At 39.3% G+C, this 119,285-nt stretch overlaps 13 protein-coding genes and 1 non-coding gene across 20 annotated transcripts; 5 read left to right on the plus strand and 9 right to left on the minus strand.

Annotated features, from left to right (window-relative positions):
* The first annotated feature begins 11,724 nt into the window (after nucleotides 1–11,724).
* LOC124849605 (cell wall protein DAN4-like) lies at nucleotides 11,725–21,984 on the plus strand. The gene is made up of 9 exons (XM_047328847.1): nucleotides 11,725–11,753; nucleotides 11,981–12,046; nucleotides 12,346–12,408; nucleotides 12,636–12,701; nucleotides 13,291–13,356; nucleotides 13,786–13,848; nucleotides 14,724–14,789; nucleotides 20,767–20,847; nucleotides 21,635–21,984. The coding sequence occupies exons 3-9, from the start codon at nucleotides 12,372–12,374 to the stop codon at nucleotides 21,982–21,984; spliced, it is 729 nt and encodes a 242-aa protein (XP_047184803.1). The 5' UTR covers nucleotides 11,725–11,753; nucleotides 11,981–12,046; nucleotides 12,346–12,371.
* A 212-nt stretch (nucleotides 21,985–22,196) lies between these two features.
* Nucleotides 22,197–27,268, plus strand: LOC118290442 (adhesion G-protein coupled receptor F1-like). Its single transcript, XM_035618131.2, has 12 exons — nucleotides 22,197–22,311; nucleotides 22,397–22,455; nucleotides 22,543–22,973; nucleotides 23,507–23,716; nucleotides 23,823–23,975; nucleotides 24,053–24,231; nucleotides 24,681–24,845; nucleotides 24,965–26,353; nucleotides 26,455–26,496; nucleotides 26,734–26,793; nucleotides 26,934–27,000; nucleotides 27,077–27,268. The coding sequence occupies exons 3-12, from the start codon at nucleotides 22,808–22,810 to the stop codon at nucleotides 27,145–27,147; spliced, it is 2,502 nt and encodes an 833-aa protein (XP_035474024.1). The 5' UTR covers nucleotides 22,197–22,311; nucleotides 22,397–22,455; nucleotides 22,543–22,807; the 3' UTR covers nucleotides 27,148–27,268.
* Nucleotides 27,269–31,484: 4,216 nt separating this feature from the next.
* On the minus strand, nucleotides 31,485–32,426 carry LOC118290330 (trace amine-associated receptor 1-like). Its single transcript, XM_047328848.1, has 2 exons — nucleotides 32,156–32,426; nucleotides 31,485–32,083 (listed from the first exon to the last, which is right to left on the minus strand). Exons 1-2 carry the CDS (start codon nucleotides 32,424–32,426, stop codon nucleotides 31,485–31,487), a joined length of 870 nt encoding a protein of 289 aa, XP_047184804.1.
* Nucleotides 32,427–34,465: 2,039 nt separating this feature from the next.
* LOC118290318 (trace amine-associated receptor 1-like) lies at nucleotides 34,466–36,282 on the minus strand. Its single transcript, XM_047328849.1, has 3 exons — nucleotides 36,260–36,282; nucleotides 35,131–35,324; nucleotides 34,466–35,058 (listed from the first exon to the last, which is right to left on the minus strand). The coding sequence occupies exons 1-3, from the start codon at nucleotides 36,280–36,282 to the stop codon at nucleotides 34,466–34,468; spliced, it is 810 nt and encodes a 269-aa protein (XP_047184805.1).
* A 1,450-nt stretch (nucleotides 36,283–37,732) lies between these two features.
* Nucleotides 37,733–38,719, minus strand: LOC118290331 (trace amine-associated receptor 1-like). The gene is made up of 2 exons (XM_047328850.1): nucleotides 38,392–38,719; nucleotides 37,733–38,319 (listed from the first exon to the last, which is right to left on the minus strand). The coding sequence occupies exons 1-2, from the start codon at nucleotides 38,717–38,719 to the stop codon at nucleotides 37,733–37,735; spliced, it is 915 nt and encodes a 304-aa protein (XP_047184806.1).
* Nucleotides 38,720–41,550: 2,831 nt separating this feature from the next.
* Nucleotides 41,551–42,534, minus strand: LOC118290319 (trace amine-associated receptor 4-like). Its single transcript, XM_035617912.1, has one exon. The coding sequence runs from the start codon at nucleotides 42,532–42,534 to the stop codon at nucleotides 41,551–41,553; it is 984 nt and encodes a 327-aa protein (XP_035473805.1).
* Nucleotides 42,535–53,445: 10,911 nt separating this feature from the next.
* On the plus strand, nucleotides 53,446–63,365 carry LOC118290528 (adhesion G-protein coupled receptor F2). Its single transcript, XM_047328874.1, has 14 exons — nucleotides 53,446–53,539; nucleotides 53,617–53,708; nucleotides 53,841–53,902; nucleotides 55,420–55,541; nucleotides 55,647–55,859; nucleotides 57,261–57,458; nucleotides 57,607–57,735; nucleotides 57,838–58,019; nucleotides 58,821–58,997; nucleotides 59,110–60,504; nucleotides 60,602–60,643; nucleotides 61,581–61,631; nucleotides 61,734–61,797; nucleotides 62,103–63,365. Exons 1-14 carry the CDS (start codon nucleotides 53,452–53,454, stop codon nucleotides 62,153–62,155), a joined length of 2,868 nt encoding a protein of 955 aa, XP_047184830.1. The 5' UTR covers nucleotides 53,446–53,451; the 3' UTR covers nucleotides 62,156–63,365.
* A 1,130-nt stretch (nucleotides 63,366–64,495) lies between these two features.
* Nucleotides 64,496–79,250, plus strand: adgrf3b (adhesion G protein-coupled receptor F3b). Of its 2 annotated transcripts, XM_035618144.2 has the most exons (19): nucleotides 64,496–64,647; nucleotides 66,325–66,402; nucleotides 67,264–67,327; nucleotides 67,498–67,510; nucleotides 68,029–68,178; nucleotides 68,952–69,104; nucleotides 69,343–69,404; nucleotides 69,524–69,588; nucleotides 69,752–69,876; nucleotides 70,530–70,760; nucleotides 70,979–71,221; nucleotides 71,361–71,501; nucleotides 71,642–71,841; nucleotides 73,073–73,258; nucleotides 74,645–75,946; nucleotides 77,158–77,199; nucleotides 77,442–77,471; nucleotides 77,557–77,627; nucleotides 78,529–79,250. In XM_035618144.2, the coding sequence occupies exons 3-18, from the start codon at nucleotides 67,271–67,273 to the stop codon at nucleotides 77,617–77,619; spliced, it is 3,063 nt and encodes a 1,020-aa protein (XP_035474037.1). In that variant the 5' UTR covers nucleotides 64,496–64,647; nucleotides 66,325–66,402; nucleotides 67,264–67,270; the 3' UTR covers nucleotides 77,620–77,627; nucleotides 78,529–79,250. The 2 variants fall into 2 exon arrangements, with proteins under 2 accessions (XP_035474037.1, XP_035474039.1); XM_035618146.2 differs by lacking the exon at nucleotides 66,325–66,402.
* A 134-nt stretch (nucleotides 79,251–79,384) lies between these two features.
* Nucleotides 79,385–86,274, minus strand: mep1a.2 (meprin A, alpha (PABA peptide hydrolase), tandem duplicate 2). Its single transcript, XM_035618149.2, has 14 exons — nucleotides 86,120–86,274; nucleotides 85,981–86,005; nucleotides 85,825–85,878; nucleotides 85,686–85,723; nucleotides 85,525–85,600; nucleotides 85,325–85,442; nucleotides 84,973–85,148; nucleotides 84,006–84,227; nucleotides 83,054–83,200; nucleotides 82,691–82,906; nucleotides 82,121–82,567; nucleotides 81,016–81,183; nucleotides 80,567–80,771; nucleotides 79,385–79,898 (listed from the first exon to the last, which is right to left on the minus strand). Exons 1-14 carry the CDS (start codon nucleotides 86,186–86,188, stop codon nucleotides 79,748–79,750), a joined length of 2,112 nt encoding a protein of 703 aa, XP_035474042.1. The 5' UTR covers nucleotides 86,189–86,274; the 3' UTR covers nucleotides 79,385–79,747.
* Nucleotides 86,275–87,670: 1,396 nt separating this feature from the next.
* mep1a.1 (meprin A, alpha (PABA peptide hydrolase), tandem duplicate 1) lies at nucleotides 87,671–93,259 on the minus strand. Its single transcript, XM_035616677.2, has 14 exons — nucleotides 92,747–93,259; nucleotides 92,635–92,659; nucleotides 92,479–92,523; nucleotides 92,304–92,344; nucleotides 91,973–92,048; nucleotides 91,633–91,750; nucleotides 90,511–90,686; nucleotides 90,097–90,318; nucleotides 89,847–89,993; nucleotides 89,511–89,726; nucleotides 88,786–89,250; nucleotides 88,120–88,293; nucleotides 87,911–87,995; nucleotides 87,671–87,801 (listed from the first exon to the last, which is right to left on the minus strand). Exons 1-13 carry the CDS (start codon nucleotides 92,906–92,908, stop codon nucleotides 87,946–87,948), a joined length of 1,917 nt encoding a protein of 638 aa, XP_035472570.1. The 5' UTR covers nucleotides 92,909–93,259; the 3' UTR covers nucleotides 87,671–87,801; nucleotides 87,911–87,945.
* A 2,048-nt stretch (nucleotides 93,260–95,307) lies between these two features.
* trnas-gcu lies at nucleotides 95,308–95,389 on the plus strand. Its single transcript has one exon. It is a non-coding gene; the product is annotated as a tRNA-Ser (tRNA).
* A 380-nt stretch (nucleotides 95,390–95,769) lies between these two features.
* Nucleotides 95,770–97,618, minus strand: LOC118289730 (protein FAM177A1). 3 transcript variants are annotated; one of them, XM_035616683.2, is made up of 5 exons: nucleotides 97,362–97,618; nucleotides 96,956–97,114; nucleotides 96,320–96,374; nucleotides 96,114–96,208; nucleotides 95,770–96,038 (listed from the first exon to the last, which is right to left on the minus strand). In XM_035616683.2, the coding sequence occupies exons 1-5, from the start codon at nucleotides 97,383–97,385 to the stop codon at nucleotides 95,793–95,795; spliced, it is 579 nt and encodes a 192-aa protein (XP_035472576.2). In that variant the 5' UTR covers nucleotides 97,386–97,618; the 3' UTR covers nucleotides 95,770–95,792. The 3 variants fall into 3 exon arrangements, with proteins under 3 accessions (XP_035472576.2, XP_035472577.2, XP_047184852.1); XM_035616684.2 differs by having other exon boundaries at nucleotides 95,770–95,987; nucleotides 97,362–97,617; XM_047328896.1 differs by having other exon boundaries at nucleotides 95,885–96,027; nucleotides 97,362–97,616.
* An 823-nt stretch (nucleotides 97,619–98,441) lies between these two features.
* brox (BRO1 domain and CAAX motif containing) lies at nucleotides 98,442–106,967 on the minus strand. 4 transcript variants are annotated; one of them, XR_007030124.1, is made up of 14 exons: nucleotides 106,773–106,915; nucleotides 106,250–106,369; nucleotides 105,860–105,966; nucleotides 104,487–104,583; nucleotides 103,709–103,804; nucleotides 103,519–103,591; nucleotides 103,093–103,198; nucleotides 102,339–102,428; nucleotides 102,109–102,194; nucleotides 101,856–101,937; nucleotides 100,825–100,975; nucleotides 100,154–100,313; nucleotides 99,679–100,033; nucleotides 98,442–99,635 (listed from the first exon to the last, which is right to left on the minus strand). XR_007030124.1 is itself a non-coding variant. In XM_035616679.2 (13 exons), exons 2-13 carry the CDS (start codon nucleotides 106,348–106,350, stop codon nucleotides 99,950–99,952), a joined length of 1,233 nt encoding a protein of 410 aa, XP_035472572.1. In that variant the 5' UTR covers nucleotides 106,351–106,369; nucleotides 106,837–106,967; the 3' UTR covers nucleotides 98,442–99,949. The 4 variants fall into 4 exon arrangements, 3 of the variants coding, with proteins under 3 accessions (XP_035472572.1, XP_035472573.1, XP_035472574.1); XM_035616679.2 differs by having other exon boundaries at nucleotides 98,442–100,033; nucleotides 106,837–106,967; XM_035616680.2 differs by having other exon boundaries at nucleotides 98,442–100,033.
* Nucleotides 106,968–107,481: 514 nt separating this feature from the next.
* LOC118289728 (alpha-1,6-mannosyl-glycoprotein 2-beta-N-acetylglucosaminyltransferase) lies at nucleotides 107,482–111,080 on the minus strand. Its single transcript, XM_035616678.2, has 2 exons — nucleotides 110,990–111,080; nucleotides 107,482–110,872 (listed from the first exon to the last, which is right to left on the minus strand). The coding sequence occupies exon 2, from the start codon at nucleotides 110,568–110,570 to the stop codon at nucleotides 109,335–109,337; it is 1,236 nt and encodes a 411-aa protein (XP_035472571.1). The 5' UTR covers nucleotides 110,571–110,872; nucleotides 110,990–111,080; the 3' UTR covers nucleotides 107,482–109,334.
* Between the last annotated feature and the right edge of the window lie 8,205 nt (nucleotides 111,081–119,285).

Consider the following 119,285-nt stretch of genomic DNA (forward strand, 5'->3'; position numbering starts at 1 on the left):
AAGTCAAGTCACATCAAACTTTATTTTCAAAGAGCATTTCATGCCAAGGCAATACAAGATGCTTTACAGGAAATAGAGTGAAATGACTGTCACAGTCAGTCAAAACATTGAAATAAAATGCGGTTATTGCAGAATAAATGAAGGGAGGGTTTGTTGCAAGGTTGCGGCTGTATTGGGCAGCTTTTGGATACATGTACCTAGTATACCAGCATAAAATGAGTGTATCTTAAATAAAATAAAACGATTATAATTTTTTAAAGAGAAAAGGATTTAAGACCATTTTCAAGAAAATGTTTCCTGCAATGTAAACCTAATCTCAAGGCAAAGTCACTCCTCACATAACTTTTCTTGCGTAAGGGAGTGCTTTTTACTTTATTTTCGCTTGTTTGAATGCCATAGTAACCTTGGATTGTAAAGAATACATAGATTTGATGGCAGAACTGATATTATAGTTTTATATATCACCAACCAAAGCAGGGCAATGTTTAGCAGATCTTTTTATAACTGCTATGACTTAGCTAGAAGAGGAGTAGCTTTGAATTGCTAGTCGCTCTGAATGGGTGCCATATCTGCAGTGAGCTGACTAAGAAAGACAACCAACTTTGCAGATAAAAACAGACTAATGTTATTCTATGACTCGGCACATTAGCGTGTAATCCCAATCATTATGACTTGTTTGTATGTGCCAACAAGTATACAAGATAATTGTCATAGAAAGCTTGCCATTTGTATTACAGAAACTTGAATGAGGTATTAAGAACAAATGTGAAGCAAACTTTTCCCCTTATGTTACTTGCATAGGTATGACAATGGGGGAATTGACTGATGCCAGTGCTAACTTTTTATGTGGTAAATAGCTGGAATCAAATTTGGTCTTCAGATCTAACCCTGGGTGCCCACAGACAGCAACAGTAAGTTAATCCTTAATTTCCTGCCTCTCTTTGATGCCAGGAGAATACCAATCCTTTGTTATTTGCATCTTTGCTCTGACTGGAAAAAAATTGCTTCCTGTTTGCTCTGAACACACCAGACATAGATTTTTACTATTTATTTGCTTCCATTTTCAAGTACCATTACTCTTGTTATCAGGGATTTGAACATTATAATAATTATTCACCTATTTTTTGGTATAGGCACATATACACACTTGTAAGGTTCTGGGGTTTGCACACCAGCAGGTGTTTGCTGCTAAGCAATTCCAACACTGTGTAGACATGGTTCAGTCCTGTCCTGTTGGAAGGTGGTGCACAAGGCTCTGTATCTGGGTGTTCAGATTCTGTTACCCAACTTTGCATTCATGTAGTTTGAAACAGCATATAGCATTTTATTTTTTAAGCTGTTTAACAAGTGTAAAACAAATATGAAAATATTTTTCAAGTCTGCATTTAAAAAAATAAAATTTGCCCATATGTTCATAGATTGTTATATTTACTAGTGTTTAATTTTAAAGAGATACCGACTTAATGTGTCCAACTCACATATTAGCATTGGCAGAACTTGTTTTCAGTATATTTTGGCCTCATTAATTTTAAATACTTTAATATTTACTTCAACATAAATCATTGGAATAAAATCAATGTCTTTAAGAAGCAAAGACTAGAAGTAAAAAAAATATGCAAGATTTGTAATTTACGAAGTTTTAAACCTTCACCATCAGTTTGTATCCTTTTCACCCAGGCACTGTTCAGAAACGTTGGACTTTATATTTTAATAACCCCACCCAATTACCATAATTAATACAAATGTCTCTTGACCAATCACAAGAGGTATAGAACATAATTTTTGTATTTGGATAAACAAACAATATGTCCCTTATTCAGTTTTAAAAAGTTTCAAAGACACTTTTAAAATGTTAAGTTTTATTTTTACTAGAAAGTTGTATATACTGTAGATGCAACAATGAATGTGCTCTATGGACATGAAGCAAAAAACACAAGGCTGTGTCTAATATTTATAATTTGTTATTAATCTCAACACTTTGAAGGGTTATGGCTACTGGTTAGTTTCACATTCATTCTAGTTAAAAAAAGAAAGATTTCATCATATTTTAGAGCATTCAGTGTATTAACTGATGTATAACACGACAGAGAAAGTAAGGCCAAACTTCTGATGAAGAATAAACCTGCATTCCGTGTTTGAATTATCCAAAGTATGATGTGGACTTTTGACATACAGCAAATTGGTGTTCAATTTTCCTGTATGTTGTTATTTATAATGTCCCAAAACTGGTGAAAAATGCTGTTGATATTCAAATTAATACAAACAAATTTGGCACTGCTCTGAATTCATTATGACGTCATAACATCAAATTCCTCTCAGCGTTCTTGAATCTCTGCCATACGGTGTGTTACTTTTCGTCTTAAAGCTTACTGAAAGTAACGAAAAACCAGAGATACCGTCATGGTGTGAGAACTGTTGTGTAAAATCTTTGCTAAGCTGTTAACCTTAATAAAGGTCCTTGTTTTGTAAAAAATTACACAATACACTTTGAACCAGCGACTTACTTCGGGAACTTGTAATGTGTTCAGGAACTTCTAATGTGTGTTTGAGCTGAAAAAAAAAAATGGCGGATAGAGTCAGTGTCTGCGAACAAAAGAGTGAAGTCTGTCAAATTTCCACCTGAGAAGCAAAGGTGGGTGAAATAAGTCGCTTGAGTAACTGTATTAGTAAATGATGGAGTTTCAGGCTACTGGTTTCAGTAGTGCTAGTTTTGATTTGTTTTTTAAAAACAAAAGTTTAATGCACATCCAAATACTCATAATTATGTCTCCAGTTAGATGATGACAGCCTTCAATTAAAGGTGTGAATGTGCAGTTTGGTTATTGGTCCCTGAGCTACCTTAGACACACACACACACACACGCTCTCTCTCTCTCTCCCTTCCTGCCTGCATATTCTCACCTCTTCAACATGGGGCCTTATTATTTTCCCACAATAATCAAACAAAACAAATTAATGTTTAGTTAATGATCTGAACTATGACATATTACACCCACAGAGTCCAATTTGATGATCAACCTGGAACAAACAAGAGAGCTGAGTTGCTCTCAGTGTAAAACTGACTGATGGACTGCTTCCATTTGCATCATGGTGTTATGTGTTATGTGCACATAAGCCACTGGGCTTTCATGTTCATTATATTTCATGATAAACAAAAGAATGAGGCCTCATTATCTCTTGCTGACCACTTGCGGGTCATGTGGCAAAAAAAGTTCACCCTGGCTCAACTTTAGACCAACTTGAAGTCTAATACTTCCACAAAGATGGGCAAAATATAGTATACTGTACATTTGTATAGTTTACATTTTGTCTATTTTTGTGCCGATAGCTGATCAGCAGTAACAAGTCACAAGCAGGCCTGTCAAGCTTTGGATTTCTCTACATGCCGAAAATCTCTTTTTCTTGTTTGTTTTTAGGATAGTGTTTTTGTTTTTGTCTTTTGCCTTTTACAAAGACATAAACATCTGAATAAATATGCAAGGAATGCAGGTCCATCTTACCAACTCACTTGCCTCAACCCATCCTGACATTACCAATTGGTTTGTGAAATGTCCTTTTGAAGTCTCGAGTTTAGTATTTTGACCAGCATGAAGAAAAAAAACAGAAAAATAACCCCTTGGTTTTTGGAAACCAGAAGGAAAACATATTTGGGGGGAGCAGGGGGTCGGGCCTGACTGAAAGCTCGTCCACTGTGCGTCCACCTACACCTGCAACCATGCACCAATTGGAAATTACCAGCTGTCAATCACACTGCACACCCCAATGCATATTGTGCTTTTTCGTCTATTTTTCTCTAGAATTAACCATAATTTACGAAATAAATATCATGCTGTGTTGAAGAAGACTTGACACTAGAGACTGAAACATGAACTCCTCAGGAAAATGTTTACTGACCTTTTAAATCAAGTGAGAAGTAGAGTCACTTCCTCCTAGACTTCTACAGAAACAGACCTCTTTTTGCAACCAGGGAGTCGCCCTTTGCTGGTCTTTCAAGGGAATACGGGTTTTGGTGTCTACATTTATTTTCGTATACAGTCTGTGGCAGTTAGTACTAATTCTGAAGGCCATTCATGCTGCATCATTAGAAGTGAAGACATGACTAGAAAACATGCAAATAAATGCATTCAAATAGGGTTTCGTTGGAATGAAACTGCGCTTGGATGTTTAAGGGTGAAGAGAGAGCAAATGAGAACAAATGACTAATGCTGACAGTTTCTGGTGAAAAACCCTTTCCTTTTGGCATATTGTGAAATGAGGTAACACCATGATAGTTGTAACCGTAAGGTGCAACATGGTTATAAACATAAAAATATACTGTTGACGTAAAACTGTATGATAGATGTAGGCTTAATGCCATCATTTTCATTCAGTTCTCAGTAAGACGGACCTGTCAATCTACCTCTTGTGCCGTACGGTGGCCCTCAGAGCTCACAGCACTGCAACACTCCTCCACCTGTTTGAATATGTCCTGGCTTGTGGTTGTTCCGTGCATCGGTTTCAAATCCAATAGGTCCTCAGTAACAGACAACTGTGCATCCACGCCACGGATGAAAATCGCCAGCTGAGCTGTGTCCATTGTGTCCGCCTCCCTGCTTTAGCTATTTCCTCTGCTATGATGAAACTTGCCTTTACAGGTCCCTCAGTTAAAGATTTGGCTTGATGAAACATATTCTGCTGCAGTTGCATGCCTCTTTTCAGTTCAGTGACTTTCTGGAGTCTCTGTTCCCTGTCCATGGCTCCATAGTGCTCCCGGTGTGTTGTTTCAAAATGACGACGCAAATTATATTCTTTGAAAACGGCTATCGTCTCATTTCAAATGAGACACACAGGCTTCGCTCCCACCTCTCATGAAATTGTCTGCCTTCAGCATCAACTTTCCTTTTTTGTGCCATTCTGTTTTTTTCTACCTTGCTACCTTGCAGGTGCAGTGGACGGCGGCAGACCATCCAGTGTTGGCTGCACACAGAGCCTAACCGTAAACTACGCAAGTGTCGTATCTCTTTGAGAGGATGCGCCACTTGCGTAGCTTACGGCATAGGCACATTTAGGCATGTGCAAAAAAACTATATATATATATATATATATATATATATATATATATATATATATATATATATATATATCTAAGCGGGCCAAATTCTATTGAGGACCTAAAATGATATGCGGGCTGGATTAAAAATGTAAAAGGGGCCGGACTTGGCCCGCGGGCCTTGAGTTTGACACATTTGCCCTAGGGAGAGGTACCCATTCCTGAAAAACCTCCCATTGCTGACTGATGCTCTATGCCCACAGGTGCTAAGGTTAAGAAAGCTCCTCTTTCAAGCTGTTGCATGAATAAGAGTGTCTTTGTCATTAACTAAAACGGCAATAGGTGTGGTGGACCTTTTTATTTTGTAGAATTGAATAATACAATGAAACTGAAATACATTCATTATTAATTCACAACTTTGATCTGGCAGCTTTCCAAAGGCTTGTCATGCCATGCTTAACATAATAGCTGTGCCCAAGAGAGGAGAACAGGACAGACAAGAAGAAGAAATGACATTATATAACAAATGCTATTGTCTTTGGTATTCTTAGTCATAGAAAGGGTAAGGGTCTAGCCTCCTTCACATCTCTTTAAAATTACAAGGAGGGTTATGTGCTTGATATGTACTTGCGTGCTACCGGGGGAAAATCCCAGTCCCATTTTGGTAATAGTCAGAGTAGAAGATGATCAGAGACAAAAAAAATGATTGGCACTGACATGCAGATGTACTGCTCTTTGGTTTCTCCTTTCACACAGCTGACAACAGCATCTGAAGAAAAATGCCTTGAGAAATGATTTATACCATGAAACTGTACACCTCCACTCCACATGAGGTGGTTATTGTCTGTTGTGCCTGTGGTAAAACAGTAGAGGGGGATGCTTCATATCACAGAGAAAGCTTTGCTCAGATAGACGTTACGTACTAAACCGATTTAACATTTAACATAATCAGATGGTTGCAGAACAGATCATAAGCAGTAACAACTGGAAAATGCTGTTTAAATATTCTGTGAAGTCACGTGAAAACTCGAGGTTGGACTGTTTAACCTCTGTCTTCCCATTTCTAAACCGCTGGCGATAAGCCTCAGGAACCATCTCATATACCTTAAGAACCGCAGCTTTCACTGATTCATAATTCAAGGTATCTGTCACAGACAAAGCTGAATATGCCTCCTGCGCCTTCCCAGTCAATACACACTGCAACATGATTGTGCGATCGGCATCAGGCCAGCCCCTGGTGTCAGCCACTCTTTCAAACAGAGAAAAAAATGTTTCAGGATCCCTCTTGTTGAACCTCGGAACCAGACGCAAATTTCCCACCACATCAAAATGTGAAGAGGATCGGCCACCTGAAGAAAAATACAGTTATTGATCAACATTGATAAGGTTTATCCCAGTATCAAATACATCTGAAAATGTACCTTCAGTGATTTAACCATGGCTCTCTCAAATGCATTGAAAGTAGTGTGGATCATTAACGTCTTCCTCGGAAACGATCGGCTAAATTTTCAAAAGTGCACAGTAAAGATGATATCCTAGCAAAATGTCACAGATAAAAGACTATAGTAGTAGAAAGAGCCTATCACCAAAAACCTTAATGTGTGTTTTGAATATATATAAAATATAATTATAATACAAATAAGTAAACGAAATACTAATAATGCAATGAAGTGTGATGTGGTATACACAGTATGAATGAATATATTATATGAAGGCAAGGTCATTTGATAAGCATAATTGAGTCCACTACGGCAGATGGATGCAACGGCTGTTTAGGGCCGAAGCCAGTGGCAGCCACTGTGTGAATGTGTGAATGTGTGTAAGTGTGCGTGTGTGTGTGTGTGTGTGTGTGTGTGCGAGCGAGCGCTTGATGATGACCTAAGGGTTCGGTTGTTACTCCACAGTCCCCCATTTTCAATTATTCTTTTCAATTTTATTTGTTTAGCGCCAAATCAGAACAGACATTATCTCAAGGCACTTTACATAGTAAGGTCAATATCACAGAGAAACCCAACAGTTCCCAGAATGAGCTGCACTTGGCGACCGTGGAGAAGAAAAACTCCCTTTTAACAGGAAGACATTTCTTGCAGAACCGGGCCCAGTTGTGGCTGTGACTGGTTGGGATGAAAGTAGAGAAATGGGGAGAGAGGAGAGGTGGGTAGAATAATAATAATGCATGATGGGAGTTCCCCCAGAAGTCTAGGTCTATAGCAGCGTAACTGAAAGATGGTTAATAATGAGACGTCGGGACTGTCGTGTAAAACGAGCCCCTAGCTGTCGTAATGTATTTTATTTCTGTCATCACCTCTTCTGGCCAAAGGCACAGTTTGATATAGAACTTGACTAAAATCCCTCTTGATATTATGGTTTTGGTTTCCCTATATTCTTTTTGTTTGTTATTATTAATGAAGACCAAATGACAATCCAATTGATGACGCACACATCTCAACCGTCTCAGATCTTTTTTGAGCACAGACCCTTCTTTTATACTGCTTGACGGCATTCTTTGTTTCCAGCATTAAAGCCACAACAGGTATAACTTCATTCCTTTGTGTTACCCCATTGTTTTCTACAAATGTATATATATATATGGTCAGCATGTGCTGACCACTGACATGGAGAGATGCCATCAATGCAAATGATCTTTGAACACAAAGCCAGGGCGTCATCATGTGCCCTGCAACACATCCCCACCCCAACACACACTCACACTGGTCTTTCTGACCGATGTGCCCACTTGCTTTGACTGTAATACTGATACTACCTACATGACATGGAGTTGGATTTCTGTTTGCAAACTGCATCAAAGACGGGTTAATCATCGGTATAAAGCCAAGGTAAGAGCTTTTCATTACTGTATTTGTTATACTATCAAGCACTTCATTGTACTACAGTTAAGTGTAACCCTAGCATGAAAGCAACCCTAACCCTTGTGGTCACTTGTCCTGCCGCAAGAAACGGTTCAACCAGTATTCTGTGTAAAGGAAATCTTCCACGGGAGAGCTAATAGATGTGCTGCACGGAGATATCGCTACTTCCATGAATGACTGACTGGCTGCAAAGACTGAATACGTGATTTACTTTAACTGGGGAAATGATTCTTAACAAAGATGTAAGTTGAGGGGGTCCTGGAAACAGAAAAGTAGATTAACTGTATTTGTTTTTCAAACACTTAGTTGTCGATTAATGACAAACACATTTCAGATTCAAAAACACTGGACGGACACAACTTCAGATCTCGGAACTTTGAAGAATGGAAAGTATGCAAAACTTATCATGTTCCGCTTTTACCCACACCATGTCAGTCATCATTGTTTAACTCAAACAAACAACAGTTGAACAGGTACACACCTCTGACAGTGTCAATAATTATGGACATGTAAGCTTCAGAAAGTATAATTATTATTTGTCACATTCACACAATTTTTAATATACGTGGCATGTCTGACCCTTGAAGCTTAGTTTGTACACGCATTTGTGTTTCTGTTGGCTTAGTTAATGTATGTAAGCAGGAAAGTGTATATTCATTCCTCATTCCATTCACATGAACGTGAAAGTTGCTGTTCAGGGTTCGATAAACACCATATTAAAATGGCTTAAATGAAAATGTGGTGGTGATGGACTGTACCGCATCAACAGGCCCTTCACCATAATTGGTATGTGCCACCACTGATGTGGGCGAGAGTGAACAGTGCACTGTTATGGGAAGCAGCGAAAACCACAGCTCTTTGTTTGTTTTCATTGTTCCTATGGAAAGAGATGCAAACAAGTTCGACTTGCTATTGTATGAGCTTCCCATACTTTGGATAAGAGCGTCAGAAAGTCCAAAGTATAAACATGTTATAATAACGAGATGTAATACTGTCAGACTCAGTCAAATATAGACTGGAAGATGTTGAGACAGTTAACAACAAGCCAATTAGAACTACTGTATATGAGGACAATATTGTTTTAAATGTAATACTGTGTGAACAGGTAGGGCTGGGATTGCAATTGTTTATGTCATTCGATTGTTGAAGATATATTTGATTTTGAGAGAACAGTCACTCCCTCTACCTCTAGACCAATGTGCTACCAAAAGATTTACAGGCCAGTTATGAAACTGTTCCTTGAATTGATCAAAAAATTCCCATATGAGCTGATTAAAAACTCAAGGAGATGTTCAAACTTTAAAGTGATCAGTTAACGAATTTGAGAGCAGACTTTTAGTTACTGGAATAGTGCTAATTTGAAATGCTTTTGAAATTTAAAAATGCATTCATATTTACGCTCACTGACTAAAAGCCATACTAACACTGGAAAAGTTTCTCTCTTTGCTCTCAAAACACCTTCAGTTCTTCATTGCCTGGATTCCGATTTTTAAGATTCTGCTCCATGTTGACATGAATGCATGTTGACATGAATGCATCTCTGCAGATTTGTCACCTGCACATTCATGCTGCCACACCCCAAGAATCTGTTCCGCTTGCATTCAGATCCATGGGCTCAAATTAAGGTAAAAAAGGTTTTGCCCCTCGAAAGCGATGTTCACAAAATAGTCTGTTGTTGTAAACCAACATCCGTAAACCCCAGCACGGAAATTCCAAGTTTATGCATTTGCAGAAAAAACATTGCATTTCATCTTTCTTTTCTACAAATGTACATTTTATTTACAGGTTTGAATGGTTGATTTACAACTACAGTATAAACATTGAACCCTAATTTGAGCCCAGACATAGCTGGAGACTGGAAAGGTCATTGAAGACCAGTGTCATGTTGATGAAGCCAGCTCGAGACGCCTTTTGCTTTGTGACATGAAGCATTATCCTGCTGGCAGTAACCATTTGCTTCTAATGGCTGCATGTAATGCATCTTGTACATGGTCAGCAATAATACTCAGGCTGTGGGATTCAAACCATGACGGATTTGTATGAGGTGCCCAAAGTGTTTCAAGAAAACATTTCCCACAACATTACACCAGCAGTCTGAACTGTTGACACACCGCAGGATTCGTCCACAAATTCATGCTTTTGACTCCAAATTCTGAGCCTACCATATGCAGCCTCAACAGAAATACAGATTCATCAGACCAGGTTATGTTTTCCCGTATTTAACTGTCCAGTGTTAGATATTTAGACAGACAGGTGTACTTTATTGATCCCAAACATGGAAATTCTGGAAATAAAGTGGCTAACAGCAACAGGCTGCCACCTTGCACGCCACAATTTTGTGTGAGTCTGTTGAGTCTGTGTCCACTGCAGCCACAGACTTGCCCGACAGGAGTGGAACCTGATGTTTTCTTCTGCTGTTGTAGACCATTCCACATCCACCAGCTCGTTTGACAACAACAAACATGCCAGTGTGAGAAGTCACTCAGATTGATGTGAACATTAACTTAAAGCTCCTGACCTGTATCTTGTATTTTATGCATTGCACTACTGCCACATGATTGGCTGATTGAGTAATTGCATTTAGCAGGTGTACAGGTGTTTCTCGCAAAGTGTTCAGTGAGTGTAGGTGTTTGTGTATATGTGAGTGTATGCATTGTCACTGTCATCTGACATGTTGTTCCTGCCAGGGTAACAATGTTTTCCAAGGTCTGTCTGTTCCTGCTTGGAGCTGTAGCTGGGTACTTCTATCAGGTGAAGATGCTTCTCACTCTGTCGTATATACTTTTGAACAGGACTAATACCAAGTGAATGTTAGCCTTTGTAGTCTTTTATGATATATTTTATGTACACAACTGAGTCTCTCGTCTATTTTAAAAGTTGAAATTTAAATTATATTTGCCCGTTGTTTTCATTGCAGATTGTTGCAGTAGGTGAGTCATTTGTCTACATTGTCACATATATTTCCATAAATTGAACCAGAATTAATTTTGGAGCATATTTGATTCTTTCCAATGGTCGCAGTTAGTGGATTCACTCTGGGAGCAAAGAAAAATGAATTTGAACTGCAAGCGACTTGAGAACCTTTAACAGAGAGTCCATAATGGAGGAAGCACTCATTAGTTATAACTGTACCTGTGCCTGTGGCAAGTTGCACTTTTATTCATCCTCCTCTGTCAGAGTAACAGTTCTTCCAGAAAAAGTGCATTGGTTTGCACACAGTTGTCAGACAGGAGTCGATCATACATATAACTTCTGTCTTTTGAATCAACTCTGAACTTATTGTACCATTGATGACGGAGCTTAGCTAAGAAGCTCTCAGAGCCTGTTAGTGCTCCAGCTTCTCATATCTGCGGAAAAGGCATGTTTATGACATCAAATAAATGAATGTGCTTTTGTTGTTGGGCATTAGTACTTATTTTTTATTTACTACAGAGTAAATCCACCGCTTAGGAATTGATATTCTACCCATGACAATAGTGATTCAATACTTATGAGAACAACACAACTGAACACAGCAGCACCAAAAGTAGTTACAAATGTCTGTCTTGTTATAAAATGGAGGTTAGTATTCAATGTAATATTATATGACATACCTGTGCAGTGGACTGTAGTGAAACTTCAAAGTAAGATGGGCTTCAAGAATTTAGATATCTGTTGTAATGTGGTTGTAAAACGGTCTACCCAAGCACTACAACTGCTATAGTTGTACCACTACTTTGGCATACTCCTGCAACACAACTTACTGAAACTACTGAAAATGTCGGAATTTATGTGGTCAAATGTCTTTTGCAGATTCAACACCTACTGCCACAACATATATGAACACTACCACAGCTGCAACAGCAACCGTAACAAGTCAGTCACCTTACATCACTTTTTTTTTCTCCAAAATCTGTCAATATTTGACTGTAATTTATCCTCATATATCAGATGTTGCACTAATAACTGCAATAACTAGTATATTTTTTCATACTAGGATGGAGTAACACAGTTTAAAACCATACATTGATTTACAGTGATTGATCTTAAGTGGACACCTTATCCTTTTCAGTGTAATATGCCTAATTGTACTTTTATTCCAGATTCAACACCTGCTACAACGGAGTGGAACACCACAGCAATTGGAACAACACCAACAGTTGTAACAAGTAAGTATTCAGAAACCAATTGTAACAAAAAAAAGCTTAATCCAGTATTAGTATGGTGTTCCTTATGAAGTGAAGCTTGGTAAATGTATTGATTGTAATGATATTGCTAGTGATTCAATATTTATAGCAACAAAACAGCTGAACACAACACCAAAAGTCTGTCTTGTTGTAACAGTGTAGTTAGTATTTAATGTACTTCAACAGCTATAGTTGTACCACTACTTTGGGATACTCCTGCAACACAACTTACTGAAACTACTGAAAATGTCGGAATTTATGTGGTCAAATGTCTTTTGCAGATTCAACACCTACTGCCACAACATATATGAACACTACCACAGCTGCAACAGCAACTGTAACAAGTCAGTCACCTTACATCACTCTTTTTTTCTCCAAAATCTGTCAATATTTGACTGTAATTTATCCTCATATATCAGATGTTGCACTAATAACTGCAATAACTAGTATATTTTTTGATACTAGCATGGAGTAACACAGTTTGAAACCATACATTGATTTACAGTGATTGATCTTAAGTGGACACCTTATCCTTTTCAGTGTAATATGCCTAATTGTACTTTTATTCCAGATTCAACACCTGCTACAACGGAGTGGAACACCACAGCAATTGGAACAACACCAACAGTTGTAACAAGTAAGTATTCAGAAACCAATTGTAACAATAAAAAGCTTAATCCAGTATTAGTATGGTGTTCCTTATGAAGTGAAGCTTGGTAAATGTATTGATTGTAGTGATATTGCTAGTGATTCAATATTTATGACAACAAAACAGCTGAACACAACACCAAAAGTCTGTCTTGTTGTAACAGTGTAGTTAGTATTTAATGTACTTCAACAGCTATAGTTGTACCACTACTTTGGGATACTCCTGCAACACAACTTACTGAAACTACTGAAAATGTCGGAATTTATGTGGTCAAATATCTTTTGCAGATTCAACACCTACTGCCACAACATATATGAACACTACCACAGCTGCAACAGCAACTGTAACAAGTCAGTCACCTTACATCACTCTTTTTTTCTCCAAAATCTGTCAATATTTTACTGTAATTTATCCTCATATATATGATGTTGCACTAATAACTGCAATAACTAGTATATTTTTTGATACTAGGATGGAGTAACACAGTTTGAAACCATACATTGATTTACAGTGATTGATCTTAAGTGGACACCTTATCCTTTTCAGTGTAATATGCCTAATTGTACTTTTATTCCAGATTCAACACCTGCTAAAACGGAGTGGAACACCACAGCAATTGGAACAACACCAACAGTTGTAACAAGTAAGTATTCAGAAACCAATTGTAACAAAAAAAAGCTTAATCCAGTATTAGTATGGTGTTCCTTATGAAGTGAAGCTTGATAAATGTATTGATTGTAATGATATTGCTAGTGATTCAATATTTATGACAACAACACAACTGAACACAACAACACCAAAAGTTGTTACAAATGCCTGTCTTGTTATTACATGGTAGTTACTATTTAAAGTAATATTATGTGACATACCTGTGCAGTGGACTGTAGTGAAACTTCATAGTAAGTAAGATGGGCTTCAAGAATTTAGATATCTGTTGTAATGTGGTTGTAAAACGGTCTATCTAAGCTCTACAACAGCTATAGTTGTACCACTACTTTGGCAAACTCCGGCAACACAAATTAATGAAACTACTGAAAATGTCAGAATTTATTTTTGTTAAATGTTTTTGCAGATTCAACACCTATTGCCACAACAGATATGAACACTACCGCAGCTGCAACAGCAACTGTAACAAGTCAGTCACCTTACATCACTATTTTTCCAAAATCTGTCAATAATTGATTGTAATTTATCCTCATATATCAGATGTTACATGAATTACTGCAATAACTATTATATTTTTTTATACTAGGATTGAGTAACCCAGTTTGAAACCATACGTTGATTTACAGTGATTAATCTCAAGTGGACACCTTATCCTTTTCAGTGTAATATGCCTAATTGTACTTTTATTCCAGATTTAACACCTGCTACAATGGAGTGGAACACCACAGCAATTGGAACAACACCAACAGTTGTAACAAGTAAGTATTCAGAAACCAATTGTAACAAAAAAAATTTAATCCAGTATTAGTATTTTGTTTCTTATGAAGTGAAGCTTGGTAAATGTATTGATTGTAATGATATTGCTAGTGATTCAATATTTATAGCAACAAACAGCTGAACACAACACCAAAAGTCTGTCTTGTTGTAACAGGGTAGTTAGTATTTAATGTACTTCAACAGCTATAGTTGTACCACTACTTTGGGATACTCCTGCAACACAACTTACTGAAACTACTGAAAATGTCGGAATTTATGTGGTCAAATGTCTTTTGCAGATTCAACACCTACTGCCACAACATATATGAACACTACCACAGCTGCAACAGCAACTGTAACAAGTCAGTCACCTTACATCACTTTTTTTTCTCCAAAATCTGTCAATATTTGACTGTAATTTATCCTCATATATCAGATGTTGCACTAATAACTGCAATAACTAGTATATTTTTTCATACTAGGATTGAGTAACCTAGTTTGAAACCATACGTTGATTTACAGTGATTAATCTCGAGTGGACACCTTATCCTTTTCAGTGTAATATGCCTAATTGTACTTTTATTCCAGATTTAACACCTGCTACAACGGAGTGGAACACCACAGCAATTGGAACAACACCAACAGTTGTAACAAGTAAGTATTCAGAAACCAATTGTAACAAAAAAAATTTAATCCAGTATTAGTATTTTGTTTCTCATGAAGTGAAGCTTGGTGAATGAATTGATTGTAATGATATTGCTAGTGATTCAATATTTATAGCCACAAAACAGCTGAACACAACACCAAAAGTCTGTCTTGTTGTAACAGGGTAGTTAGTATTTAATGTACTTCAACAGCTATAGTTGTACCACTACTTTGGGATACTCCTGCAACACAACTTACTGAAACTACTGAAAATGTCGGAATTTATGTGGTCAAATGTCTTTTGCAGATTCAACACCTACTGCCACAACATATATGAACACTACCACAGCTGCAACAGCAACTGTAACAAGTCAGTCACCTTACATCACTTTTTTTTCTCCAAAATCTGTCAATATTTGACTGTAATTTATCCTCATATATCAGATGTTGCACTAATAACTGCAATAACTAGTATATTTTTTCATACTAGGATTGAGTAACCCAGTTTGAAACCATACGTTGATTTACAGTGATTAATCTCAAGTGGACACCTTATCCTTTTCAGTGTAATATGCCTAATTGTACTTTTATTCCAGATTTAACACCTGCTACAATGGAGTGGAACACCACAGCAATTGGAACAACACCAACAGTTGTAACAAGTAAGTATTCAGAAACCAATTGTAACAAAAAAAATTTAATCCAGTATTAGTATTTTGTTTCTTATGAAGTGAAGCTTGGTAAATGTATTGATTGTAATGATATTGCTAGTGATTCAATATTTATAGCAACAAACAGCTGAACACAACACCAAAAGTCTGTCTTGTTGTAACAGTGTAGTTAGTATTTAATGTACTTCAACAGCTATAGTTGTACCACTACTTTGGAATACTCCTGCAACACAACTTACTGAAACTACTGAAATTGTCGGAATTTATGTGGTCAAATGTCTTTTGCAGATTCAACACCTACTGCCACAACATATATGAACACTACCACAGCTGCAACAGCAACTGTAACAAGTCAGTCACCTCACATCACTTTTCTTTTTCCAAAATCCGTCAATATTTGACTGTAATTTATCCTCATATAACAGATTTTACACTAATAACTGCAATAACTAGTATATTTTTTCATACTAGGATTGAGTAACCCAGTTTGAAACCATACGTTGATTTACAGTGATTAATCTCAAGTGGACACCTTATCCTTTTCAGTGTAATATGCCTAATTGTACTTTTATTCCAGATTCAATACCTGCTACAACTGAGTGGACTCCCATGGCAATTGGAATAACACCAACAGTGGTATCAAGTAAATATTCAGGGATCAATCATTACAAAAAAAGGTTTATCCAGTATTAGTATGGTGTTCCTTATGAAGTGAAGCTTGGTGAATGTATGGATTGCAATGAAATTGTTGTTGATTCAGTATTTATGGCAACAACAGATCTGAACACAACACGAAAAGTCTGTCTAGTTATAACATGGTAGTCGGTGTTATATATTATGATATTAATGATATTTTATATCATTTGACATACCTGTGCAGTAGACTGTAGTGAGATGGGCTTCAAGAATTCAGATTTCTATTGTAATGTTGTTGTAAAATGGTCTATCTAAGCACTACAAAAGTTAGTTGTACCACTACTTGGGTTAGTGTTTGACTTGAGGTTGTTTGACGTACACCTGCAGTAAAATTTACTAAAAATGTCAGCATTTACATTTTTGTAAAAAAAAAAACGTTCAGCACACTTATTGCCACCACACATATGAAAACTACAACAACTGTAACAGCACCTGTCAAGCACAAGTCAGTTACATTCCTTCACTCTTCTTTACAAAATTCCGTATTTATTACTCCTGCAGTACAACATACTGAAAATACTGAAATTGTCAGCATTTACATGACTCAATAGACATTTCCGTGCAAAATGCCTAATGGTAGTTTTATTCCAGATACAACACCTGCTCTTACGGACAGGAACACCACAGCAATTGCAACAACATCAACAGTAGAAACAAGTAAGTATTCATAAAAACAATTAAAAGTTATTAGTTTGGTGTTCCTAATAAGAATATTGTCAGCAGAACTTATGTCCCTTTGGTATAACATGGAGGGTTGGAGTTTGACTTAAAGGGGCAGTAAGCTATTTCAATCTTATACACTTTTGTAAAATTCAGCAAATTTTTCTCATAATATTTCTCAACATTTCTTTCTTAACATGACACTTATCTTGACCCTTTTTCACTATATTTTTTTTTTCCAGATTCTAATCCTACTATGGATTTGAACACAACAACAATTCCAATAACACCACCAGTTGTAACAAGTAAGTATTCAATAGAAAAAAGTGTTAAATCAAAAGTTTAGGCCATCTGGGCATGAACATCTATATCTTATTCACTGTCAACAGAAAGTCAGAATATAAAGTTCTTTTCAGACATTGAAACTATACTAAGAAATGTAACAATAAGCAATTTTCTTTTTTTCAGATTCAACATCTGCTGCTACTCCAGCAATGAACACTACAACAGCTGTAACACCAATACTTGGGACAAGTAAGTGTTTGAAAATTACTTTTTTAAATGTTGTTTTACTTTTAGACTTTAACAGTGTGTGCGTGTGTACTGCTACACTGTAACACCCACACGTCTTCGCATGTAAGATTTCCCTTTTCAGGTTAATACATAATCATAATATGGTCTTTTCAGACTTGATGACAGTTATTACAACCGGTGTGAACACCACAGCAAATTCCGCAGCACAAACAACAATTGTAACAAGATCTTAAAAATAACAGCTGTTACATGAAGTAACATTTAAGTTAAAACAGTATATGAAGAGGGCTTTATTGTTAATGTGCATTTTTTTACATACTCCTCAAATAAATATGTTGTAAAATTATATTTTAAATTCTTATGTAAAATGATCTTTGCAGATTCAAGTCAGTGCTATTCTTTTGTACAATAGCACATGGTAATATTATTGTTTGCGCAGACTCAACACCTTTTGCTAGTACACATTAAAAAAATTACAATACTCACAACCACAGTATACCACCAACTGTAACTAGTATGCACTTACGAACACTGCAACACTCAAACCTTTAAGTGTATTAACAAATTCATATTTTCATTTTTAATTAGTCATATTAACTTGAAGGGTTTTTACTTCATCATAACACAACACCAACAAGAAGTAAATGCCTTAAAACAATTATTAAAATATAAAAAATAATTATTAAAATGTCAGTAAGTCATTTGGGAATGATTTATTTCATTTTCTTTTGTCAGAAGTAAAATACTGTATTTCTATCAACACTCCTTCCAGATTCAATACGTACTACTGTGACAAATGTTAACACTACAACACATAAAATAACACGAACACCTGTAGTTACCAGTACATTTTTAGACAGTATTGCGCAGCATTAATGTAATATTTGTTTTAAAATGTCAATTCAATATTTGTTTGACAAACAAAAACTGAGTTGTTCTTTCCTTTTTAAGAATAAAATGTTAACTACATTGTGTTTAAATAAATATAAAATAAAGATATTAACACATAGTTATGGAAAGGACTTTACAGATTAACCACCTGTTACTACACATTGTCTTTTTGTTTCACAGATTCAACATCTGGTACATTCATATGTCCTAAATTTATCCTCCTGTATCAGATTTTAACTATTAGCGTGACAAACTAAATTATAAATGATTATTTTCAGATTCAACAAAAAATGCTGAGTTTATTCTAAAAAAGTTTTTAAATGTATATTTAATCATTTACTATGTTTACTAAGACTATATTTATACCTTTTTTTTTAAACTTCCAAAGACATTTTGGAATCAACAGCACAATGAAATTAAAATCAACTCTGAACTCTTAAATCAACATTGAGCTTGTATCTTCAACAAAAATGAGGGTGTCCTGATAACTTAATCTTAATCTATGATTAAAGGGATAAAGCAAAAACAGTGCTGTAAACTTAAATTAGGGGGGATTCGCCTTCATTTTAATTCGTTGGTTTTTCATTTGTTTCTGTGTTTAGTGGCTGAATTTAATTATTATTACTCACAAAGAAGTTATTGGAATTAATTGAAAATTCGCCTTTCACAAAAAGATCTTGTCCCCATGAAATGTTCCTCTAAAATACCTGTCAATATGAAACACAATTTATTAGATTCTAACTTGCATTAATCACTTAATATTAATGACAATCACATAGTAAAAATAGTTTCTAACAATTCCATCTCTAATTGCAGTTCCAATCAGTCCCTCATTCTGAACTTCTTAAATGTGAAAGAGAAAGGAGAAAAAAATGATTCATCTGGCAGAGGAACAAATCACCCTGACACAACTACAGAAAACGAAAGCCAGAATTCAGAACCGCCTAATAAAACTTCAAACTTTATTATTTTTATTATTTTAATCTTCTTTGTTCGTTGTGGGTCAACAAAAACAACTAAATAACAGTTTAAACGACATTTAAATAGAAAGGGGAGTATTGTTGTCTTTGCTGTTTCATCGTATGCTGAAGTCATAACAGTAGATGTAAACTCTCTGGGCAGATAGAAAATTCTACACTTAACCATCAGATACTTTAGCTGAGCCCACTGATTCCAACCGTGTGCTTTACGACCAAAATGTATCGAACCAGCAACCATTCAAATGTTTGTATCAAACAGCGTCATACACCAATCATTGTTGTCACAGAAAGTTGTGTTTTGATCCATAAATCCACTTCTGTTAGCTAGCACAAAGACTATTTTTGAAATGGCTTTGACCTAAACAAGATCATCACAGTTTGGGATGGCTAACTTAACTAGTTCATGAAATGTTCTCTAAAATTCTAAAATCTAAAATTAACATGAATCATTCCAGTTAGGTTTAAAGTCTGAGTTATGCAACATGCTGGACTTGTACAGTTCAATCCTTTTGATATTGCCAAAAATAACATATTGATATTAAATTATCCATGCATTTGGTTAACACTTGTTTGAAACTTTTCAGCAATTAATTTTCGAAGGATTTTACTTTTTTGCAAGCATTTACCACAACCGTTGTTAAAAGCAAATGCCTAAAAATAATTGTAACAGTATAGAATTGAAACAGTTGAAGAAAAAACTGCAGTAACTCATCTCGACTATGAAACACTACAAAACCTAAATAAAATGTCAGTCAGTGTTTGAATCAAGATTATATGGTAGATTTATGTGTAAAGTGTAGTTAAATAGTAATAGCATGTTTTTACAAACTCAATAACTGCAGCCACAAGTATCTGAACACTGCTGCTTTGGGCCCCTGTGGCCAGCAGGGGGCCCCCAAGAGCAATGAAATGAAATGAAATGTCCCACAAGAAAGTTCGATTTTTATGTAATTGATTTTATTACATACAAGATATATTATTTCAATAGCAATCATACAAAAATGCAACCTTATGTTACGGGCTGGGAGCTTATACTGGTTTAATCAATTCCCACAGCCTCTGCCAGAGGTCATGTTGATGCTCGCGTAATGTAAATGATCTGAGAGATACAACCACAGTAGTTGATTGTCTTTCTGCACTCTTTTTCAAAACAAAAGCAATTAAAATGGCTTACTCGTTTACGATAATTGTATTGTCTGTTTGTTCAGCACACCAAGTGCAGCAGACACTCAGTACTGTATCACTTTGAATATTAAAGTGCAAAAATTAATACGAGACCCCTATTGTGAGTTGGCTACTTTTAAGATTTAAAACCATATAAGCATAAAGACTGACATTGGTATAATGTGAGCAACACAGCTAAAACTAATAAAGTTGATTAATGGGTGTGTTAGATTTACAGAAGGTGTGCGAACGATCAAGCATTGAAAATAGTATTGGTGGTGGGGGGGGGGATTCTGATTAGGGCTTTATATAGGCTAGGGCTGGCTCTGCTCACACCCTCAACTACAATTAAAGAATACAACTAAAGAATATTTATATTTTTCTTTCAAGTTTCAACACCTGTTGCTACAACAGATAGGAACACTACCACAACTTTAACAACAATAAGAAGTTCATCAACAGTTGTCTCAAGTAAGTGCTTAATTGATCTAGGCATTCATAATTGTGTTCTTTATTTCCTTAAATGATCTTTCTAATGCATTAACTTTATCATTGCTACACGACATCTGAGCACTATCACCTATCAAGTATCCTTACAATGCCCTTGCTTATTAATTATATTCAGTATATATGCATTAAAACCTTTTTAAAATAAATAATCATATACAATCAGGTTTTCAATTCCATTCCATTGGTTTAACACATCTGAACACTACAAAATCCACAAACTCACCCAAAATTAGTCACCATGAATTTTTTTAAAAAAGGCTTGAAAATTTCTCAAATTTTTTTCTTCTTCACTTGCAGGAGTTGGTGCAATAAGGCTTTCTTTAAAAAAAAAAAGTTTTATTTGCTATATTTACGCTGTTGTAGATAATAATTATATTTATATATAAAGTATATATGAAAAAAATAAATAACAAACATTATCTTGGCTTAATTTTAGTGCTTTAGTGCACACATTTGAACGCAATGCCTACAATCTCACCATCATTATGGGTAAATTTTGGAATAAATGGAGGTTAATGGTTACCTAGCTGTTTAATGGTTGAAATTGGCAGATTTTATTTTTCAGTTTATTATTTAATTATAAAGATAATTTTCGGATCTAATGAAGTGAACAAAACAATACCAACAAAAGTTGTAACATATTTAAATATGTGTGAAGTTATAATACCCACTCCTGTGTAAGTTTTAACTGCTCTAAAAGATTTTGTTTTAAATGACTGTAAATATTAATGAACTGTTGTATTTTCAGCTACTAATATGACCGGCCAAAATACCACAATTGGCTCAACAATATTAGAAGTTGCATCCACAGGCCTTATATCAACTACTAGTAACACTGCTACTACCCATGTCCCCAACACGCCGGTAACCACATTTAATACCACTACCCCAACCACGACCACTACCACGGCTGCTACCACTACCCCCACCACGACTACTACTACAACTACTACCATTACCCCATCCAAGATTACTAGCACGGCTGCTACTGCTTCCTCCACCACTACCTTCACCACGACCAATACTACAATTACTACCAGTCCCACGGCTACTACCATTATCCACACACTTTGCTTCCCAAAGCTGCTCAAAGCTTAATTGTTCAAAAAACATTTGAGTAGTTTTGACAATAATGGCTGTCTGGTTTACACTTAACCACTGACTGGCAATGCAAATAATTAGTAAAATGAGCGTTATGTTTCTTTCTAGGAAGTCCAAGATATTAGAAAGAAGGCCACCATAAACATTATCTGCCTTAACATTACAACAAAATAAAATGCTTATTCATAACTTTGCTTTGATATTTTTCATCTTTCAGTTTTCAGTGTGGAAATGCTAATGAGATTAAACAAGGAATACACAACAGAATTGAATAATCCATCGAGTGCTGTGTTCAAGAATTTTAAATCACAGATTGATTCAGTGGTAAGTGCAATGTTTACACTACTGAATTTTGACTTGCATTTTCAGTTGTATTTATATGTTATCACTTATTATATTTCTCCCACAGTTACACGAGCAGTATAAAGGAATCCCAGGATATATCAGTGGTTTTGTGACAAGATTCAGGTACAGTATGGTAATTCTGGAAATAACATGAATTTGAACAGGAATCATAACCCATTCCACATCACAACTTTGGCTTTTCTCACTCAGTGAAGGAAGCGTAATTACAGACTTTGTTGTAAATACAACACACCTTGACTTTAATAAACTGGCGGAAGAAAACGAAAAACTCCCAAAAACAATGAAACCTGTTGCTCCTGTCATTGGCTCAGTTTCTGCATTTTACAAGAGTAAGTACAATAGTAGTCAACAACCATTTTGTTTAACTTTAAGGAATTCCTGACTGTTCAATTCTGCTTTATCCAAAGGTCCAACTTCAATCACAATTCCAGACCTCACTTACACTGGTAACACCATGTTCCTGAGGTGTGAGCCTCCAGACAATTTTAATCTGGGACCAATTTCTAGTTCCAGTTGGAAATTTAAAGGACGGGAAATTAAAGATGGTGAAAGGATTGAAATAACTACATCTAACAATCAGTCTATGCTTAAAGTTATCAACGTCATTCCTGCAGATAGAGGTAAGTCAGAGCTGGTTGAATTTATAACTGATAAGAAATCAATAAGAGATTACTATACAACTTGTCTAATACATTATTTATCCAGTATACACCATAAAAACTGGGTTCTATATGTTATGATACAGATACTGTGAAATAAAAAATCACATATTGTACATTAGATGTGATATATACAGTATATTATCATCTATACAACATATACTCACTACTAAAGCATTGTAAAATTAAAGTGGCAATAGGTAAGTATTCAGGTTGGAGAAGTGAGCCCAGTCGTACGTGACATGTTCTCACTCGCACCCTGACCAACAAGCACACAGAGGACTTGGGAAGAGGGTCACACTGAATGGAGTTTTTATATGGTCCACCGTTAGCCATAGCTATGTTACTGTTCAAAGTTGCTTTTTCCCTCTTGAGATAAAATAAATTTAAGATGTAATAAAGATGTCATATGAAAATACAGTATTTAATCAGTCATAGAGAAATATTAATACATTTGAACCATTTCCCCCTCAATGTATATTTCTTGATTACAGGACTTTACAGTTGTACTCTGAGAAACAAAACAATTAATATCAACCAAGAAGGATTTGTAACGGAAACTCAAATCATACAAGCACCTGTTGTGCGACTACAGGGTGAAGTTAATGTAAGATGCCAAAATGGACAGATACAACCTCTTAAGTGTTGCGTGCAGCGCCCCTACACAGTCAAGTGGTTTCAAGGCATAGTCCCGTTAAACTCGGGTAAGTAGGAACTGACACTGAAAACTCCTTATCCTAGTCATTCTTGCGAAGTTTGACAAAGCTTTTAACTGTTTATCTAATTAACAACACTGTTACATTTTCACAGTTCCTGTTACAGATGGAAAAGCCAACTGCATCAAGCATGATTATAAACTAGAAAACTGCAGCGGATCGCAAGAAGATAAGATAACTTTTATATGTAGGGTAGATAACCCATCAAGTTATGAAATGAAAATGACGATGACCATTTTCAGAGACAGTAAGAGCAAATTTGAAAGTGTAATTTTTTCTGCTGTTTTAAGCATCTGTGTCACTAACTGATTATTTTCTGTTAAGAATCAAAATGCGATGATGCTCAGTATGGGACTGGGCGAGTTGGTGACAGATCAAGCATAGGGTGTGATGAAGGTCAAGAGGGGAGCAAGACTGCGGTATGTCAGGAAACAGGAGAGTGGAAACTTGAGGTGGACACCTGCATTGTAACACAAATCAAGGAATTACTCATTGATTCACAGGTAGGTGAGCTACTGATCAACCAAACTTCCTGTATGCTGATGAACACGGATGTCATGATTAGCTCTGGATATTTGTCTATACATCAGTCTTTCACCACTCATTTCCTGTCACCTCTCTAATGTCTACTGTTTAATAAAGACATAAATTGCCCCAAAAATGAAAGAGGCTTGTGATTTTAGTTACGAACAACACTCTCAACATACAAATGGCACACAAGCAACAAGCAACTTGAACAGCCAAAACTTGTCCCTCCATATTTTGAAAATGTAATTTGGAAAAAATCCTCTATTTCCTCTCCAGAATAGCAAAGTCTGCCCTGCATTTGTGTAGGCCACAAGAGTCACAGTGTGGTTTAAAGCAGAATCAAACGTCCCAACAAGTGTCATGCATATCTGGATAGTGACGAAATGTGTTGTCAACAAAGTTGTTGGTGTTTTCTTTCTTTCAGGATTTGGATGTCGAGGAAGTGACACAATTTGTATTGAATCTAAGTACAGTTGTCCACCAAGAAAAAACTGAAATTGCAAATTCATCTGCAACCATATCAGCCATTGTTGACATTCTAAACACTATTGCAAATGTTTCGACTGCCGTCAATAAAACAGTAATGCAGGTAAGTTAAACCCTCCACTTTTATCATTTTCGTAAAGGATATGTAGAATTTCAGCAAAATTACTTATTGACTTTTTGATGACAATGTACCATCACAGTGAAATTTCCTCTTATCTGCAGAATGTACTAGAGACTATTGATGTCCTCATTAGTGAAGATGCAAGAGACTCCTGGGTAATTCTGAATGCAAATGATTCCCGCAATACCAGCTCAGCATTATTGGGTTCAATGGAGACTCTTTCCAGTGACTTGGATGGAGAGTTTGCCATTGCAACTCAACGGATCCTGCTCAACAGAACCACATTTAACAACAACTTCATGGCAGACCTGAACTCCAGCGTCGTCATAGACATTCCCAACACCAGCATGAGCAACATTTTTATAACTACCATCCTCCTATCCACCCTAAATAATGTTATGCCACCACGGAACTCCACCTTTGATGTTACACTCTTCAACGCTAGCAGCAACGAAACTGCCATCAATGCAGTTGTGGTGCTTATCAAAATAAATGCCACAGTTCAAAAAGTCCTCCTGAGATACAACAAGCTGAACAGCTCCTTGACACTGAATCCACAGTGCATCTTCTGGAACTTCACACTCTTTGATAATTTTGGTGCTTGGGATGATGAGGGATGTACTTTTGTTTCTGACATAAACAACACAGTAACCTGCAGCTGTAACCATCTCTCCTCCTTCTCAATTCTGATGGCAACGGACATCCCTCCATCACTAAGTGAAGCACTGGATATAATCACTTACTTTGGGGTAGGGACATCTCTGGCAAGCTTAGTTATATGTCTTCTTATTGAAGGATATGTTTGGAAAGCTATTACCAGAAATAGCACTGCTTTCATTCGTCATGTTTCCTTAGTTAATACCGCCCTGTCCCTGTTGATTGCTGATATCTGTTTCATCATCGGTGCCTTTATAGCTAAGAATCCCCTTGAGAATCCAGGGGAGGACTATGAACTTCCACTTGGACTATGTAGCACAGCAACATTTTTTATGCACTTTTTCTACCTTGCCCTTTTCTTCTGGATGCTCGTGTCAGGCCTTCTGCTCTTTTACCGGACAGTCATGGTCTTCTCTTACATGTCCAAGTCAGCCATGTTGGCCATTGGTTTCTGTTTAGGCTATGGCTGTCCTCTGATTATAGCTGTTATCACTGTTGCTGTCACAGCACCAGGGAATGGATACATCAGGAAAGACAATGCTTGTTGGCTGAACTGGATTGAGACAAAAGCCCTTCTGGCCTTGGTGATACCGGCATTGACCATAGTTTTAATCAATATCTTTATTGTAATTGTGGTCTTGTTCAAAATGCTGAGAAGAGGTGTAGGTGAATCTGCCCAAACAGATGAAAAACATACACTGGTGGTCATTGCAAGATGTGTGATCATTTTGACTCCTTTATTTGGACTGACCTGGTCTTTGGGAGTGGGGACCATGGTATCATCAACAAGTAAAGGACTCCATATTGCCTTTGCATTCTTCAACTCATTACAGGTATTTGCAGCCATTGAAATACGAGGCAGTATTTTTGTGTAATAAAACATGTTTTATTTTCCCAATCTGATTAACAAATACGCATGCTTGATTTCCCTTAGGGTTTCTTAATTTTAGTGTTTGGGACACTGCTCGATTCAAAGGTATGTTGCTTGGAATATGTGAAAACTCAATGTCACTAAATCCTACACACTGAACCTGTAACCATTTCCCACATATATGGGAGTGGTATCCATCTTTTCATTTTAATTCTAGAAGCAAGGTGTATTTCCCAAATTGTGAAAACTCTTCAGTACTAGTCTTGCTGATTACTTTCCAAATTGCGCAGTAGTTAAATACCCTCCATTTTGACATTGACATGTATTTGGTTTTGCTTGTAGACTCGTTCTATCTTCTTCAGTAGATTACCTTCAACAAGCACTGGCTCTAATACGAAAAGAGTAAGTGATCTCCTTTTTTTAAATATCCCATACACATTTTCTACTACTTACTATATACATTTGTCAGATTTTCTTTGTATGTTAATGCATCCTGCATGTTTATCCTGCAATGACTTCTCACATGTTTTTTTCTACTATAGAGTACAAGTGCTGGTATTTCTTCTTTAAGTGGAACCAATTTGATAAGTAGAATACTTGGAAGAATAAGTAAGTTGTTTTACTTTGAGAAGCTTTCCTGCTTACTTTAATGAGTTTTCTTATCAACAATTTGTTTATCTTTCAGATATCTACCATGTCTCACAAGCTGGAAGCTCAAGCAGTAGTGGTGCATCACAGTCATTTGTTAATATATGAATCAATGCAACAATCTGTATAATTAAATGTGTTTCATGAATGATTTATAAGATCCGTCATGTATGAGAATTTTGGATGCATAATCACAGACATGGTCTTGTTGAAGTTCACTGAGAGGATAACATAAATATTGAACCAACATATATGATAAGCTTTGAAAAAAGGAATAAAATGGTGCTGTATTAAAGTGAAACATGTTTGAAGGAAGATGATGTCACTGTTCTCATGTGGATAATGAAAAGATCTATAAAAGTGACATGAATGTAAAGTTTAGTGTTGTAATATTGTGAATTAAACTATGAAACTGTTATTAAAACTGTTGATGCTTGCTGTGAGTTGTAACTGCTGAAGTTTAGAGTTGACTCCTGCTGCATTTGATGTTTAATACCTTATGTGCATAAAAGTCAGAGAAGTTACAAAGGAATTTATAGGATGGAAGCATCTGCTTAATTATGATTTACAAATAATTATTTAATACCTCTCAATCAAAGGTCCAATGTGGACAATATCAGAAATCAGAGAAGACAATTAGACCGGTGGCACATGAGGAAAGGCAAGTGACCTGAAATGAGAGGAGAGTTAGTTTTCAAAATAAAACAGGAAGTCGAGAGACAAAAACCCAGGACGAGACAGCGGTGTGACAGTTATAATGTCAACTACATTAATTTTCATTTAACATTTGAAATGACAGAGTAAAGAGTAAAAATGAAGAACCTTTGTATGTTGGGTTTTAGAGACTTGAAAAATCTGTCTGGTCGTACATACTTTTTAAATGTCAAGTCATGATTAATAAAGACATGACAAAGAAGAGATTGTGTTCAAAATACAAAAGTGATTGTACCCCATCATATGAATTGACTGTACATTCTTTGTTGTATAATCCAACTCACTCTAACCACAACAAAAACTATGGTTACTGAAATGTGATAATTATATCAGATCACTTTTTCGATCCACATTCTTCCTTACTGATGCATTTTTTTGATGTATGATTGCACATTTTTCACGAAAAAACAAACTTTTAAATTGCCTCTTCTGGAACAATTTTAAAGATGAAGAGGTCCAAAGGGGTGATTTCAAGACAATTTCCTGCAATTTGTTTCAGGGGTGATTAAGGTGCAATGTGATGAATCAGGTAAAAGTATAACCACTAATCAGCAGACCAGTACATTATCATCTCTTTAATAAGGTTACCTCCTTAGGTAAACATAGCCATTGACCAGGAGCAGAAGTCATTAGGTGGTACTCAACATTCACTGCATGTTTCGACCCTGAACCACTATGCTCTCCAGTTGGTTTGCTGGCAGTGGTGGCCAAATCACTGCCCATCTGCCTCTGGCCTCCAGCTTCCCTCCCCTCATTTACTCCATAACTTACAAGAGTAAAGTGCTGCTTCCTTCCTCATCCTGCGAGCAGCTTGTGTTTTGCTCCTTTCGTCCAGGCCCAGAGGTGACAACAATCGCCATGCCTACTACCCCTTGTCTTTGAAACATCCCTCCATCCAGGGCACTATGTTCAGCTGACACATTACAACTTGCAGTCAGAGAGATGTGTGGCCTGGCTCCTTCCCTGGTTTTCCTTTCCATGATGGTTTTCCTTGTAAAACTGCCTGCTTTCCTCTTCTTGCTTTTCTGTCAGTGTGTCAGTGAGGGACAGAAGCACCTTGTCATGGTGCCACCTATAGCATCCTTGAGCTAACGCTGTTTTACACACTGACAGGATGTGTTGCAATGTTCTCATTTGGCCACAGAGCTTGCAGTTGGAGTCCTCTCAACCCAGAAAGTATGCAGATGTGCTGGAGAAACCACTTTTCCATAATTCTGGCTCAATAGTCACAATTCTCAGGTAGCCCAGGGTAAGAATTTCTCTGTTTTATTCGTATTTAGGGTTTTGCTTTAACCTCTGTTGGGGATGTGCTTCGGCATGGGGTGTTGTCAAGGTTTTGTCTTTCTCTATTTGTATATAGTTTTTTTTTTTGGGGGGGGGGGGGTTGTACTTCACTTCTTCTTTTTGCTTCTCATGCCTGCTCTGTCAAGGTCAGCATAGGAATTTTTAACTTTGGTAGTGTACTTTAGTGATATAATTCAACATGTTCACTTGGTGTTGTTGTTTGCTATTGTTAGCTATTCATAGGTTATTTTGATGTTAGTATCCTGTAACTATCCCTCTTTTAACCTGGTCTCTTTGTTCTCCACCAAATGGCCTTATCAAAGAAGCACACCATGTGGTCAAGCCAACACCTCTGATGCCGCCATTTTGTAGTTTCTTTGTTTACCGTAATCTTGTTTATAGTACTTCTGAGACCTTTGATCTAGCCTGTGTACTCTCTCTCTCACACACACACACACACACACACACACAGAGAGAGAGAAATATATAGAGCGACCATTATATATTTAAATATCTACATCTGTTAGATTAGATATTGTTGTTTCGACTTCTTATCTTTTAAATAAATGTCATAAAAAATGCTGTCTGGTCTATTCAATATTGAATAAGAGTGAGTATTGCCAACTTCGAACCGGTAGAACTCCAAATCTTTCAACCTCTGCTTACAACCAATGTGGTGATTCTGTTTGTAATTTTAAATTTAATTATTAATCAGGATTCCAAATTGATAGTTAGTATATTGTAAATGAAACTGAATCAGTAAATTGGCTATCATTTCCCTTCCTTTGAAGGGTGGTGCCCCGAGGTAACTTTAACATTAATTTGTTATCTGATATTCATATTTTAATATTAATCTTTTATAAATTTTGATAGCCACAACTTACCATCAACTGTAATGGTAACAAATGGGGCCCTATGCATTAGGCCGGGAACACATTCTCAACGTCAAAGCACAACACAGGCCAAGATATCATGACTTCCATTCCCTCTTATGAGTTAAGCCTCGAAAAAGATGGACCCTACAGGACCCCTAAAATGAACCAGACCCTCCGCTAAAAGGCTCCAACATCAGCATATTGTGGTTATGGTAACTAAAATATTTTTTTTATTTGTTTGGTACAATTCTTTGCATCAAATAAAAGCACAGCATTAACTGAAACCTTCATGTGAGGCTCCATCTTGTAGAAGGTGACTGACTCAAATCTAAAGGAACACTTATTTAGTTATTTCTAATTCACACACACACTATTGTTCTAAAGTCTGCATTATTCCAGTTTTTTATTCTTGAAGAAATTATGCTCCATCAAGTATTTACAAATAACGTGACTGTTTGAATTCTAACTTCCTCAGAATATTACATAAGAACAACAAACAATCAAACATGTTGATTAAGGTCTTGAGTATAATGTGTTTTCTTTCTCATTGATATTTTCAGTGAATACAGCATGTGGTTTGTTGAGACCCCAGCAGAGGCCAGAGGTGTAAAAAAAAAAACTAGAGGATCTCTCCCTTGACAATGTATAACCTGCTGCTGAAGTCTTATTGCAAATATCCCTGCTTTATTAAAATTATAACACTCCTCTATTTCCTAATTCCACCACCAAATAAATAATAATAATCATTACTATGATAATAGTAAAGAGAGAAGTTAATGATCAGTGCTCTTGTTTAGAATTACTGTAAGAAAGGAAAAAAATTATGATTGATAAATTCCTGACACGTCAGTTTGTGTGTTATAGCAGGACTCAAATTAAGCTCAAAGACATATGAACTAGTAATGTTTACAAAGACAAACATTTGACCATGTACGTCTGTATTCAACATACAGATGCAGTGTCTGAAAAATTCCATTTACAATGAAAATTACATATACATCGGATGTATGGGGACATTGAAACATCAAATTGTTGAAAACAGGAGCAATATCAAGTTCTAACAGAATATGATAAAAATTTTAATAATATTAATATATTATGTCAATAGGTTCCCTAAACTTTGTTGCACTACAGATACTTTACTTTAGTACAAAGACAATTTGTACATACATATGAGACAAACATGATGTTGATGTGTTATGGCAGCACATTTGAATTAAGCTCAAAGACTAATTAATTGACCTTATTTACAAAGACAACATGTAGGCCTGTATTCAACATACAGATGCAGTGTCTGCAGAATGGTAATAACTCAATATATACAGTAAAGGGCAGACACATGAAATGTATGGAGACAGTGACCCATCAAATAGTTGATAACAGAGTAGCAACAAGTTCACAAATTATGTCAATAACTTCTCTACACCTGGTTGCACATATTGATACTTTATTCATGGTACATTGACAATTTGCACATAAATATATGAGATAAACAGGAGGGATGTTAGTGATATTGTTTTAATCTTTAGTTCCAGATCTCATTAGCGACGTTCCAGCACTTTAAATAATGAGTCAGAAGAGCTTAGTGTCAGAAAAATCACCTTGAAATATTTTCCCAGTAATGATCATTCTAAAAGCTGATCGAAACCAGCTGTAGAAGAAAGCATAGACACATGGATTGAGCATTGAATTAGACCATCCAAGCCACTTAAATGTTTGAATTACATGAGAAGGTATTGTGTTATTGCTCAATGGTTGAAAGATGATACACAAAAAGAAAGGAGTCCAACACAGCAGAAAAACCCCCATCACAATAGCCAGAGTTTTAGTAGCCTTTCTCTCCATCTTACTGACAGTTGCCCCAGACTTTGTCATGTTCAGGATGCTGCGTGCCTGTCTCTGTGCAACCATCAAAATCTTCAAGTAGATGCCAACCATTATGATGGATGGGATGAAAAATGTAAATACAGCTCCCATAATTGATGCACTCTTTACATTCTTTTGAAATATATTACACCTACTGTAATGTTGTCCTTGGGATGGTTCTCGAAATGTGATAACAATTCCAAATAGAGCAGAAACAGTCCAGGTCACCAGGATCATGATCCCAACAACACGGACATTTATTTTTATTCTGTACCTCAGAGGCTGACACACTGCATAATATCTGTCAACAGAAATACAGCACAAGTTCAAAATAGAACAACTGCACAGCAACATATCAACGCTGAATTTTACCCTGCAGAGCAAACCTTGAAGATACCAGTATGAGCTCACAATGAGTATTATGCTAAAAGGCAAAACTAAAACCCCTACTAACAGGTCAGCCACAGCCAGAGAGAGGATCAGGTAGTTTGTAGGAGTGTGGAGCTGTTTGAAGTAAACGATGGAGATTATTACGAGAAGGTTTCCACACATTATGAGAACTGATAAAGAGCTGCCGAAAAAACATATTAAATATGAAATAGTCACTGCAGTTTTGTCAGGTACATTTGCTGTTTCATTACTCAACATAATCAGAAATTTCAATGCATTAATTAGCCTTCACACTGACAGGCAATAATGTGCCTTTCATTAACACATATAAGCAGAAAGGCAATGTTTTCTGTACTGCTCTGTAGAGTATGTTTCACACTATACCAATCAATCCTGGTTTGTGCATCTGTGCTGATAGGCATTCTCAGAGTCTCTGCCGATGAGCAGAATGTCAGGTTCAGATTTAATATGAGCCCATTTGCATATTCAATTCAAGGAAGGTGTGTGTTGGTCAATATGACAAGTCATTATGAAAGAGATATCTTAAATGGCACTGTTGAATGGCACTCAGGAGAGCGCATATGTCCACCAATCAAACTGCACAAAAATACACACGCTCGTAAATATCAGTCACCTACTGTAGATGCACCAGATTTTTTTCATCAAGATCAATGCATTATTCTCTATATATATCTATAACCTAACTTTTGTCAAGGAGTGAAAAGGCTGTGTGTGTGTGTGTGTGTGTGTGTGTGTGTGTGTGTGTGTGTGTGTGTGTGTGTGTGTGTGTGTGTTTGTGTGTGTGTGTGTGTGTGTGAGAGAGAGAGAGAGAGGGAAAAAGAAAGTGAATTTCAAAGATATAGGACCCATTATTACAGATAGCTTTGTGACGGGTCTGGGCAAGGCCTTAATGTTTTACTTTCTTTTTGCAGTCAATGAAGTAAAAACCAGAATGGCATCATTAAGAACCCAGTATGGGAAACTTTACTAGTGCCAGTGGAGAGACATCAAAACCCCTTGACATCCCCTTGACATCAGTACAAAAATGGATTCTTAGACACCTAGACTTCTTAAAGCCCAACGTGACACAGGCCAATGCATCATATTTGGGTGTAAGTGATATCAAAACTGAGTTGTATTGAAAGGGCCAAGGAGGCGTAAATATAATCTAAAAATGATTCCCTATCTTCACCTGCAATTTTTTACAACAGCTGGACTTTGAGGACTCTGAGGACATAGAAGGCACAGAGGAGGGGCAAATGGGTGGGGAGGATTCAATGCTGGAGACATCAACAATTGACAGTGATCAAATATCCCAGGTGTTCTCTCGCTCTTCAGCTTCAGCCCAGCCCTCTACCACTGTAGAAGAGGAAACCTCTTCCAATTGAATCAGCATCGCGTTGTGGTGAGACTGTCCAAAGACCCCGCATCAGCAAATACACAGGCCAAGTCATTTGAGGTTGCAAAATGAGCTCTCTTAAAGCAGGTTCATAGGAGGAATAGTCAAAAATCAACCTATTCCAAATCTACCTCGTTCTAGCCTGTGGTTGTTAAGTTTTGCACCAGTGTTTTTTGTTTTTGTTTGTCGTTGTTAAGTTGAGGTAACTTATTAATGACAAAAAACGAATTTTCATGGACATCTTGTTTATTGTTTACAAAATAAACACATTTCAGTACAGCAATAGTGTCCCATTTTTTGTAATAAATAAGATAACGTATGGTTTATTCTTTGCAATATGGAGTTAAATGCACACAATTTCAAGGCCTAACCCTAACGCGTATTATTTTTCTTCAAAATTCTATCACCAAATAAAACTGAAACTAAATGATGAATGTAATGGTTTAAAATAACTGTAAATATCAGAATTATTCAGTACATTCCTAACATGTCAGGTTCAAGCCTTGTTTGTGTGTTGTGGCAGCACCTTAAGATCAAAAACTATCAAACTAATATTATTGAAATAGACAAATATTTGACCTTGTAAGCCTGTATTCAACATACAGATGCAATGTCTGTACAATGGTGACAACTCAATATACACCGTAAATGACATACACATGAGATGATTTGAGACAGACTAACCCATCAAATTGTGGAAAACAGAGGAGCAACATCAAGTTAACATGTTATGTCAATCGGTTCTCTACACTTTGTTGCACATAAAGGATACTTTATTTATAGTACAGAGACAATTCGCACATAAATGTATGAGATAAACAGGAGGGATGTTAGGTATACTGTTTTAATTGTTACTGGCAGATCTCATTAGCGACATGTCCGCATTTTAAATAATGACTCAGAAGAGCTTAGAATTAGAAAGATCACCTTGAAATATTTTCCCTGTAATGATCATTCTAAAAGCTGATCGAAACCAGCTGTAGAAGAAAGCATAGACACATGGATTGAGCATTGAATTAGACCATCCAAGCCACTTGAATGTTTGAATCACATGAGAAGGTATTGTATAATCGATCAATGGGTGGATGGTGACACACAGAAAGAAAGGAGTCCAAGACATCAGAAAAACCCCCATCACAAGAGCCAGAGTTTTAGTAGCCTTCTTTTCCATCTTACTGACAGTTGCCCCAGACTTTGACGTGTTCAGGATGCTGCGTTCCTGTTTTTGTGCCACCATCAAAATCTTTAGGTAGATGGTAACTATTACAATGGCTGGGATGTAAAATGCAAAAAAAGCTCCCACAATTGTTGAACTTTTAGTTTGAAATACATCACACCTCCTGGAATTTTGTCCTTGCTTTGGTGCCCAAAATGTGACGACGATTCCAATTATAGCAGAAACAGTCCAGGTCACCAGGATCATGAGCCCAACAACACGGACATTTATTTTAATTCTGTACCTCAGAGGCTGACACACTGCATAAAATCTGTCAACAGAAATACAGCACAAGTTCAAAATAGAACAACTGCACAGCAACATATCAAAGCTGAATTTTACGCTGCAGAGCAAATCTTGAAGATACCAGCATGTGCTCACAATGAGTATTATGCTAAAAGGCAAAACTAAAACCCCTACTAACAGGTCAGCCACAGCCAGAGAGAGGATCAGGTAGTTTGTAGGAGTGTGGAGCTGTTTGAAGTAAACGATGGAGATTATTACGAGAAGGTTTCCACACATTATGAGAACTGATAAAGAGCTGCCGAAAAAACATATTAAATATGAAATAGTCACTGCAGTTTTGTCAGGTACATTTGCTGATTCATTACTCAACATAATCAGAAATTTCAATGCATTAATTAGCCTTCACACTGACAGGCAATAATGTGCCTTTCATTAACACATATAAGCAGAAAGGCAATGTTTTCTGTACTGCTCTGTAGAGTATGTTTCACACTATACCAATCAATCCTGGTTTGAGCATCTGTAGTGTTTGGCATTCTCAGGGTCTCTGCCGATGAGCAGAATGTTAGGATCAGATTTATTATGAGCTCATTAGAATATTTAATTCAAGGAAGGTGTGTCTAATGTTGGTCATTATGATGAGTGATCTCATCACTACTATATAGCACCTAAGTGTGTATGTACATGTTTAATATCCAAAACCATTTAGTGCATACAACGCCCCCTTGAATTCAATCAAACGGCCCCATATTGCAGTCCTTCGGCCCAAAATTTGATAGGTTCTTTCTTCACCCATGTCCTATCCTTTCACTATGTTTTGTGGAAATCCATGAACATGAATACAAACATAGACCAAATATATATACCAATATATATAGAGGTGGGTAGAAGGAGGGGGAGAAGAGAGAAGAGAGAGAGAACAGCTGTAGAACCGTTGATCAGCGCAACCCCCCCCCCCCCACACACACACACACACTAATCACCACTTGCGATGCAAGATGTGCAATATATAATGATAAAATATTAATGATGTACTCATTATCCATAATAAATAGTTCAAGAAAATTTTGAGAACTGTTCAGAATAATTTCATCCTTTTTCGTATAATTTTGCAGCTGGAACTCAAAGGCAGACCGACAGTCTTGGATGGTGCATAATAACGTGTATGTGCATAATAACGTGCATATATATGTAATCTGCCCAGAACCGCAGCAAGCTAAATTTTCATACCTGAAAATACCACTCTTTTGCATCCAGACATAAACTTACTGAAAATAAGTGTCTAGTTCATCATTTAAACTTGGTCTTCACAGTTTATTCATGGTCAGATGCAATGATATTATGCAACTTGACACCTCTTCCATTAGAGGTGAGAAGTCTTTGGTCCCTTAGCTTATCCAATGGTACACATGAGCTCTACTAGATCCTTAGGCAAGTAAACTTTCCCATTCAGCATGAGGTAATTATGAAAGTGAATGTCTATATCTGAAATGTTTCCAACAGTTACAAGATGAGACAAAACAAAAACATCCCAGTATCAGCAATGGTGATAAAAAACAACTGTGGAAGAGTCAAAGTCATTGTCAGGCATTTTCCAACACCACACACTGTCAACAGGGATTAAAAAGCAGACTAAATTTGAAAGCACAAGATACACATAATATGTCATAAAGAAAACTAAAATGTTTTGCAGGTGTGCTGATAGGTGGCTCTGGAAAGTTGAGTTAACAGACATTGCCATTCCTAAAAATGTAGTTAACCTGTTGACAATTTTCAATAACATTGTTGTTACATTCATTTAATCTTTAATCTGTGTAAATGGTTAATCTTGTTGTGGTCAGTTTTGGTTTCCCAGGTGAAGGTCTACTATACCACCATATCATACCACCAGAGAATAAAAAGATAAGATAAACTATTACAGTACCAAAAACCAGGTTATAGCAAAATCCTCAAATATCATCTCTGGAAATGTTACTGATTTTGTGTTTTTTTTGGATCTATTTGTTGAATACGCTATTGCACTTGTACCATCTAGATTTTTGGAGGGAATTGAGAAAACCTTGGAAGCGAAAAACTTTACTCAACAATACAGGCAATTCCTTCCACATTACAACTGTTTCTTTAAGTCATAGTTAAATGTATCTGAAAGACTAGTTCAGTGCCCATCCATAATGTGCCTGTTTTTTGGTGCTCGGAGCTTGGCCTGCATCAATCCAGTTTGCACCTTTCTGGAGAGCATTGCAAAGAAAACGCCCTCATAATGTAGTTACGCCCTTTTCTTCATATCAGGTAACATGTAGAAAAACAATGAATGGTGCTTTCTGAAGAACTGGTCATAGAAGACTTGAGTTCAAAATGCACTTCCCTGGGTCCTCATCAACAGACACACCAAGTTTGAAATTGATGGGATGAGCATCAAGTTGAGTTAAGAAAAAACATGCCAAGGGTGTAAAATACCACAGCAAAGTTTTTTTACATGATTATTTTCCTTGGCACAAATCTAAAAGGTTTGTGTTCGTTTGTTTTTCAATGCCTAACTGATTTTGGGACCTTGCTGCAATTTATACAATACTTTAATTATTGATTACTGTTCTTATTCTAATCCACTGCATTTCTCACAATGGGAAAGTATTGATCTGTTTTCCCAAATTTGTTGGCATGTCAATTAAGATAGGTAATATCTTTCTTTTCTTTTTTTTTAAATCAAAACAATCTGGAATTGGCTAAATCACCTTGGAATATTTTTCCAGAAATAATTATCCTGAGAGCGGATCTGAACCAACTGTAAAAGAACGCATAAATTAACGGATTCAGCATTGAATTTGACAATGTCAGCCAGTTAAGTGTCTCAATCACAGGGATGGGTGGCGGATAATAAGCCAAAGGCTGAAATACAATGCATAAAAAGTAAGGAGTCAAACATAGAAGAAAAACTCCCATAACAGTAGCCAGGGTTTTTGTGGCCTTCCTCTCCATCCTACTGACCGTTGCTCCAGACTTTGTGCTCTGGATGCTGTTCACCTGTTTCTGAGCAACAAGAAAAATCTTAAAGTAGATACAAAGCACTATGATTGCTGGGAGGTAGAATGAGAAAACAGGCCCCATAGTATTTGCAATTAAAACATCAGCTGAGCACATTTCTTCACATGTTCCTTGGCTGAATCCTGCAATTATTATACCAATACCGATTAGAACAGAGATACCCCAGCTCACCATGATCATAATTACAGTAGCATGCGCATTTATTTTGCTTCGATATGTCAGGGGCTGACAAACTGCATAATATCTGTCTATGGAAATACAACATAAGTTCAGAATAGAGGACGTGCACAGTGATACATCAAAGCTGTCTCGAATTTTACAAAATAAATCTTCATGGAACAGACATGAGGTCACAGTGAATACCATGCTGAAAGGAAAAACCAAAACCCCTACAAGCAGGTCAGCCACAGCCAAAGAGAGAATCAGGTAGTTTGTAGGAGTGTGGAGCTGTTTGAAGTAAATGATGGAGGTGATTACCAGAAGATTTCCACATATTGTGGCAACAGATAATGAGCCAAGGAAAATATAAACCAAAACACATGTCAGGGAAGGGTTGCTTGAAAATATGTAAGTTGTATTATCTGATTCATAGCAGGGATGTATGTCATTAACAACATAATTGCTGTTGACATTCAGCTCTGCTTCCATGCTTCTCAATTTCTGTAATGATAATCTATTATGTTAGGAACATTTAAAATATATTTTGTTCAGCAGCATTAGCAGTCTTCTTAAAAAAAAAGGCTTTTCAGTTAATTTGAGATTTCCATTGAGTTTTTGTTCCCCTTACCTCAAGTATCACCTCAGTATAGCGCAGGCAAGGACAGTGTTGTGTGTCCTTAGTCAGAGTGCCACTGTACAGAACCTCTGGACTTGGTACAGGATTTATAAACCCCCATCTCATTAAATTAACATACGATTTGGTCATACAGTTTCTCAGGCAAACACAAAACGATGATACACCAGTTTTTTCTTCCGCCTACACATTTTGATAGGAATAGACCTCTAAGAATAATACAATAATTGTCCAAAGACAACATAGACTGAACATAATTTCCATAAAGTCAAGTCACATCAAACTTTATTTTCAAAGAGCATTTCATGCCAAGGCAATAAAAGATGCTTTACAGGAAATAGAGTGAAATGACTGTCACAGTCAGTCAAAACATTGAAATAAAATGCAGTTATTGCAGAATAAATGAAGGGAGGGTTTGTTGCAAGGTTGCGGCTGTATTGGGCAGCTTTTGGATACATGTACCTAGTATACCAGCATAAAATGAGTGTATCTTAAATAAAATAAAACGATTATAATTTTTTAAAGAGAAAAGGATTTAAGACCATTTTCAAGAAAATGGTTCCTGCAACGTAAACCTAATCTCAAGGCAAAGTCACTCCTCACATAACTTTTCTTGCGTAAGGGAGTGCTTTTTACTTTATTTTCGCTTGTTTGAATGCCATAGTAACCTTGGATTGTAAAGAATACATAGATTTGATGGCAGAACTGATATTATAGTTTTATATATCACCAACCAAAGCAGGGCAATGTTTAGCAGATCTTTTTATAACTGCTATGACTTAGCTAGAAGAGGAGTAGCTTTGAATTGCTAGTCGCTCTGAATGGGTGCCATATCTGCAGTGAGCTGACTAAGAAAGACAACCAACTTTGCAGATAAAAACAGACTAATGTTATTCTATGACTCGGCATATTAGTGTGTAATCCCAATCATTATGACTTGTTTGTGTGCGCCAACAAGTATTCATCGATAATTGTCATAGAAAGCTTGCCATTTGTATTACAGAAACTTGAATGAGGTGTTAAGAACAAATGTGAAGCAAACTTTTCGCCTTATGTTACTTGCATAGGTATGATAATGGGGGAACTGACTGATGCCAGTGCTAACTTTTTATGTGGCAAATAGCTTGAATCAAATTTGGTCTTCAGATCTAACCCTGGGTGCCCACAGACAGCAACAGTAAGTTAATCCTTAATTTCCTGCCTCTCTTTGATGCCAGGAGAATACCAATCCTATGTTATTTGCATCTTTGCTCTGACTGGAAAAAAAATTGCTTCCTGTTTGCTCTGAACACACCAGACATAGATTTTTACTATTTATTTGCTTCCATTTTCAAGTACCATTACTCTATCAGGGATTTGAACATTATAATAATTATTCACCTATTTTTTGGTATAGGCACATATACACACTTGTAAGGTTCTGGGGTTTGCACACCAGCAGGTGTTTGCTGCTAAGCAATTCCAACACTGTGTAGACATGGTTCAGTCCTGTCCTGTTGGAAGGTGGTGCACAAGGCTCTGTATCTGGGTGTTCAGATTCTGTTACCCAACTTTGCATTCATGTAGTTTGAAACAGCATATAGCATTTTATTTTTTAAGCTGTTTAACAAGTGTAAAACAAATATGAAAATATTTTTCAAGTCTGCATTTAAAAAAATAAAATTTGCCCATATGTTCATAGATTGTTATATTTACTAGTGTTTAATTTTAAAGAGATACCGACTTAATGTGTCCAACTCACATATTAGCATTGGCAGAACTTGTTTTCAGTATATTTTGGCCTCATTAATTACTTTGAGGAAACATTTTAAATACTTTAATATTTACTTCAACATAAATCATTGGAATAAAATCAATGTCTTTAAAAAGCAAAGACAAGAAGTAAAAAAAATATGCAAGATTTGTAATTTACGAAGTTTTAAACCTTCACCATCAGTTTGTATCCTTTTCACCCAGGCACTGTTCAGAAACGTTGGACTTTATATTTTAATAACCCCACCCAATTACCATAATTAATACAAATGTCTCTTGACCAATCACAAGAGGTATAGAACATAATTTTTGTATTTGGATAAACAAACAATATGTCCCTTATTCAGTTTTAAAAAGTTTCAAAGACACTTTTAAAATGTTAAGTTTTATTTTTACTAGAAAGTTGTATATACTGTAGATGCAACAATGAATGTGCTCTATGGACATGAAGCAAAAAACACAAGGCTGTGTCTAATATTTATAATTTGTTATTAATCTCAACACTTTGAAGGGTTATGGCTACATTCCAAAAAATTTAGACAAAGACTTTAAAATCAAGGGCAATCTTGTGACATTGTTTTTTTGTTGCAGGTGATTATACATATATGAACCCACAACTGTGGACAATATATTCAATTTCTGTAAATATGTTCTTCTATTTATTACACAATGTAGCTTTAAAAATTGATTTCAAATTGATTAAAAAAGATTCAAGACACATATTTCTATATATATATGGAGTCTTTATTGTGTGTAGTATTGTGTGTTTATACAACATATACATTCATTCTAATAATTTATTTACATATATTTTGCATATCTGTTTGTTTGTGTGTGCGTGTATGTGTCTACATACGAATGTGCCACTTGTTATCATTAGACTGTTATCCTATAGACTTTCCGATTGGATATTTCAGCACACTGAACAGTTCAATCAGAGCAGTTTTGAGTTCGTAAAATCACCATGAACTATTTTCCCAGAAATGATCATTCTGAAAGCCGATCGGAACCAGCTGTAAAAGAAAGCATAAATAAATGGATTGAGCATTGAATTAGACAGTGCAAGCCAGTTAAGTAGCTCAATCAAAGGAAGTGGCACATTAACATGACTGAAGGACAGAACAGTAGTACAGAGGAAGAAGGGAAGCCAACACAGCAAAAACACTCCCATAACAGTAGCCAGAGTTTTTGTGGCCTTCCTCTCCATCTTACTAACAGTTGCTCCACACGTTGTGCTCTGGATGCTGTTTGCCTGTCTTTGTGCAACACTGAATATCTTCAGATAGATACAGAGCAATACCACCACTGGGAGGTAAAAAGAGAAAATAAGTCCCATAGCGTTTGCTAGTACAACATCAATAAAACAGTTTTGGGCACATTCTTCTTGGTTTATTCCTACAATTACGAAGCTGAGTCCAATTAGGACAGACAGGCCCCAACTCACCAGGATCATGATCGCAACCACATTATCATTGATCTTAGTTGTATATCTCAGTGGCTGACACACTGCGTAATATCTGTCGATAGAAATACAACACAGGTTCAGAATAGAAGATGTGCACAGTGACACGTCGAAGGTACCCCGAACTTTGCAAAATAAGTCATCGTAGAAGAGACACGCGGTTATAGAGAAGTCAATGGTGAGAGGAAATACTAGCACGCCAACGAGCAGGTCAGCCACAGCCAGAGAGAGGATGAGGAAGTTTGTTGGAGTGTGGAGCTGTTTGAAGTAAACAATGGAGATTATAACTAGAAGGTTTCCACAGACAGTAACGGCAGATATTGTACCAAGGAAAACAGTAAACAATACACATTCTGCAGAAGGATTGCTTGTCAGCACATGAGATGCATCTATTTTATAGCAGGGATGTATCTCAGTAAGAACATCAGACCTGTTAACGCCGATCTCCATTTCCATGCCTTCCTGCATGTGTTCAGGAACTTCTAATGTGTGTTTGAGCTGAAAAAAAAAATGGCGGATAGAGTCAGTGTCTGCGAACAAAAGAGTGAAGTCTGTCAAATTTCCACCTGAGAAGCAAAGGTGGGTGAAATAAGTCGCTTGAGTAACTCTCTTTATCACCATAATGTTGTTTTTTTTCTGCTACTGATTTGTTTTTAAAAAACAAAAGTTTAATGCACATCCAAATACTCATAATTATGTCTCCAGTTAGATGATGACAGCCTTCAATTAAAGGTGTGAATGTGCAGTTTGGTTATTGGTCCCTCAGCTACCTTAGACACACACACACACACGCTCTCTCTCTCTCTCCCTCTCTCTTCCTGCCTGCATATTTTCACCTCTTCAACATGGGGCCTTATTATTTTCCCACAATAATCAAACAAAACAAATTAATGTTTAGTTAATGATCTGAACTATGACAAATTACACCCACAGAGTCCAATTTGATGATCAACCCGGAACAAACAAGAAAGCTGAGTAAAGCTCTCAGTGTAAAACTGACTGATGGACTGCTTCCATTTGCATCATGGTGTTATGTGTTATGTGCACATAAGCCACTGGGCTTTCATGTTCATTATATTTCATGATAAACAAAAGAATGAGGCCTCATTATCTCTTGCTGACCACTTGCGGGTCATGCAAAAAAGTTCACCCTGGCTCAACTTTAGACCAACTTGAAGTCTAATACTTCCACAAAGATGGGCAAAATATAGTATACTGTACATTTGTATAGTTTACATTTTGTCTATTTTTGTGCCGATAGCTGATCAGCAGTAACAAGTCACAAGCAGGCCTGTCAAGCTTTGGATTTCTCTACATGCCGAAAATCTCTTTTTCTTGTTTGTTTTTAGGATAGTGTTTTTGTTTTTGTCTTTTGCCTTTTACAAAGACATAAACATCTGAATAAATATGCAAGGAATGCAGGTCCATCTTACCAACTCACTTGCCTCAACCCATCCTGACATTACCAATTGGTTTGTGAAATGTCCTTTTGAAGTCTCGAGTTTAGTATTTTGACCAGCATGAAGAAAAAAAACAGAAAAATAACCCCTTGGTTTTTTGAAACCAGAAGGAAAACATATTTGGGGGGAGCAGGGGGTCGGGCCTGACTGAAAGCTCGTCCACTGTGCGTCCACCTACACCTGCAATCATGCACCAATTGGAAATTACCAGCTGTCAATCACACTGCACACCCCAATGCATATTGTGCTTTTTCGTCTATTTTACTCTAGAATTAACCATAATTTACGAAATGAGTATCATGCTGTGTTGAAGAAGACTTGACACTAGAGACTGAAACATGAACTCCTCAGGAAAATGTTTACTGACCTTTTAAATCAAGTGAGAAGTAGAGTCGGTTTTGGTGTCTACATTTATTTTCGTATACAGTCTGTGGCAGTTAGTACTAATTCTGAAGGCCATTCATGCTGCATCATTAGAAGTGAAAACATGACTAGAAAACATGCAAATAAATGCATTCAAATAGGGTTTCGTTGGAATGAAACTGCGCTTGGATGTTTAAGGGTGAAGAGAGAGCAAATGAGAACAAATGACTAATGCTGACAGTTTCTGGTGAAAAACCCTTTCCTTTTGGCATATTGTGAAATGAGGTAACACCATGATAGTTGTAACCGTAAGGTGCAACATGGTTATAAACATAAAAATATACTGTTGACGTAAAAGTGTATGATAGATGTAGGCTTAATGCCATCATTTTCATTCAGTTCTCAGTAAGATGGACCTGTCAATCCACCTCTTGTGCAGGCCACAGGAGGCAAACATGGGTCCTGGTTTGTACCCCCCTCCAAAGAGGTTATGTCAACACCTGTGTCTCTTTATTTGTTCATTTGTCAAAAGGATTCAGCAAAGTACGAAACCAATAGGCACCAAACTATTGGTGGAGAGGGATTGGTGCATGTCCGTGATCAGCAGTTTGCATCCCTGCAGTTTCACATAGAGGTTGTTGAGGTGTTCCGTTATGTCACACATAAAAAGCCAAGTCACATAACCACTTTTCATCCGCCAGCTCGGGGACAGCTTCTCCCTTCATGGTCATGAAACTAGCAATGATAGCCTGGCGTATAATGCAGTGGTAAGCAGTCAGCTCTCCTCCCGTGTCCTTCATCTTCTCTCCCACCTTTGCAACCAGTCCACTCCTTTCCCCGCACTTAGCAGGCGCACCATCGGTCGTCAGCCCCACAAGTTTATTCCGTGGCAACCCTGTTTCACTCAGGCACTCAAATGTCCTGGCTTGTGGTTGTTCTGTGCATCGGTTTCAAGTCCAATAGGTCCTCAGTAACAACTGTGCATCCACGCCACGGATGAAAATCCCCAGCCGAGCTGTATCTGTTGTGTCCCTACTTTCATCCCGCCTCCCTGCTTTGGCTATTTCCTCTGCTATGATGAAACTTGCCTTTACAGCTCCCTCAATTAAAGATTTGGCTTGATGAAACATATTCTGCTGCAGTTGCATGCCTCTTTTCAGTTCAGTGACTTTCTGGAGTCTCTGTTCCCTGTCCATGGCTCCATAGTGCTGCCGGTGTGTTGTTTCAAAATGACGACGCAAATTATATTCTTTGAAAACGGCTATCGTCTCATTTCAAATGAGACACACAGGCTTCGCTCCCACCTCTCATGAAATTGTCTGCCTTCAGCATCAACTTTCCTTTTTTGTGCCATTCTGTTTTTTTCTACCTTGCTACCTTGCAGGTGCAGTGGACGGCGGCAGACCATCCAGTGTTCGCTGCACGCAGAGCCTAACCGTAAACTATGCAAGTGTCGTATCTCTTTGAGAGGATGCGCCACTTGCGTAGCTTACGGCATAGGCACATTTAGGCATGTGCAAAAAAACTATATATATATATATATATATATATATATATATATATATATATATATATATATATATATATATATATATATATCTAAGCGGGCCAAATTCTATTGAGGACCTAAAATGATATGCGGGCTGGATTAAAAATGTAAAAGGGGCCGGACTTGGCCCGCGGGCCTTGAGTTTGACACATTTGCCCTAGGGAGAGGTACCCATTCCTGAAAAACCTCCCATTGCTGACTGATGCTCTATGCCCACAGGTGCTAAGGTTAAGAAAGCTCCTCTTTCAAGCTGTTGCATGAATAAGAGTGTCTTTGTCATTAACTAAAACGGCAATAGGTGTGGTGGACCTTTTTATTTGTGGAATTCAATAATACAATGAAACTGAAATACCTTCATTATGAATTCACAACTTTGATCTGGCAGCTTTCCAAAGGCTTGTCATGCCATGCTCAACATAATAGCTGTGCCCAAGAGAGGAGAACAGGACAGACAAGAAGAAGAAATGACATTATATAACAAATGCTATTGTCTTCGGTATTCTTAGTCATAGAAAGGGTAAGGGTCTAGCCTCCTTCACATCTCTTTAAAATGACAAGGATGGTTATGTGCTTGATATGTACTTGCGTGGTACCGGGGGAAAATCCCAGTCCCATTTTGGTAATAGTCAGAGTAGAAGATGATCAGAGACAAAAAAAATGATTGGCACTGACATGCACATGTACTGCTCTTTGGTTTCTCCTTTCAATCAGCCGACAACAGCGTCTGAAGAAAAATGCCTTGAGAAATGATATATACCATGAAACTGTACACCTCCACTCCACACGACACCTAAATACACTTTCAGGAAGTAAATATATGTACACAATATAGATCATCACACGCATGGCAATCTACTGCTTAATCAACAAGCGCATGTTACTAAACTTGCCCGACAGGTGTGTGACTCAGACAGTATTCCAGGAAGCTCGAGCCCTCTCTAGTATGTTTATTACAGGCCTATGTATCTGACGTACTTTAAAAGGATAATGCTCTGCTGACAGGAGCCCTTTCTTGAAGCCAGAAGACGCCGAGAGGTAAATAAATACATTTAGCATTTTAAAACCTCCCTCATCTCGTATATAGGTGGTTATTGTCTGTTGTGCCTGTGGTAAAACAGTAGAGGGGGATGCTACATATCACAGATATAGCTTTGCTCAGATAGACGTTACGTACTAAACTGATTTCAGATTTAACATAATCAGATGGTTGCAGAACAGATGATAAGCAGTAACAACTGGAACATGATGTTTAAATATTCTCCATACAAAAACTATAGATTTTATGAGAGGAGTTTTAGCTCGTTTTTAAAAAAAAGCTGTAACAAACAACATTGTATTCAGTAATTGACTCTTATCTTGTCATGCTGTCTTAGCAATAGATGTTTTACGAGCTTTAAGTTAAAGTTATTGATCATTGAACATTGAACATTGATCAGGTTTTATCCAAACATCTTCCTCGGAAATGATCGGCTAAATTTTCAAAAGTGCACAGTAAAGATGATATCCTAGCAAAATGTCACAGATAAAAGACTATAGTAGTAGAAAGAGCCTATCACCAAAAACCTTAATGTGTGTGTTGAATATATATAAAATATAATTATAATACAAATAATTTATGCAAATAAAACGAAATACTAATAATGCAATGAAGTGTGATGTGGTATACACAGTATGCATGATGGGTTGATATATTATATGAAGGCAAGGTCATTTGATAAGCATAATTGAGTCCACTACGGCAGATGGATGCAACGGCTGTTTAGGGCCGAGGCCAGTGGCAGCCACTGTGTGAATGTGTTTAAGTGCGTGTGTGTGTGCGAGCGCTTGATGATGACCTAAGGGCTCGGTTGTTACTCCACATTCCCCCATTTTCATTTATTCTTTTCAATTTTATTTGTTTAGCGCCAAATCAGAACAGACATTATCTCAAGGCACTTTACATAGTAAGGTCAATATCACAGAGAAACCCAACAGTTCCCAGAATGAGCTGCACTTGGCGACCGTGGAGAAGAAAAACTCCCTTTTAACAGGAAGACATTTCTTGCAGAACCGGGCCCAGTTGTGGCTGCGACTGGTTGGGATGAAAGTAGAGAAATGGGGAGAGAGGAGAGGTGGGTAGAATAATAATAATGCATGATGGGAGTTCCCCCAGAAGTCTAGGCCTATAGCAGCGTAACTGAAAGATGGTTAATAAAGAGACGTCGGGACTGTCTTGTAAAACGAGCCCCTAGCTGTCGTAATGTATTTTATTTCTGTCATCACCTCTTCTGGCCAAAGGCACAGTTTGATATAGAACTTGTCTAAAATGCCTCCTGATATTATGCTTTCGGTTTCCCTATATTCTTTTTGTTTGTTATTATTAATGAAGACCAAATGACAATCCAATTGATGACGCATACATTGAGGAATCTTAAAGGGAACATTATAATTAGTTCTTAGTTCCAGCAATAGGCGGAACTTGGGGGAAACTGGTGTGGTATATTTATAAAAAATCAGCTGTTGTCGCCATTGTCATGAACGCGCTGTTGTTGTGATTGACAGCGTGTCTTACGTTGCTGTTCCACAGCACTGATTTGCTGTTTATTCAAAATTTACATGAAAAGATGAACGATTCTCGAAATATGACTGACAGACAGTTTAAAAATGTAATTAATTTCTTTATAGAAAACAAAACATGATAGTGGACTTAAAGGAATAATAATCATAATACAAACAGAAATATGCAAATAAAGATGTTTTCTAACGGAACGGAAAAGAAAAATCCATGGCGCCGCCACTGCCTCCAGCAGCAGCTAAGTCAAGCGAAACGTTACCTTTACACTCACCTGCACCCAGCAACATAACACATAAAGGGAAAATGATGAAAGCGTGTAAACTGCTGATTACATCTCAAGCTACCCTTTAAGTTGCTACATTTCTTGGTGTCATTTGAAACATTTACAATTTGCAATTTTCTTCATGTAAGCTGAAGTTCATTGAATAAGGACGGCGATGAGCCTGAGAAAGTGAGCCACTAACTGGGAAGTGCTGAATGCACGGATGACAAAAATCAAGTACGGCAGAACCAGAATTGGCCGCATCATTACTGTACATCGGTAGATACGGAACCTGTGGAGCAATGAGCGGATTTGACTACCGAGTCTGTAATATCTCTTTGTTGTGTGAGCAAGAATGAAAGTAAAAGTAAAAGTGTTAAAAGCAACTTACGACATATTAATCATATTTTCACATTTTAATTTGCACACACACACACACACACACACACACACACAAACACACACAGAAGGAAGAACAAGAACGAAAGGTTGACCCACATGCTTGAAATAAGTCACCATGCATCTGGGAATATTTCAATAGATCTTGATCTCAGCCTGCCCGTGTTGCAGTGCCGCTCTCCCTAACCACAGTCAGACACCGCACGCAAATGTACTAGATGTACGAGTGAGAATTTGAGGGGCCACTACACAACATCACTGTGACATCATTGTACAATCAGACAAGACTGGGTTTCTGGGGTTTCAGCTGCTCCATCCCAGTGAGAGGCTTTGTCTCCTCTCACTTGGCAATCTCTCTGTCAAACCACATCACTTCAGTTTGAGGAGTGGCACATTCGATCTGTCATTCATATCGGTTCCTGAAAAATAAGGTATCTCAGGTGTCGTGGAACACACTTGTAATTTCAAAGCATCAGATACATGTAAAGTCAAAACTGAGGTTAATATAACTATGTGATTCATTTGTACATTTCCTCTGACTGACTTCAATAATGAGAAATCGCTGTGTTTTGTCTTTAGTCGGGATGGCATTACCGAAGGCAGTAAGGTTCACGATTGTTCTGCTGGCTATATACTGCAGTCTGGAGCATCAGGGATACAAAGAATCTCTGAATGTATTCTTTCAGGTAAGAATATCAATTATCAATTACTAATAATAATGAAGTTAAAACACCATTGGTTGCTGCTCTGCACCATGAGGTATTGCAACAAGTGGGATTTGGCTACATCAGTTCAAGTGCAAATTGATTCAGTAGAATTACCATCCAAACTACCCAAACATACTCCAGTCCACGTTTAGTAGTAGGAAAATAAAATATTCCCAAGATTAAAATCCCACTTGAGTTAAAGTAAATGAACTCTTTTCATGTAGCGGATTTTTTTTCTCATCAACCACCAAGTCACATCCACCCATTTAAACACACATTCATTAATCGCTTCAATACACAGCGCCTTTTCTATCGCACATCATTCATAGACTGACGTCAATTTAGAGTTAGTGGAGCCACGGATCGAATCATCGACCCTCTGGATAATAGTGGGCAACCCGCTCTGTCCCCTGAGCCGCAGCCGTCTGTAACCACATATAATCATCAAATTGTGCTAAAGTATTAAAAATTAATAGTCCCTGTTGTTCAAAGTAGCCTAATAGAAGATCCAATCATTAATCTATTTATCAATCTTAAACTAAAACTATTAAGCTTAAACTAATCTCTTAGTCCGAATCCAGGTTCAGACCATCCAGGGCCTTTCTGTGTGGAGTGTGCGTGTTCTCTGCCTGGGTTTTCATTGGGTACTCCAGCTTCCTGTCACAGTCCAATTTGAATTGAATGTTATAACTAAATCAAGGTGTAGCTGCTTTTAGTCCACTTTAACCTGAGGGTTTGGCCCTAATCCAAAGAGTCATGAAAATAAATCTGAGGCCTTGTGAGGTGATTGATGATGTCATCTTTTTTATACACTGGATAATTGGATTGATCTCTTTGGGTCTTGGACAGTTGTCTAAATGAAACCACCAGGCAAAATGTCTCTGTGGTGGAACTCGGACACATGAAACGTGTAACGACAACACATTTCGGAGTCACTGGTTTGACGAAGAAATACAAATATTTATATTCATAAGCTAATCACATTTATTTTTAATGTAGAATCTTCATCTGAATAAGTAACTTGTGACTTTCGCTGTCAGATAGATGTAGTGGAGTAAAGAGTGTATATCCATTGTTGTTCTATGTGAAAAAATTGTTCAGTTGATGGAATTCCCCCCCCCCCCCCCCCCCCCCCCAGGAATTGATGGGTATAAAACCATCAGACAGTCATGCCAGAGAAAAAAGAGTGGGTGAGTCACATTGTAATGGTGTCAGTGAGCAACCAACTGACACGTCTGTCTGCTTATTAGGGCAATCAGTATTGACTATTGATGCGGAATGTGTGTGTATGTCTTCTCAGCTTCCTTAAATTCCTCCGAATTCCTATTCCAAGTTGTTATATACGTCTCTGACCTGGACCGTCTCAGATCACTTTTGAGCACAGACCCTTCTTTTATAATGCTCGACGGCCTTGTTCATGTTTCCAGCATTGTAGCCACAACAGGTATAACTTCCTTTCTTTTTGTTACCCCATTGTTTTCTACAAATGTATATATATATATATACAAAACCTCATAGGGAACCTATCATTAAACCTCTATGTTGTGTGCTGCTGTTTCTTGACACAGTGTGTTCATCAAATGAGTTACGGTACCAGTGCAGATGTGAAGGGAGCCTTTCTTGGTCACACAACAACTGCATTACCTATGGGGCCTGTGATGACATCATTGGTAACACATGTGGATGTATTAATGGCCTTCCAGCTGACGGCCAGTACTGCCAGCTCAACTCCACTCCACCGGGTATGCCTGATTGGTCTGCACCAAAGAAATTCAGCATGTTGATCCTGTGTCCATCAGTCAACCATGAGTGGTGGAAAGTACAGCTCCACTTCATTCATCCGACAGATACACTGTAATTACTGGTGGCTGCTGCACCCAACAGCAGGCTATATAACATGAGTCATAGTGTCAACATGGTCAACTACAATATTACGATTTCTTTTACATGTTTATGAATCAATACATAATAATACAAAATATAATAATGTAACAGAGAGAGTGGATACTTATTTTGCATTCATGTGCTCCTGGAATGGTCCGATTTCCAGAGTTCGGAGTGGGTAGCTTTGACAGTAAAGTTCATACTTCCTCATGTTGTTTGGCATGAACTCAATGAATGTCAGTCATACAGCTACAGTACATACCTGAAGACAGTCGGTTGCGTGCAGACACCAGGTATCTACCAGTAGTCCTTGATAACGTTACCACTTTTTGAGGAAAAAGATTACGACTGTTCCGGTTCATATCCTAAAAGCCACCTCCTTGTATGAGGAAAACATCTTTTCTGCTTTGCATAAATAAGAAAGGTTCATACCATTCACAATACAATAGCCAATGTGCACTCAACTCAAGCAGAAGACAAGTAAGTGTCACAACTGGTACAAGAAGGCAATGTAGTTTAGTAATCTACAAAGGGAACAAAAGCTTAAAGATTGGTTAAGATGAGGCCTGTACTACGAACCGAGTTCACTGGCTTATCAACGTAACTTCAGGGGTAACTTTGCTATCTTGACTGTAACATCACGATGCATGCCGTGCAGTTCAGTGGTCGGTACTTACTCTAATTAAACTGCTGGTCACATTTATTTTATTGTCAAGATCACAGAAGCTTATGCTTTATGCAATCGCAGGTAGTTTGTAGTATAAAAAAATACTTGGTCTAGCCCGAGAACAGGATCTTGTATCATATGTTGGTTTGGACAGAGATTCGGTATGTTTAGCTCGAAGCTCATACAGTTTTGTTATGCATAAAGTATAATAGATTCTTTATTTGTAGTATTAAAATTGTACTAAAATGTCACTAATATGTAAGATATTTACCTTTAATTTTATGTAAGATAGTATATCTATACTAAAATTGCTGCTCCATTTTTTTTCTTTTTATACAGTGACAGAAACAACATTACCTCAACCCACAAACGGTATGACACATGAAATGTGAAGAGTGTGTGAGCTTCTGAAATATGGCACTGCATGGCACTTAAAGATCAGAAAAGAATTGCCTAGCCTTTTTGCTATAACTTGTGTGATGGGTTTCCTCCTGTTGTCCACCACAGAAACAGTGAACACTGATTTGCTCATTGACGTGCTCATCCAAGTGTCCAGCATACCACCGAATGTCATTGGCCCTCTGAGAAGCTTAAGCTTCCCTTACACTATCAATCAATATTTAAAAGTAATCGACTTAAATGTCACGACAGGTGAGGAGTTCTGCATTGGTGGTTTCCTTATGTTACTTATGTGGTCCATTTAAAGCTGTTTCATCAAATAGTGTATGATTTGTTTACTGTGACTTGATGTTGTTTTATGTATTTAAAAGTGTGCTATCCAAACTCAAGTGGAGGTCTGCAGTGTCAGTGTGAGGACCAGTTTGCTTGGTCATATGACAAGTGTAACGAATATGGTGTGTGCAGTAACGCCACCACACACACCTGTGGATGCATAAATGGACTTCCTTCTGACGGGGACATGTGTAAACCAAAGACAAGTAAGCATTGCTGTTTTGTAGCTGTTCAAATAAAAGTGATGCCATCAGGAAAAAGGTAGCAAATAAATATGGACTGTATGTGTATGGGTGCCCTGCATGTGTTGACCTATACATGGTTAGGTTAGTGTTTTATTATCTGTTAAACATCAATTTTGTTAAATTGATCAGGTATAAACTGTAATTTAAGGTATGATGGGGAGTTTTTTTTGGGGGGGGGGCAGAAAACTTTGGTGACTATATCGAATCTCTCATGTTTGCTCTGCAGGTGTCTCTCCATGTCCAACCCCAACTCCTGGTATGAGAAACGTTTTCCTTTGCTGTACATGTTCAGGAGATTTTGTAGTAGATGAAGACACATGAAATTAAAATATTTAATGATCTAAAAGAGCACTTTTTGATGCTAAGACCTGCTGACTTTTACAGAGATTTCAAAACCAATGACAACAACACCAATGACAACAACAACGCCGCCACCAACAACAACAACGACACTTACAACAACAACAATGCAGACCACAACAACAATGACAACCATAATACCAACAACGACAACCACAATGACAACCACAATGCCAACAACGACAACAACAATGACAACCACAATGCCAACAACGACAACGACGACAACCACAATGCCAACAACGACAACGACGACAACGGGAAAACCAACAGCAAATGGTATCACACAAAAAATGTAGAGAATTAAGTTTTGTATATGTCTTGGAATTGCTCCTTTGTCATATTGAGTGTTTCAGTTGTAGTGACGCGGTCGTTTGCCATGGATATAAAATATAATGATGCATACAACAACCCCAGCCACGAAGTTTATATAAACGTTGATAACGCTGTAAGTCTTCTGCTTCTTCTCCCCTGTCATTCAGTTTGATCACTGTATGAAAATAATTGAATGTACGTTGTATTGAACCCTGATTTTATTGAAGAATTAATAACAAGCAGACTATGTCACTATCTCAAACAGATTAAAACGCAATGTAAGGAGCACATCCGAACCCTTCAATCAGCAGAAATATCTGAATTCAGGTAAGTCAAATCTTAGCTTTAAAGCAACATAATCCAACTATTCTACCACATAAATGTAATAAGAGTATATAATGTGAGCTGTGCCTTTAAGACACACTGGGTCTTGCTTAGTTACGAGGGGAGCAGCGTCACTGGACGGCGCAATGTTTTAGCCTTGAGCTTGTTGAGCAGCTCTCTTGCCATGTCTGCTACCAAACCTATTTTCTTTTGTCTCTCAACTAAAACATAACATTAGGGTAACTTGTGGCCACTATTTTGTTTTTGTATGATAGTATAGTAGCCGTACAACCGGGCTTTAGTTAGTTCATTATCATTCTGCACCCCGACTCCCTGTTCTTGCACTAAGTAACTTTGGTGGGCTGGTACAATCTCCCACGAGCTGTCACCAACAGCCATAAACTTCTGCTAATGCCTAATTGTAGATCAGTAAAAACGACTAAGACGTGATCACAAAACAGTCTTCATCCCTAATATTAAGTGAGGGAAAAAAATAAAATAATAATAATATATATATATATAATCAAGAAATCTAAATGGTGCGTTTGTTCCAGCGAGAGTCCTTCGATTCTGGAAAGCTGAAGATCATTAGGGATATACACAGTTTGGCCTTGCTTCCGTTTAATGAGCGGGACTACAAGTGTTTTTTTTCTGTCGATGAAAACCACTCTGAGCCCAACAGACTGAATTACCACTTGTGGCTGAAGAGGCTGCTGTTGCTCTGCAATAATTAACTAAGTGATGCTAATCATCTTTTTCACATAAAAAAAATACATGAACATAAACATAAATTAATATAAATGAAATAGAGCTATTGCAGAATTCCTGATGAAGTCATTCTAATATTTTAACACAACAGTAGTAACTACATGACATGGATGTCAATGTCAGTCATTCTTTTGTGTGTGTTTGTGTGTAGAGAGAGAGAGAGGGACAAGGATTAGATGAATGAAGCTTGTACATTAGAGATGGAAATGAAAAACAAAAAGAATAATATGTGCTGGTCATTGTGGCCACAAATAAATCATTGTATGGGCGCTGAGAATTGTCAAAACACTTTGGGTTCATTATGAAACTGTAGCGGGTCAGAGGATGTCAGTTGAGTAGAGGGTCCTTCAGTGTGGATCAGGACACAGTTGTGTCCCAGTCCCACCTCCCAATGACACCCAGTCTGCTTTGAGAGCGTCCGCTCAAACTACTTCCTGTTTCTGACCTTTCAACATAAGAGTATTCTGCAATATATTGAACACAACCACAGTTTCTTTTCTAACGTCCATCGTGAAGGGGCCAAACAATTCCCGTTTCGCACCTGAATCCCGTTTTTTCCCATGTCACTTCTCCGTGTGTCTTTTTGTGACAAAAGTACATTGGAGACATTTTCTCCTGGCCAAGGATCGTGTAGTGTCAAGTTCTCCCTGCAGTGTTTAAAACCTTTTTGGAGTTGTTTTAATTTGCTCCTGAATTGATTGGATTGTGACACCAGTTTATGGTTTTGATTGGGATTCAATTCTGTATTACAGGAGTGGAAGCACCGTCGTTGATTACACCATCACAGCAACAACTTTTGGAGAAGGAGAACTTGAAGCAGTTAAAGTTGGGATATTTACAAATCTGTCAAGAATCTATTCCATGATTTTTGACAGTAAGTCAATTTCTGGTTGTGATTTTTGTATTGGCAGGAAAATCTAAACATCGTGTTTACATGACATAATAATAAATGTCTCACCTTTCTTTCCATTTTTTAAAGGCCCAACATCCTTACCTTTTAACCCCCCTTTTTTGGGACAAAAACTGTCTTTGACTTGTGGTCCTATACCAGCGATTCTGAACTTTACTGACAGCTGGACTGCAGAGTGGAGACGTAACGACGAGATAATACTTGAAGATAGTCTGCACAGTTTTGCAAAACAAGCGAAAACCGCAACTTTAACTGTGTTACAGTTTTTTACCACTGACAAAGGTAAGAAATAGATCCAGTGGAGCAGTAAATAGATGATTTGAATTTGAATGACATCTCAAATCTCACACATTTGCAATGCAAGTGCTGTCTAGGAGTTCACCTTGTGCTCTGACCTACTGTGTACAAATGCAGAACTCTGATAGACTCAAGGGCAATCGCCATCATCTATCATTTAGCCTTACTCACTCACCAACGGGGAAAAAACAGCATCAACAAAAAACACGATCTGTTCATGGTCAGAGTTGGGTCAGATCGTTTTGAAATGTAGTCAGTTACTGAAAGCAAATTACTCTTTAATTATTTATATCAAATTTACATTTTTTAATTAGTACTGTAATCCATTAGGGTACAAAGCAGGTAATCTAATCTGAATACTTTTGGAAAGTATTCTTTTTTTCTCTTGAAACATCTCAGAGCATTTTCAATGCCAATAAAACATATAGTACTGTATTGTACCTTTAAATTACAGCATTTTTATGTTAGCTGGTGAGTCAAGCCATTCTGGTTATTGTTAAATAATCTGGCAGAAGCTAGTGAGCACTGAGGTGAAAATGGTCAAAACTTAATTTGAGCAAAAGCAAGAAAAAGCTCAACATATCCCACATTTTTTCAGCCCAGCAACTTATTTCATTACTATTAAATCCTCCATCCTCATTTAATACGATTTAATGACCACAGAAACAACTAGTATGTCGCTTAGTGTGCATACCCCCACCAAGCCCCAACAGTCACAACAAAATGCAAGCACTTATAGATATCAGTCCCCTAAATATTTCTTTTCATCAAGATCCATGAATTCTTTCCTGGGGAAAATTGGGAAAATATACCCAAAACTGCCCTAACTCGCAATGTTAAAGAAATAAAATATTTCTGATCAGCACCTTTGAAACAATGTTATTGTTTCTTTCTCTGCCGTTCAGTAGTTGTTGCAAACAAACAAAGAACCCACCTGAAGGACAGGGGTAAAAACATAACCTCCTCAGCAGAGGTAATTATATATGATAGAACCGTGATGTTACTACTTTATGCAATGGTGGATGAAAAAATATGCAGTCTGATTGAATGGGAATAAGTTATATATATATATATATATATATATATATATATATATATATATGTATATATATATATATATATATATATATATACGGTGTCTGATTTAAAAAAAATCCATTCAAGTCTTTTTAAGTCTCCTAGCTCAAAGCTTGCATAATAGAATATTTTGAAATTGTAGAATAATTTTCCCACTATATGAGAATCGAAAAAATGCTGATTTAACTTGTTGTGTTGTTGCCTTGTCACTGGATGGTGCTGTTATCCAATATTCCGACATATTTTTATGTCATTTTGACAACACTACCTTGATTTGACCTTAACTGATGATCACCCTTTACATTTCAGGACGTTATGAATGTAAGCTGAAAGAAAAAAACGTTTTCAAACAGCAATCCAAAGGAGAGATCATTTACAAGGTGTTACCCATCATCCAATTAAAACCAATGACAGTAAAGATCAAGTGTGAGGCCGGAAAGCGTGTGTTAGTGGAGTGCTCCGTCAACAGCCCCTACATGGTGGAGTTTAAAGATTTACCTGTTGCAGGTAAGCCTGAAACAAACCCAAAAGAAAATAAGCTAGTGAATTAAAAATAATTGGGGCAATTCTTTGAAGTATTTGAGATAATGTATTCATGTACATATTATTGTCCTGAATGATGTTGATACTGGACTACTATTTTTTTTTTGTTTAGGCAAAGGTCTTGAAATCGACTATGAATATTCAATTGATGGGTGTCCATCCCCAGAACGGAAGTTTACTTGTCAAGAGGTAAACTTCCCTTCATTTAAAAAAGAAATAACACTAAAAACATCCACAGAGGGTAAGTGTTAATCTAGAAATTACAGAGGATTTGATAATAATACATACATTTTCCCTCCCTGTCGTTACAAGTACTGATGTCAAAGTCCACTTCTTTCTCTAGACTTCCTATGTGTCTCAGAAAGTGTCTTTGGCCAGGGAGTGCTTGGTGACAGGGCTCCAGGTCCTTGTGATCCAAACGAGGTTGGAGAAAAGATTGCAGAGTGTCAGGAAAATGGAACGTGGAAAGTTATAGAAGAAAACTGCGTCCTACGGCAGATTTATGAGCTGCTTGACCAGTCTACGGTGACGTATTTGTCAAACTGTCACCAAATGAACAGGGTGTAATGAATGTGATGATCTGCATGGGCAAACTTGGGCATGGGGTGCCTTATTTTTACCCATTCGCTTATTAAGAATGCTGATTCCACTTGCAGTGGTAGAAAAAGTAGCCTTTTGACTATTATAACATTAATACCACACCGTTAAAAAATATATATAAGCCCTGTGTTCAAAATTGAATCAGTAAATTGTGCTTATGTCACTTCTAGCCAGGGCTCATTTGAACTGCTTCACTGGTTTTATCTTTCATAATTAACAATTCATTTTGTGGGGAAAATAATGAAGAACAAGCTCATTTACAAAACAATCAGGACATAATTAGGGATTCTTTAAGTCAGTCAGAGTTGGAGGTGAAAGTTTATCTAATGATGTCATTTAATGAAAGAAGGTGAACTTCTTCTCCATAAGGATATCTTGATGTCTCTCCTACTGCTTTGTTAATCTGCTGTTTTTAAAGGGGATAAGAGGAACTCTAATAGTTGGTCTTTGTCGAAGCTCAGTTCATAGTGTATTCCTCAGATATGTATTTAGCTTCTCTTCTGTATTGCGTCGCGCTGAGCCAGCTACTGCCAATGGTAATGAAGTTAGAAACTGCGTTGATCATACCCACATGCCATTAGGTAAGGTATATGCACTTTAATTTAGCACTGCAATTTAGCACAGTTAAAGGATAAAAGGTTTTAAATTGCATTAGTTGATAAAAAAAAAATCTTACCCATACAGTTCTAACTTAAATTGATCCTTTTTCTCCTTTTTTTCTCACAGACCTTAAATAACAATTCCCTGGCAGCATTCTTGGACAAACTCAGCAATGTCACTATCGAATTCGATGAGGAAGTGGCTGTATCGCCTGCCAACGTCAATGCCCTCGTTGACACTCTCAACAATGTAGCAGACAAAATATCATCTTTGAATATCCTAGTCACTGAAATCTATATGGAGGTATGTGGATTAGTCTGCTCAAATATACCCTACAAATTTCTTAAACCATACATGTATACAAAGTGAATATAGCATTTCATGTTATCTAATATTTACTTTCCTTGCAATGTAGGATATCCTATTAACTGTAGGTGTCCTCACCACAGACGGGGCAAAGCAATCATGGGACTCTCTAAACACCAAATCCACCACAAAGAGCTCAGTATCATCCCCAACAAGAAGTAAAATCCCCAAAGCTAATAATCCCAGCTCGTCATTATTGCTGTCTCTTGAGACTATAACAAGTAACCTTGACAATAACTCTTTTGAGATTGCGACATCTTCTATTCTCTTGACCAAAACTACATTCAAGGACACATTCAATGATGACTTTAACTCGTCGGTGGAGATACACATACCAGAGGCTGATGGAGGGATTAAGTCAATTACTGTGCTTACGTTTTCCTCAATGGATAACGTACTCCCTGCAAGAGATGAAGACAATTCCACATCCAATGTCATCAACGGGAGAGTCGTGCTTGTAAAGTCCGGTGGCACCATCAGTAATATTTCTTTTGCATTTGATGTTATTAACAATGCTCTGAGGAACCCTCAGTGTGTTTTCTGGAACTTCAGCCTCTTTGATGGTCTCGGCGGATGGGACGGCGAGGGCTGCCAGTTGATACTCAGCGTCAACCAAACCGTCACCTGCACTTGCAACCATCTGACCTCGTTCTCCATCCTTATGTCACCCTACGTACCAAATTCCCCTGTGTTGGATTACATAACCTACATTGGAGTTGGCATATCTATGGCTTCCTTGGTTATATGCCTCATCATTGAGTCTATCATATGGAGAAAAATTAGAAAGAACAACACCTCCTACTTGCGTCATGTTTCCATCGTTAACATCGCTGTGTCCCTCCTGATTGCAAACATTTGGTTTATTATTGGGGCAGCCATCTCAGATGAGGATGTGAAAAACCCACCAGCATGCATCGCAGCCACCTTTTTCATCCATTTTTTCTACCTAGCCCTGTTTTTCTGGATGTTAGCCTCAGCTCTGCTTTTGCTTTACCGAACAATCAGTGTCTTTGGTGGGGATTTGTCTAAACATTCTATGTTGGCTATTGGATTCAGTCTAGGCTATGGGGCACCTCTCATCATTGCAATCATAACCATAGCTGTTACTGCACCCTCAGGCGCTTACATACGGGATAGCGGGGTCTGCTGGCTCAATTGGGAAACATCCATGGCTCTTCTAGCATTTGTGATCCCTGCACTGACAATAGTGGTGATAAACCTGGGTATCCTGCTTGTGGTGTTATACAAAATGTTGAGGAGAAGGTCAGTGGTAGATACTGCACAGGCTGCTGAGAAGAATGCTCTAGCGGTTATTGCGAGAGCTCTGGCTTTCCTCACACCTTTTTTCGGATTAACTTGGGGTCTGGGAGTTGGAACCATGACTGCAAAAGAAGGGCAAAGACTAGGAGTCCATATCGCATTTGCATTCTTCAATTCACTGCAGGTACAAAAACATTCGTTGTTGTATGGATTCTGCATAGTTGTTTGCTTTTTTGTCATTGAAGTCTTCTTATTCTATGCTTCTTTGTGTCTTTATGAAGGGTTTCTTCATATTGCTGTTTGGAACACTGTTGGACAAAAAGGTACGTATGAAGAATCACTTAATTAAAGGCAACTCTGAAATACAATTAGCATTTATAATCTATCTATCTATCTATCTAATGGCTGATGTTTTTATATGAATTTACTGCTGATCAGCAGACATTATCTAATGTGCAGTGACAATGAATACTGTTTTCTTGATTTACTATCTCTTTAATAAATTTAGGCTGCATTAAGACAGAAAATGCGGCATTTAGAAGAAAATAAATCCTCTGTGTTGGTATGTTGATATCCGTGCCATTGGAAAACAATCCATTAAGCTCAGTTGAATAATCATTCAGTAGAATAAGCCTCCATGAGTTTGAACACAAAACCCTGTACAACAGTTTATACTGAAATCAGGCTTTACAACTCTGGAACAACACAATGGTGACAAAGCATTATCCTCTGTTCTTATTTTTAGAGGTAAAGTTAGAATTGAGGCATTGATAGTGATATACAGGGATTGTGTGCTTAATTGCACGTAGTTGATTAGCTCACAGATTATAAGCTATTTGATTTTGTTGTGTACTCACAAATCAATATGACGTACAACAGTATTGCTACACAAATCCAACCCACAAAGGTTGTCTGTAATAATAATAAACAATGAAAATTTGTAAGAAAGCAGTAATACAGCTTTTATTAGAAGTTTACATAATAGCTCTTGACATTAACCAGGTAACGTTGTATGGTTCCCCTCAGAATTGGACTTATTTTGAAATGGTCCACTGGTTGGGTACATGAATAATAACCAGGGGCTTAAGTATCCTCACATGACTCCTTAAATAAAAAATAAATATGATCAGTAGTTGATTAATCTGGGCCAGTGGGTTGTTGGCTGGATTTGGCCATTGAAAGAATAAATAAATATATATTTGAAACCAATTTGTTTGTATTTTATAGCAATGTGCTAATTTTTGAGGATTAACTTTTCAGGTGCTGACAGAAATGGCATTAATCTCACAAACATCCAGAAGTGGGACAAGGGTAAGGACAATTTTCTAAATCATGTCATTTTTTGTTAGCAGCTCATCAGTGGCTTTTTAAATATTATGGTGAGTCATGTTTTTGCTTATATTGTTATTTTAGAGCACCAGCGACGGAACTTCCTCAAGTGGATGGGGCATCCTCCGGAACTGGAGAAGAGGAAGAGGTATAGCAACAGTTTAGAAAGAAAGATACATTATATAATGCTGGTTTAGCAGTTTTATTAGCAATGCTAACAGGTTATGGAAGTCAGTTGTTATCGTACTTTGGTCTTGACCAGGGGTTGGCAACTTTTACTGTATAAAGAGCATTATTTTAGCCGGAAAGAAAGGACAATGAAAAGCACCATATTCTGATTCAAATTAATCCTGCCACATTTTCATAATGACACACTGTGAGAATATGTCTGTTTTGCTGTCCATGATATTGTTTTAACACAGACCTGATTGTGTTTTGTTGCTGTTTTTGTAGATGGTTACAATGTGTCATCGAATGGAGACGGTTCGTACCACACCAACTCTTGATGTTCTTTGCAGACAGCTTCGGTGACAACAAGCCAAGCAGACAGCTCACAACCACACTATAATGAAAAACTATTTATTCTGCATTATATGCTTTTTGTTGGATGTATTATAAGAATCATAATATGCAAATCATTTTTGTAGATTATGATTGTTTTTGACAATGTTTTTGTCATTTAATATATTTTGTCTTGTTTACTCAGTCACAAATCATTACTTCATGGGTGAGAACATGTTTTAGAGTTTGTGTAAGGTTAGGTTGAGGTCTGGGGTAGAGTTTGGCAGGTAGTGGTCATAGTTAATGGTAAGTCTAGGAAATTAGTGTAAGTCAATGGAGACATGACTCTGCATTAGCGTGTGTGACTGAGTGAGTAATAGTATTCAGCATTCATTATTTTCAAACAATGAAATGTCCACAAAGTAGATGCAAAATGGTTTGTTTTGGTTTGCCAATCAAATCAGTTGCACAAGGCAAGATCGTCTTACACAGATCATTGAACTTGTTTACTGAAGAGCTGGCATCACAATGACAAATTGTCTTGGGCTGGACCCTCAGGCCAAAAGGGGAGGAGCAGGAATTACTCCTAGGTTATTGTGTGTGCGTGTGTGTGTGTAAACGGTAAATGGACTATATTTATTTAGCACTTTTCTGGTCTTATTGACCACTCAAAGCGCTTTACAGAACAAGTCCCATTCACCCATTCACACACATTCATATGGCGCTGCTATTAATACATATGGATTTTTCTGTCACATTCATACACTGCTGAAAGAGTAGTCAGAGGCAATTGAAGTGTCTTGCACAAGGACACATCGGTATGCGGACTAGGTGAAGCTGTGATTGAACAGCGACCTACTCACTTTATTAATTTGTATTTTAGAAAGCATTGAATTCTTAATACTGAAATGTTGAAATTAGTTTTTTTCTGGGTCAGTTACATAGTTTTTCTAGTTTGGGAGTTTAAAACAAAGTAGCACAGTGAAAGTTGCTAACAAGGTAATTGAGAGTCACTGCACATATATAAAGATAAGCCTTCCAGAGAAACACATGTTGCACATGTAGTGAAATTGTGTCAAATAGGCGTGCATTTTTACTTTAAAAAAAAGCAGTTGCAATATGGAGTAGAACAAATGTATCACCTCTATAAATTATGTTTTTCTTGAATGAAACGTTATTTGTAATTACAATTAAACCCTGTGTATGCACATCCAACCTTGTATGTGTTTACTTTACATAACCAGTCAGTCCCACACATTCTTTGGCATTATGCAAAAAATTGTAATGTTTGCTGCACCCACAGTCTGGGTCTCCATATGGTTCAATGTTCACTGAAAATATTGTTAAAGAGACGCCAAGGTTATTTGGGGACTTTTAGGGAGAAAAATAATAATAAATAATTCCTAATAGGGACTTTTGTTGCCACTTGCATTTCTGAAAAGTTGCCTTCTTTAAAGTGGACGTACTGTAAAAATGTTTCCATTTGATAGAATTATCCCGGTGGAAAAAAAGAACACACTTTTTCCCTACAGTCAAAACTGCCTCTAGTAGAGGCCAATGGATCATTTAATAATATTTGCTTCTATGCAAATACCCAACATGCCAATTTGCCAAAATAAAGAAAGGAAAGAAATTTGGGAGAACATTTTACTCCCTCATCAATCTACGCTCAGTATCCCATAATGGCACGAAAATGTATTCTAATTTATTCAAATGTATTAAAAAGAAAAGACTTTCTGATCTGTATATGTTGCAGGCTATTTATTGGTGACCCAACATCTTAAGAGGGATCATGCTCATGGCTATACATCAGAAAATCTTGAGTTAGTTAGTCATGATAAGCAAGGATCCTCAGCAGACGAAAAAACCCCAGATGAGACAACAATAAACAGAAGTGGGCTGCACGGTGGTGGAGTGGTAGTGGTTCGCATCCCGGTTTATAAAAATAAAAAAAAGGGCCTCTCTGCGTGGACCTTTCTCCCAGTGTATGCGTGGGTTTTCTCAGGGCTTACCTCCCTCAGTCCAAAGACGTCTAGATTGGGGTTAGGTTCATTGGCGATACATTGGCAACCTGTCCAGGGTGAGCGGCACCTCTTGACCAATGTCATCTTGGTTTGGCTCCATGGATGGATGGATGAACAAAAGCGGCTGCATCAGGGCAGGCATCTGTTGTCTGACCTTCTGAAGGAGAGCACTTGATTTGAATAGACAAATTTCTATGGAAGTCTGTGCATGTGCTGACCACTCCAGCTGACATGGAGAGATGCCATCAATGCAAATGATCTTTGAACACAAAGCCAGGACATCATCATGTGCCCTGCAACACATCCCCACCCCAACACACACTCACACACACACTCACACACTCACACTGGTCTTTCTGACTGATGTGCCCACTTGCTTTGACTGTAATACTGATACTACCTACATGACATGGAGTTGGATTTCTGTTTGCTAATTGCATCAAAGACGGGTTAATCATCGGTATAAAGCCAAGGTAAGAGCTTTTCATTACTGTATTTGTTATACTATCAAGCACTTCATTGTACTACAGTTAAGTGTAACCCTAGCATGAAAGCAAGATACTAGCGTCAGAAGCACGTGAAAAGCATGTTCGACATGATGTTTTAAGTTTTTTTAACAACCATCTCCATGCTTCCTACACACAACTGTAACTGCATCAGAAACCCTAACCCTCGTGGTCACTTGTCCTGCCACAAGGAACGGTTCAACCAGTAATCTGTGTAAAGGAAATCTTCCACGGGAGAGCTAATAGATATGCTGCATTGAGATATCGATACTTCCATGAATAACTGACTGGCTGCAAAGACTGAATACGTGATTTACTTTAACTGGGGAAATGATTCTTAACAAAGATGTAAGTTGAGGGGGTCCTGGAAACAGAAAAGTAGATTAACTGTATTTGTTTTTCAAACACTTAGTTGTCGATTAATAACAAAGACATTTCAGATTCAAAAGCACTGGACGGACACAACTTCAGATCTCGGAACTTTGAAGAATGGAAAGTATGCGAAACTTATTATGTTCCCTTTTACCCACATCATGTCAGTCATCATTTTGTAACTCAAACAAACAACAGTTGAACAGGTACACACCTCTGACAGTGTCAATGATTATGGACATGTAAGCTTCAGAAAGTATAATTATTATTTGTCACATTCATACAATTTTTAATATACGTGGCATGTCTGACCCTTGAAGGTTAGTTTGTACATGCATTTGTGTTTCTGTTGGCTTAGTTAATGTGTGTAAGCAGGAAAGTGTATATTCATTCCTCATCCCATTCACATGAACGTGAAAGTTGCTGTTCAGGGTTCGATAAACACCATATTAAAATGGCTTAAATGAAAATGTGGTGGTGATGGACTGTACCGCATCAACAGGCCCTTCACCATAATTGGTATGTGCCACCACTGATGTGGGCGAGAGTGAACAGTGCACTGTTATGGGAAGCAGCGAAAACCACAGCTCTTTGTTTGTTTTCATAGTTCCTATGCAAAGAGATGCAAACAAGTTCGACTTGCTATTGTATGAGCTTCCCATACTTTGGATAAGAGCGTCAGAAAGTCCAAAGTATAAACATGCTATAATAACGAGATGTAATACTGTCAGACTCAGTCAAATATAGACTGGAAGATGTTGAGACAGTTAACAACAAGCCAATTAGAACTACTGTATATGAGGACAATATTGTTTTAAATGTAATATTGTGTGAACAGGTAGGGCTGGGATTGCAATTGTTTATGTCATTCGATTGTTGAAAATATATTTGATTTTGAGAGAACAGTCACTCTCTTCTACCTCTAAACCCATGTGCTACCAAAAGATTTACAGGCCAGTTATGAAACTGTTCCTTGAATTGATCAAAAAATTCCCATATGAGCTGATTAAAAACTCAAGGAGATGTTCAAACTTCAACGTGATCAGTTAACGAATTTGAGAGCAGACTTTTAGTCACTGGAATATTGCTAATTTGAAATGCTTTTGAAATTTAAAAATTCATTCATATTTACGCTCACTGACTAAAAGCCATACTAACACTGGAAAAGTTTCTCTCTTTGCTCTCAAAACACCTTCAGTTCTTCATTGCCTGGATTCCGATTTTTAAGATTCTGCTCCATGTTGACATGAATGCATCACATCATCTCCGCAGATTTGTCACCTGCACATTCACGCTGCCACACCCCAAGAATCTGTTCCGTTGCATTCAGATCCACGGGCTCAAATTAAGGTAAAAAAATACATAGCTGGAGACTGAAAAAGTCATTGAAGACCAGTGTCATGTTGATGAAGCCAGCTCGAGACGCCTTTTGCTTTGTGACATGAAACATTATCCTGCTGGCAGTAACCATTTGCTTCTAATGGCTGCATGTAATGCATCTTGTACATGGTCAGCAATAATACTCAGGCTGTGGGATTCAAACCATGACTGATTTGTATGAGGTGCCCAAAGTGTTTCAAGAAAACATTTCCAACAACATTACACCAGCAGTCTGAACTGTTGACACACCGCAGGATTCGTCCAGGAATTCATGCTTTTGACTCCAAATTCTGAGCCTACCATATGCAGCCTCAACAGAAATACAGATTCATCAGACCAGGTTATGTTTTCCCGTATTTAACTGTCCAGTGTTAGATATTTAGACAGACAGGTGTACTTTATTGATCCCAAACGTGGAAATTCTGGAAATAAAGTGGCTAACAGCAACAGGCTGCCACCTTGCACGCCACCATTTTGTGTGAGTCTGTTGAGTCTGTCCACTGCAGCCACAGACTTCTGTTCTTGCCCGACAGGAGTGGAACCTGATGTTTTCTTCTGCTGTTGTAGACCATTCCACATCCACCAGCTCGTTTGACAACAACAAACATGCCAGTGTGAGAAGTCACTCAGATTGATGTGAACATTAACTTAAAGCTCCTGACCTGTATCTTGTATTTTATGCATTGCACTACTGCCACATGATTGGCTGATTGAGTAATTGCATTTAGCAGGTGTACAGGTGTTTCTCGCAAAGTGTTCAGTGAGTGTAGGTGTTTGTGTATATGTGAGTGTATGCATTGTCACTGTCATCTGACATGTTGTTCCTGCCAGGGTAACAATGTTTTCCAAGGTCTGTCTGTTCCTCCTTGGAGCTGTAGCTGGGTACTTCTATCAGGTGAAGATGCTTCTCACTCTGTCGTATATACTTTCGAACAGGACTAATACCAAGTGAATGGTAGCTTTTGTAGTCTTTTATGATATACTTTATGTACACAACTGAGTCTCTTGTCTATTTTAAAAGTTGAAATTTAAATTTTTAATATTTGCTCGTTGTTTTCATTGCAGATTGTTGCAGTAGGTGAGTCATTTGTCTACATAGTCACATACATTTCCATAAATTGAACCAGAATTAGTTTTGGAGCATATTTGTTTCTTTCCAATGGATCTGTCGCAGTTAGTGGATTCACAATGGGAGCAAAAAAAATGAATTTGAAATGCAAGCGACTTGAGAACCTTTAACGGAGAGTCCATATGGAGGAAGCACTCATTAGTTATTACTGTGCCTGTGGCGACTTGCACTTTTATTCTTCCTCCTCTTTCAGAGTAACAGTTCTTCCAGAAAAAGTGCATTGGTTTGCACACAGTTGTCAGACACGAGTCGTTCATACAAATAAATTCTGTCTTTTGAATCAACTCTGAACTTATTGTACCATTGATGACTGAGCTAAAATAAGAAGCTCTCAGAGCCTGTTAGTGCTCCAGCTTTTCATATCCGCGGAAAGGGCATGTTTATGCCATCAAGTATACATTATATCCCTTTTCACCCCAACTGTGTTGCTGAAAATTACAAAAAGATAACCCTATTTCGTGTTTTAGAAGAGATCTACGTCGCTGAGCTGATGGTGGAAAGTAATATTACACTGGAGGCCTCAACTATCCTGTCAGTTTTGAATACTGAGCTCCAAGTGGAAGACAGCAGTGGAGTTCTCCATACGGTGACGATCTTACAAGGCGAACTGGTAGCAGGTATTGTGAAGTAGCACTTTCTTCTCTCTGTGCTCATTTCAGTCTGTGACAGGGCAAATGGCAGGTGTTGGGGGGCAGGCAATACAGCTCAGGGTGCACTGCAAACTTTAAAGTAAAGCAAAGGTATTACGGTGAAAGTACTCATCTGTTTACTTCCCCCTTTTTGTGTATTCGATCTGCTTGGCAAGGATGCAAACTGGTGGCTGTCTAACGAAACATATTTGAATATACAAGACTCTGTTTGATTAATTTGCTTTCACTAAACCAATCCTGTGATGTCACGTATCTAGTCATCAACCGGCTATGTGTAAGCTCACTGTTGACCAACCAACTATGAGTTAATGCAACTGGAAAAAAGCAAGGTTTTTAGCAAATGGCCAATCCTAAGCAACAAAATCATTTTTCCAACAGAAAAAAAAGAAGTGGTTCAATGGGGTAAAAATTGCAAAAATGATTGCAGCACTGAAAACTAGAAAATAAATTAATAGATAAAAGTTCCAGTCTAAAGATTCTGTTGCCCGGTTTGGTATTTGTTTGCTGTCGTTTCTGGTTTGGTTGTGTTGCAATATTTGACCCAACCCTTAAAGGACAAAGCGGTATACATAAAAGATGGACGGTTGGGTGGATATTGACACTGATTACATTTTCTATCGGCATAATGAGAAGACGTGTATTGTTTAGTAATTACATTTCATGTTAAAGAGAAATGCTTTATGTTTCAAACCAAGATTTCAGAGGTTTTCAGAATCTGACTGTTGTGCTTCACTTTCTAGAATGCATTATCATTGGACCTGATTCCAACTGCGATTGCTCAGTTGGGTTTGTTTGGAGCAACGAAGTGTGCTACAGTTCTGACTGTTGCAGTGAAACTACTTGCAAAAAAAATGTGTCCCAAATCACACCACTCTGCATTGCCAAAGTCAAAGGTACCAGTCCTACTATGTGACCACATATTAGTATTTTTTGTACTAGAATTTTCCCTCAATCCTTACAGTATTTTGTAAATTAGGGTAGCATAAAGGAACAAGGGTCACTAGAATTATCAAAGTGTTTGTGCATTCTACTGAGTTGATATATTATATTCCGGTTCTGTGCGTTTTTTTTAATTATTGGAGAGAACAGAGTGAAACAACTGAAACTAATGATAAGGTTTGCAATCAACAGTTCAAATCAGTGGATCTGTAACACTTAAAAGAACAATCTGGGATGACGCCAAAACTAATCAGGTACATCTCACTCTTAGGATAAATTTATACTATACTATATACTATACTATAACAGAGGATGTTTGCCACTATTATCCATGAATCAGATATAAATGTTCAATGCTCTTTTTTTTTTAAAGCTGAAAGCTGCCTTTGGAAGGCTGAATGGCTATGTCAGAGACTCGCTGAACATGACTGGTTACAGGTATAGGTACACTTTGAAAAGAAAATATTTTTTTGATTGGCTCTTTGTGGCTAATTTACACAAAACAAGTCCTCTAAATAATAAAATATATTTTCCAAGTCATAAACACAATGGACGGTTTTCTTTTTCATTCACCAATATCTTTAATAATTATCTCCCAAAGGGAAAGCAAGCACATTGCTGACTTTGAGGCAGCTTTTGGCGTCAAACTGAGGACTTCGGCACTTCAAGACGTAATTAATGAACTGGAATCCAGTCTCACAGCTGAAGTTTTGGTCAACACTGTAGGTGAGTGAAAAAGTATTACGGTTTAGTGTCATTCATTAAAATAACAAAGACAAATTATTTATAAACTGTTGCTCTCTATAGACAGCTTTCTATATTTTATGTGTATATAATGTGAAAACCATGCATTAGAAATAGTACATATTTTTATTTTTCATTTTTTTAACTTAAAAAGAAGGTAGAAAGTACATTCCTGTGCACTCAAGACCCCAGGGTATTCATAGAAAGCATGTTACATGAGTAAAGTGAGAACATATTTACATGCACTTGTAGTAACCTGGTTACTGTAAAACTGCATAAACATGCAGCAGGTATGTGAACTTTACTTGAGACTGAAATTACGTGAGATTAATTCAACATCTTCATACTGTCGGAGCAATAGAATAGGTCAGAGTTTGTCATTCATTCTCTGGCAATCATGAACATACACAGCAGATTTCGTTTTTCACCAAGATAAATTCCATTGATCAAAATGGTCACCAAAATCCTTTCCCATCATCCACGGGGGCACTTGAATATGCTATGGTGGTCTGGCCGGAAAGTGTCAAGGTAGACAGATAGATGGCTGAAAGGTCTTACCCACTAATTTACCCACTTCTCCTTGCCTAGTCATAGCTACTTTATTGCTGCGTATCCATGTGGCCTTCTTCACACAGGAATGGTAACCATAGAATCCCCACGGGCTCCCGTGTGCTACCAGTCCATTGTAGTATTGAAATGCACATTTGAGGAGGCAACGGGCAGCGCTGACTGGAAATTGATCAAGAAAAATTCCCACTCTGACCTCAACAACGGCAGCTTTGTGAAACTGGACAGCAACTGTGCCACACAGAAATACGATTCTTGTGTTGAAGTTACACTCAAAAATGTGACAAGTATCTGGGCAGGCAAGTACAAAGGCTTCACAATGACATCTTTTTCTTAAGTTCAAGTTGACTTCTGTACTTATTTGGCCACGTTTGTAATTGCCAAGAGGAAGAAGTTACTGCGTTATCAAGTTCTCTGCTCAGTGGTAGCTAAGTCTTAAGAACACATTAAAGCTACAAACAGCCCACAGATTTGCACTGTAGCATGTTATTTACATTGGCATATATGTTTCCTGCAGGCACATATGAGTGTGGATTCACTAATGGGTCTGTCACGCACACAGCCACTACACAGTTGAGTGTTGCACTGCTGCCTGATGAGATCATCATGGAGAGCAATCCTATTACTGTCGACTGTTCTGGCGACAGTCAAAGCTCTGACATATATGTTAGAGTCACTGCCACCATCCCAAATACCACAGAGAGCCTCAATGTTTCATGGATGAACACGGATATAGAGCCAATTGTACCAACCATCAAACGTAAGATGAACCTCACCTGTAAACCAAAAATACTGATAATATCAACACAACATTTAAATTGACAATTTAATGGTAAAATGCATATAAAATCCTGAATCACAAACCTATCCCTGAAACGAATATCCATCTTTTGTTACAGCTTCTGAGGATTCCCTGGTCTACTCTGTGAAGGCTAAAGTCACATGCGACAAGAAAAGAAAAGCAAAAAATGTTTCTATTTCATTTACAAACACGATGGGACAAAAAAAACATGCTCAATTGGATATCCCAGTAATTATTGGTACCTGAAAAAACCCTTTTCATTGAATCTAACCTGACTTTGTCTATAGCGTAACATATCCTCACTTTGCAGGAATACATTTATTTGCAACTTGTTCTCTAGCATCATCTAATCGTTCCCAACATTATTATTTTTTTCAGATGGTGCAGAGTTCTGCGGGGAGGAAGAAAAAGAATATGTGCTTTGGCCAAAAACCCCAGCTGGCGTTACAGTGATTAATCGAACATGTGCAGAGGGCAGGGTTGGTAACAAATCTCGTACCTGTAATGGCACTACCTGGCAGCCGGTGTTCTCCTACTGCGTCACTGAAGAGTTGATGAAAGTTTTCAATTTAGCAACGGTGAGTGTGGTATCATCACTAATATGGCCCTGCGTGGCTCTTCTGTCTGACAATTTTGTCTAGATTAGTTATTGCTAACATGCTAATATTTGAACTTAGAAACATTTTGTATTGGTTGTTGCGATGTTTATACATTAATGGCTCTGAATAAAAAAAAAAGGAAAAGGGCAACCTTGGCTCTTGGCCACCAATCATAAGAATACACGCAAGAGGACCAATAAAATGACGCCTTTTTCATCAGCTCACATCTTTGCTCTGATACTGAAGTTGTTTATTACAGTCGTTAAGGTGTTGCTTAATATGAAGTTTTGAAACCTTCATGTACCCATGCTACTCTTTGTTAGCAAGATTAAATGTCATCATTTTATTTATTTTGATTTATCCTTTATTTAACCAGAATAGTCTCATTGAGATTAAAATCTCTTTTTCAAGAGACACCTGGCCAAGATGGACAGCAGTACAAAGGCAGCTTGTGTTTCTGTGACCACTTCAGATAAAACCACAATAAAAGCTAACATTTCAACATGTTTAAATCTTAGACCTGGTGTATAGCTAGCTAATTGCGAATGTCTTTAGTGTTTTGATGGTTATACCATGCCCTGACTGTCTTAGACAGTGATGACCAGAGTTTTCCAGGTGTAAATTTGCAAGCAGAAAAGTGACAAGAAGTTAGCAAATTCGCTAACTTTAACTGTACAAGTTGATTTGCACACACAAAACAACAAAAACATTTTTACCAGTCACGGTGTTGTTTTCTCCATGTGCTAATCTGTCTTTCAATATTATATATTATATAAGAATCTATAGCAAGTTAAGTTGCCCTTGACAAAGCCCTTCTGGATACAGCTCAATTTGTGTCTATGCCCCAATATCTTAAACCATAGATCCCTTTTGTATTACCACTGATTTTGTCTGGTATAATGAAACAGTTGAAATAGATTAAACTATCTACTTTTTTTTTTTAAAGCAATGCTTTTTGCAAAGTTTATAATTGCCAACATGATAATACATTTTAAAAAGTGATTTGACATCCTAAAGAGTACTAAAATGTATACCAATTTTGCCATCTGGAATTTTTTTAAATCTCAGCATCTCAAAACCACCCAGATAAATAATGGAACGTTATAATTCCGAGGTCACAGTTTTTGACCCCATCAGCATCTTGTGCTGGGATGTAATTTGACTCATTCTATAGAGTGTAAATGAGATACTGTTTTTTTTTTGCTTCTAGGACTTCGAGATGGGACTGGGAGCGACACAGAAGATGGCCATGGATATATTTAAAGGACTGAATAACAACTCTACATTGGATTCTGATCCCAGTGAAACTTTGGCCGACATTTTTATTTCTATTCGAATTCTAAATGTGATGGCCAGTGCATCCAAAAGTTTTGTCTTGCAGGAGGAGGTCTTTCAAGTAAGTCCCTGATGATTACTATTACTTTTGCATTAATGTATACAGTATTGAGCTCCAAATCATTCTCAACCCAAAGTCCTACTTGGGCTTCTTGTTGTTTCTGAAACCTTTTACCACAGCTAAGCAGACAGAGTTGCTTAGTTGTCTTGGTTGTTATCACACAACCTCAGTTTGAAAGTCTGTCATGTGATAACAAGTGGTCATACAGGCATTACAGATTCAAGTTAAATTTTTAATGGATAGAAGATGCTAAGCTGTTGTTCCCAGACACCTGTGTCCATGTGAAGGCAAAAAGGGGCATAAAGACAGTATTATCGCGAGGTATCTCTTCAATTCTTTCTCGGCACCATTGCACGTTTCCAAGAAAAGCGCTGAGCTTCGACTGTACAGGGTAATTTCATTCAGTCATTTTGTTGAGCTCAAGTTCGTGTCAAACTGTGTTTAGGGCTTAGGTCAGCATTCCTTTGAAGCCTCTTGAAACATCACCAAATATGTGTGGTCTCAATATTGCGACTCCTTTGCTTAGAAACATGAGATACCACTTTGGGAACCATTCACAGAGCAGAATATCTTAATTTAGTGACTTAGGTTATAGTGTCAGTAGGGTATACAGTATGTGTCAGGACCCTCCTAAAAGCAGAATTAACCCTTAGCCAGGACACTTGCAGGCGTTGTAGGTACAAGGGGTGGATAACAAAAATACCATCTGGGTCAACATGGACTGTATCAACTTAAAATAGTCCACAGTTAGATCATCTAGAGTTCATGGGGTAGTACATTCCACAAACTATTCAACACCTTTACATCATTGAAAAGATAAGACAACCCCCAAAGAGGAAAACTGGATATTAAATCTCAAGTGACATACAGTATATGGGAGACACTATCTGGGTAGGGCCCCTGGACAAGAGACTGATTGAACCCTGAAAAGAGTCAGTCTCAGCTGGTCCTCAACCTGTTCGACCAGGAAGGAAGCAAGGTCAAGTAATTCCTTCACCTCTTACTATCCTGGAGCAACAAGGGTTATGATACGGTCCAACCCCAGCCCATGTATACAAACATTTGTTATCACCTCCACATTTCCACACTATGGTAATGTCATAACAACTAAATCATATCAAGCACATGAAATGTGGATAATAGTTTTTGAAAAAAGTCAGACCTTGAGCTGAAATTTTACTTTCAAAAATGATGTTTTAAATGGCTCCCAATGACCATCATAGATACATGAAATACATTTGGATATTCACCACACTGTAGTTTAGATTTATATATAATTATGATGGATAGGTTTTGAGAGGCTTACATTTGTGAAACAAACAAGACAAATAAACAAACAAGTGCATTTGCACAATTTTTTCTTATATATTTTTTCTTCTTTTTTAGGATTTTCTTGAAGGAGCAAGCAATATGTTGAAAAGCCCCTGGGATCTGGTCAACTCATCTGTTGTTCAGGACATGTCATCCAATTACCTTGGGTCCGTGGAGGGTTTGGTGAAGAATATCCGAGTGAACAGCACCACTACAATCAGCAGTACCAACTTAGACCTCAAAGTCTGCCCCTCAGGAAGTGACTGTAATGTGTTTAACATCAGCGTGACACTTAATACTTTCGACGGAAAAATGAAAACGGTTGCTGTGAAAAATTTGACGGATAAATTAAATAACAACTTCCACACGACAGAACATCTTAATAACCTCTTAGTAATAGCCACACTAGAAAGCCAAAATTCATCTTTAGAAATTTCGCTGGAATTCTTCAATGAGCAGCCGGAAACCATTAAGCCCTACTGTGTCTTCTGGAACACAACGGACAGCGGTTGGTCAGATGCAGGGTGCATTGCAAAACCTGTTGGTAACCACATAGTCTGCAAGTGCAACCACCTGACTTCCTTCTCTGTCCTCATGTCCAAGAGTGATCTTGGATCATCTAACATTGTCATAGATGTCATTACCTATGTGGGCCTCGGTTTGTCCATCTGCTCCTTGCTGATCTTCCTCATCGTTGAGTCTTTAGTTTGGTCTGTTGTGGTCAAGACGAACCTCTCACATTTTCGTCACACTGCACTGGTGAACATTGCCACGTTCCTCTTGCTTGCTGACTGCAGCTTTTTGGCATCCACCGCTCCTGGCAAGCTCACTGGCAACTGGTGCTTAATTTTGACCATGTGCAAACACCTGTTTTACTTGGCCATGTTCAGCTGGATGATGTGCATGAGCGTCATGCTCGTCCACCAGCTCATCTTTGTCTTCAGTCCACTTAGAAAAAGAGTCTTCATCTTTCTATCCAGCATTGTAGGCTATGTTTGCCCATGTCTCATAGTGGGATTTAGCTATTTGTATTGCACATACACCAAAAAGCCCTACCATACTGACAAATGCTGGCTAGTTTTTGAGAAACTCTTGGAGGGCTCATTACATGCTTTCCTCATCCCAGTGGGAACTGTTATTTTCACTAATGTTTTTTCCATGGTGGTTGTCATTGTTACTCTGTTGAAGTCCACGGCCCCTGATGGCAGAAAGGCAGATGAGAAGGAGACAGCCAAAAGCATCATCAAAGTGGTTGTCTTTCTAACGCCGGTTTTCGGAGTGACATGGGGTATTGGCTTCATTCTTCTAATGTTAAACGAAGACGACACCATGTATACTGTTGCTAACTACAGTTTCGTCATCCTCAATTCCTTCCAGGTAAATTGAAAGCTGCCCACACACCAAGTATTATGTTGATATTAACAATGAATCAATCCAACTTTTCTATCCCAACGCCCAATCCTCAACTCAGGGTATAGTGACAAATTCTAAATCATGTATCAGTGCTCCTTTACCCAAATTAAACCTGTATTTAATCTGCATACTTCATTCCATGGAACGCACTGGACATTTTTCTGACAGAAAGTAACCAAGGATTAATTTCATCAAATGTACCTAAAGACTTGTGCGGGTCCAGATGAAGCTCTGATAAATTGTCTAATTTGTCATTTGAGTCAGCGACAGTTGGGTCTTAAGACTACAAGTTCGAAAATGAAAAAAGAAGTGGGTTGTAGGACTAGAAAGAAATTAAGATGCTTGTCCTCATCTCTGCTTGAGGCAATTGTGACAAACAATAATTGCTGACAAACAATAATTGCTGTGACAAACAATAATTGCTGACAAATTTGTTAAAGGGGCAGTAAGCGATTTGGTTAGAAAAGTATGCTTAGGCTACATCAACACTGCTATGTTTTCAAAAACTATGTTTACACCTGGCGTCTACAGTAATCATGAGTTTTTGAGCACATAAAATAGAGACTTTTGGAAACATTGCTTGCCTGGAAGAAAACGGAACAACATCAGCTCCAACTACCAGATGTGAATACCACATGGATGACATATTACAAGCATTGACAACCCTCAATGTTAATGTTAACAGTTCCATCTCTGTTAGTAATCTCTGCAACTAATCACCCAACTTCAGAGCAGACGATCGGTTTCCTGTTTACACCAGTGCACACATGACTATGTGTTATGCATCTTTTAAGCATCTTGGTATGAAATTATTTTGGATATGGAGCAAATAGAGACATTGGTTTGTTTTAAACTGACACCAGATAATAATTTAATTTAAATGTATGAATATTATTGAATAACTTGGGCTGCCAACTTAAGGCCCATTTTTTAAACAGAAATCAGTGATAACCATCTTACGCTGTAGCTTTCATTGCCCTCTGTGAACAATCAGATTGTTTGCTGTGCTGGCACAACATGTTCTCTTTGTACACAAAACAGCTAATGCAGCTTGAATATGAATGTAATTCAGAAGATAGATGCCATAAGATGTGGTAGAAAATATTCTTTAAATATGAGAAATGTAACATAAAAACACAGTTTTAAGTCTGTTTTACTTATTTCTTCTCTTACAGGGCTTTTTCGTTATGTTAACAGGTTGTTTAACAGAGCAGAAGGTAGGTTTGTCAATTTAGCAATGTCCATACAGTATATGGTTCATGATCTATCAGTTTCAGTATGTTCAATGCTTATTATAATACACAGATTGTAACATTAAGTGGGGACCCAACAAATAATTGCACTTATATTTCATGTATCATGCACTTGCACCCAAAAATGCTGCCAGTAATTCAAATTTGTTGTTTAGCATTTACAGTGGGGCCAGCTTATTAAGCAATCTATTTTTCATCATTAACAGGTTCGAGGGGAACTGTTAAGGATCATAATGGTAAGTTTTTCAACAAGGTTTGTTCTGAATTACAACATAACATGACAGGAATGTGCATCATTATTCTGTTTCCTTCTACCCTCAGGCTAAACCAAAAAATGACAGCATGAAGAATTTGACTTCAGCCACACACGCAAAAGACAAATGAAGGCCGAGGTCAGTCTTATATTGTTGTTAATAGTCTCCTTTTTTACTTCTGTTTGCGGCACTGTTTAGTGTGTATACATTTTGCGATGTTTACCTTCTTAGTTTAATATAAGTTTGAATTTTGATCTGATAATGGAACTAGATTCAAAGTTAATGGATCACCTCTTATTACGATCAGTTAATCATTAGGCTACAAGTCTGGACCAAATTTCATGATCAACCATGCCGTAAAGATGTGAAGTGGGAGGGACCACTGGCTCCAGAAGTATTTTCCCCATTCTATTTTCATTCAAATTTTCTTTTAATGATGTTTTACATCTTAACACAGAAACATGGGGCTCCCTACATTACAATCCTATAGGGTTTATGTTATGGGGCAGGAAGCAAAGCCTCATATTGTATTATTGGTGCATTAATTATGCTAATTTGCTAACCCTAACCCTATGTGCACAGTTAAAATTCATCATGTTTACACAGGTAATTTACAGTACACACTTGATAGAAGCGTTTAATTAATCCTACGTGGCTTGTTTGTATGAACCAATGTAAGAGAAATTTAGGATCAGAACATGAAAAGGTTCTTGCCTGATGCCCATTGGGAAACATAAATTGGAATTTGTACTTTCAGAGCCAGGAGCGTTCATTTAAAATCACATCAATCATCACTAATGCCAACCCATCCAGCAGTTTTCGCAAACTATGGAAAAACGTTGACTTGATGACGGTGCAGAGTCATTTAGGTCCCTCATCTGAGAACAATGAGCGTCTGAACCAAATTTGAATCCATTCAGTAATTCAAATGAAACTCTAGTGCAAGTTCAGTCATGAATTCTACTCGAATGCATGCTTCAGTCGTAGTTAAATTTCAACTGTCACCTGGTCTTAAATATGATTTCTCTCCCTGCTATAGTTCTTTCATGCTGCTGCAACGTGCCCATCAGCTTCCCATCACTGCACACTTCTCCAACACATCAGATGACTCTCTTCATAAGTCTCAGCTCCATGAGGGATTTATTTTGCTGCTTCTTCGGGCAGATGCCCTTGATTGCAGTACCTCCCCATTGAGTGTAAGCACTAGAGACTCTATCAAGACTTTTTTTTTATCAGATATCATTCTCTTTAATCTGCTACACCAGCTACATTAGTTAACCCTTTATCATATATCATTATTTAGTCATCATGTATTTTGGTCTTGCATTATTACTAAATGAGAAATAAAATGTTTAGCTATTTAGACAAGGAATATAACGATGCTAGTATAGTTTTGTGGGGTTTTTTTCGACTGTTTTGTGCCTTTGTGACTAGAATGCATGTTGTGATGTTTGTCAGACGCAATGCAGTGACAAATGCTGCTGCGAGTGCCATAGCAACAATCCATCTTATCAGGCTTTGCATAGAATATATTTTTGTGCACTTGAGAATAAGTGTTCTACATGATTGTGCCGACAGAAACAGCAACTCACATGCACATGAATGCAGCGGCAATTGTAGCCAACAAGTGAACATGTCTTAGACTTTGTTTTGTGTTCGATTATAATTAGACAGTCACAAAAGTGTAGATGTTGTCCTGAAACAGTTGTAAGTTAGACTTAAATAGAAACACTTATGTTTTTGCTTTTTTTTCCTGATTGAAAGTGCAGAGTGTACACAAAACTGCAATTTCACAAGGAGATTGTGTAAATGTACACTATACCTGTAACCTGTATTCTGTGTCTGTATAACCACTTATAGCCTCTATGTTTTTCTAAACATGTAAGACATTGGAATAAAGACAAGGAATGAAAAGTATTTTATTGTTGTTCACACATGATTTAAATATTTCAATCCAGACTTACAATTTTCATAACAGATCACATACTATATGGTTACATGCCCTCGGCACATAAAGTGCGGATGTTATCCGGCATGATGTAAGTTTCCTCTATGGTCCACGAATACAGTGGTTGCCAGGGCTCATTTTGGTTTTGGTCCTGAATTGAAAAAGTGAGCTTCCAATTTGCAATTTTTGCACACAAAAAAGGAGTGTAGAGGATGCATCTGCATATTTCCCTCCAGTGTTGTCTTTATGTTTATTGTGATTTCGGTGCTGGATGGATGCAGACTAAATGCTATGTCCTCCTAAATAAGTATCACTGAGCTCTCCTGACGACGGTGAAGATGGCCCCTGTGAGAACTACCGTCCCCGCTGCGCCACCAATCAGAGCTCCCAGAATGCTGCTATCTGTGTTCACTTCCTCACACCTTTTACCAGTGTAGTAGGTCGTCTGGCTTGTTGCACACCTGAAAAGCAACGGTCAGACACATTTGTTTTAACTATAGATACATGTGCATATTTTATGATGTAATATAAGCTGGCTAGAACTGAAGGTTTCACATGCACTTCCCACACTTATTTTGCACACATCAGCTGGACAGTGTCCCCTGGCTGGCAAGAGTTATTAGGTACGTTGGTTTGCATGAGTTTCAATGGATAGTTTGACATTTTGGGAAATGTGCTAAATCGATTTCTTTCAAAGGTTGGATGAGAAGATTGATACCACCCTGTCTGCATGAGCATGAAGCTAGAGCGATTCCGGGAGAACGCTTCTGTTCATCACGGACACCTTTTCTATGACACAGTCTTTATTGTAAGCCAAGCTAATGGATTCCTAGTTTTACGCTTGACATGAGATATGAGAGTAATCCTGAACTTCTCAATTAACTCACAGCAATAATGTGAGTGGGTGTATTTCCAAAAATGGGCAAAGAGCACAAACCCAATGTGAGCGCGACCGTCTAACGTCGGGCTGGGCCTAATTATTGCCTTTAATGTAGATTTAGACGACGAACAAAGGTGTCCACACTTTTCTGAACTGTTAAAACCCCATTGCCCACGTTATAAAGTAATTTGGTAATTAGTTCATAATGCAAATGAATGTGCTGCATATCTAGCCCTGAAAACTACATACCTGCACGAAGCTTTCCCTTCACTGTCCACACACAAGCCTCCATTTAAGCACGGGTTGGGATGACAGGGCTTGGCAGCTCGAGCTTCTCTGTGTTTTGGAGCCTGCTGTCTCATTCCCACCTCGCTGACTGTCTGCTCATCTGTGATGTCGGTAACCGGGGCAGCCGGTTTGACGGGCACCTCCGTCTTGATCAAGTGGGTCAAATCTAAAAGAGCAACAGATTAATGACAGTATGAGAAATGAGATGCAATGCTATAAACGATGTGGCAAAATGTCAACACTTAAATAGAAATATAGACTTCTGAGTTGTGTGGAATGTACAGGTATTTGCCAGTTGAATTTGTGGAAAAGTTAGATCCCATCCGCTTTGGCAGACTGTGCATCAATGAAAAGTCCGCTTTACAGAAAAAGCCTGGTCAGGTGAAAGAGCTGATGTTTCTGGGTCTCACCATTGAAGTCGGCAGTGATGATGAGGTCGTCATTCTTGAGGAAGCTCCTCCTGCGCAGGTGCTGGTGAGAAATGAAGGTGCTCCAGCCGACGTCTTGGCCGCGGTAGCACTTGCAGCTGTCATCCAACACTGCTCCGGAAGCGTTCGTTGGCTTGTTCCAGCTGGCATCTGGCAGGAACGTGGGCGAGAAAACGCGCTCACAATCAGGGTTCATCTGTCTTTTATCGCTCTTCACAATAAATCACTTCTGAGGCCACAGGGAAGCTGCCCTTCAGTGTTGCCTTAATGCCACATATTTGTGGTTGAAACAACTTGTCAGGGTGAGAGAGGATGCAGAGGTGGATTATTCCAGCTGAGGTGTCTTTTTGCAAGGTCATAATGTGTTGACAACTTATTCATTTAACTAAGGATATTTTGATAGAAAATAATGTTAAAAAAAAATAGTATAAAAAACATAGTATAAAAAAATGGATGCAGTCACCAGAAGTCGCCCGGAAAGTGAAGCCAATGAGAAAGTGCCCGAAACCTATATTTCCTCAAAAGACCAGCAGAGGGCGACTCACTGGATGCAAACTTGACTTCCCACAAGTCTACTTCAACACAGCATGAAGTTCATTTAGTAAATTATGGTCTCATCTAAAGTAAAATCGATGTTAGAGCACCGAGTACATTGAAGCGTGGACGCCATGTGATTGACAGATTATACCGTCCAGTACTTTAAGCAAGAACCCATAAAATTAGGAGCAGATCCGGATAAATGGGCAGATCCAAGAATTATTTCTTTCACTTCCTTAAACATGGGGAGAAAAGGAGTTAGCCTTGGCAGATGTATGTGCCTTTCTTGTTGTTATTATTAGTATTACCTGTGGTTATAGCTGGTAATTGCAAGTGCAGTCCCAACGTTTTATGTGAAACTACATGTGGGTCCTTCACAAACATCGTAGTGGCTTGGACTAGTGTCTACCCAAGACATACAGTAGTCCCTTTAAAAAAGTGTTGAGAGTGACAAAACCGTGGCCAAATAGCATCAGCGGATATGTTGTTCAACGCTCTCAGCTTACTTTTACACTTGATGTGTCTTCGGTGCCTGTGACGTCGGCCTTACCTGTGGTGAAGCTTCTCGTAGAGGACATCCTCAATTTGACGTCAGCGTCCTGATCCATGGCAACGATGGTCACCTGTCTGTTCTCTGCTGGCCACTCCATCACTGCATCGTTTTCCCCACTGCAGAGGTGCACGGTCATGCCAACATAGTTCGGGTAGTCAATGTTTTTTCCATTTGGGTAAACACTGATACCGAAGGAGTAGCCCTCCGAGTTGTAGAAGCACTGGCTTATGACGGCACTGCCGGGGGGAGCGGCGGTAAGGAGCCCGGTGAAATTGTGGATCTGCCAGACGGCACTCGGGCAGCTGGTCTCTGTGAGAGTGATGTCATCGATTGAGACAGCGCCCGACGAGTTGGATGATCCTCTGACGCCTTGGAAGAAAAAGCGGAACTTCTCTGTCACTTTGAGAGTCACATGGGCTATTTTCCAGGCGTCATCCCCATCACCTGAGAGACAACAAAAGAAGCAGCTGATTTCGTTGCCTATACCTACAATCATGCAAAAAGAGAAAAAAGAAATTCCGCACACTATGGAGGTGTTGGCAATTGGCACATGAGTGAACAAAATACCAGTGATGGTGTGGATTTTCCTGACATTGCGTACGGTCCCTGTCCCATCGTCAGTCCTGATCCATATCACCAGTTTGTCTCCAGCCGCCCCGCTCATCCTGTAGAAGAACTGCAGGCACTGTTCGTCTCTTTTGGGGAAGAGGATACGTGACTCCAGCAGGGCACTGCTGCCGACCACACCGGAGGACGTGTCAAACTTCATGAAGTAGCCAGAGTCTTTACAGAGAGAAGAGGCGAACGGTGAATCTTTTGTTAACGAGTGTTGAGTGTCACGCAGCGTCTTTATTGTCGCGTTTCATGTGAAGAGGTTTCCCTTTAGGAATCCCATTGGGATTCATGCGGATTAGTGTGTGCTCAGTATACCTCTGCAGCGCCCTGCCAGGGTGTGATCAGCGTCAGCGGGACCGCTCAACGTCTGGACCCAGTCTGCGTTGTCGTTCTCGTTCTGGATCATTCCGCAGATGTTGATCAGCTCAAAAGAGCACTGGTCCAGGAGCGTGTGCGTGTTGGCTGCAAAAGGACGGTCGTACACGGTCGACCGACACAATGCACGTCTGTTAAAATATGGCCGCCCCTTAGCTTAGAGACATGAATGTACTGTGTTTGTATTAGTAGGTGTTTTACAAGACAAACCATTGCTTCCTACTTCCGACTTACTTTTATACTGAAAAACAACGTATTAGTCAGTATAAAAAGTGGATTGCTGTGGATACATTGGCTATAATGAACACCTTGAGTTCTGAAAGTACTTTTAGTTTTTTTAATAATTATTTTATTTTTTTCCCCACCTCCCGAGGAGGGGTGATCCACAGTAGCAATTTCCGACTCGGTGGTGGCTGAACCCGGAGCTATAATGGAACGCAGGGTCAGTTCATCGGTTCTGTTTTGTTTCCTGTTATGTTCTACTCAGTGTCGCTCCCAGTGATTTCTCCTTGTGTTTACCCCATGTGGGTTTCCAGATTTGGATTGTTTAGTTATTTTTCCTTCCTTAAGTGTTAGCACACATTTTTGAATGGCCATACAACTCCTGTATTAATGGCATTTTGTATTAAATACAAATTGAAATAGAAATATTCTGATCAGTCAATATTGGAACAGTGATCCGAGTATTGTGTTTGACAACTGACTAAAAAGCAAAGTTAGATGAAAATGATTTGTGTTGGTGACAGCGAGGAACACCCTTCACATTACAAATATGATCAATCATTAATCTTAAAAAATATTGTGAGTCCAAATCAACACAGATATTTAACCACAATCCACGGCCACATCGGCGGCCTTCGTCGGAGCTCGAGGCGTGACAGAGAACACTCACCACAGCTGTACATGCGGTTGAGCCGGGTGATGTCGACACCACTGAAGTCCAGCCGCTGGCCAATGACCTCATTAAAGTACGGTATGCTGGTGGTGATGGTGGGAATGCTGTCGTTCTTGTTGAAAGACAGCGGCCTGTAGTGCATGATGGACTCGTAATCATAAGCCGTGTTCAGGTCAGTGATGAAGTCGTCCTCATACTTGTTGAAATTGTGCCCCATCCCTGTGCGGGGGAAGGTAACCGTGTCACTGATCAGCTTAAAGGGGAAATACACATGATTTTTTTTCGCGTTCAGCGGCCAACAGCTACTTTCTATGTAAAGGTACTCATACATATGTGTTGTGTTCAGCCTGATCTCTGAGCCTTCATGTTAGTGTCCCACCTAGTGAACCCATTGCCCCCCCCCCCCCGCATTTATAAATGAGTGAGATGGGTCCGGGACAGATTGCACGGATTTCACTGGGCTTAGCAACACACCCACAGCCTATATAGGCAACACGCTCAAAAACATGATGGGAGGAGGTGGGGCTCACGAAGCATTCGTTTTGGTGCAACATAGTGTGATCTACTGGCAGTGAACATTGTAATGTTTTACGCTACTTTGTGTTTAGTGCTACAAATGGTAGAATGCTGATATCTAACATAACTAAGATATTGAACAACAGAACAATGGAAAGTTCCAGAACAATATATGTGGATATGTGATAGATAGATAGATAGATAGATAGATAGATAGATAGATAGATAGATAGATAGACTGGGAATTTCCGGTCTGGCTTCCATTAATATTTGAAATGTGAAATTTTGTGCCCTTTTTTATGTAGACAACTCAAAAAATGTGACTGATTTTGGTTGGGGGCTAGTTTTCTCAGGTGGGGGGTGTTCTGGTAGGGAAAATTTGAATAAATACACAATAAAACCGTGAGCCTGAATGAAAATGGATGCGACGGAACAAAGATTGACCCACCCTCTTCAATCTGGTCCCACCAGATCTTCACGTAGTTGTCTCTGTCCGAGCGAGACTGTTCGTGGTAAAAGCCCAACGCATGGAGGAGCTCATGCTGCACAATGGCTTTAGTGTCGCACCTGGCCCCGATGGACACGTTCTGCCCTGTTCCGTCATCGCCAACGTATGACCAGCATCTGAAATTGATGAAATGGAAAACGGGCACTGTAACTGCATCATGAGCTCTTCACAGCGTTTTTGTCACGCCAGCGGTTCCTAATCTTTGGTGCTTAATTCCCCGAGTCTGACGACACGGCCCATAAAGTTGTGCAACAGGCTGAGGTTTCTGAGCCTAGTGTTTGCCGCAGCTCACCCGGACAGCTTGGTGAAAGAGATGTAGCTGGCCTCCCCCTCGTACGGCTTGAAGTCCACGCAGGATCTCAGACGGTATTCCTCAAAGGCCTGGAGGATCACACCTTTGGCATTCAGCTCTAAATACATGGAAATGATTCTCCCGGTCAGTACGTGTTTTCACCTCCTCGTCAGAGGTGTGTCTCGATAGAAATGATGTACCTAAAGAATCCGTTAAGATGTAGGGGATGGGAAACTTCCATCTTCTTGTTTGATCCAGGATTGCATTTCTGCTGGGCTGCAGGACACACGGGGGAAACTCTCAGGATGTGTACTTTTATGTTCTCGGCAAAAAAGGATCACTGCACAGAGTGTATACGTACATTACCCGCGATGTCGCCCTCGAACAGGTGCTCTAACCCTAAAAGTGTGGAAAATCACTATCAGAGATCAGAGATTCTGAATATAGGGAATATGTAATTCAGCAAAGTGCATTAGCTCAGACAGGCTTTGAAAGTATACCTCTGTTGATCTCAGGTATGTCGTCCCTCAGTTCACCTGCATCCGCATTTTCATCTGGAGGATAAAAATATTTCTTTTGTTTAAGAACAACAAAGAGCATCTGTGTGTTTGTGTGTGTGTGTGTGTGTGTGATCAATAAAGTTTATAAGAACCAACCAGTGAGCGTCGGAACAGCTTGCACCTAGCACACAAAAAAGAGATCCATTTTTTACTTTACACCGTCCAAAGAGACAATTTCTCAACTCCCCATTGTGTGGTTACCGTTCAAATACGTTCGGAAAAAATTTGTCCATACCGTCAAAAGCGCCAAGACGCCGGTCAGGGCAGCGATCATCCTCAAACGGTCCGCAGAGGCCATGTCCATGTTTTTCTCCGAAGAGCAGCGCGTCTCCACGATGCCGCCGTCAACATGCCCATGAACACAGCAGCTGCGGAGGAACTTTGATCAGGGTTATTGTGTTTAATGTGTAACAAGCATTTCACACGTGTCCTCGCTGCCACTCGTGCTGCTGACAATAAACTGCCCACCTAATAAAACTGGCTCTTTATGTGTCATTTTACTGCTCTCATTCTGCAGTTATTATGTATCAAATGTCAACACAGCTGATTTAGTTGATAACGAATGAGCCCTTTATCACATCGCATTCCCATAAAGTTTCCATAAAGTCTGCATTGCTTTCTTTTGTCTTCTGTATGTCTGTTTTTTTGTGTTGTCGTCGATTACTTACATGCACTGATTTCATCTCATAAAGTGTAACATATGATTATTCGGACTGGTGTTGGATATTAACTTTGGCGATATAGGTATATTGCACACTGCAGCGGCCATTTTTTCCCCCGAACTTGTTCCTTACAAATGAAAAAAGAGTAAAAGAAATAAGACTTCCTATTATTGGTTTAAGTCTAAAAAATGCCTGGATCCCTCATTCCCCATGATGAAAAATCACATGTTTTATCGCTTCAACCTTCTCTGCTTGTAAACGCACACCCAGGCCTCTCTTTTTTTTGATTTATCTTATCTTGAACTGAGATTAAAAAAGAAGAAGTGATGACCTTGTCAAAGTTTTGTTTTCTCATCTGACCTGAAACCTGAGACCGGCAGAAAAAAAAACAACCCACATGTAATACAAAGAACCGAGCCAAGCATCAGAGGCCGTCACATCATCCATATGATGAGTAATGAGTAAAGTTATCCATTATCATTAATATGATTGTAAAAAACAAAAAGATTTCTACATAAATCAATATTTTTGAGTTTTACTATAATTGATTCACGGATTCTTGAAATCTGTTTTTGTATGATGCTACCTATGCAGCTGTCTGTGGAACGACAGCAGTGCGCATACCTGGAGTTTATCATGATGAAGGAAAATGTTATGGTGCATTTGGGATTCAACAATAATTAATTACTAATAATAATTTTAATATTAGCTTTGCACCACAAAGGATTTCTAACCAACAGACAATGGACCAACAATAGACTACCCCACTTTACAAAACCGCCCACCAACTCTTAGAATTATTTTACTGTAGGCCATTTTTACTATATATTTTACTATATTCCATATTCATTTTTTAAAATAATTTTTGTTATACTGGTAGTGTGCTAAAGAGGATGTATTTTACTAATGTGGAAAAATATTAGCAACAGCAGAGGAGAATACTACTGTTACTCCTGAGCTAATTGTTGTCCAATAATAAAGTTTTTAACCTTTTTTTTTTTTTACAAATGACAAATGATTATAGATATAAAGTTAGTGAATTTGAATCTTCATGGGCTGGGGGTGCCACTCATATTTTCATAAATGCACCACAAATCAAAAGAAAACACAGTCACAAGCCACAGTTTTGCTCTTAGAACTTGCTTTTTTATTAAGTCAACAGTTTAATAACAAAGACCTTAGTTGTTTTAAGTAGATAATGATGCAGTTTAAAACGTGTTTTTCCTTTTTCTCATCCCGGCTGCAAATGTGGCATCTGGATATTTCACATACAAAAAGACAAAGTTAGTCATTTCACATCATCATTATGTGAGTGCACACGAGTGTGGGGTAATGTTCACAGGTAAAAATAGAAGGCGTCTTGCCTCCAGTTCCTCATGGTACAATGGCGTATGTGACCTCACTCCCTTGGCTTGATGGGAACTTCTGTTTTGATCAGTGATGTTATGTCTGTGGACGAAAAAACTCGTCACGTCGGCGTTGTATGGCAAGCTGAACATCAGTTTGATAAGTTTTGACAACATGTACGCTATGCGGCATTCCCACACACAAATACTGAACACAGTTTACAAACCCTCGAAGTCGATGAAGATGATAAGGTCATCGTTCTTGAGGTAATTACGCCGTTGCAGGTCAAAGTGCTTGATGAAGTTCCTCCAGCCCCATGACCCACCTCTGTAGAAACCACAGGAAAGGTCAAGGTCCCCCACCTTGGACGGATTGTCCCAGAGCAACTTTCCATCCGGTGCTAATAGACAGAAAAAGACAGAATCACCGTGTAAGGAGTGATCGCGGAGGAGGAACTGCATGGCGACCAAGAACAGTTTGAAGAACTTAACCTGCATTCATGCCAGAGGCTAGATCGTGGGCCATATGTCTTACGCCCTGAAAAGTCTCTGCTCATTGGTAGTTTATTCATGGGTTTTCTTGACAATAGATATAGAATACACTCAGCCAATGACCTTAAGCTAAGAACCAAACTAAATCACTCTGAGACGTTGCCACCAGTAGCTCTGCTGTTAAACAGCCTCCCAGAGGATGTGAGAAACCCTCCAATGTTTTTTTGTCCTTTACCTTATGCTTTGAGAGCACTTTATGTAACATTCACACATGGCATGCACCGCCCAACCAGCGAACATTCTGAACAACTATTATTGTACTTCCTGTCTGTGTATGATGCCATGGCAGTAGCCAGCTCTTGTCTAAATCCCATTGGGGATAGCAGATCAAGAGAACTTACTCTTCATCATGTCAGTAGTGAGGCTACGAGCGGTGGACATCCTCAGCTTAATATCAGGGTCTTGGTCCATCACCACCAAGGTGGCCTGTCTGTTTACCGCCGGCCACTGCATCACCACGTCGTTCTCCCCACTGATCAGGTGGAAGTACAGCCCAGTGTAGTTCCCTGTGTAATCGGTGTAGGTCGTCAGAGGCCTGACGCTGACACCGTAACCGTAGCCCTCGGGGCTGTAGAAGCGGGGGCTATTGATGACCGTGTCGACGTCAGCCGTTTCCATGATCTTGGTAAAGTTCTGGATTCTCCACACGGCATTGGGGCAACGCGTCTCCGTCAGGCTGATGTCGTCGACGTAGATGCCACCGGCAGACAGAGAGGGGTCACCGCGCACGGCCTGGAAAGCATAGCGAAATTTCGCCCCTTCCTCCAGTGGGACGTGGGCGATCTTCCATGTGTGGTCGGAATCCGCTGTGCAACAGGGACATGGACAAGGAATCTTACTATTTGTGAACAATATTCATATGTGAAGTAATGGGATGTTCCCTATCCATCATGTTACTTATGACTTTGTTCCTAATCGTATTCACTTTCTTGCTAAGAGAAGATTTACACCACTCTCACATTGGTCCTTTAAGTCAAAGATCTGGGCGTCTTGGGCAGTTCATTTACATTTGGTTGTGTTCTAGAAATCTGTGTGTCCTCCATTAAAACGGCTGCTTAATAAATACCATAGATGGTGTGTATTTTCCTCATTCTGCGGATGGAGCCAGTGCCGTCGTCCGTCTTGACCCAGATCACCAGCCTGTCCTTGGGGCTCCCAGTCATCTTGTAGAAGAACTGCAGACACTGGAGCTTCCTCTTGGGGTAGAGGATGCGGGATTCGAGCAGGGCAGACTCCTCCGACTTTCCGTTCATTGTGCTGAAGTGCATGAAGTACCCGCTATCTACAAAATCAGACCAAATAATACAAGCGCTTCAATTTTGCTCGTTTCTTTCGTGTCGTCTGACCTGAGGAGAAACTTGGGAAATTGGGATTACTGAAAGGAATGGTATGCGGCTCTGACCTCTGCATTTTCCCAGGAGAGTGTGATCCTCCGCACCGACTCTGCTCTTCGTATGAACCCAGTCTGCATCATCCGAGGAGGCCTGGATCATCCCGCAGATGCTGGCGTACTCAAAGGCACACTGGTCCAGCAGGGTGAGGGGGCCAGCTGGGGTGGAGAGAGGGGGGATTTCAAGTTATTTAAAAGAAGCTTTTGTCAGCTTTTAAGAAACTAAGAAAAACATGGGGAAATTCACTCTGCTGTGACATACAGCAGTTGTACATGCGGTTGAGCCGGAGGGTGTCCATCTTGCTGAAGTCGAGGTACTGGCCGATGATGTTGTAGAACTCTGGGATTTTGGTGGTGATGGTGGGAATGGATTCGTTCTTATTGAAGGAGAAGGGCCTGTAATGCATGATGGACTCGTAGTCGTACGGCGTGTTTTGATCCGTAATGAAGTCATCATTGTATTTGTTGAAGTTGTGTTGAAGTCCTGCAGGGAATTCCAAGTTATTCAAGTCACTGCTACCCCACAAGTTGGCATGAGGGGGACTGAAAACTGTAAACTGTAGGTATTCATTGACATTCCTATGTCTAAATAGCGTATGGAACTAGACAACATTATTGTTTTAATAGAAGATGAATGACAGAAGGAAGTGATGGACCATAATTAACCTGACCATACCTGGTGTAACCTGATCCAGCCAGATGTCGACGTAGTCATCCCTGTCTGTGCGGGACTGTTCGTGGTAAAATCCCAGAGCATGGAGCAGCTCGTGCTCTATCACTGCCTTGTGGTCACAGCCTGACCCCAAAGATAGAATCTGACCAGTCTGCTGGTCGCCAACGCTGGAGAAACACCTACGACAGAAATGATGAAAAAATAATGAAAGTAACACTCCAGTGATTAAGTTTCGCACTTATATAAAGTTTGGGGAAAAGTTAGCGAGTATTGAAATGGTCCAACTCTAAAAGGCTAGGATCCTACATTTCCCATCATGCAATGAATAGCATAGTTTTGCTGGCTGCTCCTGAGCTCGCAAATTCCCATTCATTTCAAATAGAGTGGCAAAATTTGCTCTTGTTTTCTGTCTTCGAGCCCAAGCCATTTTATAGTGAAACCCTTAAAGTAAACCTATTCACATTCTACCTCTTAACACACTGTGGTGTATTTTTGTCAACATAAGTAATGATAGTAGTTGATGAGGTCCACATCATTTTTACTTTGGATGATTACGTTAGGGGCCTTTGATAACCTTTTGACCTTTCCTTTGAAACCCCCTCTAATCTTCTTTTGACCTTGCATGACCAGATGTTGCGTAATACCTTCTGAAGTCCTATATAAGTCTATGTTTTACGAAGTGTCTGTAGAGTTGTCCCTTTGGCTGGATGCTCTCCAAGCTCTGCAGGGCTTGTATTGATGCTGGTCTTTTTGTAATAAACCTTTATGTACAATCAAGACGGTGTCGGCGGACTTCTCTTCAATACATCTTCACATCATCGCTACTTAATATACAACAACACATTGTTTCTTAGTTCAGTACATTTTTGTTTTACCTGTTTTACTCTTATATCTTTACTTGGTCTGGTACATTGTGGCTTATATTAGCAAGCTTATAAGCTTTGCTGTATAACCGTCATTACCGAGTCAGTTTGCCGACTTTAGGTTTTCCATTTCTAATTGCATTGGCTTAACCTTTTGAGCTAAGTTGTGCACACTGGGGTGCATTTGATTTACATCAATGACTGTCAAATAGCTTGACCTTGAATGCCTGAGGAAAGCTGATTTCAATGGAGGGAGCCCTACCCGCCTCTCTTTTCAAACTTGATAAAGGTCTTCTCTCCTTCATAGGGCTTGAAGTCAATGCAAGACTTGAGTCGATACATTTCAAAGGCCTGGTGGACGCAGCCCTTGGCATTCAGATCTGAGGAGTGAGAGAAACAGTCATTACACGGTACTTCCATCAAAATTCATGCTTTTTTTTTACTCCCCTCAGTGTCAAGTGCAGCGAGACACAGAATCCTACCAGGGGAATCAATATTAAAATATTTCCAACAGTGTAAATTGCTTAGGATGAGAATGATAATACATTGTTCAGTTTGAAGTAAATATTAATTGAAATGTAAAAAAATTAAAAATTACTCACCTAAATCATCACCCAGAATGTAAGGGATTGGAAATTTCCATCTGTATATTTTATCAATCAGGGCATTTCTTCCTTCCTGTAGCATAAACAAGGTGTTTTTAAAAAAATATATATATTTAAATTGTAATCATAAACCTAATGGGAGGTAATAAAATCTAACACAATAAAAACCAATGTACAGCCTGTTAGATGCCCATTTTTAAAAATCTGATATTGCACTGTAATTACTCAAATGAACCAAGTGCAATAACAGTCAAGGACGCAATCAAGGAATGATCAGCAGCTATCAGAATCTCTGAAGAAAGAAAAGAAAAGAAAACCTTCAACTCACTGGAAGTAAAATGTCCCCTTCAAACAGGTTGGCATCTGAACCTACAGCATAGGTACAAACAACACATTTTATTGGAATATTGCCATTATTGGTAACAAATACACATTACGTTGTACATATTTCTGTGCACAGCATCACTGTATTGATCCGTGGGTCAGTAAATGTTGTTGCTCACCCAGGTTTAAGATGGGGTTCTCATCCTCCCCATTCTCATACACCTCTGTAAAACAAACACAAACATGGTTCAGCCTTTCCACATAGTTGGGCTCAACTTTTTACTGTAAAACGACACTTAAAAAATGTATATCTTTAATGTCATTATTTGACGTACCATATTCCCTCGGGGAAACTGGTATCTGCATAAAACAAAACCAAGTGTAAGTCATCACTTATTTAACGGCAACACCGTGCTCACTATGAATAACTCATAAATAATTACTTACAGTATATGAAGTAGCCAGAGCCACCAGTCCAAACAGTACAAGCACTCTGTCCATCATCCTGCCGAATGTCGCAGAGTAGATGTCGCTGCTTTGGTATAAATGTGCACATTCATGTGCGCCAGATATGTCCTTTGACCCTTGATGAAGTTTATGCGAAGCCATAAAGAGTAACTGAGGGACTTTGACTCGGAATCTTCACTAACTGAAGGGTGTTTGGACACGTGCATCTGCACGTTTTAGGGTTTTTTTTAAATTTCGGAACTATCCTGCCAGCTAGTCAGCGATAAGAGAAGCTTTTGAAATAGTGCAAGTGGCCTGTTGGTACAGTGCTTCACGCTGGTCTGACCTTGAAAAGCTTGTAAGTTAACTTATACTGTTAAATTCAGTAGAAGAACACGGTTGGCTCTTGTCTGTGCTGAGTTGTTGAGTTCTTGGTTTTCTCCCAGTTCTTTCAGTTTGTCAAACATTACAAAGGTATGCAGTCAGAGAAGGGAGACTGTCACTGGAGACTGAGTGAAGGTCAAGAATCAGTAACCCAAAATACCCTGCACTGTTTCTGTGACCCCCCCTTTCATTCACTAATCACATAGACGCACACATGTGCCAACAGGTCAGGCAGACCCCAAGCATAGAGCAATGCATTATTAATATTTTATTTTACAAGTGCAGAAAAGATTGTATGAGATTAGTATCGGATCTGTATCGGCAGATACTCAAGGTTGCAGGATCGGTATCGGATTGGACACGAAAGAGTGGTATTGTGCCATCCTTAGTTATTACATTTGACATTATTTATTCCTCTTTTTTTTTTACTTATTAACCAATGATTCTACACCGTCCAGACAGTGAAAGTCCCATGAGTTTTAATCTCAAGACTTCAGGAGATAAGAGTATTAGAGAGTTTGGCCTAAGCATCACTCTATTGAATGCAGGCTGTGAGATTCATGAACGAGCGTTGTCAGACAACTTTAAATTTGTGCACCACTACTACCTCTAGTGGCTGAAGTCTGCAATATCACATAACACACCGTCTAATGCAAGTGCATGTTTTAACTCACTCATCAATCGATATGCTGAAATTCTTCATTTAAAAAATCCATTTAGTGGAATAATTGTTCACAGTGTATAATAAGAGGAATTTAAATGGTCGAAACGTATCTACATAAACAAAATCTTTGAGTCGTGTCTGCTCATTGAGCAATTGAAATGATCAGCATTCGAACAAGAGTTACAACTTATCTATAACCAAAGAAGACATTACAGAATTAAAACCCATCTTCATAGAAAGAAGGAATTAAAGACACCAGGCCAGAGGGGCATGGGGACATGACATCAGCAAACTCATAGTCCTGCACAGGCTCGTGGAAGAGTCCGGGGCCAGTCCTCCTCCTCACCTTCCCAAAACTTTTAGGGAAAGAAAACTACTCTACTCCCTTCTCAGGTGTTCCAGGCTTATTGACCTTATTTTAAATAAATATTTTGTTTTTCTAATATATTTAATATTCTACATCATATATCATATTTCTAATGAAACAAAGTGTTTAGTTTTTGTTACTGTTTATCGTCACAGTCTCCTCGGGTTGTTCCGAGCTGCAAGTGATAGAAAAACAAACCAAAAGGAATCTGTCGGGAATCAAATAGTCTTTTTTGAATTCAAATTAAGCTCTAATATTAACGAGTCTAAGTATTAATTTGGCGCAATGAACTCTCCCTCTGTTTAATAGAAGTTCTGTTTAAAAAAAACAGGACACTCTTTTGTCCCTGACGAGATCCCGTAGAATGATGACTCCGGTTTTCCGCTTACCTGATTGGTCAGTAGTTGGGCCCGTTGACAGGCTTTGATCTCTTATCTCGAACTTAACCTGCCCCGCAGCCGTTCAGCATTAGTTACCATGGTGATCGACCCCGGTGAGTAGAGAACCAGCTGCTCGCAAGTCTGTTTTGTGTCGTTTTGCTCTGTGATCGTTGATCTGATGATAACGCTGCTGCATTTCTCTCATGTTTATCAGTTCGTGCGTGTCCTCCTGCTTCAGGTTGGATCCAGTCTTTTAACGCAGTCTCTTTGTCCCAGTCGTCGTGGTTGTATTTCCCCCCCCAAATTAGCCTCGGTGCTAAGTCAATCAGGTATTTTTTATTTGTATTACTTTAGACACTTGTGTCACCGGTCAACAGTGTGTAGGGAGGGAGCTCTGTATTCCCTCCACCCCCGGGACGGCCAAGGAAATTGACCAACTATACCACAGGAGGCAACGAGAGCTAGCCAATCAGAGGCGGAGTAGGGCGGGCCGTGCACGCTTCGTCCCATTCCTGAATGGTGGAGTTGTCGACGGTAGCTTATGCACTACGCGACTAACTGGGCTTTTACGTTTCGATGGGGAGAGGGAGGGAGACGGGACTGACAGGGACCCAACGCAAATACTCAACTTCACTTCGGAAATAAGCGGGAAAATAAACCCGCATCCCGCGTCTTCCAGTTTTAAAAGCGACTTCCTCATTCGCGGATGCCGTTCTCAACGGTTGAAATATTCATTCGGACATTATTTGGGCGGTGGAGGAGCGACGACGAGGTGGCCGAGTGGTTAAGGCGATGGACTGCTAATCCATTGTGCTCTGCACGCGTGGGTTCGAATCCCATCCTCGTCGAAAATAATTTTATGAATTTTTATGTTTCCATATGTCCTATTCAGACAGTACGCCCATTTCAAGATATTAACTTAAGAAAGTTTTGACACGTACTTGTATGAAAACCCAGTCTTTTCTATTCGACAACACCAGCCATTTTTACATTCTTGATAAAATTACTTTTATTCTGCGAATAATCATAATAATGACTATCTTGCGTCTCGAGTTTCACATCACCATGCGGCCACAGACTGTACTCTCGTCTCTGTCGTTGTGAAGTTTTTTCCTTGTTTCCCATCCTCTTGCACCGTTGCCATGATACCAGACAAACAGCCCCACCATTCTTTGACATCACCGTGCATTATTTCTGTGCCACCTTGCAAATCAAATCACAACTCTCCTTATTTTCTTAGTTTTTTTTTATTTAAAAAAAATCTTCATCCGCTTGATAGCTTCTGTTGTGGTATCCCTCTTGTCCCGGCAAAAATTTCTCATCACGGCTCCCCCGGGCATCGGCGACCCCCGTGGCTCCGTAGCGACTCCCGTCCAGTCGACGGGAGAAGTGGGCCGCCTCTCCGCGTCCCTCCGTGAGCTCGTCCGTGGCTCGGCTGCTTGGTTTCTGATCAAACACAGAGGAAGGAACCAACCGCTCACCACGCCTACGAGGGAACTGCTAACTTTCACTAAACAGGAAGCATCTGCAAATACAGCATACTTGTTTCGCTGATGTTAAATTTGACCTTACCTCGCGACCGCTCCGATGTTGATCGATGGCGTACTGGTATTTGGCTGCATTCAGTCCAAGGGCACCGGCTAGTCGCTCTCCGAAGAAATCACAAGCTTATTTTTGGAAACAGAAGACATGGGAAGTCAACCAGATTCTCCGAACATAGCTGAAATTAGTCCCAGTTGGTGAGCTTTTGAATGTGCTTAATTGTCAACATTCCATACTCAGTAGTGAAATCCTCCCAACTAGAATGGCCATGTTCTTGAATGAGAACCTAGTCTGAGAAAGAAGAGACAGAAAAGAACAACAACAGGCGTGACGTGACGTGACTGATGCACCTAACACCAATGTGCTCTCTTTGGCTGCGTCCACACGAATATGCCTTCCTTTTTAAAATGCATCACTGTTGCTGAGTTAAGCGCAGCAAACGGGGAGCGAATATTTCGCCGTGGCATGACTTACTTGCAAGACCGAAAGAGGAAGCAGATCGTCCACTCTGCAGCTGGTTACTTAGCAACAGAAAACTCTCCAAACAGGAAACGACAGTAGTGAAAAACAAGACGAGGGATTTCTCGTCCTGAACCGGTGACGAGGTGGAACCAGGACTTGTTTTTCCCGCAGCGTTTGGCCCGATCACCACTGACAAGGACCAAAGTCAGCATGCGAGTGCAGGCGACCGCGTCATCGTTTCCAAACGCCTCTTGTTTTAAGTGCCCTGAAAACTGACAGGCGTTGACAGCAGGCGTAAACAACGCAGCGGGCGGTGCATGTCAAAATGAGAGCCCAGTAACCCACTGCAGAGTGGACTCATCTGTGTTCATGTACGGTGTATGTGGACGTGGCCCCGGACTGTTCCTCACCCTCTCTGCGGGCTCGCCGAAGGGAGGTGCGTTTGCGGCTGGCTCCCCTTCCTCACCACTGGATTCCTCCTCCAGGGTTTCACCGCTGGCGAAGTGGATGATCTTCCTCTGCCCGGACGGGGCAGGACCGGCGAACTCGGTGTCCCGGCTGCACACTTCCTGACAGATTGGAGAGACCTTTTATTTGGAACCCGACAACCCTTTTGTGATCTTTACCTGTGTCTAGCATGTTTCTCATTTCTTGTATGCAATTTTATGTCCTGACTACATCAAGGGTGAAGATTTCCCACGGGGCCGGTCACGAAACTGCTCCATGACACCCGACTGACACCTCTGCCAGAGGGTCACCGAGCAAAGTCTGAGCTGACACCTCTGTTTGTCTTGCCTCATTGTTGCACACACTTACTTCCTGCTGGTGGCGGCCGTTCATTCTCCGGATAGAACAATTCTCTCGTTGGCGCTGCAGTGCGACTGTGTCGACTCTGTTCTTTCTCTCATGTCACGGTTGCAGTCGTGTGTCCCTCCACGGCGACTCTGGGACAGCGCGCCGGGGGAAAAAACCCGACTGCAGGATACAGGATTAGTCGTTGAAACCTGAGATACCAGATCGAGGCGTGCGCACCTCTGTCACAGGGAAACTGTCACTGATGTGCAGTTTCCTTCCCGGCCTCAAGGGGCTGGACCTAGCAGCAGTGTGTGGAATGTGAGAGTTTAGTGCCAACGTTATTCTGCAGGGACCGGGGTGTTTCCAGTGTATTTGCCCCTTAATTGGCCTGAAACTCAGATAAAGCATTCGGCATTTGATAAAGATTTGCAACAAATGTGGATGTGAGACATTTTAATATGCATCAAAGTGAAATACTGGAATATTTGTATTACTCCGCTGCTGGGCTAAGGGAAACTGGCATGTGAAAATGGAACATCGTATTGAAAATGTAGAGGAATATCAGGGATGCTAAAATTTAATTCAATTTGTTCAGGGTTTGACAATGTTTAAAAAGCGTCAATAACCCCCCCCCCCCCCCCCCCCCCCCCCACACACACACACACAAACACCATCTGTTTTCCTATCACCACCACTTTTGAAATCAAAAAAAGAAAGGAGCCATTTCGCTCAAGCAGTGAAGTGGAATACACTTTATAATTTAACATGGCATCACCATGGTGTTAGCATCGCTTCATACAAACTAGTGACCACAGCAGGCGGTGTTGATTTTTATTGTATACCAAGTGCTGAAAGCATAACACTAAGTTTAGAACATAGTATTTGGCTCGTCGGTTGTATTTTTTTTTTTTAAAGGTTTGACAAAGCTCCTCCCAAGTGTTTCCACAAGCGTAGGTGTACTAGCACTGATGATTGAGCTGACCTTTGTGTGTTGAGCCTGTGGAGCCTCTCCAGCACATTAACAGGATAACGCTGAAGTGCATCTCAAGAAATGACATGAGTTAAGAACTGTGTTGTACACAAACAGCGGACACGGAGGAGTGGAGTTTAATGAACGATTTAATACCCTCTGAAGTAAATTTAACATGAAAGACACCATTGAGAGGGTGAACGAGGCGCTGTAACGTTTCAACGCGGCCCTCATTGATCCACAGTTGGGAGCTCGCTCTGCTCCGATGGATGCTTCTCAATTACATCCACCCCTCATTCAGCGAGACGCTCGTCTCCTTTTTCACGTAGCTCAGGTAAAAGTAACATACATGTAGGGACATGAAGGAGTATACGTGTGAGCTGTATATTACACTTTATACAAGTTTTCCAGCAACTGATTGTTACGCTTCATCGGACGGGACCCTATCAAGTGAGAGATTCAACAACACATCGCAGCACAGAAAATGATGTTTTAGACACCAATGTTCTTTCAGTTCAGGTACGCTGACACTTTACACTCCTCGCCTGACCCTTTGCCCTCGAAGAAAATGATAACATACTCGCTGGGTCAGCTACTGACAACAGCGCTCTCGGCAACAGGAGGGAGCGTCGTATACATCGGTGGCTATTTCTGATGTATCCACTGAAATATAGAAAATCAACATCATAAACATGTGATTCAAATGACACAACTGTGTAGTGTCGTTAAGTGTTTAAAGTTGTCAGCTAAACTACTGTTACATTAAAAAATAGAAATAAATTAATACCTATCAGGGAAAAGTACGCTCGTCAAGTTAACTAATGATCAAACTTAATGCAGGAATAAGTGAACAAAGTAGAAAACGGCCATGTAATCTAATGTACAAAACAACACGACTACAGTACAGTAAATATGTCATGTGATCCGAATTAGATGTTGTGATTGTAAACTGCTAACAGCTAAAACAAACTGGCACCGGCAATAACACTTGCTGTCTTGTTCATTGTGTCTCTGAATAAATCTCAGATTGAAATGCATTCCAATCATCTGAAAAGTACATTATGCAAATCCTACATTTACTTATTTTTTTAAATTTCAGATGCCACTACTGCATCTTTTGTTTGCATCTATTTCTAATCTATAGCCTTTTATTGTCGGCCAACTCCTTTTATAAAAAAAGAATTTTAATCGTCGTGTCACCAGTCCAGAGCACTTTGGTGCCAAAAGGTTGAAAACCCAGACACTTGTGTAAGAGAAGAAGCAGTGAACAGGTTTACCCTGTAGCCAAAGTCACCATTAACAGAACTACATTTGCCCGTCAGAACCTAATTTAGGAGCAAACCTTTGGGTTGACAAGTAAACACCAACCATAACCATGTTTCTTCATCATTTCAGGTTTACTTCACAGACGTGCTGTTTGTGTTTTGAACGTCACACTCGGGAGCTGTTTTTTTTTGAGGATCTGTCCACGCTCTGGATGAAACGCAATGATAACGGCCGTCATACCCAAATACAATACACATGTCTTAGCGTGAATGCAAAACGTCATGGATTAATAAAAATAAAAAAAACACATTGTCCTATGGAGGTGTACATGGAAGTAAGTATGGATGCCATCATTTCAATCGACGGGAGACGTTTAGGAGACGACGCAGCCTGTGTCCTTCTGAGGCTTCAAATCTGGCTCCTTCACCGGTTTCACCTCCTCCTCCTTGGGTTTGGCCTAGAGAGTTCAAAAAGAAACCGCAGAATCCGATGTTAACCATTAATCACAAACCTGTTACCTTTTGTTCTGGAGTTAGTGTTTGTGTGCCGGCATAAAGCCTGTGTTGCGCTGCGGTACCTTCTCGTTTTTGGCTCCCTTGGTCAGGTCAAAGGTGGCGTAGACCTCAGCGGTGCACTGCTCGCCGAGAGGCGGAAGCTCGAACGGGACAGGCTCGGCCAGGCCATAGCTCGCCTTCAACTCCAGCTGGGGTGCCTCGGCAGGGACCTTGTGGAAGTATCTGAGGAAATTGCAATTATAAAGGGAAGGAGACGGGGGTCAAATTAGAAAAGGTTTACAGTTATCTTTTCTACTCAGTCCTATCCCACTGTAATGCCACTTGCTGTAAATAAAAATGTTTTTGGTTCGAGTCAGATATATAAAGGTGTGCGTGCGGGTCGGGGTGATCTCAAGACGCATTGAGGTCAGATTTTGGCACGTTCACACCAGCGCTGTCCAACTGTGATGGGATGTTAAAACCAGCTCTGAACAGGGTCTTTGCTTGTGAGAGGCGAGAGATACTGTTGGCAACTTCATGAAACCAGTTGTCGATGTAACAACACCATTAACCTGTATTTACAGCAGCTGCTACAGTGAATGTCAGAGGTCTTATTAGGTCAGTGATGGTCAGACACTCATCAGACAATAAGTTTAATATAATAAACTTAATCCATCAGGATTGAAAAAAGAAAATGACCAATATTAGCACAGCTGAATGCTCTGCGTGCGCGTGTCCGCCATGACGAACTCACATGAATCCATTTTCCCTCTGGCACTTCTCCAGTGTGTTTTTAATGACGCCGCCCAGCTTGAGGAAGAACAGCTGCTCCGACGGCTTGGCTGTGGTGCCCGGCCCTTTGGTCTGACGGTACTCTTTACACAGCGCCTCGGCACGGGAGTAACCTGCACAGAGACGTTGTGTTTGTATTAATACAAAAAGAAATGTTCGGCTGTTAAAGGAGCAGTAATTAATCCAATACACTTTTTGGTCAAAATCGCAAAAAAGAAATCTGGGTTTTCGGCTCAGTCCTGGTTCTGTAAAATCGTAAACAAAAAAATGGTGCGGACTGCACCTCACAACACTGTGCAGTTTTTAAATATCACTCCCGACACCTTAAAGCGATAGTTCAGTGATTTTGAAGTGGGGTTGTATGAGTTACTTATGCATACTAGTTAATATGTTGCCTTATGGAGGAGGTGATCAGCGGTAGTTTTGAGTTGAACAGCTGATTTACGGAGTGATACGCTGATTCACTGCACTGGCATGAGTTGGCGCAGTAAATATAAGTAGGCTTGACAAAAAATGCAAACCTATGCTGCTGTGTGGCGGCAAACTGAAGCAGTGAAAACAATTCATCCTTCAGCGTACAATTAAACGAATACGTTTTAAAATGTGTCGAAAAAAAGACGTTTTTCGGTGGTCCCCTCTGCAACAGTGGGACTCAGACTTTCGCTACTTCCACTCCTCGTGATAGCGACCGACACTACGACTTTAGTGATTACCGCGTTGGTCTCCCAATACCCCAGGGATGCGGGTTCGAACCTCGTCCAGTGCAGTAAAATCATCAACAACAACATAGAGAGAGACAAGCTTTCTCCAAAATCACTAACTGCCACTTTAAGGCAGGGCAGGTGAGCAAAAAGCACGACTCCTCTCTACGTGATGAGATGCGCCCCCAAAAATACTGCAGCAGCACAGGAAACACGCACATACAGAGGAAACACCTGTTTCGCGAACTATGTGGAACTAACCCATTATGCGTCACTTCTGTTAGATACGTACACTTCTCTGCTTCCTGGAGAGATCGTATAGCCTCACCACACTTGTCACTTGCCAGCAGCGTCTGCCCGTGATAGCAGTATGCCTGTGAACACAATTGAAGAGCAGAACCATTAGACAGTGCAGGGCTACATGAGAAGCACACGTATGCTCTGTGAAGTTCCTTTATATCCTCTATGTAAATATACGTTTTAAAGACCTGTTAGTTTGGTCTTGAAATCCACAAGGAAGACGTGTGAAGTACACATGAACTCACGTAAGCCATGTAAAAGTGCCACTTCAGCTGAAGATACTTCCTCCACTTGCTGCTGCACTCGGGCTCCAACGTGTTGAGTGTGTGGTCTGCGAACACGAACACAAAGCTTCAGCACAGTCTCAGCTAACGGAACTGATGCACGTTTAATATTTCATATACACTAACGTAAGGTTAAGAAGGAGAAACATTTTTAAATGTATTTTCTAAACCAGGAGCAGAAAAATACTGACCGGCTTTTTGATAGAAGTTTGCCGTTTCGAACGCCAGCGCTGCGATGAGCGTGGCATTGTGCTTCAGTTCAATCGCCCTGGCAATCGTCACTGTAAATGAAAAAACGAAATGAGATGGTAAAAAAACTAAAACGCAATTAATCCCATGCATATCTGCTGTCAGCCACTTGGTCTGGGGAACACACACTTTTCTTTGTGCAACCCTTTGTCATGTCAGCTGTCAGGATATTTATTGATTTATTCATTCAAGATATCGGTTGAGCACATACATTTCTAAATTATACATTACACAAGCAGAGTTAAGAACTATTTTGAGTACATGTGCTCTTTAATACTGAACTCTTAATTATTATTTCATCTTAACACTAACCCCAACTGAATTTCAGATCAAAAGACTAGGGCTGTCAACCTTCCTCTATAATCCCATTTGAATTTTATTCCTTATTATTTGGAATATTCAAAGTGTATTTTTAATATTTCGAATACGAATACCATACCACCAACAGTTCACCTTTCACGAGAGTTGTAATGTCTATACCTGTAGAATATGTCACAGAAGCGGTAACAAAACTTTCTTATTGTTTTTGACGCACACTGTCTTTCTCTTTTTCTCCTAGTTCGACCTGGTCTTCTAACTTTTCAAATGTGAGCTACCGAGCCCACACATTTAAAAATACGTAAAAATACACAGCCATTATAAAACATAGTAAATGGCAAGAGTTGTATTAATATAGGTAAAGTGTTGCTGCTGTACCTTCTTGTGCTTCTGCTTGACACTGGATGATGTACGCGTCGATCACTCTGGACTCCAGGTCTCTGCCCTTTTCGGCCGGGGTGATGAGGCGAGGGATGTGAACCTCCTGCGGGGAAACATGCCAGAAAATAGGAAGATATTTCTAAAAAAAATGGCAAAATCCCTGTGTTCTAACTCTTTAAACTTTAGATCGATTGTTTGTCTGCAAAATGTGACTGTTGTGGATATGAGGGGAGTTTAATAATAGAAACAGGGCTTTCCTTGAGTTCTTTAGCCAGCTGTTGATATATATTACGCTGATTAGTGATCATCTGCACCAACAGTAAATGATCAATCAAAATGAAATCAGAGGCATCAGTGAACAGTGTATTCAGTTCATATCTACAGATAATACAAAGAGCACTTTTGTGTGTCGATGCAGCTCACCTTGAGGTTTTTGAATATTCCAGCAGAAAGCTTCAGGCTCCGGTGAACATCTTTCGCTTCAGGCTCCGTTATGCTATTAAACAGACGACAAACGTGACAGTGACAAATGTTTAGTGAAGGATCGAAAAATCTTGTGTTAATAAATATATGACTGATTTAACATTAAATATAGGCAAAAGTAGCCACGTACTTTTCTTTGCCGGCGAGTCGAGAGGCAAACTTGGTGTACCAGACGGCGACGTTGAAGGCCATGGAGACCAGCTCGAACACTGCGTCCTGCTGGGCACTGGGAGGAGAGCAACCGACACGCTCAGTGTCCACTTTATTAGGTACACCGGTACGGCCTTAATACAACTGTTCTGCCATATGTTCTACTTTCGTGATTGTTCATTTCATTGACACATTTCACATTTCTGCATTGAGGTCATAGTTAGCAGTGGTTTTGTGCTGAGCTGCATATTAATGAGGCGTCTGTTAATATTCTGACCCCCTCCTGTTTGTAGAAATTTGAAAACAACTCTCAGTATAGTGTAGTTCAGTGCAACACCATCTTTAACTATAACATCAGTGGATTGACATATTTTGGAGAATGTCAACAAAAACTCAACATACATGAACATAATCATACAGGTGTTATAGAGTGGCAGAGCTGTAGTATTGGATATCGTTACATTTTTCAAGTGTACCTAATAAAGTGACCAATACAGCAAACAGCATTTGTCATGTAATAACTACATATGTATTGTGGTAATATTTAATGAAGTGCAGAGTATACAGCACTTCAAGACCAGATTAGACCCAATAATATGTGTATGTGTGTGTCACACAATTAACATAATAATACTGTCCCTCCCTATGTTTTGACGTTCTATAAGTTTAAATCGACACCCAACACGTCCAGGGACCCAACACTGTACGTGTCGGGTCCCTCCACGTACTGCGGGACTGGCAGTTTTTAATCTTTCTACCTTGGTGTATTTCCTTGTAAGGTGTCAGTCCACTTGAAGTTCTGGATGAACCTCATCTTGTTCTCCTGTGTTGTTCCATCCAAGGACGAGATAAAGCCTAACGTGTGTTAAACCAATGTTAAAAAAAAACAGCAGCTGGTTAGATGCAAAGCAACATAAAAAAGGCAATGACACAGAAGACAAAGAGACACAATTTACTGTAAATCAAATGTGTTAAAATACATGAAGTGTGTTGGTCTAATAAAGGCTCAAAATGCAGTTACTTTTTTTCAGTCGATGTGCAATGACATTACAAGACCATGCTCATTATCATTCAAGAGTTAAGAATGGGAAATGTGTGAATTATTAGCATGATAAAATAACAACTAGCTTTCCCCTAACATTTTATGACAATATCTCATACAGAATTGTCTATATCTGCATGTTCTATATTGAGGCAATGTGATATTTATACAGAGGGAAATATTCAGAACTGAAGACTCCATGTTTTTATGTCTTCACAGCTCTGTCACACAGTACTGTATGTCCTGTAGATCATTTGACATATATTTCTTAAAGATTAAGTATGAGCCATTTTGTATCTCAGGAAACTTTGTGATCTCCACTAGAATTAAAATAAAATTCTACTGTTTTGAACAACCCCAACAGCCTGAGTTCATACTGACTGACCTGCAGCATGTTCAGTGAGCACCACTGCTGACATTCGACATGGTTCATTAATATTTACGACAAAATGTAATGTCAATATCTCTGTGAGGGGATGTGTCAGTTGTGTTCTGAGATTGACAACTTTTGCGTGACACGGTGTGCATAGTAAGGCCTGCCTCCAGGAGGAGGAAAACATTCTGTGCATGTGAAATACATACTAACTTTGTAACAAAAATGTGTTGTTTATTTCACAGATATGCATTTCCTTGCATATTCCTATCAAATGAGTTTGTTCGCGTTCTGCTGTCATTTTGGGGATAGTGTATATTTTCTCATTCATATGCTTTGCTCACCGGTGTGTGAATTGACCCGGATATGAAGCATCCACAGTGCAAAAATAATGATGTATACGACAGGGTTCTCTTCTGTCCTCTCGCTTCTCTGAACAATTTCTTTACCGTTTATCACTACAGCTGAAATCTGGGTCTGCAGAACTCGTTTAATGGGTAAAATCTCCTCGTAAATAAACACACACACACGCCAAGCTAAACATGACCAATCCAATTTATAGTGATTCCAAGTTTGTGCCTCTGTAAATGAACGTAAATAACCATCTGACGTTGGACAGGTTGTGGACAGGCACAGAACAAGCAACGCTGATGTGAATTAAACCCTCGCAAGGCAGGCGGAGCAGAAGAGGTGATTTTGCTGGAGTGTAAACGAACCTTGCAAGAGGGAGAAGTACGCGTCTGTGGCGTTTTTCATCATCTCAGGGTTGCAGGTGACATCGGTGAACATCTCCAGCAGTCTCGCCCTGGTTGTCCTCAGGTCACTGCGTGAGACAAATAGCCATCAACTGATGCTCCTACATTTATAGTGATCGCAACAGTATTAAGACTGATTGTATCCAGAAAAAGGGCGGTGTCATCTAATGAGTCAAAGAGATGTCAGTCATCAAATGACTGCCACAGCAGCACGGCATGCCATTGATGAAGTCATTTATCATCATGAGAACAGGTGAGACTAACATGATCACATATCTCGATTAGATCCGTGTCATAGTCCATTCGAATGACACTCTTTGCAGTATATTAAGTGGAGGAGATAAGACATACTTGCATATCTTATTGGCAGCGGGACTCCCTGCCACGCCGTAGAAATTAAAGGACACGGGCGCTGTCGCCTTCAGTGGGTTTCTGTGAAACCAATGTGCCATCCTGTGGACGAGGACACACCTGGAGAGGGGGAACATCAAGCACGACAGGCAATTAATAACCGGGTTGTGTTTTCTAGCCGTCTCCCGAATAGCTAGTACGCGTTAGTGCGGTGATTATAAAGCGGTCATTGTGAACGAGCTAGCGAATGCATCATCTTGGCTAATATCAAATTACCGATTCGTTGGCTACAGCTAGCTGTCGGCCGTGTTGTGCTAAAAGTTGCAAAAAAGATCGATACACCTCTGGCGTTACACCGAGCAGCCATTAATGTCGTTTTGAATCATTTTGTGTTTTTGTTTTTTTATCCACTGTAGACAAAAGTACATTACGTAAGCTACAGCGAGCAACGGCTAACGGCTAACGCTGGCTACATCCACAAACGTAAACACGATTCCCTGAAGCGACACGACAACTGACTTACTGGCTTAACAGTTGAACAAAGGGACCGCAGACGTTTAAATATGGTGTTATTTTCAACTTCTAACCTGTCGTCACGGCGCTGGGGATGTGATGTTTGGAGTCCTACTGGAAAGAGTGACACTGATAACTTACTTCCGGAAATAAACACGGAGCAGATGTTAACCAATGAAATCCGCCGCGTCGGTCACGTGTCGTGTGTCCGGAAAATACCTCAGGTTTCCAATGGGCTCCTCTTTTGTTCCGGGCTTCAAGCGGCTCATGGGACATGTCATGTTGTGCCTATTTTTACTGCCGTCAGACCAGTCTGACAGAGCGCTGTGTCTGAGTAATGATCCTGGAAATGTTTTTTTCTAATACGTCACGTAATCTCCTAATCATTTCCTTGAATATTCCCATGAAATAATGTACTTTGATAGTAATCATGGTCAAAGTAGACAAATGTTCTCATTGTTATTTAAGTCGATTGTGTTGAAACTATTATCAGCGCTGTTCTTTCAACGTCCATTTTCTTCTTATAAAATGTATTATTATATTATCATATTAGCAGTTGTTGACTTTGAGTGGTGTTGATGGTTGAACATACATTTTTTTAATGAGAGTCAAGGTAAGCCGTTGGAATTAACTCGAAGCAAATTATACTCTTGTTTTCAAGAAACCTGCATAAAGTGTTACAAGTTGTTGTTTTTCTAAAAATTAATGACTATCAGACAAACATTCAACGTCTTTTAATTTCCAATTTGGCAAAAATTAAGTGAACAACAAACAGCGTTTTCAAGTGATGGTCAGAAAGGAACATAAAGACAAGCAATAAAAATGTTTCAACAACCGTAAATCTCACCGACTATGGAACGATCAAACATCCCAATTACATACACACACATACTTAATAGACACACACACATACTTAACAGACACATACGTCAGAGAAATTCATTATAACATGTATATTTTTATGTTATTTAAAAATAAATTGTGCTTTTCAACATTTAAACAGAAGATAATTTATCCCATCTGACACTCATTTCCTATTTCTTGAATCTCCATAAGGCACAGTGACATGGAACAAGTTCAGGTAAAGCAGGTTAAGGCACTTATCTGGGGCCACTGTCATCTGTACAAGCAAGATGCCACAGTGAGGCAACCATTTTCCCTAATTGTATAATTAGGATTACTTTTTTTGTGTGTGAATTTAACACCCACATTAATATATTTCACAACACACAAAATCTTATGAATAAAGGCACAATCAAAAATATCTATCAAGACAATTATGAGTCTGCAGCACTAGAAAATATAGAAGTCATCTTCACTGTTATCAGTGCACTTTTAAAAATCTCTTTAAAACAGGCTAGGGCACAGAGGATCGATCAAAAGGCACATTTGGTCCGCTATATATGGTTATGAATATGTCAGTTGTTCTCCTTTTACACTCTATAGAGGAAATTTCAGCTTTAGTGGGATATTAGAGGGAAATCCAGAAAAGGTGACATCTGCCTTTCCTTTTCATGAAATTCTAATGTAGTTCACTCAGTCTTAGTTTCTAAACATCAACTCTAACCCACAAAGGTGCAATTCTAGAAATGCAGAATCACAGACGACCCTGACGTGAACCAGACTCCAAAAGGTCCCTTTTCTCCAATCATTAAGTAAATATACACTCACCAAAAAAAAGAAGGAAAAAGAAAATCAATATCAAGCTCCAGCTGTTGCAACCAAGGGATCAATGCAGTGGGTAGTAGCTGATTAAGTCAAGTGGTGTCTGTCGGCCTTTACTCGGAAAAAGAGAAGACCTCTTGGTTAAAACCGACAGAAACTGAAGGTCACATTCAGTAACACAACTCCAAAGATAGCGGGAGCTCACTGAAGACTGTCACATGCATTTTGATTACACCTACACATCTGTACATAACATGTGCATTTTTGTTGTTGCGTTAAAAAAAAAATAAACGTACCATAAAAAGCACATGTAAAAATGATTGCAGCTGAATGTTCCATAAAAAGCCGCTCACTGGCACATGGAACTTTTTGGTGAATAAACAACATCCCGTGCAGTGTTGTCAGTTATTGTGTGTGTGTGTGTGTGTGTGTGTGTGTGTGTGTGTGTGTGTGTGTGTGTGTGTGTGTGTGTGTGTGTGTGTGTGTGTGTGTGTGTGTGTGTGTGTGTGTGTGTGTGTGTGTGTGTGTGTGTGTGTGTGTGTGTTATAGTCGTTTACTCTCCCTCCTCTACGCTGTTTTTTATATATATATATATATATATATATATCTCTAACCTACTGTTTTGGCTTTTGAGACGCCCAGAGTTACGGTGACAAGACATTGAACCGCCTGACTGAGCTTGCATTCTTGCATTACACACAACACAAATGTCAAGAGTGTCTTTGGCAACTGGGTAGCTTTGGTGATAGGTAAAAAAAAAAAAAAAATTGTGTACATGCACCATGGTTGGACTTGGTTCTATTTCTTAGGAAGACAGACCAATTATAGCCTGCGAAGCCCTGAAAAGTTGTGTATGATAGCACATTCGCAGAACACCGAGTACAACTTGTGAGAAAGGGGGTACAGTTCAAAGTCGTTTGGCATAGTTGTTGCACAAACTGTGGTCCCTGACGTCTCCCCAGCCTCCGTTCTTCATGTGGGCCTTGTGCTCCACCGCTTCCGCGCCGCTGAGGGCAAGAGACGGAGGGAAGAAGCCGTGCTTGGCCACCTTGAGCGCCTCCTCGACCTTCTGCGCGGCCCATTCTGGCCTGCAGTTCCCCTTCTGGTGGAGGCCACAGTCTCCCGTGTGCAGCACCCTGGAGCCCTGCGCCACAAGCACCTTGAGGGGCTTTGGTATGCACGTCCCCGAGAGGTGCTGCAGCGTCCAGTCCCAGTTGTAGTCGTCGTAGGTGCAGAACTCGCTGCTGCAGCCCATCAGTTTATAGTACACCTCCCTGGAGATGGCCATGCCCATGTTGTGCTTCGTGGACATCCACCCAGTGGTCGAAACCTTGTTGGACAATCTGGTGAAATCAGTCACGCCGTTGTGGTTACCCAGAGCCAGCATGTCGCAGTCTGGGCAGCTATTCTTCCTCCACTCTACCATTGACCGATAGAACTGTAAAAAGTCCGGCAGGATGTAGTTGTCCTCCTCCAGGAAGACGGCGAAGCCGCTGTAGCCCTGCATCACGTGCACCCGCTCCCACACAAAGTGCAATTTCCACCACCAGTGGTGCTTGGTCTGCGTGATGGCGGCTTCCCGATAGTGCCCATAGGAGTCGGGGTGTTCCGCGTTGAGGCATCCTGTTTTCACAGCGCTGTCCTTGGGCACGTCTCGGGGGCAGTCTCGCGGATCCTGGCCCGGAAACTCTTTGGGATACAGCTGAGTGCTGAAGGGGAAATAGATTTGCACCACCCTGCAGAAAGTGATCCCCTGCACCATGGCGTTGATCTCCTCCGTGAAATGGTCGTGGCTGAAGATCACGAGGAACCGGTGGACCTCGGCGGCCTCCTCCAGCGACCTGATGAGCAGCCTGAGGTACTCGGGCCTGTCGTGGACCTGCACGACCAGCACCAGCTGGGGCTCGCCCACGAAGCGCTCCGCGTTGAGCACACACTGCTTGTAGTTGGCGGCGTACACGGAGCGGGACAACTCCGGCAGCGAGCCGAAGTTGAACTTCACCGTTTCGCCAGCGCGCGCGCCCCCGTCCCGGGGTCCGCTCTCGTCGCCATCGGAGACGATGGACAGAAACAGGAGCGTCACGACCACGAAGGAGACGAGCAGCAGCGCGAGCAGGTTCCTCTTGAGTAGTCGAAACCTCATTTTGTTCACACACACACACACACACACCCCAAGAGTGGAAACAGAGTCGGGGGCTGAACGGCGACGGTTTTCTCTCTCTCTCTCTCTCTCTCTGCGTTCACCTTGATTATCGCGCGCGTCTTCGCTGCACGCTCGCTCGCGACGGCATCGTCTCCTCGTGCGGCCCCGAAGATCGAACAGGAAGAGTCGGGGCGACGACGAGTGTCAGACGCCTCTGGAGCTCCGTCGTCCTCTCGCCGCACCGTCTCCCCGCGCGGACGCCGTCCGTGTCATTTGCCAGACGCCCGCTTGTTTCTCGGCACCTGTGGGAGGGAAGAGCGGAACAAAGGCGGAAGTGAGTGAAAATGCAAACAGGTGACGAAACCCCCCCCCCCCCCGAACCCGGGCTGAGTAGCCGCAGTTAGCTCGGTTCGACTCACCCGCGCTAGGTGTGATGTGTCAACATTGCTCGCACCAGGAAGAGGTTTTGACGGGACTATGATACATGTCGGAGGGCGGGGGAGGGGCTTATCGAATGCTGACGTGTACAGTCCAGCCAACGGGAGGGGAGCGCGAGCTGCTCGTGCTCAGCGAATCACTGTCCTCCCCCACACTATGGTCGTGCAACACGAGAGCGAAATGTCAACCCGGCACCGGAGGGGGGGGGACTCTCGTACAAGGAAATGACTTCTGTACGTTTATGATAACAGTCGGACGAGTGTCCCTTCTTATTAATAGTTATTATACTATATATATTAAAACAATGTATTGAATTGAGGGGGCGCCCCGCCCCTCCAATGGGAGCCCCCGCCCCCCTGAAAAGTAAATTAATAAAAAAAATATAATTTAATTTTTTATTTTTTATTTTTTATTTTGCATAATGCCAAGCTCAAATAATTCATGGTCACTTTCCATATGTACCTTATTCCTCATTCCTGTATAAAAGATTGTGGATGAAACATGATTTGTGAAACCTAACCCTAACCCTTACAAGCCCTAACTCCACACTTTTTTTTCCTATTCTGTACACAGTTTATAAGATATGATGTTTTTCTACTTATGAAGACTGGTTGTACACGTAGAACTGAACTATGAGTCAGTTTGCCGATTTACAGGCAATTCATTGGAAACGTTACTTCTCTTTAAATCCAAAACAAAGTGAGGATTTCCTGCTTGTCATTTCAGTATTTTTTTTATTCTTATAAATATTGTAAAGTGTTGTAAACGAGTAACCTTGGGCTGTGGGTAGTAGTGATGGGCTTTTTTTTTGACTATTTTCATAATTTTAAGAAAAATTATCCAAAGGATGAATCTATATTTATTAATCACTACACAAAATAGTTTAAAACTGCTCCATCTCAACCAATTATGACAGTAAAATGCTGCTTATGTATAAAAACAAGTAATATAGAAATACATAATGATACAATTACAATGATATCATTATATACATGTCCTGTATTTAGTACTTATACTTTTAATAAATAAGTACATTTTCCTGTTTATACTTACATACTTTTACCATTGTATCATTTTCAAGTCGAGGACCTTTACTTATAATGGAGTTTTTGAACATATTCTATTTAGTTTTGGACTCAAAGGATTTGAATGCATCTTTCTTCACCGATCCTGGACTTTTATCGTCTCCAAAAGCAACTGCTCAGCTGTAAGGGTTAATACATTTCCACCCCTGACCTTACCTGTTCAGGTTTGACTGGTTGAATTGGAATCAGTTCTGTTAGACGTCTCGCCTCGTCATGTAACAAAAGGGTGAGGGGGTTGTTATTCCTGAAAACTGCAAGGCTGGAAAACTTGATACCCCAGACAGGAGAGGACTTAACAAGAGGTGCTATGGAACTAGAAAGGGTGGGTATAGTATCAGATACTGGGGCATCATTATCCGTAAATAGGACACTGTAGTGTTGGAGAATGACTTTGCTATTTGTTGATTCAATTCAATTTCAATTCTTTTTATTTCTATGGTGCCTATTAATAATAATGTATGTTGCGATTGTTTATTAGTAAGGTGAAGACCGTACAATATTATAGAGAGAAACAGTTCCCACAATGAGCAAACACTTTCACATGGAAACAGTGGTGATGGAAGATGTAAACAAAAGTCAGCCAACTTGTTTTTCTACATTTTTAATGGGGAGAATTTGGAGAAGGTGACATGGATCAATTCTTCTATCTTCTGCCATATCAGTATTCTATATATAAAATCATCTGGAAAATCAATTACGAAACTGTTTAGGAATAAAACATTTAACAGACTATTAGGGAGTCCGACCTCCCTTGGGTCTTATCTACCAAGCCTTCACTAAATATTGTCACTGTGAAGGAAACCTGTACATTTGTTGGTCTGTGAATAACATATTGGCAAACAAGTCATATGTGTTAATCAGGTCAGATAGCAGTTTCAAAATGTTCCAAACAAAGTGTCAGTCATATCTGAATTGTTGTAACCTTTTTAAATAGCTCAGCAACTAGCCCAGCTTTTGTCAAAGAGAAGAGTCACCACTTCAATACTTTTACGCAGAAAATAGACAAAATATCTGAAGAAAAAAATTCTTACTATCACTATTATTCATATTTTACACATTTTTTAAAAGGAAATGTCTACAGGACACAAGGAACTGAGTCCCTATTTTGTAGAGTAACCCATGAATAATATCAATTACATACATAGTTGCAGGAAATTATGATAAGGAGTCAGCAGACAGTCAACTTCCTGCGACAAGACCTTCCTGCGTCAAGACCTGGCTTTTGACAGGAAAGAGCCTCCTGGAACGCTGAGTCAAACTGCCCTGTCATGTGTGTGTCTCGCTCAAGGAAAAAACATGCTACAAGTTTTGTGAAATAAAAACCTGACAGGCACATGCGTTCCTCGTGGCTTCACTGTTAAATACAATAGTCCTGTACCTGATACACGATAGCATATTAGCACACAGATAATCAACCCTATATAAAAAAAATTCCCCAAGTGTAGAATTTGGCTTCAAAAAATATGAAAAATAACTCCACTACAGTACAGTATAATCCACAGATATTGTATGTGTGCGATTTATTATATCTGGGTAGAAATTATGTGTAATAATACTTAAGGAGTGTTGCACAAAGACAAATAATATCTATCATGATGAGGTGTGCTTATGATGGAATTTAAATATCAAAGAAGCATATTCATTAAGTTATCAATACACACAGTAAACTGTGCGAAAAGTTTAGTGAGCATTCCTCTGGAAATCCAGTACTCATGTAAAATGATGTTTTGATCTATCATAAGGCCCCGCTGTCGGCATTAAGCTGCGCCATTGTAGATCTACAGGGGCGACCCCACTGGTTTGATAGGCTAGGAATGTTGATTCAACTATGAGTACGATTGGGTTATTTTTGGTTTATTCTGGGTTTGTTCTAGTTTGGGTCAGTTGGTGTTGACAGTCTGCAAGTATATTGTGTGATATGTAAGGATTCTGATATAAAGTCTTCAGCTCCAGTCATTACCAAGTGTTTTCATCGTTTAATCGTGCTTGATATCTGCGACTGAAATCAGCTAGCGGTGACATCACTTGTGTGTTGCGGGAGGGAACCAGTAGATAAACTGATTTACCTAAAGTTTGCTTCATTTTACAAAGTTCACTCACTTCCTGTTCCTTTCTTCTATAGGCTATAGTCTGCACCATACCTCCATCCCGGATCTAAACAAATCTGCCCCCTCCTCCTTTTTAAAAGTGAAAATGTTGCATCCAAACCCTGCAAGCTGCTGGCTGCCGTCCGTGTTTGTGTTCGCACAGGAACACGCCACAGTCGGGGGTCCCTTGCAGGACTTACTGGGCCCTCTTCCGCTAAAGAAACTCCATTAATCACTGACCAGTGGTCCATTGTGTCTGGTGTATTTACTATCTCGTCAGGGTTCAAGGTCCCTCTTGCCTGCTAAGTGAGTCAGAATGGACAATACATGCACCCTGGAACTGGCTCGCGTGAATGGAATGTGAATATACATGTTATTAATCAAGCTATATTCTTCCTTCTAGCAATTGTGTGAGATGTTCTCTCGTCCGCTTGGCATGATAAGGGACACTTTTCTCTGAAATGTTTAAGATAGAGCTAGGTTTGATTTCAGAGGCATACATTTACTCGTACCAAGGACCGGAGTGATTCTCTTCTCTGCACTGCTGAGAAACACAACCTCTTTGGTTACAATAGAAGGGCTCCATGATTATTTTGAGTCACCCCTCCGGTCCCCTCTTACCATTCACAGTTTAAGCTTTGTCAGAGCGGGAAAATGTTACTTCACTCTATTTAAGGGTTAGTGTCATATGCTGGTTATATCCGACTAAGGAGTTCCAGAATTCTTGTGCTCTTTATCCTACCAGCACATGACATAACGGAGGCCGCACCGCACAAGTCGCGTTATAAATGCTTAGTGTGTCTTTCAGTTCGTCAGTTGCTGTCGATGGTGTGAAGCTGTCTGGAGTAGACCGTGTAAAGAACAAGGCAGATGAACATCGGTAACTGCTTAAGATGACATGAGTCAGACGCTCCGAATGAATGAGTCATACAGTTGCAGTTTTGTTTTTTTTATTGCGGCCACTGGGTGGTAGCAGTCGACCACAGAACTTTTCACCGGCCTTTTTCTGAGCTGGAGTTTGGTGGTCACAACAGGTAATACCTACGTGATGCACTCACGCTCAACAAACTCCACCCGCAGGGGCTCAACAGTGTCCCCACTGCTCAAGTTGTGAGTTAAAAAGTTTCCCTCACATGATCACTTCCTGTGTTTTAATGGAATGTGAGTTCTCCTTAGTGTATATGCATTTTAACTGTGATTGAAAGCATTGTTTTAGACCTTGGCAAGGCTGCGTTGCTTAAAAAAGATTGAAGGTCGCTGTTTGCCTCCGACACATTCCGACATACAACAGCTTTTTCCAGTCTGAAACTCTGGATCAGTCTCATCCGACAGGCCCCAAACAAATATTTTGTCTTTGTGAGTTCAAGGTGGCCGAATTTCAATTGACCCGGAGACTCAGATTGAGGCTGAGAGCAGGCATTTTCAGAGCAGCACTAAAAGAGTACATTTAGACCTGGCGAGGCACAAACGATAGCAGTGGCTATACAGGACATCATCGATATGTTTCTCGTGCGCAGGGAGCTGTCCATCGTTTGAAAAAGAACATTATGTCCTCAAGCGAGTAACAAAAAGAGTTTGGAACCCATCAGTAGATGGCATCAGCTCGCTTCCTGTGCTGGGAAGTGAGGGGATGAAACATTTGTCATGCCTCAGACTTGAGCACTATTCCGTAAGGCGCCCCTTATGTTTGATAATTGTTTCAAACACAAAGTTTCATTCTTGTAAATACAAGAATCAAATTTTTTCCGCTTTGGTCTGTGGTGCATTTGTTGCCAACAACACAATCCCGCCAGGGGCGTGCTCTGGGTGGATGGCCTCTTTCCCTTGGCTTCCGAAAAGGAAAACTGGTATGATTTATATGAGCAGCAGATTAGCAGGCAAACTCTCACGATTGAATCAGGGGATCAAAAATCTATTAAAAGAAAACACTCAATCCACAATATTATTAATGTCATCTAGTCACAGATAATAATGAGATACACGTTTAGATATATTCTAGATATATTTTAAGGATTAAAATATAGTGTCGGTTAATATTGTTTTAATTGATTTTGTTTCATTCACATTACAGCTCCAGCATATATGTCATTCAAGTACAGTGAAATAAGCAAAACTATTTAAAGCAGAAGAGGAGATGATCTTTTTAATGCTTCCCTGTTGCATTCTGTTACAATATATTCATATTTCATGGATCTACTGCGGCCGGAGGCCTCAGACAAACACTTCACATCCAGTCGAGTATCACCTGCAATATGCCACCGAAAGAGATGTGAATAGATGCAAAATGAGCACAGTGAGATGAAATGACCAGAAAAAGACACAAAATAACTGCAGAGAGACACTGGATGACAACAAGACTCTCAGTAAAACCCACAAGAGACACACAGTGACAACAGAAAAAAAGATGCAAAACAACCAGCAAGAGATTGATGTCAGAAAGAAACAGAAGGAGACGCACTACAATCCAATAAGAAATGCAAAGCAATTCAATAGACACGAAATGGCAACTTGTGCAAAACCGCTACCTACAGGAGACACCAAATGACTGCATACATGTAAACAACTACAAAAAGACACGCAAAATGATCCCAAGGAGACAAGACGACTACAGGTAGGCACAGGAGAAATGATGCGGGAGGCTCGCTCGTATATGCAGAGGGGAGTGGGGCTCTTTTGCACGTTTGTGCCGTACTGTAGGTCCGTGTCCAGGGTCCAGGTTGATTGTCTCGTGGAGACAAGACTGAGCCAAGATAATCCTGATTACACCATCGGTGTCATTTTCTGAGCCTTTCTTTAGAAATCTCCCCGCTGAGAAACAGAAGACATCACAGAGACTAGAGTGTCAGTCCTCGCAGGACGAGTAAACCAAAGTCCATTTGTGCTGTCAGTGGAGCATCCCTTCAGGGCACCATTTGCCCTTGAGGTCGATGCGCTTCGCCATCTTCCCGTTGTCGAAATCCCCCACATGTGCGTCGTCCTGGGAGGAGTTTGAATCCAGGAGCCGAGAAATACTTGTTGTCCAATTTAGCGTGAGAGTTTCAGTAAAAACACTCGGCTTTCATGAAGGAGGCAGCTGAACAGACTCTATTTAGACACACTGTTGCGTTTGAGGATTTGTTTCGAACCTTTGGCCAAATGTATTTGCTGCAGCTGTATCTAAACATGTTCACCAGTACAAACAGCACATTCCTCCGCCGGGAGTTCCTCCACATCTGGATGAAAATGGCGACCTTGATGCAGGCAGGCCGTCCCAAAATAAGAAAATCCTTCTGGATCAAGCCGCTGGGACAGTCTGTTTAAGGCGCCGTGCATTTTCAACAGCATACATCCTCCACATTGTTAAAGACACGCCCCTCTACAGTACGGTACCTGTGGCAATAAACACTCAGGTAGATGGAACTGGACGTGTGCCCATCAGACCCAGGAAACACTTTATATGGCTGCACATGCTTCCTTCTGCCGCAGAGGATTATTTACCACCCGACCTCCACAGAAATAAACCTGAGAAATGATGAATGAAGAAAATTCGAGTGTGGAAATCCATTTTTGTGGATTGTGTAATCTTGTTGCTCTCCGTGTGCACAACAAATCAAACCACACTGTCTCAGTTTTTCTTGCACTCCTCTCGACCATGTCAGAAGCCTCAGCTATGTTACTGCACTTAATGTGATAACTGTGAGTTATACTACGAAAAACAAACTGCTGATGTTTTGAATAGTGCGTTCTAAAATCTTTCATTTTGCAAACGTTATCACATTATTGTTTCAACACAAACTAAGATGAAATACATCTTTAAGCGTCTGTGGATATATTTTTGATGAGGTATATTAACTCACAAGCACAACAACAACGCTAAGCAGGATTTACAAAACTAAGGAGACTACATTTTCCAGGTCTATCTTGGTTCAATCCCAGGTCAAGCATTCCACTTAACACTGCTGACTGCTGGGAGGCCAGTGAGGGATCCATTGTTGTTCCTCACACTAGAACCTGTAGCTGGTTCCTCACAAATTACAACTGCTGAGGTTCCCAAAGGCGAGGCTATGAATCCCAACTGCTCATGAATAAGAAGCCAGATACATTTTGTTTGAAATCAAATGAGTAGTATTGATTTGACAATAATGTTTATTCCATGCCTCTGTCGCCATCATTAGTATCATCATGGTGACTCACCTCACCCCGAACCAGGGTTTGCAGGGATAGCCTCTTAAAAAGGAAAAAATAAATAGATTCAGGATATTGAATTTGAATTGAGGACATTACTAGTAATAAGGAATGCGTAATAGTAACTGAGCTGTTTTCATCCATCATATGATTCATGTTTTGTGTTCATTATATCCAAAACGTTTCTTATACTTATATAACATTTTACTAACTCTTTAAATCATTCTATGTAGTCATTACAGAATGTGCAGTCATGACATTATGAGTTTCTGCTCATATTAAGATTTCCATTTAAAACCTTTTCAAAGCTACTGTAATAATGCTTGCCATACACATGCTGTACTGTACATGCATGTATGGTATAGTATGCTGAGGTCACAAAAGGTCGTCAATAATTTCTCTTTGAGTCATGTCTACATTTGCTATTGATTTGTTTGCTGTTTTCTGAGTTTTCCACTGGAATGGAAAAAAAATGACTAGTCTCGCTCCTCTCTTGGCAGTAGCAAGCATGGGAATCTTTCTACATCTTACACAACATTGAAACGCATCACAGAGATTGTAAAAACGTCACCACGTCGTGATGTATTTATCACTCAAAGACTGAAGAATCACCAGCCAACTAGTCCATCCAGGACAAGTTTGAGAATTTACTTTGATCATGTGGTAATTTGTATTGCTGCCTCTTGGAAGTGTGAAGTGTGTTTACGAAGAGCATTTATGTATCAATAGAATAGAAATCCAAACGTGTGTATGAGTTTATTAGTACATTTTGAATTCAACTGAATTAAACCTTGATTTGTTACGAATGCTAATAATTAAATCAGGTGGTTTTCATTACAGTAAGTCAAGCACATCTATTTTCTGCATCCAAACTAGTTATTTTAAAATAATTTCCCAGCGTGATTTATTGTCCAAAGACAGCATCCAGAAAGAAAGATCCT

This window comes from Scophthalmus maximus, chromosome 18 (genome assembly GCF_022379125.1).
Source record: "Scophthalmus maximus strain ysfricsl-2021 chromosome 18, ASM2237912v1, whole genome shotgun sequence".
NCBI lineage: Eukaryota > Metazoa > Chordata > Actinopteri > Pleuronectiformes > Scophthalmidae > Scophthalmus > Scophthalmus maximus.

Excerpts from the sequence above, each read along its gene's own strand:
- LOC124849605 (XM_047328847.1), top strand. The coding sequence starts at position 12,372 with ATGAACACTACCACAGCTGCAACAGCAACTGTAACAA. Across the intron at positions 12,409-12,635 it reads TGCAACAGCAACTGTAACAA|ATTCAACACCTGCTACAACG; the intron begins GTCAGTCACCTT and ends CTTTTATTCCAG. Across the intron at positions 13,357-13,785 it reads AACACCAACAGTTGTAACAA|ATTCAACACCTATTGCCACA; the intron begins GTAAGTATTCAG and ends ATGTTTTTGCAG.
- LOC118290528 (XM_047328874.1), top strand. The coding sequence starts at position 53,452 with ATGACAACCACAATGCCAACAACGACAACGACGACAACCACAATGCCA. Across the intron at positions 57,459-57,606 it reads TAAAGATTTACCTGTTGCAG|GCAAAGGTCTTGAAATCGAC; the intron begins GTAAGCCTGAAA and ends TTTTTTGTTTAG. Across the intron at positions 58,020-58,820 it reads AGCTGCTTGACCAGTCTACG|ACCTTAAATAACAATTCCCT; the intron begins GTGACGTATTTG and ends TTTTTCTCACAG.
- LOC118290442 (XM_035618131.2), top strand. The coding sequence starts at position 22,808 with ATGTTCCTGAGGTGTGAGCCTCCAGACAATTTTAATCTGGGACCAATT. Across the intron at positions 23,976-24,052 it reads GATGACCATTTTCAGAGACA|AATCAAAATGCGATGATGCT; the intron begins GTAAGAGCAAAT and ends TTTTCTGTTAAG. Across the intron at positions 26,497-26,733 it reads GGACACTGCTCGATTCAAAG|ACTCGTTCTATCTTCTTCAG; the intron begins GTATGTTGCTTG and ends TTTTGCTTGTAG.
- mep1a.2 (XM_035618149.2), bottom strand. The coding sequence starts at position 86,188 with ATGGACATGGCCTCTGCGGACCGTTTGAGGATGATCGCTGCCCTGACC. Across the intron at positions 85,724-85,824 it reads CATACCTGAGATCAACAGAG|GGTTAGAGCACCTGTTCGAG; the intron begins GTATACTTTCAA and ends CCACACTTTTAG. Across the intron at positions 85,443-85,524 it reads CATCTTAACGGATTCTTTAG|AGCTGAATGCCAAAGGTGTG; the intron begins GTACATCATTTC and ends CCATGTATTTAG.
- LOC118289728 (XM_035616678.2), bottom strand. The coding sequence starts at position 110,570 with ATGAGGTTTCGACTACTCAAGAGGAACCTGCTCGCGCTGCTGCTCGTC.
- mep1a.1 (XM_035616677.2), bottom strand. The coding sequence starts at position 92,908 with ATGGCTTCGCATAAACTTCATCAAGGGTCAAAGGACATATCTGGCGCA. Across the intron at positions 92,524-92,634 it reads AGTTTCCCCGAGGGAATATG|AGGTGTATGAGAATGGGGAG; the intron begins GTACGTCAAATA and ends TTTGTTTTACAG. Across the intron at positions 87,996-88,119 it reads CATCTTCATCGACTTCGAGG|ACATAACATCACTGATCAAA; the intron begins GTTTGTAAACTG and ends TTTCGTCCACAG.
- LOC118289730 (XM_035616683.2), bottom strand. The coding sequence starts at position 97,385 with ATGAACGGCCGCCACCAGCAGGAA. Across the intron at positions 96,209-96,319 it reads TGGGAGGATTTCACTACTGA|CTTGTGATTTCTTCGGAGAG; the intron begins GTATGGAATGTT and ends TCCAAAAATAAG. Across the intron at positions 96,039-96,113 it reads AACATCGGAGCGGTCGCGAG|TTCCCTCGTAGGCGTGGTGA; the intron begins GTAAGGTCAAAT and ends GAAAGTTAGCAG.
- LOC118290318 (XM_047328849.1), bottom strand. The coding sequence starts at position 36,282 with ATGCAAAAGAGTGGTATTTTCAG. Across the intron at positions 35,325-36,259 it reads CAAAAGAGTGGTATTTTCAG|CTCTTTATCAGTTCTCATAA; the intron begins GTATGAAAATTT and ends TTTTTTCGGCAG. Across the intron at positions 35,059-35,130 it reads GTATCTTCAAGATTTGCTCT|ACAGATTTTATGCAGTGTGT; the intron begins GCAGCGTAAAAT and ends GTATTTCTGTTG.
- adgrf3b (XM_035618144.2), top strand. The coding sequence starts at position 67,271 with ATGTTTTCCAAGGTCTGTCTGTTCCTCCTTGGAGCTGTAGCTGGGTAC. Across the intron at positions 69,105-69,342 it reads CTGCATTGCCAAAGTCAAAG|TTCAAATCAGTGGATCTGTA; the intron begins GTACCAGTCCTA and ends TGCAATCAACAG. Across the intron at positions 71,842-73,072 it reads AAGTTTTCAATTTAGCAACG|GACTTCGAGATGGGACTGGG; the intron begins GTGAGTGTGGTA and ends TTTTGCTTCTAG.
- LOC118290319 (XM_035617912.1), bottom strand. The coding sequence starts at position 42,534 with ATGGAAATGGAGATCGGCGTTAACAGGTCTGATGTTCTTACTGAGATA.
- LOC118290330 (XM_047328848.1), bottom strand. The coding sequence starts at position 32,426 with ATGTTGAGTAATGAAACAGCAAATGTACCTGACAAAACTGCAGTGACT. Across the intron at positions 32,084-32,155 it reads GTATCTTCAAGGTTTGCTCT|ACAGATATTATGCAGTGTGT; the intron begins GCAGGGTAAAAT and ends GTATTTCTGTTG.
- brox (XM_035616679.2), bottom strand. The coding sequence starts at position 106,350 with ATGGCACATTGGTTTCACAGAAACCCACTGAAGGCGACAGCGCCCGTG. Across the intron at positions 103,805-104,486 it reads TTACAAGGAAATACACCAAG|TGCCCAGCAGGACGCAGTGT; the intron begins GTAGAAAGATTA and ends CTCTCCTCCCAG. Across the intron at positions 103,199-103,518 it reads GAATATTCAAAAACCTCAAG|GAGGTTCACATCCCTCGCCT; the intron begins GTGAGCTGCATC and ends GTTTCCCCGCAG.
- LOC118290331 (XM_047328850.1), bottom strand. The coding sequence starts at position 38,719 with ATGGAAGCAGAGCTGAATGTCAACAGCAATTATGTTGTTAATGACATA. Across the intron at positions 38,320-38,391 it reads GTTCCATGAAGATTTATTTT|ACAGATATTATGCAGTTTGT; the intron begins GTAAAATTCGAG and ends GTATTTCCATAG.